General features: G+C 42.8%; 1 protein-coding gene across 2 annotated transcripts; it reads right to left on the bottom strand.

Annotated features, from left to right (window-relative positions):
* Positions 1-48,376: 48,376 nt before the first annotated feature.
* CLIC5 (chloride intracellular channel 5) lies at positions 48,377-143,747 on the bottom strand. Of its 2 annotated transcripts, none has more exons than XM_009945281.2 (6): positions 143,256-143,747; positions 82,647-82,756; positions 82,184-82,309; positions 80,516-80,622; positions 60,087-60,268; positions 48,377-57,829 (listed from the first exon to the last, which is right to left on the bottom strand). In XM_009945281.2, exons 1-6 carry the CDS (start codon positions 143,745-143,747, stop codon positions 57,662-57,664), a joined length of 1,185 nt encoding a protein of 394 aa, XP_009943583.1. In that variant the 3' UTR covers positions 48,377-57,661. The 2 variants fall into 2 exon arrangements, with proteins under 2 accessions (XP_009943583.1, XP_009943584.1); XM_009945282.2 differs by lacking the exon at positions 143,256-143,747 and adding an exon at positions 120,732-121,064.
* Positions 143,748-144,179: the final 432 nt, after the last annotated feature.

Genomic DNA, 144,179 nt, shown 5'->3' with positions numbered 1-144,179 from the left:
GAAAGGTTTGTTGTTTGCAAAGATGTCATGGTTATACCCACAGTAATAATGTATCCCTAGACATAGGAATCTCAGCCTGCTCGTGTGAATCCTCGTGACTTGCTACATTGGGAAAATATCAGAGTTAAAGATGGGTCAGAAGATGTCGAGTTAGTTATCAGCAATGCAGTCTCCTGAACTAACCTCTGGAAATTTTTGTACCAAACTCAGAGGTGAAACAAAAGTTCAGCTTGAGCCATCTCAGCACAACCTCAACTGTGCTGTTCAAGCTGTACAGACAGTGGGAAAAGTATTTCATAGCATTTTATGTGATTAAAGGTATTTTCATTTAACAGACTTTAAACAGATTCCATTTTCCAATGACAATTTTTGTGAAGCACCTGATTTAAACACTTACCAGTATGACATTTAGGTTATAAAACCAACTTGGGAGTGAATGAGATCTTTAAAAGCTATTATTTTGCTAATGGTTAAGACAAGAATTTCCCTAATCATTTTAATTAAAAGTACATTGTAAAAAGTGAAATAAAGTTAATAATATTGGCAATTGTGCACCCACAAAAATGTAGCAGACAATTTGCCCTTCTTTAAAGTAAGCAATTTAAAGAAATTTGTTCACTTGTTCTATTCTTTTGCTTGAAGCTATTAAACATTCAGTTACACTGATTTGAGATTGTGATCATGTCTTGCATGATGAAAGACGAAAATGTGTTACATTAGATTTACTCTGACTGTGGAGCCTGGATCACAGCTGCTTCCTACTCTCTCTAGAATGAATCCATAATAATTCCAATAAAATTCCCTTTAAGAACCTCAGACCTGATTCCAGTCTCATTTACAGGGCTTTTTACAAAGGCACATCTACATATCTACCTGCTGTCCTCACAACCCATCTCAGATTCATGGCTCACCGCCTCTCCTGCTCTACCAGCTGGCTGCCCATTATACTTGGTTTCATCAAGCATGGCTCGTACTCTCTCTAGCATCTCTGTTGCTGATCTTTGCTTTGGTGGTGCGTTCTTCCCCTACTTACTTGCTCCTTCCCTTCCCTTTTTTATCTCCTCCCCCTTGCCAGGTCTCCCCTGCCTCTCGTATATGGGGGTCACCCCCAGCTGCTTCTTGCTTACCCCTGTTGGGTGCAGACACTCTTGTGGCAAGACCAAGGCTTGGCTGATTTCCCTCTTACCAGGTACATCTTCCTGTAACTTTGCTGATCTTCTAGCTAAATATTTTTTAGCTATTTCCAGACAACTTGAAGCCCTAATATTACCAAATCCTTCAGTGTAGTTTTCCCTCACCTCGCATTTGACTCACAGTCATCCCATACATCTCCTTTTCTTCTTGAGCTTTCTCCATGACAGACCCCATCAGTGCTTTCAAAGGTGTGACATAACCTTTTTCATTTCTTTGACGTCTTTTCTCTTGCTCTCTTTCTATCTCACAGCACTCTCCTTCCTTTGTCTTGATACAAGCAAGGACATTTGTGTTCCTCCTTTAACATCGGTGTCCCTGTTCCACATGACGTTTTCACAGATTCTGTCCCTCATTCTCCTGAATTTTTCACTTTCTTCTCATTCTTACTGCATTTTCCTTGTTCATACCCCTCCTTAAAACACTGGTCTCCCACTGCACCTTCAAAGATACTGGTCAGGATTTGAAGGGCCAGCATACTTGGATTACTGATTGTCACACGGAGTAGCAGTTGTCTCCTTCCCTTGCCATTGCTGTCCGCAGCCATCTGTTGTTTCTTGCCTACCACTGCAGTACAAGATCTCATTACCAACACTTGGAGAGTCACCAGGAGGGCCCATGTGTAAGCTCTTAGTCCTCAGCAAACACAATGGAAGACAGCTTACGTGGCAACTTTATTAACACAGGGACTGTATTTATACAGCTCCTCATTGGGACCTGACCCTAGAGTTCAGGTCTTCCAGGGGCAAAGATACTACGACTAATAATAATACTAATCCCATGAATATCGGCAAGGGAATGTTTCTGATTAAAATACAGCTGCCGATGTTTGAACACAGGCTTTCAAAATCTGCTTGCATTGTAGTTTAAAAGAAATGGTTATGCTGTGGAAAGCCCTTTGACCCATCTGTACTTGCTCCCAAAGTCATGTGAAATTCATCCCCTGCAGAAAGGCAGTGCAATGACCCAATTAGACCCCCCAAGACCCACAAATGGTGAGTTATGCCCAAAGAGTGCCTATATGTTATGAAAGTATCTTGCTGAAAAAAAGTACCCTAACTCCGTAACAGTCTCTTTGAACACAATATAAATGCTACTGTGGACCACGGGGGTTAATCCATTACAACAAGGCAATTAGATTTAGTGACTGTTTGGAAGATAAAAGCAGCGAGTCATAATCAATCCTGAGAACCCAGACATGATAAATTTCTATAATTTCCTCTTACTTCATAGATCTGAACATGACAAAGTGAGTTAGGGTGGACTGGTTACAGTCCATGTCAGAAATGCAAGAGGAATTTTATTTTTATTAAACAAGTTACTTGCGAAAAAGGAGTCTTTCTCTCTCTTTCTGGCAATCCCCTTCCAGATGGTGGTATGTTTAGCCCTCAAACATTTTGTAGATGCCTCTTGCTAAGCTTTGAATGTCAGCTTCTCGAGGGAGATGGGAACAAAGGGAATTTTTCCTGATTCTGTTACAGCTGGGCAACTTCAAATTGAAGGCCTCATTCCCCATCTTCTGGCTAATTCCCACACAGGATAGTTATGCTCTGCTTACAGCTTGTTTCACCCACAGCAGCTAGTGGGAAAATATATTTTCAGTCTTGTGCAGAGGTGGCATATATTGTTATGCACAGCCAGATGTTTCCCAAGCCAAATTTCAGTAGTGGACCAAATGATTTCCGCAGCAGAGAGTGGCCAGACCCCAGTCATCAGATTGTCCACAAAGTCAAAACCACAGGCCAGTAGGGAAGACTTGCTAAAAGCCACTGCAGTGGTTTGAGTTGTGCACACATCGGTCCTCTCTGCAGCACGAGTCATCTAACCTGGCAGGAGGAGGATCCTGGCTCTCTGACAATGTCCTCCAGCAACCTGTGTGTTGGCGTAAATTAGATACGCAAGGTTGGATGCCTGCTTGGCGTAACTCCACAGATCTCACTGCGTTGTGATATGCCTACAAAGCAAAAGATCTTGCTCTCATAGGATACGAGCATCAAAGCGATGCACTTGAAATGCTGATCTCTGTGCAGAGTCACTGCTCAAACTTCCCTGGAGACCCAAGTTAGAGAAACAGCAATGCAAGTGCAAGGTGCTGACACCCCATGCAGCACTGCTCCTCTTGGCATATAGTAGCTGGAGTCTGTTACAGCTGGTGGGTTGAGATTCGATCATGGGTAGTGAGACTTTTCTCACCTTTGGCTCTCCAAAGATTAGTGACCTAACCTAGGCAAGTCATTGAGATTCCCTCTGCACTCAGGAGGAAAAGATCAGGGAGGGATTAGGATAAGGAGTAGGGAGAGACTACCAAGGGCTAAACCATCCATGAACAGGGGAGTGTCAATGCCCTCTGAAGGTGCTAACCACACAGAGAGAGTAAACCATTTGTTTAGATAAAAAGTTTAGCTTTTAAAGAGCTAAAGTTAAGTGATATTCATACAACTCTAAATCCATATGAAGCTAGAGGCAAAAAGTAAGTTCAGATACCTGAAGTTGTTTGATACACCCATCAGCTGATTAGCCTCTTGCTCCCCATTTTCCGTTTTTCCAAGAGTAAGCCTCAAATTAAGGAGCTTGGGCAGCACCCAGACATTGTCCTGGGCCTTCATAGAGATGTAAATTCAGAAACACCATATAGGAATTCTCAGGAAGAAAAACTGTCGCTGGTGGGACAACCCTACCTTTCCCTAGAAGAATATCAGTGAGTTGTCTTCTTCAGTGAGCCCACAGCTCAGAAGGTGACACGACTCTAAGAGTAAACAAGCTGCACCCCGCTCTGCTCCACTCCCCACCCACCCATCCATCGCACCCAGCGATGTGCATCTGTTAGTGGCATTTGGGTCAGGAGAACTGGGCTCGAGCCACCTCCCTGGCTGCACCGCTATTCAGTGCCTGAAGTGACACACAATCTCCCGTTTGACAACTGGCCTGCATATCTGTGGTGATGTGACCAGCTAACTGCAGTTCAAGCATTCCTCTTCTGTGTATAGTTTATTAGGGCTTTCAGCATTTTTTCTTATTAATATAAGAATATGTGAGGAGGAAGAACATGGTAGCAATTAAGTGCAGCCATGAATTTTATGAACAGTTTGCTGGAAACCACATTAATGACTTCATCAAGGCTAAGTGCACACATCAGCCCAATGATATTTACTTTTTAAAATAAATTTAGTGCTCAGGAAAGGTGCCCAGCTGACAGCCCTGAGGACTGAAGCCCTCTGCTAGCCACAGAACAGATATAGTGAAAGCAGTGTGGGATGTACCTCACAGCATTGCCATGCACATGTGGGCTTCAAGACTGTTTCGGAAGGGTCACCTCTAGACTGGCAGATTAATTCAATATTACATCCTTTGCTGCTTATCTCTATTTGGAAAAGGTTCCCGTTTACGCCAGCAGTAATACTGTCTTTAATGCTGCAGTAACTAGAGCCTGGATTCTCTTCCAAACTGCAGCTGAAAAAATCAAATTACAGCTTTCCAAGAGTCAGCAGTATTTTGGTGTATCTCTTTGCTTAGTAGGAACTAGAGGTTCTGAGCCACGTATGAAGTTAGTAATTGTTGCCTATGTGCTAATTTTTTCTGACACATACCTCCATGCATTTTTCCAAGCTGCCCCTGGAGTTTAGAAGAAGTTTCCTGTAAATATGTGTAAACCTACCATATTTCACAGAACCATAGAACAGTTTGGGTTGGCAGGGACCTTTCCAGATCATCGAGTTCCAACCCCCATGCCATGGGCAGGGACACCTTCCAATAGACCAGGTTGCTCAAAGCCCCGTCCAACCTGGCCTTGAACACTGCCAAGGAGGGAGCAGCCACAGCTTCTCTGGGCAACCTGGGCCAGGGCCTCACTACCCTCATGGTGAAGAATTTCTTTCTGAAATCTAATCTAAATCTCCCCCCTTTCTGTTTGAAGCCATTACCCCTAGTCCTATCACTCCATGCCCTTGTAAAAATTCCCTCTCCAGCTTTCCTGTAGGCCCCTTCAGGTACCAGAAGACATCTCCATTGCCATACTGTCTAAAGATGAGCAACTTGAAAAAAAATCTTTTCCCAGTCTCTGTCATACTGACCAGAAAAGGCTCAGTGGTTTTTACTCTGAAGCTGTCTCTTGGCTTATTCTTATGCAGCTGGTGGCTCATGGTCAGCTTTATCCCACTGGATGATTTGTTCCAGACCCAGACACCTCCCACAGTCTTGCTGCATCTAAGAGGTGGACAGTCTCAGACTACTCTGATGAATGGTTGTCTTCTGAATGCAGAAAATTTCGATTTTTTAGACTGTTGGTCTTTTAATGGAAGAAGCCACTTATAATGGAGTTTGTGCAGAGAGTATAGTGAGGTCCAGGTCTCCCACAACAACGACAACAAATATTTCAGACAACCCCAACCCTCAAATTCATATCCAATTCAGGATTCAAACACCCATAAATGTTGTTCCTGGTTATGAAATTCAGCTCAGATTCTCATTACGAATGATTTCTACAGTCAGTGTCATAACTGGACCCAGGCCATTCCTTGCTAGGAACTGAATCACTGCACAGAGAAAACTGGAAAATTCTCAAGTGAGAAGAAAAATACTGCAAAAAAATGTTAATAGACAACCCTTTCAGCAAAAGGCTGTTACCTGAGTACTCCATTCATAGAACTTATGGCTGTTTCATCCTATTTTTTCACACTTTTATTCCAACGCTAGTGAAATTTATCACATGCTGGTTTTGTGTAGGTACTATTTCATGAGAAAATGTTTGAGATAAAAGGCAAAAATAAGTTTCCCTGCTTCCTGCTCCTCATAGTGTAAGAACTAAAACAATAAAGAAAATGGAAAGGAAGCTCTTTCAAACACATGAGAGGAAAGAACTTTTTAACACACTGGATAGTGAGCCTGTGAAATTCACTACTTTTAGATAAGTTTACCAAACATACCTGAGGACCTAAACCAACTAATTTGAAAGCAACATTATGTATGAGCAGAGCAGGCTTTCATTTCTGGAACAAAGGCCATCATTTAGTTTCTTCATAAACATCTATGGGTTTTTATGAAGTTAAACAAAATGAGGAAATCATTAATCCGATAAATCCAAATAATTGTGTTCTATTCAACAGAACTGCAAAATCACAAATCTGCTGAGTCTGGAAGGCCCCTCTGGAGATCACCTAATCCAAGCCCCTGCTCAGAGCAGGGCCACTACAGTGAGTTGCCCAGGACTGTGTCCAGTTGGGTTTTGAGCATGTCCACAACCTCCCTGCATAACCTGTTCCAGTGCCCGATCTCTCACTCAGAGAAAAAACTTTTTCTTATATTTAGTGGAATTTGCTGCATTTCAGTTTGTGCCCACTGCCTTTTCTTCTTTTCCTGGGCTTGACCAACATGAGTCTGGCTCTGTCTTCTTTCCCTCTGCCCCCTACAACCAAACATTTATACACAGCAGTAAGATACCCCTGAGCCTTCTCTTCCTCTGGCTGAACAGCCCCAGGTCTCTCATCCTCTCCTGTGGCAGACGCTGCAGCATGTCCATGCCCAGCACTGGGACAGAGCATTCCTCACCAGGTCAAAGGGGAAGGGTCACCTCCCTCTGCCTGCTGGCAATGTTTTTCCTAATGCAGCTCAGGTTGCGGTTGAATACAAAGACACATTTCTGACTCCAACTTGGTGTCCACCAGGACCCTGGATCTGCACAGCTGCTTCCCGCCCAGGTGACCCCCAGCCTGTACTGGTACATGAGGTTGTTCCTCTCCCAGGCCAGGACCTGGCATTTCCCTTTGCTGCATTTATCTGAGGTCACTGTTGTCCCACTTCTCCATCTTGTTGAGGTCCTGCTGAACAGCAGCACATCCTTCTCGTCTACCAGCCACTTGTCCTGGTTTTGTAGCATCTGCAGACTTGCTGATGGTCCATTCTGTTCCATCAATCAGGTCACTAACCAAGATGATAAGCACTGCTGGCCCCAGTATAAACCCCTGGTGTAAACTGCTAGTGTCTGGCCTCCAGATGTATTTATGCCACTGATCACAACCCTTTCAGTGTGACATATTACATATACAGTAGTATTTTCTCACCTAGATTCTATATCACATCATCCTGCAAGCAGTTTGATATATATACATATGTATATATATATATATATGTATGTGTGTGTGTGTGTGTGTGAAAGTATGTGGCTGGCTTTAAAGCTTCATATAGTCCTCATCATTTTAGAGTTACTCTTGTGTGCAAGCCTGTGCAGCATCAGAACTTTTAAAATAAGCTATTTGGATCCAAACAAGAAATATGCATCTGACCTCAGAATGTCGGGCATCTCGCAGACATAGCTGAGAATTATGTATGTCAGGAAACTTATAGGGAGAAAGATTAGAAATGGAAACTATGAATATTTAAGTGTCTCCTTGGGGCTTTTTTTAATGTAAGTTTCACTGAGGCCAATCTCTTCAGTCCATGTTTTTTTAAAACATTTCCATACCTCTCAAAGTATCTAAGGTATGTTAATAGCCAGCTTTTATGCAACGCAAGCAAAACTACCGCATTTCAAGTTATCAGAGTTCCTGCTTTGCAAAAATATCACCTTAGCAAGGTTTTGCACTTATTTTTGTTGTGAAGCAAGGTCTCTTCCTGCATCTTCTTTGAATTAAAAAAGGGAGGGAAAAGGTGGGTGATGAAACATGCTGTGAAACATATTTAATATATAAGGAACCGTGCATGTGATGTGTATTTTCATAACATTCCCAGCAGCAGCTGAACTTCCACTTCAGAAGAGCTGGCCTTTCACATTTCTTTTTTTTTCTACAGAAGGGAATATCTCCAGCACCTCTGTGTTTAGTTTCCATATCATGCTTTTGCTGGAAATGTCCTCTTTCCATACAGTACCTCTGAGTCATGGCTCAATGGGAACGCTGACTATAATCTCCTCTTGACATTAAGATGTTTCTGAGCGACTAGAGGATATTTCAAGCAGTGGAATTCGTGTTCAGCCACATGTTTGGGCTGACAACCAGTTAAACCTTGCTAGAGCAATATTTTTCTATGCTGTTAGTTTTTATACCAAACAAGGTCTGTAGTAACTGGATGCCCCAGTTGAGCAAAACTGTTTACAAGAAATAAATCACTCCTGGCATTAAGAAAACACAAGACCCATGACTCGCAAGCACAGCATCATTCAGATCTTTATTTCTCATAAACCTAACCCCCAAACATGTGTATTCTCATACACTGTGACTTGCACTTTGAGTTGTGGTCAGCATATTTCCATAACCCTTTATTATCATGCTTACCTAATCTTGTAGCCATATTTAGCTGCAAATACATAGGACACCATCTCACTGCTCAAAAAGGGGAAAAAAAAATGCAGCTGAAGACCTGACAAAATGTTTTATTTGCTTAACACCAAACCTTAACTCTAATGCAAAACTCCCAGTGATGCATGAGGACTAGATTTGGCCCTGAGAATGGTGTGCGGCTTGTGCAAGCCGCTGGTGCGCCTGAGTTTCAGGTCCTCTTTCTACCAACCCGCAGCGGATATGAGTTATTGCAACTTCTAGCTCGGCTTTCCGGTCTGGAGGTTCCTGAGTTGCACCATGACGTGTCAGGTAAGCAGGACTCATCTGACACTTTCGAGGTTGTCAGACCTCAGTGCTGCAGACGAGCTTCCTCAGAACGGGGGAGCAGTGCAATCCCCCGGTGGCTTGGAGCTTGGGTTTTCAGACAAATTTCAGACCAGAAGGTGGTTGTTCCATTTCGTTTGTGGAGCAGCACTCTCCGTTTTGCAAGCCCCAGAGGGCAGCTGCTGAAAGCAGAAAGCAGTAAGCGAACAGCTTGGAAGCAAAAAAAGGAATTGGAGCCCAGCACCTTGCTTGCTTCCCTCTCCATCACAGAAAGATGCAAGCAGAGCGCTGGACCAGAACTGGATGTCAGCCTCAGAGCCACAAGCTGACATCCCTCCTAGCATCCATTTTTTGCATCAAACTGTCCAGGCTACAGTGACCTGGTACAATTGCAAGGCCATCTAGATGCTTCTACCTTGCAATGCAAGATCAGACCCTGCTGGAGAGCCTCCAGAGACCGATACTCTTTGGAACAGATTTTTTTCCAAGCTACAAGTTTCTCATCTTATCTCAGATAAAACTGATGTTCAGTCCTCTGCGTGATGCATGTAGTTGCCAGTTCCTCTTTTATAACGTAAGGAAAACAGTACTTGCATTTTATTGTCCGTAATCTCATCTCTCCAGACAGTTATCTTTTAGCACCAGAGCCTGCTTCTTCCTCTCTCTCTGTACGATGTGTAGCATAAGAAGACCTTGATTTTTGACTCAGATCTCTCATTTCCTCACCATAAGAAAGAAAAAAAAAACAGGTCATTTTGAGACTTTAATTAATTTCTCATGCTTCAGAGCTTCACAATTTTTTTTCTCATATAGGTAGTACAAAATGGTATTAAAAGCAGATAGTTACTGCCCAAGCATACAGTGTTTTAGTTAAATTGTGTGTGTTACATAGTTTGTTGCTTTATGTACATTGCCTCTGTTTTGAAGCTTTTTCTCAAATGTCCTTTTGGTTCTCAACCCATTTTACTAACCCTGTGGATATCAATTGCAATCAATAAAAAGCTTTTTTCTTAGCTTTTAACATAAATAATTATGAAAATTCTCACTTCTACAAAATAACAAAAACATGTGTCTACCAACATCAAGAGTGTGTGTGCAGAAATTTTGGTTACTGTAGGAAGAAGATTGTCTAGGTTATAACTGTGACACCTCTGGTTCTAAAAGCATTGCTTACATCCACGAGAGACAATTTGTGTATTGTTTTAATTTACTTATTTAATTTTAAACTATTTGCTAATTTTCCCGTTCTGGAAATTGCTATTTAAAGATGCAAGTTACCAGATAGGTCAAAGGATCCTGCTCAGAACAACTACCTTTATAAAAATAAATTAAATGGGGTCAGGCCCTTTCCTCTAGTCCAGAGGGCAAATGGCACAGCGTAGCTCATGTCCATGTCTTCTCCCTCTTTCCCAAAAATCACAATGTGTCATTGTCTGCACTGCTTACAGGGAACACCATGCAGTAGCCAGCCAGTACAGACCAGGTGAGTGCTTACTGGCATCCCTTAAAAGTGCTGGAGAGCACTTTTGATTATATGATCTTATGACTGATGTGGCAGAGTTTAAGTCAGCCCCACGATATTAATGACCTTGTTTTCTCATCTTAATGGTATTTTTTTGTGGACAGAATTTTAAGGAAGAATTGCTCCATTATACTTCCACTGAGCTTATCTCTTTTTAAAAAAATGAGCAATGTGATCTACTATTTGCACTAACACACACCTGGCACAGCCTGAGTTTGAGTGCAGAAGTTTAGCAGAAGTTAGTTTTCCAGCTTTTAGGGATCTATGCTTGTTTTTGTTACTGAATAAAATATAATCCTAGAGAAAGTGGTCTGTACAGAGCATGTCCTTTTGGACACACTTTGGCTGTGGATGTATGCCTGTCCATCTCTTAGCACAGAGCCAGAAAATTCAACTTTTGAGCCAATTAATGGAAGCAAAGGTGAATATTGCTGTCTGGAGCTCACTCCCACAAGCGCAGGAGCTGGGCTCCCCGTGTGGGCCTGGGTTTCAGCTCGGTGGACAGTTTTACAGACTTGGGGGCAAATGCAACAGGTAGATCTCCTGAGACTCATGGCAGGAAACTCTATGGCTATCAAGTGCTTTAAGACGTCTTTGAAGTCTCAGCTGTGAATAATCATAATATTTCTACAAAATTGGCATAAATTTTATGGTGATTATACTCTGTTCACCTTGACTGTGGAGTCAGAGGTATAAAGCTGTGGCACCGAGTGGCAAGTGTGCTCATGAAATTGGATAGCCCACACTGTAATTTGTAAAACTGGAGCACGTGTTTGACCACTGGATAAAATTGGAACGGCTTAACTTTGTGTCATCAGTCCCAATAATATTAATAACACTTTTTTCCTAGATGGTCATTTTTGCCAATAATCTTCAAAGTATTTTAAAAAACTGACAAGTATAATTAACTCTAGTTTATAGGATAATAATTTGAGGCACAGAGAAGTTACATCTCTGGTATTAGGACTCACAGTCCAAGTTTTGCCTGCCCTTCACACCAGACTGCTTTCTTGGTGATGTCGAATCCATATTTTTGACCAGAAGATTCTGAATTCATATGTTTTTCTACCCCAATGTCCTTTCAATATTGTATGTATGATATCTGTCTGTAAAGGACTCACGATGGTTGTAAAAAATGCAATTTATTGTTATTGGACTATTGTTTTATTTCCAAAGCCCTGTGAGAAAAACATTTTCAGGTGAAAAGAAAGCAAGGTAGCTTTTTGAAGGCAGCAGTATCACTTGTGAGATTAATTTGCCTTTTCTAAACTGTCCAACTGTCCGGGGAACTGCTGTTCTTTACAGGCGGTAGAACAGGAAAACACAACACATTGGCCTAAACCCCTTACAGAGATAAATTAACAAAAGCAATTAGCAGGTGTGAAACACTCAACCAGCTCTACTCTTCCTCTCAAGTGTTGCCTTCACCCTCTCACAGACCCAGATGTACTGGGTTTCAGGGTTCAAAAACTTCCTCCTCCCCTGCCCAACAACGAAGAGAGACATCCAAAATATTTCCAAAGCAAATTATAATGGAGGCTACCACAAGAATGCCCTGCCATTTCACAGTGGCTTGTACCAAGCCTGTCTCTCTGTTTTCCCAGTGGAGTGGAGCAGAAGAGTCCCAGCTACGCTTCAACCTCAGCCCCGTCAGCCCTTTCCAGCCTCAGGAATCTCAGGGTAATTTATGGCCAGCTGCTCCCTGCCTCTGTGGCCTTCTAGGTAATTAGCAGTGTACCAGAGGGCATTTGCTAACGGGTGAGAGCTGTGCACTTTAGATCACCCTCCATTACCGATGCATGGCTCTCTTGGAGTGCTTGGTGCCGAGTTTGTGGCTGGACATGTCATCTCCATGGCACTGCTCCATCTTCAAAATGCCCCACTGGACTACACCAGTGTTTGTTCTCACTTTCTGACAGCTTGGCTTTCTCTAGGGTTTTACAAGACCTTTCTTTTGGCTTTGTTAGAAGCGGTTTCCAGTTAAAATGTCCCATTTTTAACAATATCCTTCATCCCACAGCTGCTGGGGGATTAGTGGAAATCAAACAGGAAGGGCAAGAGCCAAAAGAGGTCTCGAATGTTTAACTTGTCCTCACTATCCCTCTAAGCTCCTATGAAATCCAAATCCCTGCCTTACCTCCTGCATGACCTTGGAGGTGCCTCCAAGGCACCGTCAGCTGTATTCCTTGAGTTTTCCCCTTGTTCCTGACACTACCAAATAGCGAAGAGCCTAACCCGTGCTGCATCTCTAAATCCTCCCAATCCTCTTTTAAGTGTACACCTGTATCTACTCAGGAATACACTTACCAGTTGGGAGGAGAGGAGATTAAGGAAACTCTAGCCCTCCTTTAACACTGCTTGGTGTGGCACATACCTCTGTGACAGCACTGGGAGGAAGCTGGCGGGAGCGTGGACCCTCACCTGCAGAAGAACTGCTTGAGCCCTCAGTTCTATATCGTTATTAGTAGGACATTTGCCTACAGCATATACATGACTTGCATATCCTGGTCTACAGTTAAGGAAGCCTGCACTTCCTCCCACTGTGACATTCTTTCTATAGCTCTTCATAACTTTGTAAATTTAACTGTTTGGGCTGAAATTTTAAAAATGTTGTTCACCTGTTTCCAAAGCAGAGCCCAAGAAAAAAATCCATTGTTTTACAGTATAAAACATAACAAAACCCAAATAGGTGTTTCATTAAAAAATTCTACTATCCCTCTTCTCCAGAACAGAGATTTGGAATTCAGCAAGGGGCTTACTCTAATGTCAGAGACATGCGTTTTCCTGCGAAAGCCTTCTCCAGTGAAGTTACCCGGTGAAATTATCCTACAAAATGAGTCTTTGGGAACTCTGAGGTCGCGCACACTCCACAGAGACTTTTTTTCAAGTTTAACAGCTTTGGAGTTTCCTCCAGCCCTGAGCCAAATACGAGTTTCCAGATAATTTGCTGCTCTTGGCTGTGGAAGGGGTGCTGGTGATGCTGGGGGAGGTGGGAGATGGGTGATGCCTCTCCTGTGCTCCCATTGCTCCTCCTGCTGGAGTGGAGCAGCAGGAGGGAGGCTGCTGGGGAGGGAGACTGGCAACCCGGCTGGGAGAGGGGTACAAGCAGGGCAAGGGAAAAGCCAGCCCCTCGAATGAGGGGTTTGACCTGGTCATTGCTGCTGGGGTTGCCTGTGAAGGCTTCTCCCACAGTTACCGCAGCTGGCAATTTATCTAGTTTTCAAATGAAAAACGAACTTTCTGTGCAAGCTTTGCACGCTGTCCGCTGGAAGAAAAAAAGTAATTCTAATTACCAGGGGAGATATAAGTACAAGTGTTTGCAGCATCAAGAGTGGGAATCACAGCAAGAAAGGAAATGGGGCCTCTTGCATCACTCTCTTCTCCCCCAGTAGTCCTCTACTCCATTTTCCCATTATCCTCACATGAGGTACGGTACTGCAATGCCGCAGATCCTGGGTCTCTATGCTTCTTGTTCACCCTCAAGACCGGACGGACTTCCAAGGAGAGACTCAGTTTGTCCTGAGTGCTGGATTAGGTTGTGCGAAGCAGACAGTATGTGCTTATGTCATTCAAGAGGTTATCATGGACCTTCTGCACATGGAAAGAAAACCAAGGTTGCAGAGGTTACTTAAAATGTGGCTTTTCCTAATTTCTTGCTTGACTTTGTGACCTCCAGTTCTTGAAGCATAGAGAGGTGTGTGCATGCATATGCATGTAATACACATTTTTTCCCAGCTAATTAGTGTCTGGGTTAACACAGACATCGGACTGTCTAGTGTGAAAATATGCAATATACTAGGTAAAAATGCAGTTAGAAACTGCCATTTTGCTATGGATTGAGAAGCTGAGAGACACCACAAGTAGGAAAACAAGAAGAATTTCATACAGCCAGTTGCTCAATAACCTAATGCAGCTTTTTCATAGCCTTGGTGGTGGATTCCTGTCTCCAGGCTCTCTTGTGGTCAAGGAAGTGTGAGGAGCCACAAATGACAGCGCTTTCTTGGCAGCAGCCTGTTGGCTTTGCAAGTCTTGTAGAACTCTGGTACTTCAGGACCTTCAGTTTTCATTCACTGCAGAAGTAAAAAAGCATATGTCTGAATTTTTAAATTTTTTTCCATCTCCCGCACTTCATGCAAGCCCTCTGGTTTGTATGTGTGCGAGTCTGAGAATGAAAGAGGAAACTGATGGGTTTATCTATTTCACATCACTTTTCAGTAATGTTATTAGATGGAAAATGAAAACCCATGAAACAATAAAAAAGCATTTTTAGAAATGGAGATGGCAGACGGAACTGAAAATAGCTGTCTGTAAGACAGCATCAAATTTTGATACAGACTTTTTTGAAATTTCTCAGTGAATGTGGAAGGGAACACAATTATTACATGTAGCTGCGACAGAGGATGGTAGGTGCTGGATATTCCCTTTGAATTTCACTACAGCAGTTTTCTAGGCAAGTATTTCTCACCACAAAAAGTAGCCAATGTCGAACATCCTTTCTAATTGTAAATACAAAACCTTTTATTTCGGACATTATGTGAGAAAGACAGAATCACAGAATCATAGAATCACAGAATGGTAGGGGTTGGAAGGGACCTCTGTGGGTCATCTAGTCCAACCCTCCTGCCGAAGCAGGGTCACCTACAGCAGGCTCCACAGGACTGCGTCCAGGCGGGTCTTGAATATCTCCAGAGAAGGAGACTCCACAACCTCCCTGGGCAGCCTGTTCCAGTGCTCCATCACCCTCAGAGGGAAGAAGTTCTTCCTCATGTTCAGATGGAACTTCCTGTGCCTCAGTTTGTGCCCATTGCCCCTTGTCCTGTCACTGGGCACTACTGAAAAGAGCTTGGCCCCATCCTCCTGACACCCACCCTTCAGATATTTATAAGCATTTCTAAGGTCCCCTCGCAGCCTTCTCTTCTTCAGGCTGAACAAGCCCAGCTCCCTCAGCCTCTCCTCGTAGGGGAGATGTTCCAGTCCCCTCATCATCCTCGTAGCCCTCCGCTTGACTCTCTCCAGTAGCTCCTCATCTTTCTTGAACTGGGGAGCCCAGAACTGGACACAGTACTCCAGATGAGGCCTCACCAGGGCAGTGTAGAGGGGAAGGAGAACATCCCTCGACCTACTGGCCACACTCTTCTTGATGCACCCCAGGATCCCATTGGCTTTCTTGGCAGCCAGGGCACACTGCTGGCTCATGGTTAACCTGTCGTCCACCAGGACACCCAGGTCCCTCTCCGCAGAGCTGCTCTCCAGCAGGTCCACCCCAAGCCTGTACTGGTGCATGAGGTTGTTCCTCCCCAGGTGCAGGACCCTGCATTTGGCTTTGTTGAACCTCATCAGGTTCCTCTCTGCCCAGCTTTCCAGCCTATCCAGGTCTCGCTGAATGGCAGCACAGCCTTCCGGTGTGTCTACCACACCTCCCAGTTTTGTGTCATCAGCAAACTTGCTGAGGGTACATTCTAACTCTTCATCCAGGTCGTTGATGAAGAAGTTAAACAAGACTGGGCCCAGTACTGACCCCTGAGGGACACCACTAGTTACCAGCCTCCAACTACACTCAGCACCACTGATGACAACCCTCTGAGTTCTGCCATCCAGCCAGTTCTCTATCCACTTCACCGACCACTCATCCAGCCCATACTTCCTGAGCTTCCCTAGGAGGATATCATGGAAGACTGTGTCGAAAGCCTTGCTGAAGTCGAGGTAGACAACATCCACGGCTCTCCCTTCGTCTACCCAGCCAGTCATGTCATCGTAGAAAGCTATTAGATTGGTCAGGCATGATTTCCCCTTGGTGAATCCATGCTGACTACTCCTGATAACCTTCTTTTCTTCCACTTGCTTCATGATGGCCTCCAGGATAAGCTGCTCCATCACCTTTCCCAGGATGGAGGTGAGGCTGACCGGCCTGTAGTTCCCTGGGTCCTCCTTCTTGCCCTTTTTGAAGATTGGAGTGACATTGGCCTTTCTCCAGTCCTCGGGCACCTCTCCTGTCCTCCAGGACCTCTCAAAGATGATGGAGAGTAGCTCAACAATGACATCCGCCAGCTCCCTCAGCACTCGTGGGTGCATTCCATCGGGGCCCATGGATTTGTGGACGTCCAGATCGCTTAAGCGATCCCTCACACAGTCCTCCTCAACCAAGGGAAAGTCGTCCTCTTTGTAGGCTTCTTCTCTTACCTTCGGGGCCTGGGATTCCTGAGGGCCAGTCTTAGCACTGAAGACTGAAGCAAAGAAAGCATTCAGTAGCTCTGCCTTCTCCGCATCCTCCATCAGCAGGACATCCGCCTCATTCAGCAGCGGCCCCACATTGTCCCTAGCCTTCCTTTTGCTGCTGATGTAGTTGAAGAAGCCCTTCTTGTTGTTTTTGACATCCCTTGCCAGCTTCAATTCCAGGTGGGCTTTGACCTTCCTCGTCACATCCCTGCACGCTCTGACCACATTCCTGTACTCTTCCCAAGTGGCCTGCCCCTCTTTCCACATTCCATGGACCTTTCTCTTCCACCTGATCTCCGCTAGAAGCTCCTTGTTTAACCATGCAGGTCTCCTGCCTCCTTTGCTTGATTTCTTTCTCAGGGGGATGCAGACTTGCCTGTTGAGATCCTTGATGAAAGAAGGTGTTCAGAAATTACACAAAAATCAAAGAGAAAATCCTATTCCTTTAGCCATATCTTCCTAGACAGTAATACATAGCTGAAGGTAAAACTTCCTTTGGGAGGCAGAGGGTCGCAAAACTCTGCTTTGGACAGTTCAGAATTTTTATGGGCATAGACACACAAGGTACACACAAAAGAGCAAGGGAAGATAAACAGGAAGTAATGAACTTAAAATTCAACAAGAATAACTTAGGTTGGACAGAAGGACAAAATTTTTAAAGCTAAGACAACATATCACTTCGGAATTTGAGTTTGTCATCGTGAGGTGTTTTTCAGAACTGGCAAATGTGTCAGGGACAACATGGATGATGTTCAGCCTTGTCTTCAATGTCTTCTTGAAGTCTTTTCCGGACTTCCAGACTTATATTCCGTTCGTTCTGAGACATCACATGCACACATGTGAAACTGCCTCAGAAAGACACCAGTAAGGTTACAGAGAAGGCTTCAAAATGTTCATAAAAACTAGACTCTCTGCGTAATTTTCCTATCGTTAGGCCCCTGCGCACATGCATGATGAGACAGCCAGCAATATTATTATCGCCTGTCTGCTATTTTCATTAGTGGCAGTAGCACTGGGGCTGGTTTGTACCCAGATGTCTCACTCCTGAGTATTTTTTCTGTCCATTGCCAGTATGCATCGGACAGACTTACAAGGAGAGTCTCCTTCTCTGGAGATATTCAAGACCCGCCTGGACAAGGTCCTGTGCAGCTTGCTGTAGGTGACCCTGCTTCGGCAGGAGGGTTTGACTAGATGACCCACAGAGGTCCCTTCCAACCCCTACTATTCTGTGATTCTGTGATTCTGTGATTCTGAGAGACTCAGTCTGTCCTGAGTGTCCGTATTTCGGCCTCAGACAACCTCCTGTGGCAAGCAGGCCTACTTAGACACCCCATCATCACCCATCCCAGCAGTGCATCTGACACAGAGGAGAACTATTAGGAGGACCTCAGAGTTGGGGAGGCTGCTGCAGGATACAGCCTGAGATTTTCTGTACAGATCTACAAATTCACACCCAGAATCTGGTGTAACAGTGGTGAGAATAGCAGTCTTTGATAATGAGTGTCTGAAATTCAGATCCACACAGGGAGAGGACGAACTACAATAGCATGGTGTACAGACATGAGGGCTAAATACCAGGTCTCTTTCTGTTCGAGACCTAGGTAGTTATCAAAGGTAAACTGACCTCCGCAATGCATTACCAGTGACTGGTCTGGATCCACTACCAAAACAGATTAATCTGTCCATCAGCCTCAGGCTTGTTCTGCTAGCTGTTATGGTGGGATGGATTTAATACCGATTTTGGAGTACATAAAAATGTAATCTTGTTTCACCTCCTTGCTACTAACGGTGAGACTAAAGGTGTCTGAATGACACAAGGAGACTGAAGAGATGCTGTAGACCTTTTGCTGAGATGATCTTTAATTTGGGTCTCCCCCTGCAGAGCTGGGACAAAGACCATCAGTTCTACCACGAATGCACTTGCCATGTGACAGGTCAAGAAGAGCACATATGTCCATGACTTGTATGTGTAAGCACACAGCTTTGCTTGAATGTCTGTAACAAAAACGCCATCTGAAACAGAAGTTTTAATTCACTTTTCTAACAGCAAGAATAAGAGGAATAAATGAGATTACAGAAACTAGAAGTACTGCCCAGTTTGCTGGGCAAAATCTTTGAAAGATTTAATTATGTGTCTGTACTGTTTCAGTCAAAACAGTAAAGATGCAATAGCAATTCTGGTACGTCTCTCTATAAATTTTCTAAATTTTTATGGGTGTGAAGATTGTATCTAAGGTTTCACAACAAGCTGGAATCTGCGATGCCTCAAAGGAACCACTTTGTCAAAGTGATGATTGCTTAGATGACTGGTTATAATCTGAATCAACACTTCCTCAGATACAGAGATGAAGAAGACACTATAATAATTGTCAAAATTTTATGATCTTAAAATTAGTGGTTTAACTCCCCTTTTTCGACTATTAGCTCCTTTTTCGCAACTCCATTTTTACACTCAGCTCTGCTTCGTTTGATGCAAAATTAATAGGCAACTCTCTGATTTCTTTTTCTGCTCTTCATTGTTACGTGTACATTAACAGAGACAGGAGCCTTCAGGAAAAAACTGTATGTGATGAGATAACTGAAGACTGTACCATAATTTACGATGCCAAAAGGCAATGTTTTGAAGTTGATTGACATCCTTAATTCTGGCATTTATCAGCTTTTAAGTGCTTGATACTACAACTATAAAATGTTCTTTCAGGTTGATTGGATTATTTATTTATTTGTTTTTAAATATGATATCCTAGGTGTCAAAAAACCCCAGTCTCCCTTCCCCCTCCATGGTTCATCAGGTGCCATCATGCTGACATTCACCTGGGTTGGGGGAAGGACTGGAATCGGTTGGTGCAGAGTATGGACCGACCATTGTTAAAGCAAAAAGAGAAGGCAGCACTGGGAGTACACTGACATATTCTACCAGAGCTAGGTGGAGGTGAGAAAACTTCACCAGTAATTTTCACAGACATTTACTGACTTCAAAGGAATAATGAGCAATAGAGATGCTGGGAGTTGTCCAGACTCAATGGGCACAAAACCAGGGCTCATTCCTTCTTTCCCTTCCTTTCTGAATTCTCCCAATCCCTTCTCTACTTCTGACACTTTACCTAGTCTCATTCTTCTCCCCTAGACGGACTTGAATACAGCTACTCAACACACAGCAGAAAAATAGCTGGTGTCAGTTGACGCTTGTGGGCATTTAATGATTACCTGGATGGACAGACTGAAGAACAACAAGATAGACAGACAAATAGATAAAAGCTCCTAAATAGGTGGACCAGCAAAAGCAGAGGTATGCTTTTCTTTGACCTGCTAAATATGAGATTCCCACTGTGTTCAAAAACTGCATAAAAAGTATTTAGGGACATGTTATACTATATTTACAAAATCTGGAGTCAGCACTTGTTCACACACATCAAAACAGATGTTAATGACATTTTTTTCTATAAAGGTTTTCTTTTTGGTCACTCCTGTGGTGGAGAAGATAATTTTCAAGAAGCATAGTAAGTAAATTCAGTAAGGCCCAAGGAAGTGGGTATTGTCATCTGTTACTTACCATGTTGAGCTTTGAAGTTAGGAGAAGCCACAGTGCTCACCACATCGCCATGGTCAATTTCTGAGTGGTAATGTCTTCCTCCAGATGTCATTATGTCAACCACTGCAATAATGTGCTCTCTCTCTAGCTTTGAAGGTTTTTTTCCGATCAGTGTCTAGGATTTTATCGGAAGAGTCATGGACCTTAGGGGAACAACTGCCAAAAACTCATTGTGAAAGTTCGCAGAATCAGATTACTGTGGTGGAGAGAGGGTGAGAGTCCAAGACAACTTTAGACAAATCTGTCTTTCTCAGTCTATTTGTTACAGGTTGTCTGATTGCACAAAACCTTATTCCCCTGTCAATAATAAAGTATTTCTGCTTAACAGAAAGACAATTATATGGCTGTATTCTGGCTCAACACAATGGACCTTGTAGCAAAACCATTTTGTTGTTTTAAGATAGTAATTTTTGATGCATATTAAGGTACAACGTAAAAAAATCTTTGTAAGAGTGATGTTCTATGAATCATAAATGTTCATCAGCTGTTTATTATTCAGATATCATGTACTGAAAAGACACGGCTTGTACTCTAATGCTTTTTATCCTTGATTTCTTTAACCTCTTTATCCTTTCAGTAACTCCCTTACTGTAGAAAGACAGACTCTTTCAGGTCTGTTTTGGTTGTGGAATGAAAATTAGCTCACATAGATCCTCATTGTCTCAACAAAAATATGACCCAAACCTAGCCAAAACCCCCATGTACCATCCATTTCTATACCACCCTTGTAGTGCTACTTACCCACGGTCAAACAGGAAGGCTATGAGATGACCAGAAACTGAGTTTATGTATCCAATGCCCAACTCCAGTGCCTTGGCCACGACTCCATCCTTCTCTTAAATCAATCACATTCGGTTTTGGTTATCCAAAATCTGCTTGATGAGGTTTTGCATAAGCAGCAAAGCGCCAGCATTGGGCTAAAAGCAACAGTTAGCTGGACTGTTCCAATCCTAATGGCTTCTGTGGGTTTGAACTGCTGTTAATGAGGGTGGGATTTTCCCTTCTATTACTTGACCTATAAAAGGATTTCAGTGTTCAATGTTTGAGGGATATGGGTGAGAGGAGGATGGTCAAGGCATGGATTTGTGCAAGTCAGCTACGTGGTCTTTTTGTTAATTTTTTTTCAGGATGCAAAATCTCATGGTCAGTCACTCCTCAGATATATTGATCTTGCATTAACTTTTTTCAGGATAAAAAAGTGCTGCATATTGTTAACAGTAATCCATGTATAGTCTTATGTTTTGGTCAAGGCTCATACAAAGCCTGTATGAAGAGGTTCTCCTTGAACGCGGGTGACAGCAGTCTGTAGGTCTGGAGAGAGTTTGGATTCCAGCCTAACTGCCTTCAGGAAACATGCTCTGGCAATCTATGAGAAATTAAAAATTTTTAATTCAACAAATCTTGGTAATTTGCACCTAAGATCTACCTGAAACTTATTTTTCTGAGTTGATACCTATTTTTAACAACTGTAGAAGCTCAGGAGAGTTCTAGAAGTAAGATCAAAACTGATGGGCAAGGTCTCAAGGCATAAAAGTGAGATGATGGAGACAGCTAATCAGATAGCTAAGACTGATATGATTTCAATTCATGACAAAATAAAAAGCAAGCAGAAAAGTGATTCAATGAGTAAAGAATTTAGAAATAAGGTGTAATTGAGGTCACTCAGTAAGTTCAAATTAACCTGATTCTCTTTTGAAACAACACATTTGATCTATAATATCTTCCGAGATATACGAGGTATATAGGCTTTTGTAGGGTCAATTGACTGTGTCGCCATTCTCTTTCAACCATGAGCACTGTACAGTTTCAATAGCACATATGTTAAATGGATTAAGAAATTATTAGCTAACAGACCTCAGAAATAGGAATGTCAACAGGAAATTAGTTCTGAACGTGGTGCATCCACTGGTCTCCTACAGGGACTGATATAATGTGTCATGTCACTCAGTGCTTTGATCTTTGTTCTGAAAACAGGTATAAAAATTGCTGCTCATAAAATTTTCAGATTACACAAAGTTTTCCAGGTGGCTAAATAATAACTGAAAACAGTGCCTCAATACCAAGTGATTTGGATCATTCAGTAACATCACCCCAGTCGAAAAAAAGATGGTTTAGCAGAAACAGACATAAGTATAGCTCTAGAAATGAGTAGTGCAAACTGTGCACAAGATCTTCAGACCAACAGATGCTTTTCTGGAAAATATGGATAGTCACATATGAAAGTTCTGCTTTGGCCAAGCAAGACATCACACAGGAAAGGGGTAATGAACTAAACTATAACTGTCTGTTATGTACAGTGGATGAGATCACATTATTTCAATGTTTTCATTTGTAGACCACAAGGACGATAGGTATACACCTAAAATATAGACCTCTGCATAGAAATAGTCACTCTGGACTTTTTAGTCACAGAATCACAGAATCATAGAATCATGGAAAGGCTTGGGTTGGAAGGGACCTTCAAAGGTCATCCAGACCAATCCCTCTGCCATGGGCAGGGACACCTTCCAATAGACCAGGTTGCTCAAAGCAACTTCAAATGATGGGGCATCCACAACTTCTCCAGGCAACCTGTTCCAGTGTTTCACCACCCTTATCACAAAAAATGTCTTCCTTATGTCCATTATAAATCTACCCTCTTTCAGTTTAAATCTGTTGACCCTTGTCCTGTCATTACAGGCACTGGTAAAAAATCTTTCTTACAAGCCGTCTTTATATATTGAAAGGCCATAATAAGGTGTCCCTGGAGCCTTCTCTACTCTTGGCTGAACAAGCCCAGATCTCTCAACAGTTAGTAGGGAGAGATGCATTTTAAAGTCATGATATGTCTCTTCCAAATACAGACAACAAAAATAAGTCAGATGAAGCAATCCTCAAGAGATCCTATTTCTTTCCTTTTCTTATAGAAGGTGCCCGAGGTGACTATCTTAGAGGTGTATATCCTCACTGTAGATTTCTAAAGTTATGCAAGATGAATGCCACCTCAAGTGACAACAAAGGAAGCAGATTCCTGTGAAGTCAGGAGACATTAACACACCTCTTACTAAATTACAGCTTCAAAAAAGCATGTATCAGGAATAACTTAATTCACTGTCAATGAATCTCAAATTCAACTGACAACTTATACTGGAAGATAGCCTGAGAAGTGATGGAAAGGCCCAGTTTTCAGAAACTTGTTTGTCCCAGTTTCACAGTGCACATTTTGAATCATAGACTATGTACCCGTCAGGTGAGGTTTACTTAATCTGTAGCCACCTTCAAAGTCTCATATTTAATTTATATCATGATATTGCAAATTGAGTGAAACGGTGTTTTTGTGGTATTAATGCCATTTGTTTTCTCTTAAAATCCATTTTTCAAACTGAAATTCAACAATAACTTCAATGCATTCCGATCAGTGAAGACTTCATGGTGTCTTTATCACAAATTCAACCACATCTGTCCTGCAAGAAAGTCTACTGACATTTTCAATGATGGGGAAGGGAGAATGGCAGGCCTGTTCACCCCTACGTGTCTGGCTTGCCTCCTTATGTGACATCATTGCTCATGCCCTGCACCAGCATAATCGAGCAGGTCAGTAGTTATTCCAAGCTTCACCCATTCCAGATTCCACCCTTAACCCTCCAAAATGAGTCTTTTATAGTTAAATGATTCACTTATTAGGTAAAATAAACATAAAAATAATGTCAAATTAAAATAAAGAAAAGTAGCATGAAGTTAAATTCAGACTGACATTGAGCAAACAGTCTGGCTGGAATCATTATATCCTTTTGGAAACAGGCACGGATATCGGAGCATGGATTCAATTAGATTCAACTGGGAGGACCCTTCGTGTTCCTGTCTTCCTGAAGCTTAAATCTCATAGTTTAGATGTTGATTTAGAGTCACGGACAACTCTTCTGCACTTGCCATCTGTAGGAACTCAAGAAACCTGCAAACTGGGTTCTGAGGTCAAAACAATAGAAGTATTGAAAGGTATGTGATCTATTGTTTGCAAAGATCTTTAAGACCCTGGCCATAGAAATGCTCAACAGGCTTTGGCTTCTATGAAAGCTTGGAGAGAGCGCCAAACCCAAGCTAGGTTCACCAAGTCCAAGCACTGGTCTTCATATCTGGAGCCAACAGGCAGGCCAACATACACAGAAGCAAACCGATTGGAAAGTGATGTGCTAGGGCTGCTCTGCAACTGCTGAAGAGAGGTGTTAGACTGCTCTTTCTGGCCTGCTGTTATTAAATGGGCTCCACAAGTGATTTAATTAGATGCACTACCAGACCACTGCTTACAACCACTTGTTGGCTTTCCTGCTACTGCTCCTTACCTCAGTCCAGCAGATATGAATCAATATGCAAAGTGGTAGGAAAGAGCAAGTAAACAGTATGGAGTAAACTTTTGGCTGTGGGCAAGTTTCTGCCTGTCAGACACAAACTCCCTTGCTGAAGTTGTGGTATCATGCAGGGAAAACATAAAACCAGAAAATTAACTCAGTGATGCCAATTCAGGATTCAACTGCACATGGGATCCATCACTGGGCACAGCTATGAGTGCTGTCCAAACACAAACCCCAGAAGAGGAGGGAAAGTACATTTTCCAGTTAAGATAATCTTGGTCATGCTCAGTGAGGAGCAGGTATCTTTTAGGCTCACTTGGAAGCACAATTCTGAGCGAAGACTGTAAATTTTACACCACTATTTCAACCATAGGCAGGGTGTGTATAATGTGAGATACATCCCTACTTGGTTGCAAATATACCACCATCCTGAGAACTGGCAGTGCTCCTCAGCTGTACAACAAGGGGTGACATTTTAATCTCCTGACCCAACAGAACTCAGCACCATCTCAGCAGCTACCTCTCATGAGGCAACCACGAGCACCACAGAGCAGATTTGTGCAGTTCTTGATTTTGCACACATTGAGAGTTAAGAAGTGTGACAGGATGTTATCTCAAATACTTGGCTCTTTATTTATATTTTTGGGGGAAAATATGGACATTCAATACATTTATCTTTCAATTTCTTTGAAAAATCTCAAAACAAATGGTTTCATAGTATTTTTGCTGGTACATCCACACTGTTCTCCTGAATTCTGTGTATTTGGTGGCAAGTAGCTTTCAGCTTGCTCTCTGCTACGCCTTAAATCATCAATGCACATAAGGGTATTATGAGTACACTTAAACTCCCTTTCAGCTCCGTGAAAACCATACATATATTTTTAATTATCAAGCTGTTGACTTTGAAAATTGGTCAACAGTGATCTAAAAAAAAAATCAAAGCTGATATCACCATCTCTGCCAAGTGAGAGTGATCCAGTCAAAACTTGGCATAATCAAGCAGTGTGAATTCTTCTAAGCATTCATTACAATCTTTAAAAAAATCCTTCATCTAAAAGGCTGATACAGCATCAGTCATCACTCCAAGGAAGCATTAATAAAATAGGTAAGAGAAAAGAAAAGACAAATCAAAATCTGTTACTAAAAATCATGCAAACTGGGCAAGGAATATCTTAACTTTGTTTTTATTACACTCACTTTTCAAATATGACAGCCCATGTTGTCTACTTTTGCACATCATTTGTGTAGGTTGAGTATTCTCTGGATGGGGACATCAACTTTTCTGCAGATCACTTTACATCCTGCAAGATGGCATCTCTGTAGAATTTCTCCCTTAAGGCGCTGGGGAGGCTGAAGATATCTGCCAGCACCTGGTAGCTCTAGGCCAAAACGACAAGCACAAACGAAGAAAGGGTGGAAGTTATCCTTGGCTGGGGAGAGCCTCTCCAGCATCTGTCACTCTGAGGGAAAGGCATCCTCGGTGCCAGCCCCTCCATCCCAACGTGCCTTTCTGCAAGACCAGCCGCCTCTCCATCACACCCTTTGGTCGCACCCTGGCCCTGTGGTTAATATGGTCACTGAAGCCAACAGAAAACTGAGCCTCGACCTAAGCACAGCTATCTGCCTAGTTCTTCTCCCAGGACACAGATAGATACTTGCAGCCTCCTTGCTTTTTCCAAGACACATTGCTTCTGCCACACCAGTCTGTCCTGGCAGTCCAACCCTGGTACAATACACTGTGATCCCTTGTCCTCTCTGCACAATCTTCAAGGACCAAAACACCCTCTGTCAAGAACAGAATATAACGTAGTCTGCCTGTTGGAGTATTTCTGCTTTGGAATGGTTGCCAATTAAGTAATGGCAAATGCCCATCTATGTACTATAATAGAAGTTTTCTTGGGTTTACAGACATAAATATCTTAGAATCATAGAATCATAGAAAGTTTTGGGTCGGAAGGGACCTGCAGATGTCATGTAGTCCAACGCCCCTGCAGCGAGCAGGGACACCACTAACTAGATCAGGTTGCTCAGAGCCCTGTCCAACCTGGTCTTGAAAGTTTCCAGGGATGGGCCCTCCACTGCCTCTCTGGGAAACCCGTTCCAGTGTTTCACCACCCTCAGTGTAAAGAATTTCTTCCTTATATCTAGCCTAAACCTACCCTGTTTTAGTTTAAAACCATTACCCCTCGTCCTGTCACTGTTGTCTCTACCAAAAAGATTGTCCCCATCTTTCCTATAGGCTCCCTTTAAGTACTGAAATGCTGCAATCAGGTTTCCCTGCAGCATTCTCTTCTCCAGGCTGAACAAGCCCAACTCTCTCAGCCTGTCCTCATAGGAGAGGTGCTCCAGCCCTCGGATCATTTTTGTGGCCCTCCTTTGGACCCGCTCCAACAGTTCCATGTCCTTCTTGTGCTGAGGGCTCCAGAGCTGAACGCAGTACTCCAGGTGAGGTCTCATCAGAGCAGAGTAGAGGGGCAGAATCACCTCTCTCAACCTGCTGGCCATGCTTCTCACTGTAGAAGAGAGATGGCTGGAGTGAATGATGGGCCCCAGAGCCACTGGCTGTTAATGAGTAGAGTCAAAGTGTTATATCCAAGATTGCCCTCTGAGTCCAGCTTGATCCCCACTTATCTTCAAAACCAGAAAGTGAGTCACAGAATTGGAGGCCAGCTGCTGCTTTAGGACTTCTCTGCCCCATTCACTGTCTCTGCTGTCTGAATTAAACCTGCAGAGCTTGACCTCTTGAAATTTCATAAGAATAACTGCTTGTTCTCCTACATGATCCTTATCTTTCAACCAAGTCCACAGACTGCTTACAAATATCTGAAGGGTGGGTGTCAGGAGGATGGGGCCAAGCTCTTTTCAGTGGTGCCCAGTGACAGGACAAGGGGCAATGGGCACAAACTGAGGCACAGGAAGTTCCGTCTGAACATGAGGAAGAACTTCTTCCCTCTGAGGGTGACGGAGCACTGGAACAGGCTGCCCAGGGAGGTTGTGGAGTCTCCTTCTCTGGAGATATTCTGGACAAGGTCCTGCGCAGCTTGCTGTAGGTGACCCTGCTTCGGCGGGAGGGTTGGACTAGATGACCCACAGAGGTCCCTTCTAACCCCTACTATTCTGTGATTCTGTGATTCTGTGACTGCAAGCACAGCTGGGAATATTAACCAATGTCCCTCACCAGTCTGGACCAAGGGGAGCGGCATGATCATTCACCACTGTTTGTTCTCTGTGACAGTACAAATCTTTCTGTGATTCTCTTATTTTTACTGTTAAAAAAAAAACAAAAACAGAAGAGAGGCTGCAAAGAGCACTAAGCTTTTACTAGTACAGAAGAGCATGTAGAATTGTTTATAAACTGATAGGCTGAGAAAATTTTACTGTAATGCAGATAAATTATCATAGAGTAGTAGTAGCCAGCATAGTGCTGGCTCCCAAATCCCTCTCTCACACCTTTGTGTTGGGCAGGTGTGAAGCGTGAAGTGACAAATCCTTGGAAAAATGTGGAAAACCTGAGAAAAAGTATTTACCGATTGCAAGCCTAATGACACCATTTTCTTAGATTTCATATGAGAAACCTGGAAATATTGTATGACGCACAAGAGTCAGCATGTCAGCACAAGAATAAAATCCTACCAAAATCACAGAATCACAGAATGGTAGGGATTGGAAGGACCTCTGGAGATCACTGAGTCCAACCCCCCTGCCAAAGCAGGGTCACCTAGAGCAGGCTGCACAGGACTGCATTGTAAACAACCAGAGGCTGCTAAACAGAAAATGTTCAGCAAGAAAATAACAGATGATTGAAGGGATTGCCTTCATGGTCCCTTAATGATGGATGGTCTCAGGACATCCATCCTAGGAGGTGATGGTGAAGACTGTAGTCTGGCTCCTATCAACCCAAATGTATGTGTTTGTATAAGCAATGTATCAATGTGCCTCTGCATGATTCCTCTCCTCCATTTTTATCTCACAACAACATTGAGGCAACTTCAAAGTCAGCTTCATTTTTTTCAGCACAAATATTGCCGGTCATTATTTTCTACAATATAGCATTTAACCTATTTTAGTACTAAGAATGTGTTGTAATTAAACACAGAAGACCTATTTTCAGTGTCAAGATGTTGTGAGCTAGTTGAGCAGATGCTATGGAAGTAGATGGTAATGCTCTCTTGACTTCACAGAAATCTGAGAAAGGCTAATAAGAAATGATTCTGGACACACCATCTTGAAGAGACCTACGAATTGGGTCTCTTGATCTCAGCAATGCATTTCCATAGCTTGCCCTGATGCAAGGCAAAAGGCACAAGTCACAGTACCTCCTGATATCTGCTTTACAAGAAGAGATTGTGGCCACTCTGGCTCCCTGAGTTTTGTAAACAGTGCAGTCCCAGTACACTGGCTACTGTTTTGTATATTACATTGGGGGTGGGGGGTGGGGGTGGTATCAGTAAACAGCTGCACAGTCAAATTAGTACTGTTTACTGTCAAATTAACAAGGAAAAACTATACCTTCTGCTCTTTGTTTATAACTCCCTACATTTGGCCCTGGCACCACGAAGACTAATGAAAATGGACAGCTCCCAATGGTAGATGCTCTCCTAGATCAAACAGCAGGGAAATTTTGTTTGTCTTCTAAAATAAACAGTATCTTTTCAGGTTCATATGCTCAGAATAACAGCTATGCAGTTGCACCACCTGTTTTTTATTTCCTTGCTAATTGTATGTCTCATTCCTCAACCGGCTTGCACGTCGTTGTTTCCTTGCTGATGTTCACTCAGGGAGAGGGAACGGCAGTCCAGCACATAAGTGTGTGCACGAGGTAGAAGAGTGGGGAGATGTTTAAATGTCTGGATGTAAGTTGTGTACTTTTGTAGGCCTGTGTTGTTCTGAGCTTTAGAAGATACACCCTGGCCTTTCAGCACCCTCCCTGAGCTTTATTCTTGGAGAGATGGTATTAAAGGGATGCCAAACACGTGTTTGAAACAGTTATATGAAATTGAGCCCACACTGCAGGTGCTTTTTTTCCCCCAAGATGCCCCCAAAGACTAGAAACAGTTGTTAAAGAAATATTCTGAGCTCCTTGGTCAAAATATAAATTTTGAACAGAACTGAATCACTACTTTTCTTCAAATGTCTACTTTAATGGGGGAAAAAATTCATTTCAACTGAGCCTCATTTTTAGGTGTGGTCTAGGCTACTTGCTTTGAGAAAACATTACCTCTGCACACTGTGCTTCTTGCCTCACGCTCTCACTCTTCTGACTTTCTTCCTTCACCTCCCCATTCATTAAAATTTATCTTACCCTCACTTATTTTCTAAAATCCCATGCATTCAGACAGAAATATAAAACAGCTGTCACCACACAACAACAGCAAAAAAACTGTGCACAAGTTTTGCTTATGATAGATTTCCCCCCAGTTTTACACTATCAAGACAGATTTTTGCAAGACACTTGATGTTGGTGTATCTTTCTCCTTAAATCCAGTAAAAATTTTAGCATTTATTTACAAGAGTATAGTTAGAAGAGTTGTGTGGAGAGCTTTCCAAAGCTATATTTCTTATTGGAGAAAGCAAATACACAGAATATCATAGTTCACTGTTTTCATCCTTTGCTAAGTTCTCAGTATCTTTGTGAATGACAGCAGCATAAATGCTTGGGTGCATTAAAACCAAAAGCCAACTCCTCTCTGTCTCCAGTTAAAAGGCTTTTGTGGTGATACCATGTTGATAATAACTTTGAAATGTTATTAATAGGTAGATATGATCTCTAAAGAATGTGTTTGAGGTCATTGTAACTCATCCATCTGAAGAAAAAGTTCACTGCAGGCAACTTTCGCAAATTACGTAAAGTTTGGTAAACTGTAGAAACAGTGAGAGCTGGTCATTTCTGCAGAGTGACTTGGGAGCTTACAGAGCAGTATTACAGTTGTGAATCCTCACCTAAGTGGTTTGTTTATAAATTAGACATGAAGGGTGCCCAGAGTGCTTTCAGAACACATCTACGTGTGTGCTGGGCATCCAGAGCCCTGTTATAGTCAGTGGAGGTTTGATCCCAACAGCCAGTGGCATTTAGGCTGAGGTTCATCTTGCTGTAGAGACCTACATCTGGTCAGACGATCTGCGCCCCAGGTCCCACTAACTGCACCTATAAGATTTTAACTGTAACGAAAGTCAAGACAACTAGTTCACAGGTGGGTATCTACGTCTATAAACCCCTGAAGTGATGAATTCTGGTGACATCTAACTTACTTGCCTACGTTCTCTGTGTCATTGATGGAGAGGAGTGGGAACCCTCACAATGGTCCTTATTCCATCATAAGAGACAACTTGAAAATAATGGGTGGGATGTCATACTCCATTCAGCTTCTAAGAAACCTTAGACAAGTGATTTAAGCTACCCACACAGTTTCAGAGGACTGAAATTCAGTAAGATGAGAGAAAGGGAAAGAAAGAGGGAGTGGGGGGGTGGGGAGCAGGGCAGAGGAAGAGAGAAAGAAAGAAAAAGAAGGGAAGAAGGAAGGAACAAAAGAGAAAGAAGAGTGATTTCTCTGTTTTGTTAGAAAATATCATCATGTACTGAGAAATCGTATGGTCATCTTTACTGGCATTTTTAAAGAACAAATCCTGACTTGGTCTAAAGCAAGGTATCAAATCAGGATCCTACCAGCTGAAATTTTCCCTGTGCTTTCATCTGGATGTTTAATGATATACTTCTGATCCAAAAGCCTCTGTAATATTATTCCTTCACTACGACACTTCACAAATGACTAAACTCCAAAGATAAGCAAAGCTACTTCTGAACACTTCTGGACATTTGCAGGCTGAGGAAAATTACATCAGAATAACTCAACAGCTAAAGGTGCCCAAGTAACGTACAGCATAGCTCTGCTAAACTCTAATCACGGTGCCTACCTTATTTAACTCTAACAGCACTTCTGTTGTGCCTTGCCAACTAATGCAGGGCAACTCGAAAGCCAAAAGGAGTAAAGGTCATCACTTTCTGCAAATCTGTGCCAGACCCTTTCAAAAGACAACTAGGAATGTTGCAAACGTGATCAAAGGCAAAAGAGCCTGCCAGGCTTTATTTACCCTCTACTCCCTGACTGTTGGGGATTGATATTTTTATATTTTTATTTCTTTTTTAAAAACAATAGTTTAGACAAATGTGTCTAGACTGATGGTAGAGCAAATGTGACATTAATTATGGATTCCTACACAGTGGCTGAGTGTATGTGGGCAGTTGCCAGTTCCCAGGGAAACAAAAATTGCCAGGCTGCCAAACTGGAAACAGCTGCTCATCTTACCATGGTCACGTCTCTGAGTGTGACTGGTATCAGACATTTCAGAAGAGGTTTCTAGCACCTGGAAGTGGACAACTGTAGGGTAGCAGCACTGGAATGGTGCTGCTGCATTTCTAGCAAAAGCACTTAATGGAGAGGAGCCTACAAGGAGCTTTGTTTTCACAGCTCTGCAGGAAGTACTTCAGATCCAGTCACCTGCCAGGTCAAAGTTAATTTGGCTTAAAGAAAGTTTTCTGCAAGTGTGGTGAGGCTGTTCCTGCAGCCCAACCTAGCCCACTTAGTGGTACCCCCTAGTCTCTCACAGGGTTGATTTGCTCAGGCTTGTCCACAAGATAATGCATACCCTGAAAGCAGACGATGTTGCAGGTCTTTTACAACAGTGTTAAAACCTCTTCCTTGGTGGGAAAGTCCTCCATCCCGGGAAGACTGTCATGTTATTCTGGTTCCATTACGTTGCTGGCTCTGAATAAATGTGTTATCAGCTAATAACTAATGCCTTTCCCATCTTAGTTGCTTCCAGTTGATGGCTGTGACATTGCAGAAAAAAATTTCCATTGTTAATTCTAAAGATAAATCCTTGTATTTTGCTCTATTGAACATCATCCTACTTCTGCTTTTCTCACCCTCAGGACATCAGTTCTCTCTGCACGATACCCTAATCCTTCTCTTTGTGTCATCAGCAAATCTCAACAGCCTTTTGTGCTAAAGTGACTAATGACCATATTAAATATGATCATTCTTAAGAAATGGTTAATTACAAGTAAACTGATCTAGTAACCTCCTTCCAGTCAAATACACAATTTTTTTAATCACATGCACTTTTGCTTTCTACTGAGATGATTCCTCACATATTTTCCAGTTAATTTATATTTGATCACTGATGGGCTACCAGACACATTCTGATATCTTGTGGGGCTTTTGGAAGGCAGAATCACAGAATCACAGAATCACAGAATCACAGAATAGTAGGGGTTGGAAGGGACCTCTATGGGTCATCTAGTCCAACCCCCCTGCCAAAGCAGAGTCACCTACAGCAGACTGCACAGGACCTTGTCCAGGGGGGTCTTGAATATCTTCAGAGAAGGAGACTCCACAACTTCCCTGGGCAACCTGTTCCAGTGCTCCATCACCCTCAGAGGGAAGAAGTTCTTGCTCATGTCCAGATGGAGCTTCCTATGCTTCAGTTTGTGCCCGTTGCCCCTTGTCCTGTCACTGGGCACCACTGAAAAGAGCTTGGCCCCATCCTCCTGACACCCACCCTGAAGATATTTAGAAGCATTTCTAAGGTCCCCTCTCAGCCTTCTCTTCTTCAGGCTGAACAAGCCCAGCTCCCTCAGCCTTTCCTCGTAGGAGAGATGCTCCAGTCCCCTCATCATCCTCGTAGCCCTCCGCTGGACTCTCTCCAGTAGCTCCTCATCTTTCTTGAAGTGGGGAGCACAGAGCTGGACACAGAGCAAGACATAAATACACTATAATAGCAGGACAATGCCACTTAGTGCAGAACACACTGCTGACCATACCCTGCTCAATTTATACATGAAAGTTTGTATTGTTCCTGTGGCCCAGATACAAACTGCACAAGTTTATAGGCAGATGTCTTTAGCAAGAAAAGTACTTTTTAATCTTTAGGCCCATGGTAGAACCTAAAAAATTAAAAAAAAAAAAAACTACAGAGAAAAAAAAAGGAAAAGAAAGTAGGCAAAAAGGTTTTGTCTTTTAATAAATACTCAGCAGTATAATTTTTAGAACTTTCCAGTGACAAATTCCGTTATTTGTTTGTCCGTATTAAAAACTTCCTGGTTTTATTTTTAATTAAAAATAGCTCTGACTGGCAGAAGTGCTGAAGGCTGTAACCTTCTGGTTATCCACAAAACTAGAATAACAAGGGCAATGGGGCAACCTCACCTCACCCTGCCTCTTCACACTGTCTCTGTTCTCCCAGAGGGTCTAACTCTTCCCACTCAGTCTAGGGCTGTTTTGCTGAGTCTGACACAGAAACTGTGGAGCTGAATTTCCTGTAGGGATGCCAGGGACAAAACAAGAATCAATGTGTAGCCACAAAAAATCCCTTAAAACTTAAGACTCAGAAAAATGACTCAGACTGGCTGAGGAAGCCAATTCATACAGATAACTCCTCTCTGTAGCATTCAGGGAAGGGTGAAAGAGGTGGGTGAAAACTCCTGCCCTGTTATTAAAACAGCAATTTCCCTGAATTCTCCCTGAACGGAATTCTCCATTGCCCTGAGTGATCCGCTGGTGAAAGTGCGGCAGTCAGCTCCGCTGGTGCCAGAACCACAGGCGCTAGGCATTGCTAGAGCATCGCACATTCTTTTTGGAGGATATGCACCTCCCTAATTTTTCAGTTCCGCACTTTTTTGAGGGGTGTGAATACGGAGCCACTGAGAGAAGAGTGGGTGGGGATGGACTGTACACGTCTCTGCTGTTCCTGATCCATCACGGATCTGAGCCAAATTGTTATGATATATTCATAGGTATTTTTAACACACCATTTAATGGCTGAAATGCAATCAGCATGCTTGCACATAGTATTGCTATGTCCTCCTGTCCTGAATGAATGATTCGGGCAGGTTTTGACTCTTTTCATTGGTGCAAGTGGGTAAGGCAGGTAGAAAATGCTGGAAAAATAGGGCTTCAAGAGGCATACCAGTGGGAATGCCATCTTCTGTGTTCTGCATCACCTCCACCTTAGCCTCTACCTAACAGCTAGTGTGCGATGGTCTTTCTGCCTCCTCAGCTCTATCACATCCCCGTGTACAAACTGATGGTGCTGGTGTTTGCATGAAAACACCAGACTGTGAGAAGAAGCACAAAGTAGTGACCCCCAACAGAGAGGCAGGATGGGCAGCTGGGACCAAGCACGCCTGGACCCATCGCTGCCAATTCCACCAGTGCTGTTTGTTGAACTCCCGCCTCCCTGTGCTGCCCCTTTTTTCACGTGATTTGGCTTTCAAGGCGGAACACTTTTATCCAGATCAACTCCCTGATACCAGGAGGGTGAAAAAATTACACCTTTTAACTCAGACCTTGCCAATGAAATGTTTTCTTTCTAAAAGAAGAAAGCAGTCCTTGAAAGAACTGCTCCCAGCAAAGCAGTTCTCCCTGAAGAGAATCTTTTACCTATACAACACACAGAGTAAACTGGAAAGGCCTTGAAATTGCATATCAGGAAGGGGTTTCTACAACACAGTTCATAATCAGGGCTTATTTTACCTAAACCAGTCCAAGGAGCATTACCACACCTGCCAAAGTAAGTAACCACATGCGGGAACAACAGCAGGAGCAGAGATGAGGTAGTAGATGGGGCTGGGGCATGTGTTCCCAGCATGAACATCAATTCAAAGTTCTTGTTTCCCACAAAACAGACAGAGGAAATCAAGCTATATAACCTTCCTTTTCACGGTCTACAACCTTCCTTTGGAGGGTCGGTGGTGTAAAGGCACTACGTTCGTTAAAAGTGTTTATTTCATTAAAAAACAGGCAAACTTGCCTGCTGTGGTAGGAACTACGATCCTGGGTAGACTAAGATCTACCAAGTGACTGTGAAAGGGTCTGAATAAAATTTTGGTCTTCCTAAGCCACTGAGTCCCCCTAAGGTTTTTTTTCCACATTTGGACTGGCTGGCATCTTTGACAGTGTTCACGTTTCAAATTTTTTAAAAATTTCTAGGAGAATATTCATATTCTATTAAATCATACACAGTCTAAATTTAAGTAGATGGTATCGTCCCATAGACAGCTCATTACTGAAGTAGGTGGAGATACATTTTAGATAGTCTGTATTCTAGCACTTGTCTTATTAAGGTCTCTCCGTGCCTCAGTTCCCTTATCTTTAAAAAAGGATTAATATATCCTGAAGTACTATTGACACAAGGTAGTACTAACCAGACTTGTTTACTTAGGAAATTCTTAAACTGAAGTGATATACAACATTAGTAAATACGCACAAAAGTCTAATTTTAGATTTCAAGAATACCCTGAAAGAGTAAAGCTCTGCAAAATCATTAACTTGGGGTTGCTTGAAAGGAAATTAAAGAAAAATATTTTCTTCAGTTTCCTTTGATTTTTAACCATCTTTCTCCAGCCTTTTTTAATTTTCTAGTAATTTTCCTGGGTTTGTTCATTCCTGTTTTTCTGTGCTGAAAAATGCCTACATGTTGGGCTGACTTAATTTGTTTCATTTTTCCCTTTCTAGCACTTTTTTGTTGAATTGTTCACTTCTCATGGGAAGTGCTGATCTTTCCTTATCCTCATTGTGGATATTGGACTTCTGGAACACAAAATCCCTGAAAATAAGTAGCATGCAACCTCAGAGTAGGGCTTTTTCTGTATTGTACTAAAGATTGATTTCTTCATGCGGGCCAGTCTGAGGCTGCTGCAATGAATTATATGCTCCCAGCATCCAAAGATTTTGAATGCTCACTGCCCAATGTCAGGAGTTACTATCAATAGTAAGCTTTTGACTACTCCCTGTCCCATAAATGACTGTTTCTGATACAGAGTGGGCTCATACTTGGCATGAGCAACATATGTGCAAGACTGCACGTTCATGAAATACACGTGTTCCCTGTGAAAACACAGGCCAAGATACAATACAGAAGAGAAAGGGAAGACTGGAATACTGTCTAGGCCATGAGAGGAAAGAGAAAAGGCAATAGACAACAAAATGAACCTGCTGACTGAGGAGTCCCAGGTGAGGAAGATGTGTAAGCCTGTCTGCAGGATCTCACCAGCAGCAATAGGATATTCATGGCCAAGGCTCAAGTCCCACTGAGATCCTTGGAGATCTCTCCAGTTATATTTTGTGGTGCTGGATCCCCCCATCCCTCTCCTTCTGCTCCAGCCTTGCAGCTGTTGTCCCAGGCCTTCTTTGCTGACTCTTTGCTGAGCTAATTCAGCTCATTAAAGTGACAAAAGAAGCATCCAACAAAAAAGAGTGTGGAAGTGTGCCATTTCCTTCCATTTTGTAAAGATGATTCAGCTCACACAGGGGTCAAACATGCAGTAGAGCCAGCCCAGTGGACAGGCAGGACTTCAGGACCCTGGTGCTCAGCTGCCCAAAGAAATCCCACCCAACACCTTCCAGAAACTTGCCTCTAGTTGTTTATGATGGATATATATTTAAATATTTCACTTTATTTTGAACATTAACACACAGGCTGCATCTATACTAGTACATTAAAAATGGGAGCAACACTTCATTGGCTGTCCATGTCTACACTGCTAAACACTCTCCCAAAAGTGGACAGCTGCATCTGAACTGCTGCTGGGAACAGTCCCCATTCCCTGCTAGCTGCTGGCCTTGCTGAGATCAGGCCACAAGTGTGCTAGGGAAAATTCAGGGAATTTAACAGCAGAGATAACCGAGGGGCTGCACCTGAAAATGCTCCTTGGCACTGTTTAATCTATCAGCATAGGTCAAAACATGGCATCTCTGGTCAAAAAAAAAAAACCAAAAAACAAAACAACAGCAGCAGCAGCAGCATAGAGACATGGATCAACCGCAGCAGTCAAAACCCACTATTTGTCTCCCAAGACACTGCATTCTCTATTCACATTGCGCTTTCAGACCCTCTCTTAACAAGATGTCTTGAGTCAACAAGGTATTTACTTACTCATTCTTAATTTATCCCAGAGTTGAGCAACCGGTCTTTTATTGATTTCCTTCCTTTCTTGAGAGTTTTGTTCCTTCCCCTTGCCTCCTCTTCTCTGTCTCAGATGATGATCCTGTCATACAAATGTTTTCCAGACTCTCCCAGCATGTAGACCTCAGGTTGTCACTTCTTCAGAACAGGGCTCAGGACTCTTTGTTGATGCATATTTGTTGTTGACGCATATTCAGGGGGTGGGAGAGGGAAAGAGGAGGGGGAAACGTACAGAGTGAATTTAGTCCTTTTTTTGCACAAGAACAAATCCAGATTAAATCCAGTTGTGCTGATAAAAGAGAAATTTGTCTTCGTGCTGCCCAGCAGGGATCTTATAGGCTACAAAATATTCCCCTCCTTGGTTGTAGACCAACAAAATCTTACATTTCACAGGGTTTTCCCTTCACAGCCCTTGTCTGGCTTAGAACTGATACGCAGTGATGTCAACAGGAGCTTTTCTCCTGCTTCCAATAGGGCATATCTATGGGTCTTGCCTGGTTTGCTTCCTGCTCATCACATTTTGCTGGCAGCTACCTCTAGGTTGGAGGGACAAATGCATTCTCAGTTACATGTCTCCTAATTGCCAACCTATGGCACTGCAATGAGATGAGCCTTTCTTGGGCTGGAGCAGAATTTGTTGCTTTCAGAGGTGCAGTTCAGTGAATGTAACTGCACACAATCTTGGCCGTTGGTTATAAAAGCTGCTAATTACCCAATCCAACAAAATGTGCAATCCAATGCTTCAGTTCAGGCCACCTGTAGTCTCATTCCTGCCCACATGAGATTATTCTTGCTTGTCTTCAGCCATCCTGAAGCTAAATGTGTAGTCTGAGATGGTCCCCTGGAAGAGAATGTGGTTCCTCCCATCTTAGGAGAAGTGTCTACAGCCAGTGAGGTAAACTGCTTTGCGGAGGTGCTCATCTCATGTCTCTGGTGGTAGAGACACCTTGGTCCAAAGTTAGCTGAGGACAAGCCCACCTGGAGAGTATGGTGTGAGCCCCTGACTTTGCACTGGGCTTTGCAGAAGCAACACACAGCCCTTACTGATACAGCAGTTCCTGAAGACAAATGAAAATATACGCTCCCTCCCTCTCTGCATTGCCATCAGCTAATTGATCCTCCTGGTTCACAGTAAATAAATCAGCAGTCTTGTGATTCACAGCAGACCGGTTTCCAAGAGGATGTAACATCTTTGTGAGTGAAGCTTTTTACAGAGTAGGGTACCTGTGTCCTGGTGGGAGTCACCCAGTGCTGCTGGCTGAGTTCATTGGAAAATCTGGCCCAGCCTGTAGACACCAAATGGGAAGAAATCCAGCTCTTGGCTCTTTAGAAAACCTGGCCCCTTGCATTTCAAAGAGGTCCTTGTTTATCTTCTCCAGAGCTGCCACCTGTTGCAGACCTACAAGGACACAGAAGCAGTTCAGTCCTAGAAAAAAGGAACCAAAGAAATATAGACAATTGTAAAGAGTGCACCAGCAGGCCTGATTGCCAGAACTCATCTTCACACTTACTGCACACATGGCATGAATTTGCAGTTCTGTTTGCTATTCACAGATGTGGGGCAACCACCTGATCCCCCCAACCACTGTGTGTGTGTAACGTGTGTGCCCAGGAGGCTTTTAGTGCAGACTGCAATCACTCCTGGTTTAAACCACTCCAAGCTATCCTCCTGCAAGAAGCCACACAGCTCCTTCCAGTGCTCCTGACCCAGTGATGGCAAACACCAGGAAGAGGTTGGCCACCCGGGTACCACCACCAAGCCACAACTCAGCTGGAGAGATGGAAGCGGAAGACGGGCTTCATCTCAGGTGGGGTCGGACACGCGAGGTCAGATGTCTGGCCTGAATCGGGACCTTGGTCTCTCTGCCTAGAGAGCATGTGGGCATGTACCGCATTTGAGTGACCGAGCAGATGCTTAAAATAAGGAGAAAATTCTTTGAACATGTCATCTCCTCCACTGCCTTCGGTGCCCACAACTATGTTTGCACAAATATATCAAGGGTATCAAGAATTTTATAATGATACTCCCTCAGCCATGGTTCCAGTTAAAACCGCTGTAATAAACAAAACATACAGAGTACATCACTGGCACCAGAGGCTATAATTTTCTCTGAGCAGAAATATTACCAAAAAAAAAAAAAAAGGAAAAAAAAAGAAAAAAGGCAGGATTTCATCCAATTTAGGAAGAAATCTATGCAGATCTTTCCTTTCATTAAACTTCACAACTATTATTAAATGAAAGTCAGTAGCCAAAAATCCTTTGATGATGACATTGAATCATTTGATGATAGAGTGTTTTGGGAAAGGCTACGGTCTCAGATCACTGGTAAAAATCTTGAATCACAGGAAGAATAATCTTTCAAATGTCACAATACTTTCCCTTTTGTTAGGGAACACTTTTAACCCTCATTTTCAAGTGAGCTTTACTTTTTTTTCTTAAACACTTTGGTTTTGCAGCTATGAGGAAAATAATATACGATGCCTTCTCTTCTGAAGCTGCAGAAGATCTTGTCTGATGGCAAAGTGAAAGCAAGTACCAAGGCAAAAAATCTTGCTACTGCAGAATAAGAAACATGCGATGCTCAATTATACCGGGAAAAGAGCTGTTTATCTTCTTATTTTCCTGCTTAAGACATTTCATAAAACCACAATGAAAATGTGGGTTACGTGGTGAACAATTCCTCACTGCCTAACTCTTCATTATTCCAAATTCTATTGTCTAAATATGTTCAAGTTTCAGATATCCCTGATGAATTATTTTTCACTAGATTTTAGTATCTGGCTGCAGACACCTGAAAGAATAACTGACTTTTAAAGGTGCAGATCAGTGTTGCTCAGAGGATGGAGCTATCTGAAGGTACTTCTGTTGCTGTGTCACCCCCATCCAATGACATTGACCTTCTCCCTTATCTGGGCTTTTTTTTTCAATCACTCACTCTCTTTAAACTGGGTGGAAATGCTCCCATTCAGTAAACCAAATGAGCATGTCTTCAAGCACATGCTAAACTCTATCCCAGATCAACAGACCATATAATCCCCTTGACTTCAACCTTGGATTTAAGGATAAGTATGTGACCATGCATTTTTTCCAGTGGGAGTCAAAGAAACAAAAGGTCTGCATCTGGCCAGCTTTCAGCACCCATGAAAAGAAGCCGGGGGCTGCCTGCACCCACCCTTCTGAGACTGAAGCTGAAATATCTTCTTCATCCTCTTCATTTGTATTACATTAGTAGTAAATTGTGGGTCCCCTGTGTTATGTGCCACGGTACACACAGACGAAGATGTTCTCCCAGCCCACATCTCAGAGGACAGCAAATGAGTAAAGCAGGCAGAGGGAACACAAGGTGACAATGACTGTCAGCCAAAAATCACCCATTTCAGTGCACTGGAAGGAACAACTCCTTTTGAGCAGCCATCTGACTTAAAAATGTACTTTCATTTCCAAATATTGACTTTAGATGAGATATTTAACTTTGGTATCCTGGTTAGTAAATGAAGATTAATTGGTTTGGTAAGGATTTGAGTGTGTGTCCAAACCAGCAATTTTATATGGAAAATTTTTACTAGATTACGCTTTTTAATGAGAATTTCCTCTTGGCTGAAAAAAGTTTGTCATCTGGGATAGACATTGCTCAAAAGTGCCCCTGACTGAGCTGTCACATGCAGAAGATCTATGAGCTGTGCATTCAAGTTTTTCAAAATTGATGATAAAAATGAGTTGCCCCCCCTGGGGCCCCAAGTCACCAATGCAGCAAGAGGTTCCTGGCCAGGTCCCTGCAGGTGATGAGCCACCCTCATGGCTCTCAGGGGGCTTTTGGGAGACATCAGGATGCCTCTGGGCTCACTAAGGAAATGGATAAAGGCAGGAGTTGCTTGTTCCTTTAGCTGCTATAGCGGTGGTGGCATTGAGGAGAGAAGGGTCTGTCAGTCAGTATTTTTTATCAAACTCACCACCACCCTGCTCCTCTCCCCTTCCTTTCCATGCAGGAGGAAACCCTCCTGGTCAACCCCTCTACTTACACCAGGAATGGGAAGGCACTGATGATCCTGTGCTTCATACATTACTGTCCAGGAGCTGAGGGCTGAACTATTAACCCGGTCACTTGCATGATGAGTGAACATCTCTGGACAATCCTCTCTCTGCAGATGGAGGCTCCAGTAAGAGATCTTTATCCCATTTGGACTGCAAATTCATGGGACTCCCTTCAAGCACTTATGATATTATTGACATAGAGTGTCATGTATTTTCGCTCTTGTTTTGCTGCATTGATATAACAGGATGTCAGGCTGTGTGGAAAACCTCTTCCAAAGCTTGCTGTGCCAAACAATGCACTCACTGTTATGTGTTATGCACTCACTGTTTTTCACCATCTCTTACGCTTCCCTGTAGTTTTTCCAGAGCAATGGATTAACAAAGTTCTCTGCCATCACCTCCTGACAGAGCCTGGCAGGTTTGTGCATAGCTGTCCTCACTGCTCATTCAAACTGCTCCAGACAACCACCATCATTGACTTAAAGAGGGCTCAGACAATCCCTTGCTCATGGACAGAGCTGTGGAGGTTGTAGCTAACACCTGGGACAAGGACATCTTCCAGACTCTCAGTTGTTTGCTTAGCAAACTGCCGGCCATGGCACTAGTTACAGCACCCGGGTTCTATGTAGATAAGAGAGGTCTGCGGTACCGGGCAGAGAAGGGAGGGCTCGTGAATGAGGATCTCAGCCCTCTGCACTGCCCAGGGTGGTTGGTGCCACCATGGTCCCACCTGACCACTGCAGTCTGTGGCTGCTGGGAGGTACAGCCAATTTAAATCAGGTTGTGTGTCTGTCTCCAAAAAGCGAATGGTAAAAGCGCATTAAAATGTGATCTGTTGAACAGCAATCAACAGAAGAGAACTCCCCAGCCAGGTGCTTTTCTCAAGCATTCTCTTTCTGACAGGCAGCTGGAACTGATAAAGCCATAACTGCCCCTTCCACTTCAGAGAGCATCGTGGGGAGGGGTGCACAGAAGGCAGCCTCTGTCCTACCTGGTGGGCACAAGTCTCGTGCAGAGCGAGACAAGACTCTCATAGCTGTTTTTTACAACAGCAAATATCACATCATCTAACTCCTTTGGTCCCTCTGCGTCTTCCCAGCCCCAGTCCTGTTGGTCAAGCCTGTAGGACCCTGGTGCAGGGGACGAAGCTGAGCACCATGTTGCTCCTCCATGCATGGCACAGATGCTAGGCAGCCAGTGGTTCAGCTGCTAGAGGAGCCCAGAACCAGGCCGATCTCTATAGGAAACAACGGCATTGTTGCCACTGGAATAAACATCCTGGTGGCCCATTTGTGTTTATCTGGTATTTCCATTCTCTGCTGATTAACCCAGCCAAGCGAGGTCTTCATGTGGTAATTACAGCACAGCTCATTTGTGTGTGTTTTACAATGGTGTTGATATAATCCCACTAGAGCACCCCAAGCATGTGCAAGAAGTTCCCACCAGAAATCTAACTAACGCCCCAGCGCTGCTGACAGCTTAATAACATGACAAAGTTCAGTCTCGCTGAATGTCAGGGACAGGAATGCGGCTCAGGCTGCTCTGACCTGGTGCTTTCAAAATACCGTACAGTGGAGGCTGAGCATTTGAAAAATAACCTTTTCTTTGCCTGCCCAAATCCATCAGACGTTACCAGGTGCCATAGAGAGGCCACATGCCACTGTTAAAATGTTAAATTGAGTGGCATGGCCATCGAAAGCTCTGGGGAGGGACATTTATCTTTATTATTATTGTTATTAATAATGCAGATATTGCTGTGCGTTGCATTCCAAGGTATTTTTGCAACATTAAATCATGCAAACGCCCATCAACGGCACTGATAAATCACACAATAAACCAAAATTCAATACAGCTGTCAGCCCAGACCCCAAGCAAAATCTCAGTGAGCTCAATTAAAAAGTTCAGGCAGGGACTGAGCCTGCTTGCAAGGGGACGAGCAGCAGCACGGCACTGCCATTTCAGGCACTCAGGAAAGGCTGTATCAGCCCTCTCCTCCTGATCCTCTGTATCTCAGCGCTGCCGCAACCAGCGGGATGGGGACAGCTGCTCGTGACAAAACTTCTCTTTGCTTTCCTCTTTCTGCTTTCTCCGCCCTGTTTCTTTACTTCTTCTTACTTAAAGATCTTTCTCTCTGTTTGTATTATTTCTACTTTTCCTTTTGCTCCTCTCTTTTCCTTCCATATTTTCCCTCTGCCCCATCACTTGCCTTCTATCTCACCATCTCTTTCTCGCTCTTTCCCACTATTTCCCCTCCTGATCCCCCCCCCCATCAAAGCAAGGAAACCGTAACCCAAAGGAAGAACAAGAATTGAACCTGTGCCAACGCAGTGGGCCAAGAGGCTACATATGGAACCAGCAAATCACAGAGCCATGAAGGATGTTAGTGATTTAAAGTTATGTATATTGAAGTCTGGATCTTAAAATGAATCCATAATGGTAGAGGTAACTAATGGAGAGACTTAACTGACAGCAAGCAGAGTTTTTTCTTTGACATTGTTATACTCCCACAAACTCTTTTCCGGTCCCCACCCTTCCCCTGCTCCCCTTTCTGATTAGTTCAACATCCACGTTGACAATGAAAAGCTAAAGCTGCTGCTTTATGAATAAAGATTTAAGCCCATACACCGTAAATACGAGTGCTACCCTGGCTGGATGCAGGGCAAGGCACCCAGCTGGCTCCCTGGGGAATCATGCCCCGTGGGAAGGGGTAGTGCATTTTCCCGTCTGAGCGGGCATGGCAGCGCAACTCTCGCTGCGGTGCGATAAATAACCTCCCCTGGACTCAGGCTCCAGCTGAAACGCAGTGCAAAAGCCAGCTGGTCCCCTGCAGCGGCTCAAATACCAGCTGCACCAATTGTCTGTCGTTGTTACAGATACCCAGAACTAAAATGCTGCTGGGAGGGAAGGATGCCACCATACGTGTATACACACATACATATGAACAGATGCATGTACGTGTGTACGCAGACACACATGCAAAACATTATACAAACAAAAACTACACTAAAACATTACTATGCTTGCACTCCAAGCATACAAAAGACCAAATACTGCTCATCTGAGCCAAATTTGCTACTTTTTTTGGTGACCCTGGGACCAGAGTAGTCTGTCCCCACCACCGTTTGGAAGTTCATTTGCCCAGGCCTCGTGTCTAATAAGCTGTTTGCTGGCAGCCATCCAGCTTAGGAGGGTAAAACTAGAATGGACAAGAGCCATTTTTTGCCAGTTTGTCCCAGAGACTGGGAGTTTTCCCAGAGCATTGAATTCATCGGTACAGCAGTACCCTGAAATCTCTGTGCAGTGCAACGTACTGCAGAAGATTATGGCTTAAATAGGTGAAGCAGAGCATCTGAAGAGGAGTGAAAATTCCCCTCTGCAGTTCGCAAGCTTTGGTTCCCACACTGTGAAACATCGTCCTTTCCCCTTAGGGGTACATGGAGTGATCTAACCTATGTTTGTGAAGCAGTCACAGACAGCGCTGCTGTAGAAAGCACATGACACCACGACTGTTTTAAAGAACTTTCTAACAGGCTGAGAAATAAGGAATGAAGACGCCCCAGCACCACACCTTGCCAAGAAAACAAATTGCATCCCTCGTTCTGGGCGCCGAACGGGGCAGGACCTGCGCAGGATGTGGTACATGAGCCGATGAAAGCTGGTGCCACAACCTGTCCGCATGAGGAGGTGAATGAGGATTGCACGGATGACCTGAACGCCAGCAGGTTCTTAAAAGTCTTTCCCTTGGCACCGATAATGTACTTCAATGTTGTTTTAGCAAAAGGTTGAGGGAAGGGGGACTTCTTGCCAGAAATTCTTTCTCACACTTCTCAGTGATTGTACATCCATCCAGCTTTTCCCAAAACCTGTGGCTTTCCTATGCAAGGTAGCTGGAAGAAATCTTCCCTACTACCTCTGTCCTAGAAATCAGGAGCACAAGGGTTACTTAAGCACTTAATGAAAACACCCTTTCTTTATGTTTTTGGTAATGTAGGCTTTCCAGACTGCTGCACCTTCTTCCCTATGGTGTGAAATTCCCCTTCACATTCCGCAATGCTGATTTAAAGAGAAACTTAAACAGATTAAAGCCCCTAGAGTGTACGCACTACACACGGAGTTGCTGCACAACAAGGCGGATCAGAGACCGGCCACCAGCTGCTGGCATTGCCGTGTTCAGCCTTGGGATGACAGTGCTGGAGGAGCTGGTTGCATCCTGCTGTGGAGTGACTAGACTGAGGGTTTTTTCCTTTTCCCCCAGGCTTCACCAGAGAAAGGCTAGATACTGTTGGCGGTGGCTGAATATTGGCCAGATTGTGGGGCATGTGGGTATAGCCTGTATTTATCTTTTTAAAGTATATATTTGTTTGATATTTTGCAAGCATCTGCTTACGATTTCTGTGCTTATCTAACGGGAGGAAAGAGCCCATTCTTCCCAAAGCCAATTCAGTGTAAGAAAATGTCATAACACTGCTAACACTGCTGGGCCCCTTTGTTTCATCCTTCGCCAGAGGGACTCCATAGTTCCTCTGCTACTTCTTGGAAAGCCGAGAGCGGTGGCTGGCAATTAAAGGCATCTGCAGGGCTCATGAAAGGAAAGGCATGCACGAGATATGAAGGATGGATGACACCTGAAACGTCTAAACTCTTGCCTGGTGCAGACTGGACTGACTGCAGCGTGTCTAGCAGGATGTGTAGAGCGTTACAGCAGGTATTGAGATAAAAAAGAAAAACCAAACTAAACCCTCCTTGACAAAGCTCCCCCCAACCCCATCCCTGAAGGAAGAGGTGCCAGCAGCTCTATGGAGCCCACTAAGGGCTCTGTTTTTCACGTGGCAAGCAGGGAGAGACTGCAGTACAAATCCCCATCAGATAGAGTGATTAGCTGGGTAGAAGTGATCCTTCAGAGACCAGATGACCAAAAAAATGACCAGCAGCATAGAGGCATGGTTGTGGAAAGGGGAAAGCTCTGGCTTGTTCCCAGCAGATGTATAAGGAATGATAAAGACAGGAAAAATGATGAGTGATCCAGGTTGTTACTCACCCTATTTTTCATCATTCAGGTCTGCAATCACAATCACTCAGGCACAGAAATCTCTTATTTTACACAGTGCCTAATGATCCAATGCACTCACTGCTGTGAAATATCACCTAGGCCAGTGTCCAGACAGTCTGAGTCCAGTGTCAGATTTGTTTGTACGAGAGGAGCCAGAGCTATAGGTATATATTTTTAATGAAATAAACACTAAAAAACCAACAACTGCGTGGAACATCTTTTGCATGTGGTCAGTATGTTAAACCGCAAGGGCCGGGGCTCCCAGCACCGCCCTTTGAAGCATTCACTACTGGCCGCTCTCAGAGATGCTCATCAGGATGGCACAGCCTCGTGCGTGTGGTTCCGGCAACGCGGTGCCATGGTGGAGCTGTGCAAGGTGTGGGTTCCTACAAGAAAATGCACAGCAGTGTCACCAATAACTCATAGCAATGCTGGTCTTGGTCAATCCTCATCCAGTTGTGTGACTGAACGACAAAGCTGTACTTCCATTCAGTACTGGTGACAAATCAGGAAAAAGAGGGGATTGCATTACCTTATTTCTTCATTTTTTGATATGCCTGATGGTGAGTTTTGCCGATGCCCTGGTTTACCTCTGTGCTGTAACGATCTGAGAGCAAGGGAAATACCACATCTGCAATGAAGGTACACCTGGGTGCTTGCACACTGAGGACTTCGTCCAAAAGCAGTCAGCCGAGACCCTGGACTTCTACAGTTCTGGACAACTGAACAGCCATTTCTGCACTAATTTAAGCAGAAACATTAGGCTGACACTTACCAGCTTGGGTTTGAAGACCTTGAAACTAATTCTCATTTTTATATCACACATTACATCAAGAGAGATGTGGTACTAGGGAGATGCGGCGAAAGGTACGTGCTTTGGTGACCAGAAGAAATGTTGAAATGTAAACTGGGAGCAATCCCATTTGTTTCTCTCCAGTTGCAGCTGTTGGATGATGAACTTTTGTTATTTCAGATGGACAGTGATTCCCTGTCATGTGCTGTGAGAGGGACTCCGAGCCTCTGTCTCTAAAGCCTCTCTGGAAGTGGTTTGCTATGGGGAAGCTAAATTCAAAGTGTTGTGTTGCAATAAAATCTACGATACTTTACATTTGTGTATCATAATATCAGAAAGGCCATCCTGGAGCCAAGCCACCCAGCCCTACCCCAGCTGTGTCTAATCTCTCACAGCAGAAGCAATATAAGAAATAAGGCAAGTGGAAATCTAATTCTACCTGGACCCTCTCCCAGCCCTGGTATGTAAGGACTTCTTGACCTGGAGATTGCATCCAAATTTTCATGTTTAACAACATTAATGGATTTGTTCTTCATAAAAATATCATATCCATATTTGAACCCCATATTCATTTTGATCTGCACAGCATCCACTGGGAAAGGGCTCCAGAATTTAGTTATATGCTCTGTAAGAAGGTACTTCTTTGTGTTTGCTTTAAACTTGCTGCTTGATTATTTCATTAGGAACACGTAACTTGTGACACGAGAAATACTGAGTAATCATTTCCCATTTCACCCCATCCATTATTTTATGGACCCATACTATCACCCCACCGTGTCTCATACCCTGCCTGCTGTGCTCGGACACTGCTGTGGGGAGTGCTCTCTGGTCCACACCGACACGGTACCACCAGCTACACTAACTGTACAGCACCAATGTCTGTGCATGAGTTATATCCTGGCCGTGTTTCTTCTTCTAGCACAGATGTAGCTTACTTGTCCTTGCTGTCTTTCCCTTTATTTCTGTTAAATCCATTTTTAAATCCATTGTAGCTGTATTCAAGCTGCAAGTACACATTTTTTCTTGCAGCCAGGGGAATGTCATCTGTTTAAAAAAAAAGAATTAACAAATTAAACAAAACTTCAAGAATAACTCAATGAGAAAATAAACCACTTTTATTCAAATTATCAGGAGTTAATCGCTCTTGGAATATAGCAAACAGCTCCAATTCGGCAAGGTGGATTTCTTCATTTAATACATGCTCATTTGATATAAAGAAATGCTTGCTTATTTATCCAAAACCTTAAAATGAAACAACAAGCAGATACTTTTTTACTTTTAAAAATTAAATTTAACTGCTTCTTCAATAATAAAATATACTACATATCATACAAAAAGGACATTGATTTTATTCACAGTTGACAGAGTACAGCCGCACAGTCATAATATTAAAGGTGAAATGCAATGACATTTTAACTATATTATTCCTATTGTTATATATTACGAGGGGCAGAGCAGCACACAAAGGCTCTAATCAGGTTGCTGTTGTGTTTAGGAGCTGCACATACAGAGAAGAAATACATAGTACCTATACCAAAATGTTACAGTCTAATCTAAAATTACCCATTAAGAGAGGATGTAGCTCAACTGAAAATCACAAGTATGCAAAGGGATTTACCCTGTCTGTCTTTCTTACCTGCTGGAGACCCCTAGATGCACAGTTACATTTCACCATCAACCACTATAAAGTAGTTTTTTACAAATAAATTACATTTCTTTGAAGCTTACCAGGTCCAAATTTAAAGATCATTCCTGCTTACTCCTTTAAGAGTTACTGATTTTGCATTTACCCCACCAGATCAGGTGATGACAATGCCAACACCCATTAGGCGTTTCTGAGATTAATGACATTTTGGTGGAGAAAATCCAACCCTGGACCTAATCCTGGCCCAGTACCTAAAAACTTTAGCGACCTTTCAAATAAGTTATTTTTTTCCAATATAACTCCCTAAAGAGGTACCGTGCCTGATTGTCATGTCATTGTTTGTAACCTAAATTTTGATTTTTCATGTCACTGCAATTTTTAAGCAACTGTGGGTCAGTTCAGGTCTCTGCACAGCTTGCTTTCACACGGAAAACATGTCCACATACCTCTTAGGACTTCCAGACTCGTTCCTGCTATCCTCTCTCTGTGGAAGGACAGTAGCATGTACAGTGGACTCCCCTTCCTCTCTTTCAACCTCAGACTTGCCTCAAAGTAACCAGGATTGTGCCCCAAATGAGTCAAGATCTGAAAACAAGTGGGTTTTGAGGAACAAAAAACCATTTCTCTTCACCCCTAAATCTCATTATGCAACTTGATTTTGATCTTCGGGCTTTAGAACTAAAAACAGTCAGACAGCAAAAATACATCTACCAATCACTAGATCATAAATTTCTAGGCAATATAGAGCAGGACCCTTTAATTAAAAAAAAAAAAAAAAAAAAAAAAAGAGAGAAAAAAAGGGTTACCATTAGCTGTGAGGATTTGCACGGATGAGGACCCCTTCTCCAGAAACCAAACCAAGCAGCTGTTGGGAATAGTTTCACAGCCTCTGAAAATACACTCGTGTGCATAAGCAGTCAGTTTTGCACTAGGAAAGAAGGTTGGGTTGGGGTTTGAGGTTTTTCACCCCAATTTCTTCTGGTTAATAACACCCAGTATTTTCCAGCACTAAACAACGCAGTACACGCCTGGTTTATTTGAAACCCAAGGCTTAGACACAAAATGGCATTGGAAACGAGAAGTGAGGCAGCCTGGCAGCTCAGCACACTTAAGGGAGTATTTTTCAGCCATTTAGCAGGAGTTTATTGCTTCAGCCCAGGAGTCTTTGAGCATTCAAGCACGACAGGGTGTGCATTGTTGTGCCAGAATTGCCCGCCTTGGGTGTGTGTGGTGTGCGGCAAGGGGCCAAAGGCTGTGTTTAAACGCACCCGCACGAGAAATGCGATTTAGGCAGAACAAAGCCCACTCCTGTTGTGCCTCCCCATGATTATAAAATAGATCTGTGTCGTTATAAATAGAAAATGACTGGTGACAAAGATGCTGCTTTGACTCACGTCTGAGGCCAAGCTCTTACGCTGTGGTTCCTGATGTCAGACCAATTTAGCGGCTGCGCTGCAGGCAAATGTGTCTGGTTCAGGCTTAGCCAGTCCACATCTCATGATGGCTTAATCTCATTTTGTAACAGCAGGGGATTCACCGTGGTCCTTTGCAAGCAACGCTATCCGCTCACCCAAGGATGGTCCTGGATGCATTCCGAAATGCGCCATGCCCATTGCAAGACTCAGATTGCTAAACAACAGCAAATTGCCCTGTCCTCCACAGAGACTGCTGAACTATCTGGATCTGTGAAGTCGAGATCCTGCTTCTGCTCTTGTTTATTCCAGTGGGAACAAAATCAAAGACTCCGTAATAATAGCGCTGTTCCAAGGGTATAAGATTTCCCACTTATGCCACCTTCCATCCCAACACGCTTTACAGCATTATTGAAATTCAATAATGCAGTCAAATTAAGTGAACATGTATGTAGTTTCTGTATTTTACAATAAGTAATTAAAAAAAAACCCAGCAGAGATTAGAACTGAATGTTAAGTCCCTATTGCAATATCTGGAGTATTCTGTTCATTTAGTCCTAAGCATGCTCCCTAAAACAAACTGTACTCTTCTTGCTTAAATTATTTAATCAGAATCACACTTCTATATATATTTTATAACATAGATTATTCCCAAGGCAGGGGATAACCTTTCATTTCCTGAAAGCTCTTAAAAACTTCCCTAATGAAAAAGTAGCGAAATTTGCTGTTTGCAAATTTTATTTACTTATTGCTTACTTCCAAACTAAAGTAGTTAATTTAATGAAGGGGGGGGAAAAAGGTGAAAAAGAAAAAGATTAATGTGGTGCCCGCAGCCATTTCCCAAATTCCGCAGAGTTTATAGACCTAGGGAGACAGGGAAAGAGCAACTTCTCAGCAGCGCAGCAGAACAGACTGAAATGACCCTGTGAAACCCAAGTGATTCTGGGAATTAAAGGATGTTCACTCCTGCTGCAGTTCTACACTGCAAACTGCTTTTAGGGGTCCCAGTAGTACCCATTAGCAATAGCCAAGCTTTTCTGTTTTAATTTAATTTAATTTCCACCAACAAATTCCACCCTGTGGTGAGAATTGACAGTATCATGTTGAGAACCATTAAAGCATATTTGGATTGTTTGTACTCCATGTATATACATATAAAAAAAAAATTCCCCACCCTTCTTAGTTTTCTTTAGACAAGCCACTTCATAATAAGAGTGAGGCAGACACAATGGAGGCGTCATTATACTGTGGGATACCACCATAGGGAGCGTGGTTGGAGATACAGTGGAACATGCCTTGGCATTACACTGCCTGCGTGGCCTGGTCCCAGCTCCGCTCTGAACCTCCCCAGGACAAACCAGAATGGAGCCTGACAGCACTGCTGGTGTCCCTCCAGCCACCACCGGCATGGAGCCGAGTCCCCTGTCCTGCTCCTGGAGGAAGACTCTACAGATCACCGCTGCTTCCTTCTCTCCTTGAGTGTTTTCTGTTCCCTAAGGACATCTTCACGCTTGAAACTTCTCCATGCTTCTGTAGCCTCAGGCTCTACTGGGAATTCCTATTGGGAATTCCCCCACTGGGAATTCTGCCACTGGATTTCAAAGGAAAGAGAATAATAATGCTCTTCGTTAATATAGGCTTTTCTGTCATGACTTTTCGGCCCCTATCCAGGCAAGCAGGCAAGCACATGTTTAACATTAAACACATGAGTAGTCTCTATTCACATGCTGCAAGCTAGAAATGCTCATTAGCGCTGGATCCTGGCCCCAGCTGAGCTGCTAACACACTGCAGCTAAGAGCTGGGCTGGAGAAAAGGTGGCACGGAAACCTTTCATCGTTTCACGCCGCTTCGGCGTCCCCCACCCCAGCGCTGCTACTCCAGCAAACGGCTGGCTGTTTGGCAGCAGAGGCACGACCTGCTGAGCTGCGACAGTGTCATCATTCAGAGCTGGTTAGCTGATGAGCACAGCTCAAAGTACACCGCATTCAAGCGCATCCTCTGGAGTATTTTCAGCGTTAGCGTCTCGCCAATAAATGGTGAAAGGGGAATGATTTGGGGCAGCAGGGGAATAGCGCGATTGCTGCGGTCTCTGAGACGCTGCTGAGCCCTGCAACCCTGCCTGGTGAGTGCCTGCAGAGTTACACGGGGCTCTTCAGACCTTCACGTCACGTGTTGAAACACGGACTAATCAAGCTTTAAAAACTTTAAAACCTTTAAAAAAGATTTTTTTTCACTCTGAGGGTGATGGAGCCCTGGAACAGGCTGCCCAGGGAAGTTGTGGAGTCTCCTTCTCTTATTCAAGACCCACCTGGACAAGGTCCTGTGCAGCCTACTGTAGGTGACCCTGCTTCAGCAGGAGGGTTGGACTGGGTGACCCACAGAGGTCCCTTCCAACCCCTACTATTCTGTGATTCTGTGATTCTGAACCTGTGTTGGATGAGGTTTCTGTGCTTTCATAGGACTGGTGTGTTACTTGGGAGGTGGGGCAAGGAAATAAAACAGCTTAAAGCTTTGTGCTTTCCCTGCGTGAGCTACAAGGGGAAGGGAGGGAACAGGACCCCTTCTTTCACTGCCTGGCACTTAGTGGGCTGTCATAGTTCAGTGCCAGTACAAACCAGCAGATCCCTCCTGACCAAGGAAAGGGGAAATTTTGTGACTCAGAACATCCCTATGTATCCTGGGGAACTCGCTGTTCAAAGCCACCTTGAACATGGTGGCTTGCTCAGGTCTGTGCTGGAAATCACAGCCCAGACTAAACAGTCTATCACTCTTGGTTAAAGTATTCCAGATGAAAAGATGCCTTTTCAAAAAATACTTTTAATACTGTTTTCTTCAAAAAAATTCTTACCTCCTTCAACTTCTCAACAAGTATAAGCTTCACAGATTTCCTGCCTTCTCTGGAGTTACTAGGTCATTGCAGACATTGAAATTAATGAAGAGATGAAAGATTCAGCAGAAAGGCAAAATCTTACTGGAAAAAAAATTCTTAATATCAAAAGCAATTCATTAATAATGGGTATATCTAGCAGAATAATAAACAAATGCAAATTTCCTGATGCTTAAAAGAATACACATGAAGGACAGAAGACTTCAGCATTATTTTTTTCTTTAAAACACCAGTTCATTTTAAGAAATGAATGTTTCCATGTGCTTCTGGGGCTTTACTTAAGTGGTATTTCCACTGCCTAAAACTTTGCAACACCTTAAACTCAGATAATCAGCCCAACTCAGTCAACACAGAAAGGGAGCTCTCTCTGCTTCTCACCTTCGCTGCTGGGACAGTGGTGGGAGTAGTGCTGCAAGCAGTGGCCTTTGGACTTCATCCCACAAGATGGATAAAACACACTTCCCTGCGTGCCCATCCATGAGCACCACTCAGCTACTCAGCATCGAGGAAATGGCTGAATGGTTATGGCTAACCTGGAGTCAACTTTGAGCAGGGATGAGAGAGGAGCAAATGTGGTTGGGTGTTAAGATAAAATACATATTCAAAGTAAGTTTCTATGGTTGCTATGTGCAGTTCAGCTGAACTTGTAGGAAACAAAGACGTCAGTTTGTCCATGATCTAGACTGTCATTCCTCTGTGGCAGTGGCTTTTCAGCTGATGCAAGCGTAGGAGTAACCTGTAACTCTGTATTCCACACTAGACCTGATACAGCAATATCATTATGTGATTCTTTCTACTGGAAAACACGTTTGTCAGAAGCCCTTGTTTAAATAGGCTTGAAACAGATACTTCTTTAGTCCTACCTGTACAGCAAGATGACCTCTTGGCAATTCAAATAGTCTGACAGAAAATAAGAGTAACTAATACATGGGATCCTCTAACACTCCCGTACCACTGCTAACAGAAGAAAAATCAATATTAGCTCCAATATGAATGGAGTGTTGGATTGACTGAAAAGGGAGCTTTGAAATAAATATCTAAGAAATGTTTGGATGAAATGGACATCTTTACAGACATTTGGTCTGCATTTCTGAAATGTAGATGATTAAATCCACATTGTTGGCTTCTTCCCCCTCTGCACTATGTCTTTCTTTACATCTTGCAAAAAATTTATGAACAAAGTTATTGTAAATCTGCAATGTCTGTCTTGTCAGTTAGATTCTTTTCAGAAATGTTGCCTTGCCAATGTAGATATACAATCTTGTATGATTAATATTTATTACTTATAATACTAAATACAATGGAAGGTCACCAAAAATACCCTGCGTAAAGGAGTCTGGAGCCCTTTAAAATCTCACTGGTGATGGATCCTGAGACTTGAGAACGGAGCTCAAAATCTTAGCAAAACACTTTTTTATGTAGGATTTCCAGTATTTCCTGCTTCTGACTACAGCTAAAGCCAAAAAAAGCACAAAGGTGAGCGAAAGTTACAGATCTGAAAACATGAGCTTCGATTCCAAACCCAAACAAGGGTCAGGGAATGCCTGAACCTGTCCTTAATCTTAGATCAGCCTATAATAGAGCTATGATGAAAATGCAAAGTTAGGACGCAGAGTCAGACTTGAATTCAGGCAGAACGGGCATGGTAGCTGAAGACTGTTTAATTTTTCCTAGTAGTCTTTCTCATATCCTTCAACACAGTTTATCAAGATTTTCTGGGGGTGTTAGAAAAATTGAGGCATTTAGGGATTTTTTTATTATTAATTAAAAGGAAGGTAGCTTGGGGATTTTCAGCTTTTAGAACGAAATCCTAAAAAGATTTTAATAAGAACATGCAAATTATCTTAGAAAAAGTTCATTTCACTAACAGCTCATTTTCTTTTTTGTATAAGCCCAACCATTTTTAAACATAATTGGCCCTCTTCTAGCAAAAATAAGGTAAGCCATATTAGAAGATTTCAGGACGACAGGATTCAGCAAATTGGTGAAGATCCACAGATACAGAAGAAATTGTGACAGACCCTGAACTGGTTCACTTACCCTGCCTGAGATCTGCTGCACGTTTGGACCATCTTCTTTAAGGAGCTAAATATAATCAGCACAGAGCAAGAATCTACATCTGCCTCTGCATTTTCATTCAAAGATTCACTGCAACTCTGACTAAACAAAGCTGCTAATTGAAGTACAAACCTGGAAAAAGACAACTGACAAAGATGTAGATTTTGTTGATCGGCTTGCTTCTAGCCAAATCATACTGAAAGTAGAAAAATCCCTGTGACCATTAATCAGATAGCAAACTTTTCACTAGAAATGAATTTGCAGACCATTGCTAATAACACTTTTCTAAGCAGACAGAGCCATTTTGACCAGCGCGCTGAGTGAAAACAGAACCAGAAAGACAGACAGAAAGGACTGAGTCAATTAAAATAAATAAATAAATAATTGCCTTAGTTTACAAAAAAGAAAAAATCACAAATAATTCCAGTCTCATGAAGAAATGTTTTTAACAAGCCACATGTGCTTGCGCAGACACTTCTAATCTCATTAGATATTTCTGGCTGCTATTAGCGTTCTCTGAGCCAGCTGATTTCTCAGCAATACTTTAAAGAGTGTGAGCCTTTGCCCTCCAGTTTAGCTGTAGTTAAAACAGCCCGTTCTAGGGGAAGACTTGGGAGCTCATGGATTTTCTTCCAAGGTTTTGGAAAGTTCAGAACAAATTGACCTTCGCATGCAAAGCAATAGTCAGCCACCAACTATCTTCACAGTCAACGAGCAACGTTCTACTCCCAGCAGGGTTAGTGTGAAAAGTGGAATAACCCCTCCAGAGCAACAGGATGGCTTCAGATTGTCATCAGCATCACAAGGCAGAGGCTGCCTTTCGATGCAGTCTCCGTTCCTCCAGCTCTCTGGCTGCAAACAAGCCCGCTGCGAGGTTCCCCTCACTCACAGCTCATCAGCTTGGGGTTCCCCTCCAACCAGTGCAGCTCTAGCAGCTCTGATCAGAAGGGGAGCCACACTGAGTTACAGCCCAGCTTTATTTTATCTTTGAAAACAATGATAAATCTCCCCAAACCGAAAATTGAGAGCCATGTGCACTGTTGTACATATCAGGGCACTTGAGTTTCAGGCAAAAGAGCTGTCATTCTGTATTTGCCAAAGTAACATGCAAATAATCACAAGTTTAAAGCAGATTGTGTCAGGCAGACGCTACAGGTAGAACAAAATGATCAGTTTTAGAAAACAATCCTAATTCAGAATCGTGTAACTTGGATCAGTAAACCCTGGAGGATCAGGACTAAGGTGCTACACAGGGATTTCTGCTAGCACACTTGCTGAAATTCTGGCTGGAAATGTGCCTCTCTGTTTTAGCCAGTCGTCTTTGAGGCTCTCAGAGCAAACTTCTCCTGGGGTGAGATGATGAGTGCTTGAAAGTGACCCATCTGGAGCCCAACGCGAAGAAAGCGCTTCCCCTGCCTGGAATTCGTGGGCAGCGACAGCTTTCTCCTGCCTATCCAAGTTTCCCAAGACAGCAATTATAAAGGAACTGGCAACCACACAGTCAAGACGACAATATCCTACATGGCTTGGTTAGCTGTGCCAACTCCTTTTACTTGCTGGAGTCAATACCCTGCCCCCATTATTGCTGTGTCTGTGTGTCTCTGCCAACTAGCAGATCCACTGGGCATTTTGGCACTGGCCCCACTCTTCCAAGGGCTGCCCACTAAATTGTTCATTCACCCTCTTTCGCTTAAACATTTGGATCCAATGGCATCATGCAAATTTTATGCAAAGTAGCATCTGCAATTCTGACATATTCACTCAGGCTTTTCCCTCTTGCAGCAAGTTAAAAATAAACACCCTATAAACTCTTGGGCCTGCTAAGACACTATGCATTCAGAGAGTTTTTTAAGTATAACTGCTATATAATGTTAGTATAATGCTAAGAGCATTTCTCCTTTAGGGTCAAACTCCTTTTTTTCCCCTGTCATATTTTGCTCCTGCCTAAAGGATCTCAACAGCATTGGGGTACAAAGCATCTTTGTCATAACCTACAGAAGAACAAATTCTACGCATTCCTAACTCTCTTACTTGAAATTTCAGCTAATTTCCTAGTCTTCAAACTCCAAAGAATACAGGTGGTGATATACCTTCAACAGGAAACAAGAAACTAGTAAAGTGGACTGAATTCCAATACTGATTACGAATAACACTAGTTGAGCCAGATCTTAGGTTCAGATTTCAAAGGGTCACCACCTCCCACACCACGGCTGCCTTCTGTTTTCTCCAGGGAGAAGCAGATTTGTCGCTGACTGATACACTTGAACAGGTGAAGTCATAGGGATGCCAACCAGATAGCACAATGAGAAAGTGTGTCTTAAGGCAACAAGGAGAAGAGTCTGCAAAAGGGGATACTGAGCTGCCGCTGAGGTCAGTTAGGACTTGCTGAGCCGCTTGGCCACGTCTGCGTAGGCTTGCTCAATTTCTTTGTCTGCCGCACAGGTGTTTGTGAATTCATCCCTGGCATACGCGTTCTTCAGGTACCGCCACAGCCCCGTCATCTCTGTCGGGAACTCAAAGTTGCGGTATTTCTTTGCGACAATCTAAACCAAAGACAAAAGAGGGAAAAAAGCGTCTTGCTAGTGATGTATCTCCAGATTCCTTTTTAGAGAGCTTCTTACTCTTTCTTGTCATATCATTAACAGCAAAGGAGAGAAGTATTTAGAATCTCAGAGTCATATAACAGAAAAGCCTGAAAAGTGACTGTTGGTTTTCGCCTACCTTGCAAGGATGCTACTTGCCCTAAGTACACCCTAAATCAATGGCCTGGTTTCTGTCACAAAATTATGACTTTTATGGTAACTGGACATCATAAATTTTACCATATTGGCATTTTTTGGTGTGTTTTACCAGTCTTCTGTTCATCACTTAAAGTTGAGATGCCACCTAAGAAATAGCTGATTAGCTGAATCATAAAAAGCAAGATAGATTTACGGGAAAGGCAATAGTAACAATCACATATAACATATTTTCATATTAACTATTATATTTAACTTTATATTTTATATATACTGTATTTCTATTTGTAATATATGTAATATATTTCGCCTGGCCCATGGTGTCAGAGCATGTAACCACCTGCAGTTGTTGGAAGGCTTTATCTGTGTTCATGCAAAGGAAGAATTCAGGGTGGTATGGATAGCATGATTGAGAAACCAAGATTATTTAGCAGACATTAGAAACAGGAGTATTAGGATAAACTGGGGAAGAAAATGGTTATTTCAAGACTTGTTAGACTAGGAAACTGTCTATCAAGGCAAATTTTCGATTTCTAAAAACACTCAGGCCCTTATTCAGGAAAATAGTTAAGTGCATACTTAATTTCAAGCACCTGTATAGTCCTATTGAAGTCAGTGGGACTAATCTGTGATTAAGGTAGTTGGTTGGTTAAGTAGCTTGCTGGATTGGGATATTTCAGTTCTGCTGTAAGAATATACTACATAGAATAATCCTGTGGTGACAGAATGAACTAGCTGATAGGAAGGGATGGATTAGCTGATTTAATGAGTGCTTCCAATCTCTAATTTTTCTGACAGTACAAAATTGTTCCTGGGCATAAATTACACACATATGTGCCACAGAGTTCCCCTTCCTTTTTAAAGCACATGGTAGAGCTGTTTTCCATCTCAGATTTCTTAGGACAGTCATGTTCTCAGAAATGGCTGTGATTTGATTTTATTACCAGGATCCACTTGGTATTTGCAAGTCCAAATCCTCTCCTAAACTGCCTATAATTAAGCATTCTTGCCTTTAATGACGCTTCACACACACAGGGAAGATAAAATCCCCTGGGCAAGTTCAGATTTTCACAATTTCCAGCACACATCTTCCATCAAATGAAAAATTCTTAATAATTTATCCTTTTCTTCCATCTGTAAAATGTTTTTCAGGCAATATCCTATGGCTATGCTTGTTGGAGAAGGATTTTAATTCTCTTTTGACATATTTTGTTTCATTCCAAGGAGACAGGAACCAGTAAGAGGCCACACATTCATTTTGCATCATCTGACTCTAATGTCACCAATGAAGATGAGCCAAAGAAAGTGCTAAACTTGTGAGGATATTATCACGTTTCTTACCTGGAGACTTACGCTCTTTTTTTTTTTTTTTTCTTTTGCATGTGTGCAGTCAGCTCCCAGGCTCAGTTTATGTTTTGGCTCATGGAGCCAAATTAGATGCATGACTTGGCTTTAATTCCTAGTTTTCTTGCTTGCCAAGGTCTGCCAGGTACTTGCTTTATTCTAAAGAAACATGTAATCTGATAAATTAAATAAATGCAACATTTGGAAGTCAAGATGATGTACGCCGTTTGCACTATACCAGGGACTATTGTACATCTGAAATCCTGGACCTCTGTGGTGACATTGATTTGTTAACTTCTCTGTGTGAAATAGCAGACAGAACAAATATTCACCAAAAAAGATGGACTGCTATTCTTAAGTTACAAATGGGTGGGAACTGACTAAAGTTTTGACATCTCTCTTAAGAATAATGGGAACTAATTAATATGAAATATGCTATTACTTGCCACGAGGTAAAAATACAGAGGTGGGGTACCCAGATCTTAATATTGCCTTTGCCACTAATTAGTGATGGGACAATTTTCCCATGTACTAAACACAAAGTTGCTTAAGTTACTTGATAGGAAATACCAAGGAGGGAAACTTTGTTTCAAACTCTGCTTTTCTAGCACTTAGGATGCCTCTGCTGAAACACATGTTGGCTTTAGCTCATGGCTGTTGGAGCAATGCACTTCATTGTCAGATAAGGCTACCTCAACCATCGCATAACATCTTTTACCTTGACAACATGGAGTTTGGGCAGAAGGTTGCAGTCAGCAAGAGTCAGGTCATCTCCATCCAGAAACTTGCGTTTAGACACTTTCTCCTCCTCAGTGCTGTCTGCATCAATCTCCTCTGGCAGAGGGGTTCTCAGATAGTCATCCAGCTTCTTCAGAGCCTTCACTAAGCCTCTTTCCAGGGCTTTGCCAAAAAGCAATGAATAAGTCATTAGGGCAAAGTAAGAATTATTTAGAAATACTCATTATCAATGGCTATGGCAGTATCTAGAAAAAAAAGCCAAGAACCATTTCTTTGTTGTTTGTGCTCCCATGCCTACACAATATGAAGTACGAAGTAGCCCAGCAAGGTCTGCCTAAGGATAATGCTCATCCTGCAATGGAAAAGCGGGACACAGGAAATTGTTGTGCCATGTCATCTGACTAGCACAAAAAAAAACCCAAAATAAAAAAAAGTGAAGGAGATCATGGAAGGAAAGAACAGCTCATTAGTATGATATACCGATAAAACAAGTACACCGTATGATATTCTTCTGGTCTGTTGAGGCCATCACAGAGTAAATTGGAGATCTGTATGCCACTACATTAGTTATCTAAGCAGCCAGGTAGGATTGTAATTTAGGGGAGTTTTCTAGCATTACTTTAGCTCTAAAAAGTTGTAGTTTTACTACTTTTAAACCCCTTCCACAGTAATTAAAGGCAATAGCAACAAATTCAGAGACGCTAACCAGAGCTCTACAGAGCTGGAAGATACACTTCAACTGAAAGTAATATAACAGTAATTAAATACAATGCTACACAAAAGAGATGAGATACGCAGCCACTGTTAAGATTCCCCTCAGTTCAGGATCAACTTAGGTGCAAATTCTATTTTTCATATGCCTCAAATAGGGTGTCACAACAGAGAGGAGACTTTACACCTCTCTCTTCAATCACTAAAGATCATGTCCCAAACTGCTGATGGCTCCAACAAATTCCAGACTTAAAATGCCACTTAGACATAACATACAGTGTATAATACATATGTTATTATATAATGTATGAATATATTTAATACATATAATGGAGTGCGAATTTTTTATTTAAAAATATCAACCCCAGCACAGAATTTCTGTTCTTATATGCTACAGCAGGATAATAGAAAAACTTGATTGCAAGAATGAGCTTGGAGAAAGCCGAATGACTGCACGCAGGTTTCCCTGTTATTTAAACTGCAAACAGCCTGGGGCAAGAAGGGTCTTTTGCATCTCTGTTCGAAGGGTGACAAGCATGATGGGGTCCCAGCCTCTGACAAGTGCCTCAAAGTGCTAAAGCAATATAAATAAGAAACAGCAAGAATTTACAACGTGAAAAAATAACAACATGACTTACAGGCTTAGGGCCAGAATTTCAGCTGGTGAAAATTACCTGCAGTGATTTATACCTGCTGCAGATCTGGCCTGGAGTCAGCATTTAAGGCCTAATCCTGCAAAATCTCATATCTCTGAGTAACTTACTGCCATTTAACTTCAGGGAGACTACTCAATGCATCAAGTTACTGAGGCGGTGTAGCACTACAAGGCCTATGGAGATAAATGTATTTATGGGGCACAACACAAGCTTCAAAATGCTGCAGCAACTGCCCTGCGTAAAGCAGCTTGCTGGCACAGGTAGCTCCGCTGGCTCTGCTGTCAGCTGCCCCCGTGTTTTTGGCACGGAGAGAAAGGCGGCGTGTACGGGGCCACTGAGAGAGCAGGAGCCGAACACCACAGAACATGATTTCTCTGCTGCCCTAACATCCATTAAACTTCATGCCAGCGGTGGAAGTCAGATTATGCAGCCTGATGCCTTGCGCCCACTGAAGCCTCTTGGCTGAGCACCAGGGAACCATACCAGCTCTTTTGTGGCTGACTCTTAGGCACAGTGGCAAAGGCTGGCTTAATTGATTGACTGGAGAAATGACTGTGATCCAGCTGAAAACACCCCAACAAACATAGCAGGGAGGGAATGAATTTTATTTCTGAAAGCAGAGCATCTAAAGCGACTGAAGTGCTGCCATCCATAAAACAAAAAGTGTTGCCATCCCTTATTTAATCAATTCAAATTGAAGTTTGACACTGACATTTCGATGTCAGATGCTGGCAGAGGTGTCTAATTGTCTGCAGCTGTGTTCCGCCACACAACTTCTGCTGAAGGGTAATAACTGCATAGCTTGTAATATACCCCCATGTGGCTGCACTCAAAAGATTTAGCAATCTCTTTCTGGTTTGACCCATAACACCTGTTGAACAGATAGGTCTCCTTCTCTTGGTCAGCCTCAGACTATATCCTCTTACAATTAATTCATTTAGAGACAATGGAATCGGATTACTGCAATTTAATTCAATTTTACTCATCCAGATTTAGAGAACTGGCTTAACGCTGAGCATTTTCCAGTATCCCCTTCACCCAGTAGGATCGTCGGTTCTCAGAGTCATCTGTGTGATACGTGCAGTATTAGTACTAGATCAGATGCTTTGTGCCAGCCCATGGGGTCAGTCAGGTGTGTGTACAAAGACAGGAGCATCAGGTGAAATGTGTTGATGTAACTTTTCTGGAACTTATTAGTGTTGGGGTTTTTTTTTTTGCTTGTATTGATATATCAAAGTGCGTCATGGCTGTCTCAAAAACAATGCCTGGAGTGAAGCCTGTTTGCGACAGTGGGAAAAACATCTATCTGAATTCATGCTTGGCGCTTGCAAATGGCAGCTTTAGGCCAGAAATAAGCATATGTTTAGGGTTCAACGCATCTGTGACCTAATTCATAGGCTCTGCTGGAACTCACAGGATCCCGACATCTCACAGTGAAATCACCATACGGTCTGGACCATCTCATATCCTGATAGTCAAGATCTGGATCACTACTTGTGAAACCAATGACTATTTAATTAATCAAAACTCTTCTGATCCTAGTAAATCTCTCAGAATAGCCAGGAAAATAGAGGAGTGGTGAACAAGGGATAACTGCCTTTCTTCCAACTAATAGTGACAGAATTTTTGAAAATCTAAGAGAATTAAGATCTTAAAATTGCCATTTGAAATGGAGTTCAGGTGCGCAGGATCTGATTTTTAAAGCCTGTCGATGGTTTTCAAGGCATTTTTTAAAATTCATATGCAAATATCCATGTTGCAAATCCTACTTTCTCAGTGCCCTGACATATTCAGATTTATCTACACAACTTGAAGTCTTATGTTCCTTGAAAAGGTGCTCAGGGAAATCCCTGCTCAAAGTAGGAAGATGCGTAAAATAATCTCAAAAATATTGAAGCGAGAGGCTTCTATGCACCACATCTCAGAGAGAGCCAAGTGTCTAACACCGGCATGGATAGGGTAGCCCACCTGACATGTGAATTCACCAGTGAACCCTGAGAAGAGAGAGGTATCAAAACCAGGTCTATTTTCTCTTTCTTATAAAAAATTTTGGCAGAATTGCTGTGATTTTGCCTGTGTTATAGGGAGAGCTTTTTGCTGGAAAGTGGACACTGAGATTCAAATGCCTTTTCAACGTGATGTCAGCCCAGATGTGCCAGATGAGACCCCACCAGTGGAGTATCAGGTAATTTGTGCAGCTCTCCTGTTGAACTGTTTCACTTTCCTCAAATGACTCAACATTCAGTGGATCATGACTGAAGGCTGACACCACAGGTAAGAGTCAGAAAAACTAATTATCTCTCTCATTTTCCGCCTTATGTGGTGGATATTTAAGTATTATGTGAAAGGTGAAAAAATATGGACAGAGACCAAGAAATAACCTCCTCAGAATATCCTACAGCTCTGAAGTTTTTGGGACTCTTGCTGAGGAAAGAGCTGTGTGGGTTCATCTTAGTGAGCAAACTCAGCAGAAGAAAGATTTAATTCTAAACATTACATACTATGGCTCTTTTGTGAAAATCTGGATGACTCTATATATTGTCTCCACTGAGAACACAGGGGACAGTGGGCACTCACCAGGGCAGGGGTCTTGTGAATACCAGTCACAGCACTAGACTGAATGAAGGCATTTAAAAAGGTGCAACTAAATGACAAGTGACTAATTGCCCATTTGTGAACATAGTGTTCACCATGAATTTCAGAAGTGGCTAAGCAGCTAACTCCCTTTGCAACTTATCCTCCTGGAAACATCACATTAAATAACTAAATTAATTTGCTGGTAACAGCTGAGGCTCCGCTGCAAGTCAGTAGGTGGGATTAATCTTCCCTGAAGTGAGTAAATGAAACAAGTAGGTTTGATTTAAACATCCCGAGCTTCTTCTGTAGTTGGTGGTGTAGTTTTCTGCTCTTGGTTTAGGTGACCCTTAAATCAGCTGTGTGGAGAACTTGTCCTGAAGTGTCTAATCTCAGCCTTGTGTTGTCTTTGTCATGTCAGGGTGGAGGATTCAATATTCCAACACCAAGTGGAACTATGGCTGAGAATGCGGCTCTGTGCTGCTTTCAAAATTTCTACCTCCAATTACTTCCCCATCTTGCAGACTTTCAGTATGAACTTAGAGATCCCAAATGTGACCAGCTCTGCGAGAGGAAGCCTGTCATCTGGCTACCCGTAGAACAGCTGCTATGTGTGAACTCCTGGAAACCATCTTTCTGGACGGTGAAAACACCAAGCACAAAGGCACCAGCATCGTATTGTCTTCACAGCGATGTATTTAATATAACTTCAAATTCCAAGATGTTCTGTGTATATACAAAATCCACGGTGGAACCATCTCCCTCACCCTTCATTACTCCACTCTGGGAGACTTCTGCAGCCAAAGACAGCTTATAGCAATCACAGTCTTGCCATGTCATCCCACCTATAGTAAACAACAATATGAATAAAAAAACCTTACGAGCTCTTTGTGATTTTCCTTCTCCCTTCAAAACTATGCTTTTATACAACTTTACTTAAGAATCCTAAGTTAGAAGCCAGAAAAATAGCACTTTCCAACCTCAAAGCAACCACAGAACACTTAACGAATGTATTACCATCTGTCAAATGCACAGGGTGAGGTTCAATTTAGCTGATGATACCTAATTCACAATGACGCTCTGTTTTCAGCAAAAGGTTACTTGATGTTGAACAGTGAGATTAACAAATCCTGACATGCACAGAAATACAAATAATGTAACAAAAGTTAATAACTGGCAAAATTGTGCTCTCAGTTACCCTGACATAAAAGAGGAGTAACTCCGCACTGTCACCAAGCTATTCCATATTTACTCCAGTTCAGCCAAGCACAGACTTTGGCTCTGTTACTTAACTCTTCAAGCAAAAACTTCCTTAGACTATTAGCCTGTGCAACTTTTTCCAGGGGACAAAGAGAAATCCTTGTGTCTTGAAGCACTTGTACCACAACTGAACAAAACTTTGGAAAATGTAAGGCATGGAGCAACCCTGCAAGTCAAGGGGAGGGCCAGATAACAAAAATTCATTACTAGGTACTCAGACTGAAATTTTGGCCATACCAAAGCCCATGGAAGTTCTGCTGTTGACTTCAGTGGGGTTAGGATTTCTCCAGCAGGTTTTAAAGCCAAAAGGGACTATTATAATCAGTTAATCTGACCTCCTAAATAATACCAACCATAAAACTTCCAGCGTCATCAGTCGTTTCCATCTCTATTTTCTGTGGGTCAAATAAGGCTGAAGCAAAATGGAAAGTAACTAGAAAGTAGTAAAACCGTTTGGAAAAACTAAAACTGATTCAGGCTGCCCACACCCACAGCATTTGCAGAGGTCAGACAAGGACTCTTCTTCGCCTTCCTTGAACTCCAGATATTTCCTTCCTTGTTTAATGCTGGGATAAGGAGAAATAGCAAAGCAGACAAAGCACATAAACACCAATCTCTGTGGCCTAAAGGAGCCACTGGAAGGCAAATTGTTCCATCGTAAAATAGTAGCCTAGGAAAAGCTGGATTACCATCAGAGGAGCCTCTCTCTCTCCCTCTCTCTCTCTTTTGGGAACAGGCAGACTGGGTACCTAAATTTAAAATAGCTAAACTTAGGTGAGATGACTCCTATTTTATGTGTCTGAGTGGAACCATTTGCAGGATGAGGATTTTACTTGATAGTTATTATGGTAAGAGATGCAAAGCATAGAGGGCACAGTAAGAGCAATAAGAACAATTAATTATTTGGTCAAATTCAACTTAAAAACAATTTGATTTACATAAAAGAGAGCAAAACTAGTTCATTTTCTTAAACAAACTTCAAGCATAATAACATAAGATTTCCAAACAAACATGAAAACAAAAAGAAAGACAAGTTTTGGATGGCTGGTTAAGTAAGTTGTGCCTAGACATTCAATCATTTTCTCATCACTTTTAAAATGTTGGTAATCTTCAAAATTAACATGTCATTTCCAAACTAAGAAGAGAATAAACTTTTGTTTCAAAAGGTGTAAGAGAAAATGCTTCTACTTTTCAAAACAAGTCATTATTCACCCAATTCAACCCATATTTGCCAATAATCCAGGTCACTCACACCACCATTTTTTGGCAAATAAACATTTTGTCACAAAATATTTTCTCCAAGCTGAAGTAAAATACATGTGGTCCTTTTCATAAGTGAATACCCCCTGAAAGCACAGTGACAACAAGGCTTCAAAGTCCTCGAATCCCAGCAACATAATGGTTCTTGTAGCCATCATCTGAAATCACCTGAGACTGACCTCGGCACAACTGCAAGTTTCTGAATTGTCAAGCCCAAGCAAGTTCAACAAACTATGATCCACGTACAAAAGTGAACAACGATTCCTGCTGCTACCCTGGATCACTGATTGATGCTTTTCCTTTTTACTGCTTTCTTCCACTGCCCTCCAGTAAGATTTATCCTGTAACACACGCAAATGAACTTGGTGAAATACGCAATGAGGGAAAAACGGGAACAGTACATAAATATTCACAGCCTCACACAAACAATCTGAGATTTATTTTTCCTTTAAAAAAACAAACCACCTTTCCTGATCACTTCCAGACTCACAGTTTGATATTATATGAGACCCAATACTGTTTTCTGGTAGGAGAGGGAAACGAGCTAAGAAACAGCAATTTAAGGTAAGAAAATAATATCTTTCTACTAGTCTGACAGTCTGATTAAAGACCAAGGATTCATATTTTCACTCTTTTTTCTCCGTCCTGCTCATTTTTTTCAGGCAGGCTCAACAGAGTATTGTAACTTTAATCTGTAAAGATTAATCCCTCTCACATGGAGGACCTGCGACTGCAATATGCTCGCCACTGTATTACATACTGAACCGTTTATCTTCCTCCCTGTGATTTCAATATAACCCTTGAGATTTGAGTGCTGCCTTGATTCCTTCTCTTTAGCCATTTGAGTCAGGTGTCTTGTCTAAACTGGTTATGTAGGTTCCCTCTCTGCTCAGAGGCACTAAGCGTCCTCAGAGGGCAATTCCTTCCAACTGCCTGAGACACCTGATTTAAACTGGTGTGACTCACTCCACACATGCCCTTCTAACCGCGTGAACTACAGACAAAGCCTAAAGGACTAACTCAGACTAGACACCTAACTTTCAGGGAGGTGAATTTAGGCAAGACGAATAATACCCTTTGAATACAACTTCACAGTTCACCTAAGTCATGTAGGATGATACCTTCCATTTTTTTAAAGTTACTTAATATTAGTGCTTAGTCCCCAAAGGGCGAGTACTTTGTCAGTTTGACAACAACAACACCCTTTCTAGGCATGTTTCTGTCTTGGTAAATCCCCAGCTCTGAGCAGTGTCTATTCTGAGACGCAAACGAGTGGGCAGTCACTGAGAGCACCATTGGAAATGCAGAGGAGAAGGACGGAGGTTTGGCTCCCATGCATCCAAGGCATTTACATGCCTAACTGTGGGCCAAAGGGAGTTTCTGGGGTGAGTCACCTCTCCTATTAAAGATGTTCCACTCTAGATAAATAACTCAATATTCACTGGAACAGAGACTTGAGCATGTTCCCACAACAAAGGTAAATGCCCATACAACCATGCTGAGAATGAATCACAGAATCACAGAAAGGTTTGGGTTGGAAGGGACATTAAAGATCACCCAGTTCCAACCCCCCTGCCATGAGCAGGGACACCTTCCACCAGACCAGGTTGCTCAAAGCCCCGTCCAACCTGGCCTTAAACACTGCCAGGGAGGGGACACCCACAGCTTCTCTGGGCAACCTGGGCCAGGGCCTCACCACCCTCACGGTGAAGAATTTCTTTCTTACATCTGATCTAAATCTGCCCTCTTTCAGTGTGAAGACATTACCCCTTGTCCTATCACTACACACCTTTGTAAAAAGTCACTCTACAGCTCTCTCGCAGGCCCCTTCAGTTACTGGCAGCTGCTGTAAGGTCTCGCTGGAGCCTTCTCTTCCCCAGGCTGAACAGCCCCAGCTCTCCCAGCCTTTCCTCCCAGCAGAGGGGTTCCAGCCCTCGGATCATTGCTGGGGCCTTCTCTGGCCCCACTCCAATAGCTCCAGGTCTGTCCTGTGCTCAGTGCTCCAGAGCTGGACGCAGGACTCCGGGGGGGGGGGGGTGGGGTGGGGTGGGTGTCTCACCAGAGTGGAGCAGAGGGGCAGAATCCCCTCCCTCGCCCTGCTGCCCACGCTGCTGGGGATGCAGCCCAGGATACGGTTGGTGTTCTGGGCTGCCAGCGCACATTGCTGGGTCATTATGAACTTCTCATCAACAACAACAGTCGTGTTATGTTTGTTTCTGCTCCCTTAAAGAATCAATGAATACCTAGTAGTGTACACAGAAGAGTGGGTACACCAGGAGTGGGACAAGTCACACAGACACTGGTGACACACATGCAAATATCCACGCAACTTTGGTCATAAGATGCCTTCCAGACACAGTCAAAACCAGGTAGAAACTGGTACATATGTTCCATACATGTTAACGTGTATGTTCTGTGTATGTCCAGTGAGAGAAATGGAGGTGCTAAACCCTAGGAGCACTTCAGCTAGGACTAGAGGAACATGGAGGTGAAATACAACAATTAGATACCCAAAACAACCTTAGGAACCCGGATACATCAAAAATCTATCGATTTACTTATGGATAAGTTTCACTTTATCTAACTTCAGCCATCTAAGTGTTACGTAATTAGTCCAACCTAGTTGTCCAAGTCTCCTTTACACATAGCAATGAAAGAGAGGCACCTCTAAAGGAAGTTCTACCATTTTTAGAGCCACATTTTAAGATAAATTAAATGGCCCTTTAGAAATGAATTTACGCCCCTCTCCATCGATCATAAAAGCAACCAGGATTATTGAATGACTAGTGTACAACTTCTAGAAAGACTGAAGTGAGATGATCCTTCCCTTATCATCCCTCTTCGCTTCCCTCCCCACCCGATCTACAAACCCTTGGTGACGTGGAGTGATCAATTAGAGCGTCAGCCTAAAAGTCTGGGATATTTTGACAGACCTGTCTCAAAAAGTCCATAGAAGATATGTCTCAGAGAGACTAAGACCTTGATTCCTCACATACCCTTTCCTAAACCAGGGCATGATGATCCAAGGGTTAAGAGATTACGTGGATTTAGGAGATCTGAGTCTCTTCTTCTCAAGCTTTTCTACATGACCTTATATAAATTATTTGTATTATCTGCCTTCCAACATCCTATATACAAAGTAAGAATAAAAGCACGCTTTAGCCACAAATCTTACATTGATAAAAGCAGTAATGCACCAGCCACGGACATAAGTTTCAGTTTGAGGAGGATAAACTGTAAATATAACAAAAAAAGGGGTATCATCTTATTTTTGTGATACCATCTGTCCTAATCCCAAATTAAACCCAGTGAAACAGGTGAGTCGGTAACATCTTTAAAAAGAAAAATTAAACATGTAGTTTTCAAGCACCTAGAAAGTTTGTTTTGACTTGTTTCTAGTTTTGGACTGAAAACTCAAGTTTCTTTCTTCCCTTTTCTTATTCAGTTTTACAGCGGAGGCAAGAAATTAATGTAATAATTATGCCGTTATCATGAAGAATGCAGTTGGAGCCCCTTCAAATGCTTTTTTTTAAGAAGGAAATCCAGGTGTTCATATGACACCGAAAGAAGGGTTCATTTCCAAGTCTCTTAGGAGTCCAAGCGACCCTGAGGGCAGGAAGCAAGTGAATGTAAAACTACTGGCCTACAAGTGCCCCAGGAAGAACAGTACCTAACTTGCATTTCACAAATCATCGTAACTCTGTAGCAGCACGCAAGTGACAAGCACCGTTTCTAGAGCATGTCCTCAAGGGCCTAATCCTCACCCCTGTGATGCTAGTCTTGTGCAGGTGTCCCTAAACCAACTGCAGACAAGCAGCAGCTGATTTGCATCAGAAACCTGAAAAAAAACCCACCGTCAAACTCTGCAGATTATAAATCCATTTATTTATAGTGTGAGATTATCACTTCGGTGTCTTCATTTTTGGGATGCTGTGCATTTACTCGGAGTGTAAAGTTTTGTTTTACTAGCAAAGAGCCAACAAGATTATTCTGGGACTAACGCAGAAAAACTAACTACACGTTTCTGCATTAAAATAAGAGTAAAGATAGCTTCTGACAGAGTGCAACTGGACTTTACTGACAGTGCTGTGAGGACCCCTTGTGTTCTGATATTTAAGCAGAGAAGATCGTTCCTCTACAGGCTGTTGGCACTTGCATCTTTAATATCAATTGCTTTCTATCCCAGGCATGTAGAGGAATAAAGTCTGCTTTTGTTTACGCCAGGATAATCCCAGTTGCACTCCACTGACTTCAGCTAAGTTGTTTCACTTCTGCAGTGGCAGAGTGAAGACATGGGAGGGAAATGCAGAAATGCCTAGCTAGCAGTACCTGAGGATGAAGTTTTAAAGCTTACTGAGTTCACAGATCCCTCAGTTCAATTAGCACTTACTTGGGCTCAGTCTCACATAGTTTTATCTTAATGTTTCCAGTATTTTCTGCCCTTTGTGTTCAAAAATTGTTACTCAGACACAAAAAAAACTTGAGACGATGAGATTTACAAATGACTCACATGTTAATTCTTTTCCATTGTTTCTCTGCTTTTAGAATGATAGAATCATAAAAACACAGAATGCTTTGGGTTAGGAGGGACCTTTAGAGGTCATCTAGCCCAATACCCCTGCAGTGCGCAGGGACATCTTCAACCAGACCAGGTTGCTGAGAGCCCAGTCCAACCTGGCCTTGAATGTTTCCAGGGATGGGGCCTCCATTTCCTGTCTGGGCAATCTGCTCCAGTGTTTCACCACTTTCATGGCAAAATATTTCTTCCTTATATCTAGTCTAATCACTTGTTATTTGGAATAATGAAATTTGAGAATTTTTGTTTCAAGCTCCATTAAGCAACTTAGGGATCATCGTGATTATGCTTTAATTTAACCTCTTTGCAAGGAACAGAGAAGCAAAAAAGAGTTATAATTATGTCTAGATGCACGAAAAGTTTTCCAGTACTAGTAGGGAGGTCACATTACCTCTGTTGCAACTGTACTGTTGTGACAAGTATTAAGAACATTTTTCCCCTTTCTGGTGTCCCCAGTTATAAAAGGCTTTGGAAATTTCAGCAAGAGCTCAAAGGAGAACAATAATAAAATGCTCAAGGACTAGAAAACAAGCCTCAAAATATCAGGTTTGAAGAGTCTGTTTGTTCAGTGTATTAGAGAGAAGGTAGGAAAGGCCAAGGTGCACAGATGCTCACCCATGGACAAAACATCTGGGAAGTGTGAGGGAGCTCTTCAGCCTTGTCAACAAAGGTATGAAAAGGTCTAATAGTTGGAAGCCGGACAAATTCAGTTTCCATGTTGCCAAAGAGATGACCTAGTTAAGGAACAAACAATGAGGGAGGAGAAGTGGACTTACTTCTTGGTATGTTTATAAAGAGACTAAGAAAAGGCAGGCTTCAATCCAGTTCTGAAAGAAATGGGAGAAACTGGGCTGGAGGGGGCCAATGTACCATGGGCAGGTCATGGCACTTTAAAATCCCTAATATCATCTTTTAGGTCTTGCAACAAGGACCGAGGTAAGTTGACTGTACCACCATCAATGTCACAGAGAATTTGTTACTCAGCATTAAGACAATGACTGTAACTAAATCTCATGCTTCAAGACTTAAGATGTTTGCAAAGATCTGACCCAGGCCATCAGGTCTTTCTCTGCTAGAGATGCAAATGGTCAGACCAATGCCTTGGAGTGGTGCAGAAAGTCTTGCTGAGTAGATGCCTTCCTTACATCTTCAGAGTCATCCTGATTCCAGGTCAAGGAAATATTTGGTTTTCAGATTTGACTGGCTGGATCATTAGGAATTCATCTTCCTCTGCAGTGCAGAATATGGACCAGATATTGCCATCAGCTGAGCATCTCTTATCCAGTGAATTTCCCCTTAGTGGGCTGTTGTGCATCAAAGGCACTTCATTTTCTCTTATTATCTGCTCTCTACAAAACAACTTATTCTCTAAAAGATTAAATACCAACAAACAGGCTTGCTCAATGAGCAAAACTGACTGGGGTGTGATTTGCAGGAGATCACAGTAAATAACCCAAAGTTTATTCTAGCCTCTAACTCTGTGAAATTCTGCTTTTTTTTCTGCAATCTGAAGAATCAGGATATTTGGAAAATATTTATGTCTTCAGTTCCCATTTAGTCACTTTATTCCCAGCACTGTTTTCAAGCTAAAGGCCAACTATTTAGGATCTGATCTAATAAAGAAAATTAGCAACACTGATTTTCATTTACGTTGCATTCTTCTCTTCCCTGTTATTTTATGAACAACATTTGCATGCATAAAACAAAAAATCTGCTTTGGAAAAAACAGATTACAAGCCAGTCCTTCTCCCTTTGAAGTCATCAACAGTTTTGCAAACTAACTTCCAAAAGCCAGTCACTGGGCTCTCTGTCATGTGGTAGCTTGCTCTACAATTGCTAAATATAAGCCTGTGAACAATCCTCTTGGGACAATAAGACCAGCTGGGTGTTTAAATCTGGACATTTGCTTGTATAAGACTTGGACACCTCACTGAGTAAGGCCATAACTTCACCAAAGTCCTTGCTGTGGGGAACACACTTCAGATGCATCAAGTCTATCGCAACAAGGGAAGTTACCCACCAGTGCAAAACCATAGATCAACAAAGTTAAAACTCAATTCTAAATAATAATGCAATTTAGGCCTCCCATTCCAGCAGTGAGGCGCTTAATTCCTCCCAGGACTGCTGCCGCCAGATTGCTCTGATCCACTTCCAGCTGTGCTACTACTGCTCCTGTGTGCGAGCATGGGAGCTCGGCTGGGAAACAGAACAAAGCACCCCAGTAAAGCCAGCACTTGGAGGAATATCCAAACACACAGGGGAAATAATTCCCTCTTAAAGAAGACCACCTGCCAACTTCTGTTCCCGTTGCAAGTATTTTAGTCTAGGCCTGGTCTGTGCACATGGGCCCTGATTCAGCAAAGGTTTGAGAACATGCCTTAATTTGAGCATATCCCTAACCTCCTTGACTGCAGTACGTAAACTGCTTTTTGGGATTTTGCATATTGTCCATCTTAAACGTATATAAATATATATATTCTTTCACTGTTTTCTCTCCCTCCCTATGGTACGCTATGGTTTCAAAGTTACCTCAGCACAAATGTGTCAGAAAATTATGTCTGCTAGTACATTAATTGTAAATATTTACTGTTCCCTGAATAGCTGCATCTAAGCATGCTAATCAGGCATACCAAGTCCCTGCCTTGGAGGCTTGCAGTCTGATGACATCCGAATTTACACAGAATTTTAGTTCTGTATTGTTTTCAAGTAGGTTTTTTTTCATGTTTCCATCAGGAAATATTCATACCTTAATTAGCAAGGTCTTAGAAGAAGGAAAAAAAATGAAACGATAGGAAAGTTCAACAATATTCCCTAGGAAGGTACATAATTCCAAGGTTAAGATGATGGTTTGTTATCATTTTAGAAAAATGAAAACTTTTTCCTTCCAACAGCATAAAATTTCAGTTCTTAGCTTTGGCAGGTCAAAAGATATTGGTCCTTAAAGCTGTCACTGGTACCAGACAGAATATTGATGGCTCTGGGCCTCCAGCCAGCCAGATTTTGAGAAGTTTCAAAAAGTTATTGCTCAAGCAAACTTATTCTCCAAACTGCTGTTTCTGAGCATTTTAGAATCAGTCTTTGATTACTGGGCAGAAAGCAGATAAAGCAATATAGGACAGATGATAAATGCAACTTGTGGCACTACTTAACAAGTTAGCACACAGCTATCACCACCGTTTTAGTGGTCTTTATGTGTGTGTTTTTATAAAGAGACAGAGTGGAGAATAGTTTTATTAACATATCACCAGTGAGTTATATGGGTCATCCCAAATGAATAGCAATAAAAGCTTTATATCACACTCACCAATGTGTATTTGGTACTTTACGTGCCACAAATGTTGCAGAAAAGCTATTTTACATATGTTTTAAAGACTGGGTATTTTTTATATTAGGGCTGGTTTTGTAAAGCTGCCAGGCACTTCAGCTACCGCGAGCCCAACAGTATTCAGCTCAGAGGGAGCCATAAAAACTTGTTTAAAATTTTCTGAAACAGCTTTTTTTATGCTTCAGAATGCCAGAGTTAAAGATCTGTCATCTTGATATGTTCCATCACAAAGCCAGTCCTTTTCTGTAAAACAATTTTAAACGCTGTTTCTAGTCCTTCCTGGTTGCATGACAGAGAAAACTTCATGCTGTCACAGTTTAGGACAAACTGTGGCTCAAGCTGGGCCTTGGACAGGCGTGGAGTTTTTTAGCACAAAAGGGAAATTCTGCAACTAAAGAGGAAGAAAGAAAAATGTTAATGGCAAGTTGATACACAGATATACACATGCGTGCACACATATACACCTATATATTTCTATGGCACCTTGAAAACCTGTGCAAAAAACATAAAGCATCAATGTTGGTCCCGAATTAGAGCCTGACCAAGATCTCCGTCACAGGAAACTCCCCATCAATTCAAGGGCATTCAAACAGCTTTTTAACTTGCTCCGTTAAAGTCAAGAGGAGCTGACCTACAGCATCAGAAGCTCCTATCCCAGCTACGTACACCAGCTCAGGTGCCTCCAAGGGTCTGCACCACAGAGCTGTTATTACTGCAAATATTCTACACAGGTTTTTGGAGTGAACTGATTTTCTGCTTAATTAAGGAGGTATGCGATGCCTTCTAGAAAGGATCAGAGCACGCCATCCTGCTTGTGCACGTACCTACACTATGGGTCTGACTCTGTTCTCAGCAGGAGTAACTCCACAGTGTAAAACTGATGTAGGCCAGTTTTATTCCCAGCCCTATCTGTGTGTGTGCAAATCTCCTGTATACATACATACACAGCACACGAAGAGAGACATTTCCCACCTCGTGCATTTAACCACAAAGTGTGATGTAGCTACTGAAGGAGGTGAATGGCATTTAATCACATCTAAGTTAATGATTTAAATGCGCTTTTATTTTTGGCCTCTTGATGTAAATCCAAACCAGACAAGCGGAGTCCTCTGGTCAGACGGCTGGAAATTCCTCTGCATGAAATCATGTTGGTGGTCTCCCAGCTCAGCGCCTTCTGAAGAGCCATACAGTGAAATATCCTTCCGTACCACTAATGAATGCGCCCACCCACACTGGAGCTGGTGCCCCCGAAGAACTCCATTCAAGCACAACTTTTTAAACTTATAAATGAAATCAAAGGGCTCATTCTACGAGCCAAAGAACTTACAATTTTAGGCGAGACGGTTAATGGGTTGTTACTACAGGTTGTCCCCTTGGTTTGCAGCATACTGTCTCACAAAAAAAATAATAAGCAGGATACTGAATATGTACACAGCATTTCAATTAATTAAATTTCCTCCTCCTCCAATGAATACATAAATTGTTGCTACCCTGGTTACTGTACAGAGCTTGAGTGATTTGCTCAGCATCAACTAAAGGAAGCAAAGTAAACTCACAGCATCTTGGTTTACTTTCCTGTGCGCACAGAAGATCTCCTTCTAGATATTAAACAATCACTAAGTAACCACAAACTCCCAAAATGGCCATGAAAACTTGAACAAGAGCATCCAGGAAATTATTTTCAAGACTACGGCCATTGAACTCTCCCAAGGACTCTCGTTCTTTTGTGAACGAGCACTTGTCGTTTCCAGTACAAGAGGTGAAGCCTGGTGGCAATGGCTGGAGGACTGAATAACCCAGTTGTGCTACCAACGTGAGGCACAGATCTAACCCTGCCATGAGGAGATGGCTCCTTCAGAGAGGCCTGCTATAAAATTATCAAGTGACACGGGGGGTGGAAGGAATCAAGCCCGTTGTAATTGAAATGACTTGAAATAATAAATGCACACACTTTCTTTAAACACAGCTTGCCACATCCTGAGAATCTGGAATCAATTCCTTCCCTTTCAAGAAGCTTAAAAGTGGTGGGACTTTGATATGGCATAAGCCTGTTTGCTTCTGGGCTTACAGCCCTCGCCAGCCCGTTCCAAATGTTTCAACGTTTTTATATTATAAGACAGAAAAGTTAGGAAAACAAAGATGGAAAGAAAGAATCAGAAATTCAGGGAACTATTAAATCAGGGCAGCCTAGCTGCCAAATACCACTGGTAAGTAAATGAATCATGATCAATAACATATTGCTGCACAGACGTACAGAAGAAGGTTATCACCTGCTTCGGTGCCAGGCATAAAACATAACGGCTTGTGGCTAATGAAGTACTGCATGAATCCAGAAAAAAATACTCTTTTTCTCTGTGATGTTAAAGCATTTTACTTCAAAGTAATTTTAAGTCATCCAGAAATAACACAAGTTCTTCCACCAAAACTTTGTCAAATTCGATAGGTTACTATGAAAAACTTCTCTTCTCGTGATGTTGCATTTGCGAGAGGAAACTGTCTTGATCAAAAGATACCTATTTTGTTAAGGGGAGGTTTCAGCCCTGATTGTAAAGCTGCTTGCTTTATATATTCACATATGTGCCAGCAGAGGGTATCACAATCTTAGAAACAAACAGGCATATGTATCGTTGTGTCAGTTCATTTACGTGCAAGATTTCAGACACTAAACCTGGAAATTACAAATCTTGTTTTCTTCAGTAACTTTTCAACTATCAGAAAAAATGATCATTTAGCTACATAAAGGCTACAGACTCTGTTATCAGTGCCTTCTCACCACTCTCTCAGAACAGGAAACATTGCAACGCTATAGCCAAGGGATGGCATCACTTGAAGTCTGAAATTCTTGCACGACCCTGGCTGTAAACAGAGGAACACCAGCTTGGGCCTATCTCTGGCATGCGTTAGGTTCTCATTCGTTCTGACATGCAGTATCCTCATACTGCATAAATCTCATTAATTACTGTAACCTCTTCACATCACTTTTCTTCAAAGACATAATAGCCACAGGCTGTAGCGAGAGCTCATGTTACACAGACCTCATGATCTCTGCTAAACCAGTATGCTACGAAGGATGATCATGTATAATTACACCTAACCCAGACTTTTCACAGCTAGAGATAGGCTGATGCTACAAATTCCCAGCCTGATAACCCATACATTAACGAATTCACCTCCCTGACCCCCACGTTAAGAGAACATAATTTAAACAGTCTAATGTTTGGTGCTTACCTTACTTGGTATTCAGCACTCTCCTATTCCCAATCAAAAGAAATTAAAATTATTTTTTGTATACTGCTCTGGATTCCCTGTTCTGTCTTGATTTATTAACAAGTCTGATTCTATTTGTGTATTTTGATCCTGTGCAACTGATGTCCTGGTCACTGGTGTGGCTTTCCAGATTAACCCAAGCACTTGGGTCAGCTGGAACTAAGAGACGGTGTAGAGGATGACTGACTCATGTATCATTACCTTTATCTGAGAGCTGGGGTGTAGAGAAACTGCGTAAGATAACCACAAGCAGCAGTCTCTGTTCTTTCTGGATCTTACCTGCTCACAGGGAGACAGGGAAAGGCATATTCTCCTAAGTAATTATATTTTCATTTATAAAATACTTTCTATTACGACAGAGCTATACACAGCTACTTCTACTGTTATACAGGGAGGATAAGGCATCAGAAGTTGCTGCAAAATGGCATGTATCAGATCAGGGCTAGAGCACCAGATCGCTTTCTGATTGGTGTTGCAATTTTTTAAAAATATCAATCAAAAAGAATTAAGCTCATTAGGAAACACGTATACAGTGGTGCTGTCCTTTCCTTTTTGCACATAGCCTTTTCATTGCTCAAGTGATCTAACACAACTACTTTTTAATTAACTCATTATCTGCCATCCAAATCAGCCTTCAGAATATCTGCTTTAGATTCAGATGAACTGGGCAGGAAAGTGGGTAAAATGTCCCTGGGATAAGGAAAAAGCTATGTTTGCTTAGCCCTTGAAAACTGAAAGTCAATGACTCTGCTGAAATTGAGGTCTACTTCCCGCATGGCGTACTCTGCACTGATAGTCCCAAGGACTCCGAGGTCCTCAGGTAGTTTACTCTGCTCACAGAAAGACCATGTAGGTACTGCTTATACTCTGCTCGTCTCTGCTTTATTCTCCTTGCACTCCAGCTGTAAAAAATGAAGCTGCAAGCTTTTCTCTGCTTCAAAGAGAAGCACTGAGTATCAGCCTGTTCAGAGACTGCAGTGCGTCCGGATATCACAAGAGCACGAACCAGCAAACAAACTGCAGTGAGGATGTTTGCAGGGAACAAACTTGTTGCTCTCCTGCAGCTTAACGTCTCTTTTCTCTGTAACCTTGGTGTGCTCAGTTGCCATTGGGAAGGACTTTCCTTTTATTTTCAAGAGTACCTAACCCAAGAGTTTGTTAGGCAAAGCTAGGGAAAGCTCCCATTAATCACACTCCAGCCAGTAAAAATGTGGAGACCCGGTCATGAGCACTTTGCAGGGTTAGATTCCTTATCTTGTAGTAGCGGATATCCGACCTTGAAATCCAGCTATGGTTATAGCCAGACACAGACACCTCTAGGACAGCCATTTATTACCGGCTGTAGCTGCCAGCCCTTATGAGTCCGGGGATTTGCACACTGCAGCGTCACTGAGAACCGGCACGTTGGGATTACGTGTGTGGACAGACACCCGCGGCTGTTTCAGAATGCAAGGGGCAGCATGGCTGGATTGAAGATCTACAGTTGCAGAGCAGACCATAAAAATTCCTTGTAAATGGCCACAATACTTCAGCTTCACTGTAACATCTATTTAGTCTAACTCTTTATTTATCTTCCTTTTACAACTTTCTACAGAGGTTAGCTGAGCATCTCATTAGCATTAGACAAAAAAAATGACTTTTTAGCATCGCTGAGAAGTGAAGCACTATAATTATTTCCTTCTGTTAACAACATAAAAATATTACAGAGCAGATTGTTATCTGACATAAATGATCATCTACCCATTTTCATCTCATGGGTCAGCCCCAGGCAATGAAATAGAATTGCGCAGATGAAATCGGTGGGAGAGCTGGAACCTGAAAAAAACCTCGTCTTCTCCGAATGACATGATATTAGCACATGGTGTTTTACATGCCTTAGTTCTCTGTCTGTGAAACTAGTAATATAAGGTAAAATGTGCATCAGCAAGTGACTGCAAATATTCTACTTGATCATCTCCAGGGATATGGCAGCGTAAATCCATTAGCTTTCGTGGAGCAACAGGAGCTTAGCCTAGCCGAAGTCTTGCCTCTCTGAGGGGAAAGGAATGTGGAGAGGAAAAGCAATTTCATTACAAAGACAGCGTAGGATGCGTGTAAATATGTGTGGCATCCAGCTTCTGAGGGGGTTATTTCTGTTGACACATAAACATGTGAGGGAAAGTCTGGAGCTTACAGAGTGCAATTACATTTGTTAAAGCCACTTCTTTCATTTGATTACTTTTCTTTGAATGTCTTGATGGGACTCAGATAGTATGGCAAAATTAGCTACAACAGCATAACATAATCATCAGATAAGTGGGCCAAGAGTCTGATGGCCACACCTGACAAACTATGAAGGGTCGGGGCATGGGTTGCAGACATCCAATCACTCACCGCTGAGCTTTTAGTACTAGCACGGGTTTGGGTCTACTCAACACACACTCCTCCAAGCAGTGTCTGGGCTGAGCAGAGGAGGCAGCATGGGCCACTAGTCACCTCCAGTAAGGAGTGTGGGATCCTGTCCTGGTGAGGAAGCTGGCCTGCATGGACAGAAGCCATGTGATAGCAGTTGGTAAAGGGGCTACTAAACACTCTGTGGCCTGTTTTATTTACTAGTATAGATTCTAGTTCAACTGTGGACATGTCAGTTGTGTCCACTGAACCAGCCATCTCAAGTTGATCAGCAGCAGTATCTGATGGCATACAAATAGAGTTTGCAATAAAATGATAGGAGAATGACAAAATTATTCCACTTCTAAGCACACAAACTCTCTGGCACACTTGGTGATGACACTACTCACCAGCATTATCCTGCTGTTTGGTATTTTTGATGTATGCAGAAAATTTGGAGAAGATATCGATTCCAGCAGTGTTTGATTCCCGGTGCTTAGCAGCCAGCTTGGGGTACCTGAAAAGTACATGAGGAAGAACTTCTTCACTCTGAGGGTGATGGAGCCCTGGAACAGGCTGCCCAGAGGGGTTGTGGAGTCTCCTTCTCTGGAGATATTCAAAACCCGCCTGGACGAGGTCCTGTGTAGCCTGCTGTAGGTGACCCTGCTTCGGCAGGGGGGTTGGACTAGATGACCCACAGAGGCCCCTTCCAACCCCAAACATTCTGTGATTCTGTGATTCTGTGAAAAGGGAGAAGCAGTGTGGAGCGTAACACCTTGTTGCCAGCAACATAGTGATGATTACAAATACAATTTACAAGAAGAAAGAAAAAAAGCCATGTACAAGGAACTGCAATTCATGCCCAAAACAACAGCTTGGCACGTTCCTCTTAATAATACCTGTGTCTGTCAAGGCAGGCATTTGGATAGTTACACAGGGATGTATTCATGACAAAGGTAATTGCACTGGTGCTTTATGTCACCAAGATCCAAGACACGGTGGCCTTAAAACACAAGGAAGCATAAACTTACAGAAAGGTGCAGGGGGGGTTGCAGTCAGCTCTCTCTATTATGAATGGCAGTCGTGTCTAACTCCCGACGCTGAAAATGTACTCCAGGATGTAATAGCAAGGCATGTCAGTATTACTCAGGTGAGGAACATAAGGTTTTCAGTCTTTGAATTGTTTTTTATAGACATCTGGTGCAAAGGAATTTATCAGTTTGAAGGACCAACACAAATTAACGACTCCTACTGATTGCAGTGGTCTTGGACCAGAGCATAGAAAATTTAAATATCTGATCACTTGCCTCAGGACTGGCCTATAGCTGTTGATTCACTTGGATGAAAAATACTGCATAAAGAAGCAAGCCAGTTTTCACTGATTCATGGATTTGAAGGTCCAAATCATCAGCGAACATTTCTTTTTCCCATTATCCTTGTGTTAAGTCCAAAGCAGTTGACTAACTAAGGCATATCTGGTGAATCTAAACCTTTCCTTCATAGCTTGTTCCAATGGTTAATCATTCATACTGAAAAAATCTGTGCCTTATTTCTAATCTGAATTAGTTTGGTTATAATTTCCAGTCATGAGCGCTTGTCATTTCTTGACTAGAATAATGAGCACTTTTCTGCCTCCAGAGCCTCTCGTACTCTGTAATCAGTTTCCATTCCAACCTTTCTAATATACCATACAGCTCAGAAACCTCTAGTTTTTTGCTGTAAAATGCTTTTCCTGGCACGGATATTTTGTGTGGCAATTCTCGGCAGCTATGCCAAGTTATTTTTAGCTTTCTAAAATGTGGACACCAGACCCCTACAAAAATTTTCTGGTATTGGTCTCCTTGATTCTGCATACAAGGGCGTCCTGAAATGTGTACAGAGAAAACATTCTGCAGTTATTAGTCATACAAGTAACCTTTACACATGGAAGTCATCTCACTGAAGCCAGCAAGTTTCATAAATAAATATTACTCCTGTAAGTAAAGATTGTAGGAGGGACTGCTTTTTAGGAACTCCTTTTAGGACATCTTTCATTCCTAGGAAATGGAATATTGACTGAAAAAATCCAAAGTTCTTACTTTGGAGGTGCAAGAGTCTCTTCCAAGAATTCCTCAATCTTGTTAACATCTGTCTTGACTTCTCCATTAAAAGTCAAGAAAGGTGGGTGAGTCCCAGGAGCCAGATTGTGTAGGTCAGCCGGCTTTCTGCAGAGAAAAAGTCATGAAATCACTAATCTTTATGGTCAAGTAGTTACACAGATATTTATCATTCCTACAAAATCAGTTGTTTGCCCTTCTTTTTTTTTCTGCAATTTGTGCTTAGAAGACTTTGAAACTACCCTAAGCACCCAGTTTAATATAAAAACATTCCACAAGTGAAAAAAAATAAAGAAAAAAAACAACAAACCTGAATCCCAACTATTTTGTTGTGCACCACAGACTCTCTAGGTCAGATACAAATCTGATTGAACTTGGTGGGGCCTTTCCATAGGGCAAACACTGGATCATATAACTATTTTCAATTAAAGTGAACAATTGTTACCTTTTCAGGTCAACAGTGGTGACGTTGAATACTACTCCTTTGAGCCACAGAATCATGAAGAGACGCTGGGAGAATGGGCAGTTCCCAATGCTTTCTCCATCTATACCGGCCTAAGGGACAAAAAGAGAGGAAAAGTAGATTTTAGACTTGTTAGTCACTTAGCTCTCTCAAGACAGAAAATTGGATATTGAAAGAAAAATAACCAGTTTAAAAATAACTGACAGTTCCTGTTGTTTAATATAGTTTATCAATCATCAACACCAGAATGGAGTTTACTCCAAGATTCAGCCTTCATCAGGAACTTGAGAAAGCAATCTGGTGCTTCTCCTGAGGGCAGCTCTGGGTGAAGGAGATGTGTCCCTTGCTGATGGCAAGCAACATCCAGAAGACTGTATAATCTTTCAATTACTCTCATCCCTATGGGTCTGCCTGCTTCATGGACATGCTAGAGAACTCAGGACAGGTTTTCTGCTCCATTTAAGTCTGCGAACTGCAGCTTATACCAGCTCAAGATGTGTTTCACTGTTTTACTATCCAAAATACAGAACTTCAGATCCAGATTTAAACCCAAACACTCTGGACATTCACTCGTTCTTGTTCACATCCAGTAAAGGAACAGCCTCACATGTAAACAACCAGATCCAGACAGAAATCTCCATTCGAATTCTTCCAAGGTTTAAGGCAGATTTCAGCCACCACATTCAGTGTGTTCCTATCTCTAGTACCTAACGAGTTGCCGACAAACCACTACAAAACAATAAAAAAACTGCTAGTGTTAGCATTGAGGAAACAGCCTATTTTTTCCTCTAAAAATTTATGGTCCTTAGCCATGCAAATTCTGACTTTGAGCCATGGAGGGATACAAATAACACTAGCTGAACTGAGCCAAAGCTGCGTCCAAGGACAACATCCTTCTACAATAATTATGCTTGTGGCCAAAGCTTTCAGGACGATAATGGTTTTGATAGATTTCCATTTTAATTTGTGGTACCATTGTGTTTAAAAGATCCTTATAATCGTGGTGAAGCAACAACCAGCCTTCCGTTGTTGACCCACTTTGGTTGCATAACTGTATTTTATGCACACAGTGTGTGTCCGAAAATGGCTGATGAAAGAGCTAAGCAAATACACGTCCTCCTCCTTTGGAGAAAATATTATATTACTGTGTTTGCTCTCATAAATTTTATCTTATTAATATTCAAGCTGCAAGGTAGCATTTCTCTATCTTAAAGAAGAAGTCACTTCTAATTACTGCAATTCTGTAAAACATACACAGCGCAAGTAGAAACATTCTGAGATGTGTCCAGTTGCTACAAACTCAGGCCTTGCATGTGAAATGTTTAGCTGAAAGATTTTCTGGTAAGCGTCGTGAATATTTCTGATGTCTTGAATGCAGATTTTGACGATTCTGGGTTTAAAAAACAAATTCCACATTTCCTATCCACCAAAATACGGAGCAAGTGTGGATTCAAGGCTTAGAGACAACTCGTCATAAAGCTTAGGGTTATGAAAAGAGTTTTTCTCTGGGTTCAGATTCGTTTTCAAACACTCAGACTCCAGAGGTATTTGGATATGGGGGTACAGTTTGGCTGCACTTTTACCTGAAATTATGGATCTGCACTACGCCTGGCACACAGCACATGCAAGAACCAGCAAAAAATGTGGGTGAAAGAGTGGTATGGCATGAGGATAAGCAAAAGAAATGCATTTTCCCATCTGCCCGAGACGTGAGTAGCCTAGTTCTGCAAAATTTCATTAAGTAAATAGTGAGCTCTGTTCTGCAAATTTTATGGCAAAACAATGACAATGTTACCACAAAATACCAGGCACCACTGTGTTGCATGCAATAATTACTGCAAAGTCACATTTGTTGATTTGGCTTTGGCTTGTTAAACCATTGCCAAGACTTTTAACTTCTTACCCTTCCGGAAGAGACGCAAATGCTATAGGAGAAAAAAGCAATACACCACCATATTTCTGCTTGGCTTTTTCACTGTCTCAAGCATAATCATATCCTTCATAATGGAGTTGGCTAACTGACTCTACCAACAATATATTACAAACCTAAAATTTGAAGAAAAACAGATCGATGACTTAATGCGAGGGCAAAAGTGTGCAGACAGAAGGGATGACTCTCGTCTTACCTTCTCTGGATTTACTTGAGCTTATAAATTCATTGGTCCTGATCCACTCTTCACCTGACTCCCTTCAAAGTGAGTGTAAAACTCAAAGTGAGTGTAAAATCCTGGTTTGCCAAGTCCTGCAAATACCTTGCGAGCAAAGGAGTCTTGTCTCACAATCACATGCAAAGCCTCTGCCCTCCTGCACAGAGGCAATCTCCCGCCTGTCCTCATCACCCACTTCTTGTGCTACAAGTAGCAATTTCACCTTTTTCAGGAAAGAGACCCAGGGAAACCATTTCACTGTTCTCTCCAATTATACATTCTCATACAAAGGTCAAGGGTTACCCAGATCTGCATCTTTTTACACATTCTCCATCTTGCAAGGCAAAGGTGAAAAACCCTCCCAAGACCAGAGAGGATTACTGGGGGAACAAAGCAGATGGATGGCAACGAAGACTCAGAAGCGATAGGTTGTGTGAGGTTAAGGGACACAGAAGTCGTTGGAGACACAAGAAAGATGCAGAGTTTGGAAGAAGTAAGATTCACTTAGACATCAAAAATAAAATTAATCATGGAGGTCAAACAAGGCCTCCAACAGCCCCAAATGGTCAAAATATCTTCCCAACACTTCCAAAAGAGTGGGAAGCATTAATTGTTAGAGAGGCTTTGGGAATAGAGAGAGGAAATGCCAGAAACAAAAGAAAAACTAAGGAAAAAGTACGGCATGATCTGTGTTCAAAGCTCCTGGATCTGGAAGCCAGGCTCATGATTTGGGTGGAGTCTGACTCATGGGTTTTGATCTCATGTGACTGGCATAACTGAAAACGCTGCCACAAATCACAAGCAAACTGGTGACAGAGGAGGGAATAGAAGCAAAATCTCCCCAGCAACACAATTTATCCATTAAATTCAGCTCCTTTTCTGCAGAAATTATAGGCAAGGCTCTGTCGGTTTTGTGAATCCTTTCTCATAGCTTCCAACAGCAGTCAGCAATTCAACGTTCAGCACCCAGAAAGAGCAAAACCTTAGTAGGTAATAACTTCAAAGGCTTATCAGAGTGTCTCGAGATCCCTTGAGAAGTCCATTAACTACCAGGAGGAGATGAGGAAGAACAGAGAACTTCCCAGGCTTAGTGACTCTTAGCTTCAAAGAAAAACAGCTTGCTTAAAGCACCCCGGTAGTGCCTAAACATGAGCCTATTATGTATCTGTCCAGCATTAAGGGTTCAGAAATGCAGGAATTAAATAATACCTTCACCGAGATCAAGAACTCAAACAGTGGACGGATAGAAAAGAACAAATAATTGACAGGCTGGAGAAACACCATTTATCCCTGCTGTTATTCACAAATGAGCACAAAAGCTTTCTCATGTAGCTTCCCTGAAGCACACCAGAAGTGATCAGCCACTTATAAAAAGGAGCAAGTTGATGCTAAATGCAGTCTCCCTGCCAGTAATGCCAGATATTTCTGATTTAATGATTGCAACTAGGCATAGACTTGAGGCTTTGTGGGCACTAGGATCAATGAAACAGTTTTTAAAACGTGCACTATAATTCCCAAAGCTGTGAAAGGGTTTCAGAGCCTCCTTCTGCCTGCAGATGAGCAGTCCCTCCTGTTCCCTGTGGAGAAGTACCTCACCTTGAAAGGCAAACTCCCAGAGTGAATAGAGAAGAATAAAACAGATTTCAGGGTTTGATGGGTGAGACTCTTTAGCCAATGCTCATCCCATTGAAGTTTATCTGAGGGAAGGTCTCCTGTGCAGGTATGGCTGGGATGCACATCCAAAAGATGAATCTGGCCACCTTTCAATTCAACTGAATCCACTGAGTGTCCAAATTTAGGTGGGATGAACATGGACCCCAGCAACAGAAAAGCCTGGAATCCATGGAGACCTAATTACTAGAGAACTATTTTGCTCCATCTTGGAAATATCACTTTCTGCTCCTGTTCACAGAATCACAGAATCACAGAATAGTAGGGGTTGGAAGGGACCTCTGTGGGTCATCTAGTCCAACCCCCCTGCCAAAGCAGGGTCACCTACAGTAGGCTGCACAGGATCTTGTCCAGGCGGGTCTTGAATATCTCCAGAGAAGGAGACTCCACAACCTCCCTGGGCAGCCTGTTCCAGTGCTCCGTCACCCTCAGAGGGAAGAAGTTCTTCCTCATGTTCAGACGGAACTTCCTGTGCTTCAGTTTGTGCCCATTGCCCCTTGTCCTGTCACTGGGCACCACTGAAAAGAGCTTGGCCCCATCCTCCTGACACCCACCCTTCAGATATTTGTAGGCATTTATAAGGTCCCCTCACAGCCTTCTCTTCCTCAGGCTGAACAAGCCCAGTTCCCTCAACCTCTCCTCGTAGTGGAGATGCTCCAGTCCCCTCACCATCCTTGCAGCCCTCCGCTGGACTCTCTCCAGTAGCTCTTCATCTTTCTTGAACTGGGGAGCCCAGAACTGGACACAGTACTCCAGATGAGGCCTCACCAGGGCAGTGTAGAGGGGAAGGAGAACCTCCCTCGTCCTACTGGCCACACTCTTCTTGATGCACCCCAGGATCCCATTGGCTTTCTTGGCAGCCAGGGCACACTGCTGGCTCATGGTTAACCTGTCGTCCACCAGCACACCCAGGTCCCTCTCCGCAGAGCTGCTCTCCAGCAGGTCCACCCCAAGCCTGTACTGGTGCATGAGGTTGTTCCTCCCCAGGTGCAGGACCCTGCACTTGCCCTTGTTGAACCTCATCAGGTTCCTCTCTGCCCAGCTTTCCAGCCTATCCAGGTCACGCTGAATGGCAGCACAGCCTTCTGGTGTATCTACCACACCTCCCAGTTTGGTGTCGTCAGCAAACTTGCTGAGGGTACATTCTAACTCTTCATCCAGGTCGTTGATGAAGAAGTTAAACAAGACTGGGACCAGTACTGACCCCTGGGGGACACCACTTGTCACCAGCCTCCAACTAGACTCAGCGCCGCTGATGACAACCCTCTGAGTTCTGCCATTCAGCCAGTTCTCTATCCACTTCACCGACCACTCATCCAGCCCACACTTCCTCAGCTTCCCTAGGAGGATATCATGGGAGACTGTGTTGCTTCATACAAACTTATTAGTTTAGCTACTAAAACAAGAGGCTTTTCTACTTAACCGCCAGCCATTTAGGTACTTCACACCAACTGATGCAAGGTCCTGCCCTGGAACTTGGTGTAATCACATCAGGAAAATCCCACCATCACACCAGCTGCCTTCCTCTATCTGAGTAATGGCAAGAATGAACAAGCTGTTCTTCTTGATTATCTGTAAATACTTAAATACTCCAGCTCCTTAAATACTTCAGCTCTTTTTAATGAATTAATTAAAACTTAAAGATATTTGTGTACAGGAGTGGGGGATGTACTGCCACATTACCAAGGAACATAATGAAGAGGGTTTCAGGGTGGGAGAAAAAAAAGCCTCCGTGAATTTATGAGCTTGTGCCAAATATTTTTGTAAAGTAGCAGTAGCATCAAGAGCCTCCAACCACTGCACAGCACTGCTAAATGACGTGAACAGGGAGCTCTTCTCAAGTTCAAGCTACTACTTTGCTATAAATGAAATAACTGAAATAAACTTCCCCACTTGTTCCAAAAATACTCCAGCTGGTACCGGCACAGTGACTGCAATGCACACAGACAACTGTATATTATTTTAACTAACCTTAAAGGGGGAAGAAAAATCAAGTTTCATTTCCAGTTATTCCCAAAATATATCAGGTTTAAAGAAATATACCATCTTTAATAATGACTAAACATCCGGCTTAAAAATGGCAGTGTTGGACAGAGCTGCATATTGGAAAGCACTGTGTCTTTTCCAGGAGGAGAATATATTTGGGTTTATCTATTCTCCTTCTCCTTTCATTTTTCTTTGCATTGAGGCCACTCTGCACAGTGGCCCAGTGCTCCCTTGGACTCTGGGGTAAAGTAGGGAGATATTTCTGATGACACTAAAACACATTACTTTTTCAAAGGGATTTTAACAAGTTAGCAAAAGCAGGCAGGCTAATTTACCTCAATGTTTCCCAATCCAGTAAGAATTAAGGAGGGATTTGATTTCATCATCCCTACAATCAAAATCTAGACTCACATCACACATGGTTACACCCTCTCCGTTGTAAAATCGGCAAAGCGCCTGCCTTTTGACACTTACTCTCCTTACGCTCAGAACCCAAAGGGGAAGTGAAAATCCTATTGAAAATGCAGAGCAGGCCAGGAAATATCCTATTTATTGTGCCATTAAAAAAAAAATCTGTCTTAGTAATTATACCACACACACAATAGCACAAATCTCCATTGTAGGGAAAAATCATTGGCTGCAACATGAGATCAGACATGCCAAGGTATTGCTTTAGTAAGGATCTTTTTTTTCCAGCTTCTTGTCTTTTTTCTTTCACAACTTCTGGTCCAAATGTAAAAGCCAGTAAGCTATTTGGAGTGTCACCAACGGAGAGGCAAGCGAAGAAGTGTATATTCATAGAGCAGTGCTGGTAGGTCTCAAGTAAGAAGTAAATCTTGCAGCACAAGTCCTGTGTATCACAGGACGCTCTTGTTGACTGTGGCTCCAGTTCAGGAAAGCATTTAAGCATGTGCTGAAATACATCCCAATTCAGAGGAAGTATATGCTTGACTTTAAGCGTGTTCTTAAGTCCTGACGATTTCAGTGGGACTTAAGTGCATACTTAAGTACTTTCCTGAATAGGGGCCTACAACAACAATAATAAATTTGCTGTGCAGCATTTTAAATTCATTGGACTTTCTGAGATTTCATTTTGCTAGGAGAAACTTTTAGCAGCAGCCTTCCGAGGGAGTGCAAGACAGAGCAGGAATATATTCCTAAGCACACACACGTGGAAATGGCCCACGCGCATATATGTCAAATAAAAACAGAGCATTTGCTAGAAAGACTGTCAGAGTAGTAACAAAACAAAAAGGAAGTGGTAAAATTCTCTAGCCAGCTCCCCAAAAGCCAGCCAAAATGTCGTCCAAGTTTGGCATGCACACAGACATATATTATAGACGCACATAAGCTGCACTTGGCCTGCACTGCCAGGCAGTTGGAAGGGAGCTGGCTTGCTACAGACGGCTCAAAGCAGCTGAGTAGCACATCGGTAGAGCTGAGGATCTCCAAGGAGCTGCCACTGCACCTCTCAAATCTCTGCAGTTTTGGGAGAGATGCATTTGTACGCTGGAGACATTCAGGATTTCCAGGAGATAGAATCGCAGGTTGGAGACCCCGTGGGCATCAGTAGTTAAGACATGACAAATATTTTCTTTAGGTTTAGTAAATATTTATTTTCCAGCTTTTATATTCCCATGAATGGCAACGTGGGCAGGAAGGGATCAGTTGTATAGGGCGGCTTCTTCTGAGGGACCCTTTCGGGTTGGCTTGGGATGTTCACAGGTAAAGAACAGGTGACGCAAGCTGGTCCATGCCCCTGGTCCCTGACGTCTACCACATCAGCTGAGGTCCTGGTGGCAGAATAGCTACATGCATGGTGATCAGCCTGTACAAACGAGCCTCAGTTTTCCTCAAGGACTTTGTTAGAGCCACTGGACACTGCATATGTTCTGCCTGAAATGTGTTTTCCTTTGAACTAAACTTTGCAATGCCTGAGAACCCCAGTCAGCCATGTATAGTTTGGATTTAGAAAACTACAGACTGGTCATAGGTAGATAGACTCAGCTTGTGAAAATGATTCACACTATTCCATCACCTCTTCAGCTTTCTTGAAAGAACTAAAGGCCCATGATTTGATGAATATCAACAGACTGGTCCAAGACTCTGGACAAAAAAATTATTTTGTTCTCATTCATATTTGTAGAGCCTTTACTTATCATTGCATGTGCTCAACTTGATGAGAAATTGATAGTAAACAGCCAAAGGAAGTAGGAACAAGTGTGAAGCTTCCTACACCATAATATGTGTGTATATATACTTCTATCTATATAGAAATTTCTGAACTAAGGATGGGACTAAAATATTTTTCTTTTCTTTTCTAGGAGACCATGTTGCCATCATGTTTTGCTGTGAGGAACTCCTGCATACCAAATCTGGCTTTCACATGGTGATGTGCAGGGGAAAGGCCCCTAGAAGAGTAAGAGTCATTAAGTAACACCAGCAGTATCACAAACCATATATAGCACATCTTTCATTTATAAGGATTCTTTTAACGTCAGCAAAATACCAGCTAAAGGATGAGTGGTATACACAGACTGACGTTTTCGAAGTGGCCAGCAGTTTTAGATCCCCAGAGACAATGCGAAGACAGCTGACTTCTCACAAGTATCAACTCTCCAAACTTGGAAAATCAGGCTAGGAGCCACCCAGAAGAAATAGCTGTTTTTAAAAGTCTTCATAAGAATTTTCTAGATCTGCTTTGTGAGTATCCCTGACTGTGAACTTCTTGAGCAAAGCCATAAGAGCACGGGGTCCCACGGCACAGCTCGGCCGGGATGCGCAGGGCTCCTGGCTGCCCAGCAGCCCACACACCAGTCAACATTTCCTTTCAAAATTACTGAGACTGTTCCAGTTTCCCTCCTCACAGAAAATCCACAGCTTCTGCTCAATAACATTGGGAATGGTTTAAAATATGTTTGTTAGACTTAGAGCAATTTAGAGCAAAATCTTGAAATGCTTCAAAACCCAAAATTGTCATTCCCATCACAGCTCTCGTTAGCAGATTATGGACAAAGCTCGTGTGCTTCTGGACATAGTGGACTGGAAATATATGTTTGTTTCTTGGCTGGATGGACAAATAACAATAATCCTTTACAATTCGTCCTGAGCCTTTTCCAACCTAATAAAGCAATTGCCCTCCCATCACTCACCAGTTTGTTGGCAAAGGATCCTGTCTGTGTACCCACATTTGCCAACAGATGTAATGACAGAGAACAGCTTTTAAAAGCTTTGCTTTTTTGGGATCCATCAATAATTCATTGCGAGTGAGATGGCACAGGAACAAGAAAAAAACTCAAGAAATTACAGACAGATGAGCTTAACATATAGAAAAGATATCAGAACTAATGATTAAATAGTAAGCTCGCAAGAACATGTGGAGGTGTAAAGTTGATAAGAAGAGACAGTAAGAACTTATCAGGAGCAAATGACATTAAATCAACCAAATTTTGTTCTCTGAGAGGGTATCCAGTGCAGCGGGTAGGAAGGAAGCAGCAGGTTTCTAAAGGCTGACTTCTGTAAGGCTGCTGACATAAGCTTCAGACTGTATTTTCATACACAAAGAAGGGAAATAGGACCTGTACCAAATTTCTGCAAAGTGCTTGTATGAGTGGTGGAAAAAACACTTTGGGAATAGTAACAATCAAGTTTTCTGTTAGTCTAGAAACACAACAAATAGAGGTACCATAAAGGTCTATGACAAGATAAGTCATATTTAATGTTTCCATTAGCAGAACGGAGGAAAGAAAAGACAGAACCCTACAAAATTTCCTGACAGCAACAAGCACTCAGAGGTTATTGTTATTTCCCAAAAGATGAGTAGACTCCAAAGTGATGCTCAGAGTTGGAACAAGGTGTCTGAAATCGCTTATATGGAATTTAGCAGAGCTCAAGGTATAAAATGTAAGAAGAACAAAATCTAAAGTACAAATGCAGGATGCGGAATAGCTGGTGAGGCTGCGAGGATGCAGCGAAGCAGGTTTCACATAAATCACAAACAATATGAATCACCAGCATATCACAGAATCACAGAATGGTAGGGATTGGAAGGGACCTCTGTGGGTCATCTAGTCCAACCCCCCTGCCAAAGCAGGGTCACCTACAGCAGGCTGCAGAGGACCTTGTCCAGGCGGGTCTTGAAAATCTCCAGCGAAGGAGACTCCACAACCTCCCTGGGCAGCCTGTTCCAGGGCTCCGTCACCCTCAGAGGGAAGAAGTTCTTCCTCATGTTCAGGTGGAGCTTCCTCTGCTTCAGTTTGTGCCCATTGCCCCTTGTCCTGTCACTGGGCACCACTGAAAAGAGTCTGGCCCCATCCTCCTGATGCGACTACAAGCAACAGCAACAAGACAATCCGATGTACATGTGATGTTCTACCACTACGTAACAGTCCTCCAGCATGTAGAAGACCGTTTTACAAAGAGGATGATGATCCATTGTTGTTCATGCCACAGAGGATACGATTAAGTATTTTGCCTACTTTGCAACAATAAAGCTTTAGGAGAAAAAAAATCCAGTATAATTATAGGAATAACGAAACACAAAGCAGGCTTTCTAAGGAGGTTGTGTAATCGGCATTAGTGGAAGCTCTGAAGAAATCAAAAGAAAAAAAAGGTTGGTAAAACTGGTCTTGATTTATTTTGTTCTGCTCTAGAGCGGAGAGAGTGCCTAGGATGTTTTAAAATCCTTTCCAACAGTATATATTAGTGACTCTGATGACAAAGCTGTTCCTGCTGTCAGTGCTAGATGCTCGGTGGCACAGGCTTTTGCGTTCCTCTGACCTGCACAGGATGAAGTCTGGTCCTGGTGAAGGCAATGGGAATTTCGCCTGTGACTTTGACAAGATCAGAATTTCACTCTTAGGTTTAATGGTCAGGAGGGACAATTATAATAATCTTTCCTGACCTTTTGCATAATACAAACCATAGACTTCACTCAGTCTGTAGCCAACATCTTGTGGTTGAACTAGAACATATGTTTTGAAAGGTTTTTCAAGATAGACATATACTAGACATAGAGTGGTAGTAAAATCCCCTCTAGTGGTATAAATTTGCATTGCAGGGTGAAATTCTTACTCCCAGGGAAGTCCAACACAAACACCCCATTTTTAGGGTTTTGCTAAAGATAGCTAACTTACCCCATTGCTTATATATGTAATTTTATTTTTTCTTATCTGTCAGTTGCATTGTTCTACAGGAGTTTAACTGGTGGAAGAACCTTAGTCACAGGATTTTTGGATTAGGCCACAGCAGCAGTCAGAAAATAACCACAATTTTAGTAAAAGTCAATAGAGATGCTAAAGTATCGGTTACAGCTCGGTTATCTTGGCTACACAGGTAGAGGTAAGAACTTCAAACAAGAAAGTCATAAATCCTTTTTTAAGACAAATAAACTTGCCCTGCAACTTATGCATACTGGATGGCTGTTCAGGCTTTGCACATACAGACTGCAGCTCCTACATTTTGGAATCCTATGCCCATAGGGTCATACTTTGATTTTTGCCTTTTGGTGCCACAGCTATTAATGGATTATACGCTCACACAATTGATCTCTTCCATAACTGTCAATATTCATACAATATATTCCCACCGATGACAAATATTCCACCGACTTCAGTGAGAGCAGCATCATATTTTGGATTCACTAGTTTCTTTATCATAAGTGATTAAAATCACAAGTGATTTTATGGGCTCTGGAGAAAAAGAACCTGGGAATTAATCTGTTTAGCTATTCACAAAGCAACAATTACTGTCATTTCAAATATTGATGATTCTATATCTTGAGAGTGGATTAGATAAGTAAAAAATTAATTCCCCCAGGAAAGCTGCAGAAAATAAAATGAGAGATAGATCATTGTCAGCAAGTGTTACAGGCAATGCAAATTACAGTCAAATTATTCCTGTTTCTAGCAGAGATCAGGTGCAAGTAAAGGAGTCGTTTCTCCAAAGCAAGCTGTACGAACAGTTCCAGTTCCCATTACAGTACCAGAAGCCCGTATGCAGTTTTTCTTGTAAGAATTAAATCTGTGCACATCTGGAATTTGAATGTCTGTTAAAAATCTCTGGGTTGAGGACAGCAATCTGGTCATACAGTATATTCTGAAAATGTTGATGAACTGTAGCCAAATTTCCATGCCTCTAAGCAGCATATTGGACTAACAAATAATAACAGCAGCCAGCTGCTGAAAGTTAATGCTGAACCTGAAATCAGATCCAGGGTTGAATTATTTATTGAAATTCCATGACTTTATTTGCACTATTAGAAGAAAGAGTCACTTGCAGGCACTGCAGATAAAGGCCTGAATGGGGGGGAGTCGCTGATAAGGGCATTTATCACCGCATCAGCTGACCCCAGCGCAGGCCATAATCTGCCCTCAATGACCTCATTTTGTATGTTCTTTAACGTCATAAAAATACTGTTCATCGGTGACTTTCAACGGGATGAAGGAGCAATCAATCACTCTCAGGAGCTATCCTGCAGTGGGCAGGACCTGGTCTTTCTATGTCCTTTTGCATCTCCAAAGTCGACGGCGCTGCAGAGGGTATGAGAGAAGCTTCACCCTGTGATGCGATGAATGTTTACGGCTTTCAGTGAAAGCAGATCGATTTGCATTGCAAGAAGGAGCACATCGCGAGCTCAGACTAGTCCTTGGTTTGATGTTTGCATCTCGATACGACTTCCCAATGCAACCCACAATACCTTCAATAAACTAATTATTTCTCAATACAATACTACCAGCTTTTGGACCAAGCCTTACTGCCATGAGAATACAAATGCAATACAAATTCTGCTGTCCCCAGCTACTCGCAGAGAAATCATTACAGAGTTTAGTGTTTAGGGGATATTTTTTCACCTTTAATATTTTCTCACCTGCCAAAACTGCTGTATTTATTCATTTACATAGACATGAGGTCAAATTTAGCCATTAAAGGGGTGTTACACTACAAGGCAGCCTTTTCTGATAGCCATCTACAAAGGAGGGGAATGCAACTCTCTCTGAATATTTCATTAAACAAGAAACATAGAGGAAGTTCTGAGTTTGTCGATGTAAATGCCTGCAACAAAAACAAGAGTCTGAGCTGTACACATGAACAGCAAGCAAACACTCCTTGTGACTCATCTAAAAGCAAAACAATTTGTGTTTTCAAAATCAAGTGCTCAAGGTAAAAAACAGCGATGTTTTCCTAAAGCTACTGAGAAATTTTGAATAAGCATGTGTACAAGTACAATTTACAAGTATTTCACAGTACAGACTTCTGAAACTAATGTATGGTAAATGTTGTAAATAATTGAAAAAAACAGTTTGATCAGCGGGTGGAGTTTGGATCATGTTTCTTGTCTACTCGCCTCCTCAGTGCAGGATGATCTCTCAGATCTTTCTGTCTATACTGTTTGAGTGAGTTTGAAATACTCCAGTGATGCTGCTTCACAAACTTCCCTTAGGAAACATTTTTGACAATTTTCTGAAAACACATTTTGACTTCATGCTTGGATTGAATTTCCTCTAATTTAATTTTATCCTGCTATCCAGCATTAAAAAAACTTAATTAAGTTTCATTCAATGCTATTTATTAAAACAATTCTTACTTTTCTTCGCTTTACACAAAATATTACTTAATTATGTCATTGCAGTTCCCCTAGGACCTCTTCATCTTTTACTGTCCTCTTGCCTCTGGGATCCTGGATCAATGTCTATTCCCAATATAATCGTATTTTTTATTCTCCTCACTCCTGAGTCCCTCTCTCACCCAGGCCCCTCATGCTCCAAGTGAACCAGTCTCCAAGAAGACCAGCAGTGACCCCAATCTGGTCCTGCAGCAAAACCATGTCCTTTCTTACCATGTCTGTCTCAGAAGCAATCAGTAACCTTCTCCTCCCCAAATCTCTCTTGCTCACTCTCTTTCCCCACAAAAAATCACTTTCTTGATTATCTTTCATGTTAGTCCCATCACGTTTCAAACACATACTCTATTCACTGGCTTCAACCACCAAGATGGTGACAGCAACACTGAAATCTTCCGCGATCTCCTGTCCCTTCCTCTGCCTGTCCACTCTATTTCTCTGACATTGTCACCCAGTTGCCTTATTCAAAATACACAAATCCCACTTGATGTGGTGGAAATGGAGCGTGACATGGGGATCGTGCCCTGTAAGCCCCTCACCCATTTATCATCAAGTTCATAAGAAGGGGCAGCCTTCTCCTACTCCAAAGACAGCGTCCAACCATGCTCTGTGAGTCACATCTTTATTCCGTTTTTCTTACGTTTCCTCATTTTCATGATCCTTTCCTGATCTGCAACACTGCAGACATCATCACTGTTGGGCACTCTTATAAACAAGTTCTTTCTCATAGTTTTTTTCCTCTCTCAAGCTTAACAGAATAGACACAAAATCTCACCTGCACCTTCTTCCTATTGCCACTTCTACAGGGAAACGTTCACAAAAATTTGTCACTACAGTTTAACTGAACACTCAAGTTAGGGCTGACAGAGCTGCATATTTAAAGCAGTGGAAGCCGGACATTGTACTTCCTATGTTTCGCTTGTGCTTTGGACCTACATTTCATTCTAGATGGATTAGACAGAGATTTCACGCTGTCTACAATCTTTCTAGTCTTCTACACCACTTCTATGTAATTCATATTTACAGTTTCATATTTTCTACAAATTATTGTATAATTTATATTCTATATTTAATTTATATTTTTACTATATTGTATTATGTCTTTATATTATATGTTTATTCTATTATTTATTTTATATTTACAGTTTGTCATGCAATCTGTTAACAGGCATGGTTGATCTGTTTCCCAGCATGGTTAATTGTGGAGTCCTGGCTGGACGAGAGGGGACATAGCTTGGTGCGTTGAGCAACCCAGGTTCCAATCCGGAGGTGAGCCTTGGGAGCGGCGGACACTGAACCCTGTTGGGAAGGTAGAGCGACGAGCTCGGAACACTGGAGCAGGGGGAGTGTCACGTCGCCTTTTCCTGCCACACTGTCACTTCCTTCCTGCCACACTGTCGTTTCCTGCCACAGCACTGTTTTCACATCGAGATGCAGCTCTGCACCAATCACAACAAGTTGCAGTAGCTTTGCCTATATATGGATTAGGGGTCTAACCATTCAGAGGCTGTAATTGCTTTGCTATAGAAACCTTGTTTTGCTGACTAATAAAGGTGAACGATCACACTCATATTGGGGTGACATCATTACAATGTTTCCGTAACCCACGCCAACATTTGGTAGCAGCGGATGGACGGTTTCCCTGCAGGAATCCCTGAGACTGCGGTGAGCAGCTAGAGAGGGGGCGTGGGAACAACGGCTGGGAGGGTCCTGCCTGTGCGTAGAGGCGCAGGGCAGACACGGATGGCCACCTCCCAGGAATTAATCAAGCCACACTGGGGCTGCCTGGCGCAGCTAAAATTGAACGTGGAGGCCGTGGTCGCAGGCATGGAGGTGGATGCTGTGGCAACGTTGCTCGTCGGTATTCTCTCTAAGAGAGGAATAGACGCAACGGCAAAGCAGCTCATGAATTTGATTAAACTGGGGCAGCGATGGGGTCACTTTGCGGATACCCCGCTACTGTTTTCCATCTCGGAATGGCAAGAGCTAGGAGAGACAATGTCGGAAAGGACAATAACGGGGGAGGAAAAGGAAGAAAAGGAGATAAAAGCTGTCCGCGAGCTCTGGCAAACAGTATTACAGACCTTAAAAGCCATGAAAGCTGAACGAGAGGTGGCGTGTGCTGCAGCTCAGATGCTAGCTCCGGAGCCCAGGAAAGATCACGCACCTAAGCTTGGGACATTAGCGCGGGTTTTCGGGCTACCTGCCGTTAGAGGGATGACTGGGATCACCTGTAACACAATTGCCGAGATTCAGGCGAGTGCAGAGCGTGATTCCGGTCTGGGCACAGAGGGGGGTGGCCCACCGGAAGTTGCCGCTAGAGAGATGAAGTCGAAATGCGAGCCGGACGCGGTAGTACGACCGCCCCCAGGGAGAGGGGAGGAGCCGGGCACGGAAGTGTGACTGTCTTCCAGAAGAGGGGAGGAGCGGCTAGTACCACCCTCAGATGGGGAGGGAGAAGGGGCACGGCTTACGACATCGGCCCCTCCTGGGGCGCGGCCTGCAACATCGGCCCCTCCTCTCTATCCTCCGTTGCCGCCCTCCAGTGAGGCGTCTCCACTCCCGACACCCTCTGATGGCGGCCAGAGCGAATTGCAAGGAAAAACAGCGTGCGATCTTTTGCAGTCAGTTTTGCAGCATCTTCAAGACATGAGCTTGCAGTTCCAGCATATGTCAATCGTTGCCAACCCCCCCCACCAGGAAAATGAGGCTTCCTCTCCGAAATGTTTAGCTGGGCCGCCGGCATCGATCACACCTGCCCGCTGGAGCGGTGTTATAAGAGATGCCATCCTAGATGGTCAGTGGAACGTTGCCACCACTATGGGAGTTACACAAGCCTTAACCTGTCCTGTGGTACATGTTAATGGACAAAGCAAATGGGAACCACATGACTGGAAAATTTTACAACAGGCCCGTAATACTATATCTCAATATGGGGTGAGATCTGAGGCCACTCGACAAATTGTTACCTGGATTTACTCCGCTGACCTGATGTGTCCACATGACTGTCGAAGTTTAATGCGATTGTTACTCGCCCTTACTCAGTTCTTGTTGTGGGGAGCAGTGTGGGCACAATGGGCTATGGATGAGGCAATGTGACATCAGGACCAACAAGATCCTTACCATGGAGTAACAGTGGACATACTTACCGGACAAGGAGTTTATGCTAACCTGCAGCGGCAATTGACCTTCCCCGCCCATGTGCTTCAATTGTCAGCACGTCTTGCCCTGGAAGCTTTCTTTGCACTGCCTGGTTTGTCCGCTCCACCTTTCAGAACTGTAGTGCAAGGAGCCACTGAAACTTACAGCAACTTCATCGACCGGCTGTATGATGCGCTAATGAATCATCCAGATTTAAATGAGGAAAGCAAGCAGCAAATGTTTCGTGTGCTAGCCTTTGACAATGCCAATAAGACTACAAAACAGCTTCTGGCAGGTCTGCCGAGAGGGGCGGGAGTTGAAGACATGCTGTCCAGGGTCGAGAGGGCTGGAGCACAAAAGCAACAGGCGACAGTCGCTGCTGCAGTGCAAGGCGCAGTCAGAGAAGTTGTCCAACCACTTGCAGCTGCAGTGCAACAAAACAGTCCTCTGCAGGTGCAATCCTCAGACCGTCGTATTTGCTGTCAGTGTGGGGCAAAGGGGCACGTCAGATGTTGCTGCCGTGGCGCTGTCTGGTGTGAGAAATGTCAAAAGGATACCCACGCCACACAAGTATGTTTGGGAAACAAGAGGAGGAGCGTGGACAGAGGCCGCTTGTGGAAACAACTGAATCCTCTGGGCAAAGCTACAGTTTTTCACAACAGCCTCAAGCCGCAAACAGAGGCAGCTTGGGAATTGACTTGGAAACCACAATAGACATTGTACTTAACGACACGACCGTACATGAGATCCCTAGCAATGCGGTCGGGCCAAGGATTAATTCAAACGGCAGAATGAAAGGACTTTTAGTGGGACGTTCTTCTGCCGGCATTAAGGGACTACTAATTGTTACTAGCGTTATCGATGCAAACTATGCGGACCAGATTCATATTATGGTCCATACCCTTTGTCCTCCTTTGTTTGTTCCAAAAGGCAGTAAGATAGCGCAGGTCCTAGTGATGGGCAGCTCAATCGACTGTTCTTTAGCAAAGACTTCCCGTGAAAACCGAAGTCTTGATTCCACAGGCCCTGCGGTTTGTTTTACTATGAAAATGGACCATCAGCCTAATATGCACGTTGTGCTGAGTCAGAAAAATGCATCAGTACACATCTATGCCATGCGAGACACCGGAGCTGACATCACAATCGTAAGTACGGGTGTTTGGCCGGAGGAGTGGCCACTAAGTGTTCCCACAACGGCTATCGCAGGTGTGGGGGGACACTCCGCTCCCATGATGAGCCAATACCCTGTGCAAATAACCTTTCCTGAAGGGCAGGAGGTCAGTTTAAAGGTCTATGTCATGCAGCTGCCCGAAACTCTTTCAGCCCTAATTGGGCGCGACGTTTTGAGTCAAATTGGAGTTGTACTAACTACTACCCCTTTTTAGTTATGGGCACTGGCGAGCAGTCGCCCAACCCACCGCTAACCTGGCTTTCCAACGAACCCGTGTGGGTTGACCAGTGGCCCATGGCGGAAGAGCGACTGCAAATAACAAGGCAATTGGTAGCAGAGCAACTCGCTGCAGGCCACATCAAGCCTTCAGTCAGCGCTTGGAATACCCCCAGTTTTGTCATTCCGAAAAAGAACGGCAAATGGCGCCTCTTACACGACCTACGTAAGATTAAAGAGAAAATGCAACCCATGGCAGCCGTACAACCTGGAATGCCATCACCTGCTATGCTTCCGTCGGGTTGGCACGTGATCATTGTTGACCTAAAAGACTGTTTTTTCACTATACCTTTACATCCCCAAGACACTCAACGGTTTGCCTTTTCAATACCGGTAACCAACAAAGCAGCACCTTCAGAGCGATATGAGTAGGTTGTCTTGCCACAAGGCATGAGAAACTCACCCACGCTGTGTCATCTTTATGTGGCTTGGGCCTTAGCTCCACTCAGGGAGCAATGGCCGAATACAATCATTTATCATTATATGGATGACATCCTCTGCTGTCAACAGGAAGTGTTCAATGACGATTCCTTGACACAGCTGAGTACTGTTTTAGCCAGCAAGGGCCTTGTTATTGCCCCAGAAAAGGTTCAGCGATCTGCACCATGGAAGTATTTGGGGTGGCACATCTCTGACACTAAGATCCAACCACAGAAGGTGGAGTTAGCGACAAATTTGCGCACATTGACTGATGTACAGATTTTGCTTGGAGATATCCGGTGGGTGCACAACTGTGCTGGTATTTCCAATGCTGACATTGCACCATTGACATTACTACTACGTGGCTCGCATCCCAGCACAGCAGTCACCCTATCACAGACACAGCAAACAGCTTTGCAACACATCGTACAGAAGCTTCAAACAGCCTGGACTGCTAGGCGATTGCTAACCCTACCTGTTTCCTTGCTTATTTGTAACCCTGCCGAGTCACCATATGCCCTTGTTTGTCAGTGGCAAAACAAGAAGGGGGAGACTCATTCCTGTACAGCATCGTCGAATAGTCCTGATTTTGCCACTGACAAGCCTATTAGGGGCGATTATCCATTTTACATAATCACAGAATAGTAGGGGTGGGAAGGGACCTCTGTGGGTCATCTAGTCCAACCCCCCTGCCGAAGCAGGGTCACCTACAGCAGGCTCCACAGGACTGCGTCCAGGCGGGTCTTGAATATCTCCAGAGAAGGAGACTCCACAACCTCCCTGGGCAGCCTGTTCCAGTGCTCCGTCACCCTCAGAGGGAAGAAGTTCTTCCTCATCTTCAGATGGAACTTCCTGTGCCTCAGTTTGTGCCCATTGCCCCTTGTCCTGTCACTGGGCACCACTGAAAAGAGTCTGGCCCCGTCCTCCTGACACCCACCCTTCAGATATTTGTAAGCATTTATTAGGTCCCCTCGCAGCCTTCTCTTCTTCAGGCTGAACAAGCCCAGTTCCCTCAGCCTCTCCTCGTAGGGCAGATGCTCCAGTCCCCTCACCATCCTCGTAGCCCTCTGCTGGACTCTCTCCAGTAGCTCTTCATCTTTCTTGAACTGGGGAGCCCAGAACTGGACACAGTACTCTAGATGAAGCCTCACTAGGGCAGTGTAGAGGGGAAGGAGAACCTCCCTCGTCCTGCTGGCCACACTCTTCTTGATGCACCCCAGGATCCCATTGGCTTTCTTGGCAGCCAGGGCACACTGCTGGCTCATGGTTAACCTGTCGTCCACCAGGACGCCCAGGTCCCTCTCCGCAGAGCTGCTCTCCAGCAGGTCCACCCCAAGCCTGTACTGGTGCATGATGTTGTTCCTCCCCAGGTGCAGGACCCTGCATTTGCCTTTGTTGAACCTCATCAGGTTCCTCTCTGCCCAGCTTTCCAGCCTATCCAGGTCACGCTGAATGGCAGCACAGCCTTCTGGTGTATCTACCACACCTCCCAGTTTGGTGTCGTCAGCAAACTTGCTGAGGGTACATTCTAACTCTTCATCCAGGTCGTTGATGAAGAAGTTAAACAAGACTGGGACCAGTACTGACCCCTGGGGGACACCACTTGTCACCAGCCTCCAACTAGACTCAGCGCCGCTGATGACAACCCTCTGAGTTCTGCCATTCAGCCAGTTCTCTATCCACTTCACCGACCACTCATCCAGCCCACACTTCCTCAGCTTCCCTAGGAGGACATCATGGGAGACTGTGTCGAAAGCCTTGCTGAAGTCAAGGTAGACAACATCCACGGCTCTCCCTTCGTCTACCCAGCCAGTCATGTCATCGTAGAAAGCTATCAGATTGGTCAGGCATGATTTCCCCTTGGTGAATCCATGCTGACTACTCCTGATAACCTTCTTTTCCTCCACTTGCTTGACGATGGCCTCCAGGATAAGCTGCTCCATCACCTTTCCCGGGATGGAGGTGAGGCTGACCAGCCTGCAGTTCCCTGGGTCCTCCTTCTTGCCCTTTTTGAAGATTGGAGTGACATTGGCCTTTCTCCAGTCCTCGGGCACCTCTCCTGTCCTCCAGGACCTGTCAAAGATGATGGAGAGTGGCTCAGCAATGACATCCGCCAGCTCTCTCAGCACTCGTGGGTGCATTCCATCAGGGCCCATGGATTTGTGGACGTCCAGATCACTTAAGCGATCCCTCACAGAGTCCTCCTACTAGAATGGGTGTTTTTAAGTGTGCAGCCAAAGACTAGTACACAGACATGATCAGAAGCTGTGGGAGAGCTAATCAGAAAAGGTAGGACGAGGATAGCGGAAATAGCAGGGGAAGAGCCGCAGGACATCAGTATACCGGTCAAAGCAGCAGATTTGGAATGGTGGTTGAGGCATGCTCTATCCATACAGGAAGCTCTGTTAGGTTATGGTGGGAGGATACATTCCCGACAGCCGAAAGGGAGATTGTGGCAGTTCTTGAAGCGTAATCTATGGCTTGAGAAGTCCAGAGTTCAGGAGAAGCCGCTGGCCGAAGGAATCACAGTGTATACAGATGCAGGCAGGAGGCTGCATAAGGCAGTTTGTGTTTGGCAAGAAGGGGGCCAGTGGTGTCATCATATGATACAAGGACAGGATGGAGATTCGCTGCAAACTTTAGAGCTGACTGCCGTGGTCTGGGCTTTAACTAATTCGTTAAATGAACCTTTAAATGTTGTAACTGACTCCCTTTATGTAGCCGGGATAGTGCCTCGAATACCCGATGCCTTGCTTAGGGAGGCAGTCAATCCTAGATTAGGCAAGCTGCTTATCCAGTTGCGGACCGTACTGTCTCAACGGCCCGTACCTTGTTGTGTCATTCATGTACGTAGCCACCAATGGGATCTGGGACTAGGGCACGGCAATCAGATTGCTGACAACTTAGTCAGTCCCGCATGCCCTATGCCTCCAGTAGACAAGTTTCAGCAGGCCAGACAGAGTCATGAGAATTTTCACCAAAATGCAAGAGGTCTGCGAAGGCAATATGACTGACAGAGAATGAGGCTCGTTATATTGTACAGGCTTGTCCTAAGGGTGGAAACCAAGGACCAGGTATAGGCCAAGGGGTAAATCCAAAAGGGCTGCAGGCACTTGCGCTGTGGCAGATGGACGTCACGCACTTCTCCGAATTTGGGCGGCTGAAGTATGTGCATGTCACAATAGACACCTTTTGAAAATGATATGGGCCACTGCTTTACCTGGGGAGAAAGCGCAACATGTTTGTAAACATCTGCTTTCGTGTTTCGCAGTACTGGGGGTCCCTGAAGAAATTAAGACCGATAATTGACCTGCCTATGTCAGTCAAAAGCTGAGATCATTCTTGTTGACGTGGGGAATTAAGCACACCACGGGAACTGCGCATTCTCCGACAGGGCAAGGCCTCATAGAGAGCACTCATCGTGTGCTGAAAGACTACTTAGATAAACAGCGAGGAGTTGAAACAGAAGCGCAATCAAGGTTGCATCGAGTTCTTTTTACTTTAAACTATTTGTGCCTTATGGGTGATCAGGAAGCACCGCCTGTTGTGGTGCATCACCAGAACTTAAAATTCAATAGTGCAACGACTTTACCGCGGTTTAAAGTGATCTATAGAGACCCAGCTACTGGAGAACGGGCTGGACCCGTACCAGTGATATTTAACGGTCAAAGGTATATGTGTGTTTCCACAGATCGTGGTCCAGTCTGGGTGCCTAGCCAAGCTGTGAAGTCTGCTTTGAATCAGCAAGACAAGTTAGCTGAGGAGCAACAAGCAGACTCTCACGAACAGAGCAATCAAGTAGAAATAACCTGAATAGAGGGAAGAGTATATGAGTGGTTACCAGGAGGTACTTGTCACCGATACCACCTGTGATGTTTTGTAAGATCTGTAAGCCTCGGGTTTTACGTAGTTGTTACACTTGCTAACAATAGCGGCGACATCGAATATCGTTTGCGAAGCATCGGTGTGACCAGTGCCTTTAATAGGGCGCAGCGTAGCTCGTGCTTTAATTGTTGCAAAGCTCAAGATAAAAGGAAGCGATGCTTATCTCTGTAGCCGCTTGAAGTGGGTAAGGTTAGCAAGCCGGAGGGTTAAAACTGTATGGGTAAGTAGTTCTTTTAATATAGCCAAAGTAAGTTAGTGCTTGCTGTTTGGGCTGTCCTCAAAGCGGAGGGGGAAAGACGAGAGTGCGATGCTTACATCAGTTTTGAAGGGAATGGCAGGAAAACGAGTGGTTACCCAGTTAGCCGTACTCTTTGCATGTTGTCAGATTATAGTAGGTGAAGAAACCCTTTACCGCATTGAGCCCCGACAAAATCTATGGGTTACCTGGGCAAACAAAACGGGCCAATCAGCATTTTGTTTGTCTCTTGCTTCCGCAACAGAACCTTTTCGCACCTGTCTAATAGGAGTACCTAGCTACAATGTTACTCATTTTGCTAATTATACTGCAGGCAGATGTACAAAGGAGATTCAAATGAGTAGTTGCAGTGCCAAACTCATACAAGGTCTGAATCGCACATTGCCCTGGGATCCTCAAGAGTTGAACTTGCTAGGGTCGATGAGGATTGGTAACACGACCAAAAACTGGACTCAAACTTGTTTTGTATTTGCAGGGCCTGCTATTGCTAGGCCTAACCATCGCCATTTTTTCAACCAGTCAGGGTGGACCAATGTCACTCCAAGTGCTTCTTATTATGACTATCAGGGCCACCCTAGAACAGTCACCTCCTGTGGTACCAATGATACGAACAAAAGAAGCCCCCATAGTCTGGGCGCCTACGGGATGGAAAGTGGCTGTCCCTTGTGGAATAATGCTACGCCTAAAGCCTTGCCTCCTGACGCGTTTTTAATCTGTGGCGACAGGGCATGGCAAGGAATTCCTCGTAACGTCTATGGCGGCCCATGTTACTTAGGTCAGCTGACATTGGTAGCTCCAGATCGACAGTGGTGGAAGAAGGTAACAACTCGTCCCAAACGAGGAGTTACGGGTCTTCCTCCTGACTGCGATGATCGAATCACTCTCCCAAGTACCACCGAGCGAGTATTTCTGGCATTACTGGTGCCCGGTGCCGCCGGCGGCGCAGCGTTAAATCAGCTAGGGAAATTGATGTGCTGGGCAGAGAAGCAAGCCAGTGTTACCACAAAAGTCTTGCAATCCCTGCTAGAAGATCAGAGTAGTCTACGACATGAGGTATTGCAAAATAGAGCCGCAATTGATTTTTTACTGCTGGCCCAGGGACGTGGTTGTGAGGATTTCGAAGGCATGTGCTGTATGAACTTGTCCGATCATATTAAGTCCATCCACAAGCAATTAAAATGGCTCGAACAGCACGCCAATCAAATACAACAAAACCAGGGATTTTTTGATGGATTGCTCACCTCGCTCTTTGGTAATCTGCCCGCTTGGCTTAACAGTTTAATTATAGAAATTTTGCGCATATGTATCGTGTTACTTGCTGTTGGAATTATTATATGTATTTGCTTTAGCTGTCTTAAAAAGGCTCTCTCCAAGATGATGAAGCATACCTGGCTTGCTCAAAAACAAGAAGGGGGAATTGTGGAGTCCTGGCTGGATGAGAGGGGACATAACTTGGTGAGTTGAGCAACCCAGGTTCCGATCCGGAGGTGAGCCTTGGGAGCAGCAGACACGGAACCCTGTTGGGAAGGTAGAGCGACGAGCTTGGGACACTGGAGCAGGGGGACCGTCACGTCGCTGTTTCCTGCCACACTGTCACTTCCTTCCTGCCACGCTGTCGTTTCCTGCCACAGCACTGTTTTCACATCGAGATGCAGCTCTGCACCAATCACAACGAGTTGCAGTAGCTTTGCCTATATATGGATTAGGGGTCTAACCATTCAGAAGCTGTAATTGCTTTGCTATATAAACCTTGTTTTGCTGACTAATAAAGGTGAACGATCATACTCATATTGGGGTGACATCATTACAACGTTTCCGTAACCCACGCCAACAGTTAATCAATTATAATTCATACCTTACCACTTCCCGGTACTGTACTCTTAGACAGGTAATTAGGCCTAACCATCATATCTAGAGCAGGGCTGAATCTCATCCTGCTTTGTTTAAGAAGCTTCTCTGGAAGCTTTTTGATTTATCCCGTGCTCCTGCTCGGAGAAGGCAGCAGCTTCCATTTGCGGGCTGTCGGAGAGGCGTTAGCCTGAACGACTGCAGTCTGCAGAATGCCGCTTGGACTCCACACACCAAGCACCTGCCACAAAAGCCTCTTGGAACACCCAGGTTAATGAGGTAAATCAGAAACTAGCCTTCGGCACAAGAATTTCTGAACATTTTATATACATTTGTGCACAGCTAGGCCAAATTCACTCAAGTATCTGAACAAGCTCTGAAGAATTTGCTATTTTTTAATGTTTACTTATAATTCTCCCTGAAATGGAAATTTTTTTTAATTATTGTGAAGTGCCAAGCACACAGGTAGTTCTTGAAAAATAACATATACAGAAAAATGCTACAAAATCACACTTCTGATGAAGAGCCAGACATTGGTCAGTACAAAATCTCTCTGACATCAGGGCACAATGTGATTACTACTAACTGTACTCACTCTCAAAGGTTGTGGATATGGCTTTACATACACTTTAAATAACATTTATGCAAATAAATTTAAATAAATACTTGCATAAAATTTTAAATAAATTATTAAAAAAAAACAAACCAAACAACAAAATCCTTGGTGCCCAGTGTGGAAGAGTTGCCCAGGGTCTATTTATGAAAACCCCTCTGGCCCATGGGAGCTGCAGCAAGGCTCGGCCACATGTGCGGACGAGGCTGGAAGCAGCGGCCAAGGTGAGGGAGGAGAGGCTGTTCCTTCCTCTGGAGAAGAAAATCCCCGTTTCAAAGTTTTTCTCTTTGTCATGGGAGCGGGACAGAGCTTCTGCCAAGTTCCCCTCCCAGTCACATCCTTCCCGGGCTCTCCAAGGTTGGACCTGAGTAGCTGTCTACAGTCAGCATTTTTTTTAATTATTATTTTTATTATTCTTGCAGAATCCTCTCTTTTGAGATAAACATCGAATCATCAGGCCTTCAGGCAAAGGTCCTGCTCAGTCCAGTAAGAGGATGACATTCTCCCATAGATACATATCAAAGGGTGCTGGTTTCAGCGTACCAGGATGGGCAGGCAGATACCTCCTAGTCTGGCACAAGTCTTCCCACATGAATGTTCAACTGCCTTTATTACAGACTGAACAGTGAGAAGAAAGACTTTTGGGGTGTTTAGATAAATATGTGCTTGCAGATGAACTAAACCCCAAAAGATAACATTCATGCGCTTTGAGGGGATCCTCGTGGCTCTATCTTGGAGCAGGGTGAGTGCTTAATGCAGAGGAAGAAACAGATCCTTTCTGAACCCCATGCAAGACCCAGATCTAGAACTGGATCTGGAGCTTAACTGGGGGACTCAGATTTACTGATTTTAAAAAGAAAACAAAGCAAAAAATCTGAAGCAAGAGCACCTCAATACAAGAAACGGCAACTCAGTAACTCAAGGCAAAAAACACCATTCCTTGCCAAACTGCATGTGCAAGTGAACGCTCAGAGAAGAAAAGAAAATTAAAATAATACAAGTGCTAGTGCAAGTCTGAATAAAAAGCTTAATAATGAAGGAGTTTGGAGTACTAGATCCTCTTGGCATGTCACGAACATTTAAAACAAGTGGGCACAGAAAAACAACTAAAACTGCCATTCTGAGATATCCTATAACTTGCAAGAATACTGCGCAATTCAAGTGCTCTTCATCCAGCAACAGCTTTTTAAAAAATACTATAAATAAAATAAACAAACAAAACAGGTCTCCAGCTGCCCACTGAATCAGCAGCAATGGCTCATCACAAAACACGGGGCAGTGAGAGAAAATAATTTCCTCCCATGATATGCATTCGTATCTGCCTGAAGCTGCCCACTCAGCAGCTAAAAGCAAAAGGAAAGCAGTAACACAGCGTGCCTGTTGACCCACACAAACTGAATCACAATCTAGAAAAACACCGGCTACAATAGCGATGATCCATCGGGGCCGGTTCCTCTCAGTTCCGCTTGTTTCGGACAACAGACAGGTACAGACACGCACCAGCACCCAAAACAACAATAGTTACATGCAGCAGGTGGCAGGGTGCAGGATGTCTGTTTGGACGTTGAAATGTTACGGGGAGGAGAAGCTTAGCAAGTGATACAGAGAAGCACCTGCCCCACCTGAGGATGGAGTCAGTGTTTTGTGAGGAGTTGAACCACGATGCTTGAGTAGCTTTTACAGTCTTTGGTCTATGCAAAGAGGAAACAAGGAAACCAATTTTAGCTGGACAAGCTACCGGAGTGCACAGAGATGAAAGTGAATGTTGGTGCAAACGTTCCATAGGAAATGAAGCCAAGGCACAGGGATGTGGCGTGACTTAGGCTACAGCTCCATGACAGACAGAAAGGGAATTCAGCTCTTGTATCTCCCAAATTAGCTCTTCCTTCATCTCAGCCAGAAGACCTGACACATACTGACACAGCATTCAGAGCCCTGGCCAAGCCAGCACCAGCTTCAGCCTTTAAAGGCCCTTCCAAAGCCTGGCCCTTGCACTTCCAAAGATGAGCGATTACATATTTAACCACTACCTGAACTACTCCCATCCCATTATCACACCCAGGACCCCAAGGAATATTTTGAGATATGCAAGCAGCCTCTGAACAAATTTCTATCAGACTGGCTTCAACCAAATTTGTGCTATCTTTCAGAAACACAGAAATCCAAGATTTCTTCTGTGCTTGAACCCAAGCCCTGTTCTGGTTTGCCATGATGCCCTCCATCACAGAGCCTTACTGGTTTGTAGGTTTTATGGCTTGTTTATTCCTTTCTTAGCTCTAACTATACATGTTTCATTAAACCATGTCTAGTTTTGATCTGAATCGTAAGAAAGGACCACTTTGTTAGTTCATTCCAATGGTTAATCCCCTCTACAGTTCCCTTTAAGCTTACTTCTAACGTGACTAAGCCTACTTCTAATGTGACTATATCTGACCTTAACTAACTGTTAATATTTCTTGTTATACTTGTCACCACTATATTAAAAAGCCCCCTACAGGTACATTTAATATTGCAGTCAAGTGACATTTGGTCTTTTATTTCAATGAGAAAGACTGCCTTAAGGATGGCAATCTTCAGCATTTTTCTAAGCCTTAAAATTATTCTTCTCTATTCTTTTCCAATGTCATAACACATTATCTCTGTGTGCATTTAAAAGAGCCAGCCAAAAGATAATCTAAACCTTGACCTCTTCCTACTACCATCAAAGGAAAACAAAAGCTTAGTTGTCCCTAGTATAATTTTTTTATAATTTATTATTGGACTATTGACTGTGAATTACTAAGCAGGTGTCACACATGAACACTGAATCATTGGTGCTAAGTGCTGTGCAAAAAAACCAAAAGACACCAGAGCTATGCCTAAGGGACGGAGCAAAGGACCAGGGTGGTGTTCTTCCTGCATCTCCTCGCACAAGGCGACCGCTTCTCAGCTTCTGCACCTGTAAGGTGCTGACCACGACCATAAAGTGCTTCAGAATTGCTCTGAAAAGTGCTCTGTATTTTTTATCTTAGGGACTGTGTTCTGTGAAGAGGATCATGTTCATAGACGGCTCCCAAAAACATGGAGCAGCCTGCACAGCCCCTTTCACAGACCCAAGGTCTATGGGTGCTTAATAGGTATCAGCATCCACAAAGGTTATAGATCTATTGTTACCCTGTGTTTTATTACTAAGGGTTGGTTTTTTTAACAAAAAAAAAAAAAAGCAATTGCTGGACATTTAAAACCTATGCTAAACTATCTTTTCTGAATTGCAGACCGTTGTTGAGCTTAGTTGTCAAATGTTTTATGAGATGGAATATACATCCTCCACGGATTAGCTCATCACACTTTGAACTCCATGGCTAGCCTGCAGCAGCACACACGCTTTGGACGTGATTAGCCCTTTTCCAAACGGTAGAGCATTATACCTCTGTGTCTTTATTAGCAGCAGAAGTTAGAAAATTTTATATTTGCTTTGGCATCTTCATGGTTAACAGAAAGGGAAACTTAAACCATACCTAAATCAAGCAAACTTCCTTCTGTGTATAGACTCCATTCCCAGTATCATGAACAGGTACTAATGCCTGAAATATTGCTGAATGGCAAACCGAGTCTTGATATTTTTTCCTTTGTCCAGAAGCAGCCAACAAATGCAAGAGAAGCAATAAAAATAGACAAGAAATGGCTTTTTACAGTCTGACTTACATAAGGAGGAAAAAAAATTACTTTTCCCATATACAATGTTTGCAATTTTTAAAAGTGTGAAAATCAAGTTTTATAGCATTTGAAGTAAATGAAAATCAGCTTTGGCCTTGAATATTGGGCTTTGAACATTCTTAGTACATTTTGCGTCAAACTTTTAGGTTTCATGCCCCTGTACTCGGCACTGGTGAGGCCGCACCTCGAGTACTGTGTTCACTTTTGGGCCCCTCACTACAAGAAGGACATTGAGGTGCTGGAGCATGTCCAGAGAAGAGCAAGGAAGCTGGTGAAGGGTCTGGAGAACAAGTCTTATGAGGAGCAGCTGAGGGAGCTGGGGCTGTTTAGCCCGGAGAAGAGGAGGCTGACGGGGGACCTTATTGCTCTCTACAACTACCTGAAAGGAGGTTGTAGTGACGCAGGTGTTAGTCTCTCCTCCAAAGTAACTAGCGATAGGATGGGAGGCAATGGCCTCAAGTTGCATCAGGGGAGGTTTAGATTAGATATTATGAAAAATTTCTTTACTGAAAGAGTGGTCAGGCATTGGAACAGGCTGCCCAGGGACGTGGTTGAGTCACCATTCCTGGAGGTGTTCAAAAACAGTGTAGATGTGGCACTTCGGGACATGGTTTAGCAGGCATGGTGGTGTTGGGTTGATGGTTGGACTTGATGATCTTGGTCCAACCTTAATGATTCTATGATTCTAAACACATACAGGTAAATGCCATGGGCTTCTGTCATCTGCTCTGCACACAAACTTAGGGACTACCAAGGATGAGGATTTAGAAGAGCAAACTGTCACTATCTGGGCAACTTCATCCTTAATATAATGTCAGTTATGTCAAAGCAGCTATAGCAGGGATAGGTTTGACTCCTACTGTCCTACAGGTGCATACAACACTTCTGAAATATGTTTCAATCAGTGCTTTATCTGAGTTTAATGCAGGGTTGCCAGAAATACACATAAAGGAGCTATTTCAACCTCTTTTGGCAATCAGGTGCACAGAGAAAAAAAATGTGAAAAGGACCTGAGCTCCAGATATACAATGCTCATATCCAGACACTTAATAAAGCACCAAAGAGCCTGTACCTGAAAGCAGAAAAATGTCCAGTTTTCTCTGGTTTGATCTTTTTAATGTCCAGGAAATTAAGATTTTCAATGTATTTTGACAGGAGACAGTTCTATATCGAAGACCTGATCCCATCATATATTTCTCTTCTATTTTAAGCAGCGTTCAGGATGGCATGCTGGGGATAAGGGTGAAGAATGTTCCCTGCTCCCCACCATGTGTCCACATCTGGTGGAGAAGTACTAGTCTCAGCATTTCATCAAGGCGAGGAGAGCCTGAATATCTTGCCTAAGGTCACCGAAGGAGGCAGAAGAGCAAAAAAGTAAATAAAACCTCCCAAGAACTTGGGTGGTAACCCAGGAAATATTACTGAGCTTAACGTGTTGCAGAATTGGCATGGCAGGACCTTTTCCTAATTTGATTAGAGCTGGACAAAAAGAAATAAAAATCAGAGTTTCCACCTGGTGGGAGCTGTGGCTGTTGCTCTGTATTAAGATACAGTGCTGGAACACCCAATGGAAAGTCAAAAATGCATTGATTTGGATTTTGACAACACTTGGGGCCATTTTCACATGGCAGAACTTTGCTAATGTGCTTTACAGAACTGTGTCTCAGGTACTTCATGTCCCAGTCTCTTTTCTGAGCACGTCCTCTCTCACGACGCTGTAGCCGTGCAATTTCTGTGGTGCACCAGAGTCACTGAATCAAAGAGGAATCTGTGTTCTATCATGCAAGGTCCACTTCAGCCAGTGAACACCACCATCAAAAAAGGATACATATAGAAGGGTAAAATCATAAACACTCTGAAAGGTAAGTTATGAAACTGTTATCGAGAGGGACAGAATAATACTCATTTACAAAGAATCATTTAATTTAACAGAGTCAGAGCAAACATCCTACGGACCTGTTCTACATTTATGTGTAAGCTTGCAAACCAGTTGCGTAGCAAACTGCAATCACATGCTATAAATGTAATCAGTTACAGAAAGTTCTACCCTTAGGTATTATTAGATAAAATTACCAGCTTTGGATCTTCAAAACACAGCTGAATGCATTTTGAATTATTTTTCTTCTACTCTAATGATTTCCAACTCTGAAGTCTAATATAAAAAATCATGCCAGGAATACATGATGCTGATTAAACTCATCAGACTTACAAAAATCAAAGATTTTTTTTAACTTCTAGCTCCAGATGTACATATATATCACTGTTATCACATCCAGAGGAGTTTTACGGCATGTGAGCAATACAGAAGAAGTGCAAACAAACAGGGAGAGCAAGGGGCAAGGAAGGAAAGGGAATAAGGATTGTCAGCATTAAAGTTCACTGTGTCAAACAAACCACTTAAAGGTATTTTCAAACTACCTACTATAGCACTTTATGTACCTGCTCCAATTTCCTCATTCAGGTAAGATTTATAGATTTGAATACAGTATGAAACCAGCCCAAAACCAAACCTTTCCTTATGCCAAATGATTCTCCCTTTGACTTCGAATGAGTCTTTGCAGTTAAAAAACAAGTACCATTGAAATCTTCCTTTGTTCTGGTATAAAACTAACACAGAAACTCAAAGCCCTTTAATATTGGACTATTGAAGAGGAGCAATCTGAAAAATCTTCTACCAGAGCTCTTAGCTGCAAAACAGAAGCACTAGCGTTTATGTTCCCTCTTTGAAGCATTGCTGGGATTATATTGCTGAAATTGCCAGATTTTGAAGAATTATGTGTCATACAAGAACTAAGGAATATTGTCACTATAAGGACTAATATGTTATCCTAACAACCCTTACACAGCCTTCCATAAAATGTATTTGACACAGCCAGGTGAACCGATAGTAACATTTAACTGTGGAGCAGAGGCAGACGTACTTCCTACCGGCTCTCTTGGAAAGGATCCCTGTATATTTTTGGGATGCTATGACAAACGATCTCTGTGACATTTGGTGCTCTGGAGTAGCTGCAGCAGAGCCATATATTGCTGATAAAAGTTTCCTGGGGACACTTACTGGAGCTTCACTGTCATTGCTGAACCATGACACAACAACCTGTGAGCCTGACGTGATCTGGGCTGCCAGAGCTGGAAAAAGAGCTATCTGCAGCTAAACATAGAGCACCCAAAGCACACCGCTGGCTATTTCTAAGTACAAGCAACAATAATCTTGAATATCACCAATTCTTCATGGTAGAATTAAAATACTGTATTTGCCTGATTTGACTATGCAGCTCAGAAAAGCTAGAAAAAAGGCAGGACTTACTAGCTGGAGTTCAATCAAGATCTCAAACATACTTGAGTTGGCCTAACTCTGCTGTCAGTGAACTCCGCAGTACAAACCTGACTGGATTTTATGGGATATGACCCATCATGAATGTTTTCAGAAGTCTTACTCATTCGGATTATTGATCCAGTTTATAAAGGCATTTAAAGAAATAAAGTCTATTCATATTCAACAAAGCATTTGAATGTTTCATTTTAATCAGATGTGTTGGTCACAACTAACAAACGTCTTCATGCCATCAAATTCAATAAAAAGCAAGTAGTCACAGCCATTTATACGATGAAAAAAACCAAACCATGGCAAATAAGGGTGTCATTCACCTTTAGCTGTAAACTAATGATTAGATCATGAGCTTAGGCAGAAGGAGACATAGTTGAAAATCCCTTCTTAACTTGAGATCCAGTTTCCCAAGCAATCCTAAAAGCATTCCAGACTGGGTTCAAGGTGGCAGGGATAGTGATTGTATCCCTGCCAAGTCCTTTTATAAATTTGGCCTGCTTAAACTATTCTCTGTCTGCGTCTAATATTCCCACCAATGAAGCACTTGTCTTGACGCACAACAAAATCTGCAAACACTCAGAAAGAAAACAGATGCACAGACGTACAGACTGTGGGTTGTATAACTCAGGCTAAAGCTTCTTTAAAGTACTGTTATTCTTCATCACAAAGAAGAAACAAGCAACTTGTAATTTTAAAACATTTGCTAGGCAGCTGTCTGTTAATTTATTGAATTATTTTCTTTTAGTAATATAAGATTAAAGCAAAACTAGATCTTGCCAAGATGGATGCTTTTCCCTTGACTATTCTTTTTATTATTTTATTGAAAATGCTCAATAAAAAGACCAGAGAAGTAACTATCAATTCAAGCAGCATTTCCATGATTTAACTGGGTCTGTAGTAGAGTTACTATTAACTTGAGATTCAGATCTAGGAGGCCTGACTCTCTTCTTGTGCCTATTTTATATCTATATGAACTCTATGGGGTTCAACCCAGTCACTCCTGATTCGAAAAGATCTAAGCAAGATAGGAACTGAGCCAGTGTTACACTGAAGTACCTGAGTCCCCCTGCATGGAGCCCATGAAACACATCTATAGATGTTTAAACAAACCTAGTAAAACTAATTCCAGTTTTGCTGAACATAGGAATGATTTTGTATGGAAGCCAAAAGCTGAGTTCACAATACCCAGTAAAATACCCACACTTCTAAAGAAACAGAAATGAACTTCGTGCCTTCCGGATCTGACTGTGATTTGTACTCATCATCAAAACACTGCTCGAGGGCACACTACGAATCAAATAAATTACAAAGCCTTTATTGTTATAATAGGTTAAAAGGTTCCTGTCAAATTCTCTCTCCCAGTTTGTAAAGCCATTACTGGTTTTGATAACCCTGAAATTCTGAAACAGAAATCACTTTTCTTATCAGAGTGACTCTCTTGCCTTAAAACCACAAAAGCCCTAATAGCGAGGAATGACTGTTTGTACCAGAAGTAACATTTTTATTCATGTCTTTCTTTAAGGCTACACTGCAGCAGTTCACCAAAATCCAAACCAGGGTTAGTTTGAAATCACCCTCCTGCAGAGGTAACTTTAAAAAAAAAAAAATCCAGAAAATACACAAAAAGAAATCTCAGGGTGCATAAAAATCTTGCATCTCCCTGGGATGATTTCTGGGATAATTCTGTCCGAAGGAGAGGAGACAGGCAGCTGTGCCCTCCCGAGAGCAGCAGCTCCTGGGCTTCCGACGGAACACACGAAATCAGCGGGGGATGGCTGCGCTGGCCTGGACAGCCAGGCTCTCTGACCGACCGATTCATTCGGGGACGGTAACTCTGGTGCCAAACCTTGCCGTGGCTTTTACACACACTGCTAACAGACACCTAAAACTCTAGGAAATGAAAACTCTGGACACAACAAAGGGCCCACAGGTTCCTGGCGTGTCTGTTCACTGCACCGGGAGACCACGAGCGTACCAGGACTAACTGCTTTGTGATAATCCTCGAAGAAGAAATGACTACAAGGGGCCCTTCAAATGCTTTGACGTCGTTAGTCCTTGCACCGTACCTTGCCTGGTACAGTATCCGTGAGACGCTGCAAATGCACCATCACTGTGCTGGCCATGCAGAACGCTCAGCTCCTAACGGGAGGAGTGGGCTGAGTGTGTTGGGTGCAGCTTATGCCTTCAGCTGGCAGGGGGGAATACGGCCAGTGAGTGAGCCAGCCGGTGTGGAAGCTCACGACCTTTGAGAGGTCTCTCTTCCTTCTTATGTCTGCAAGCACCTTCATGTCTTCCCTAGACAGGTGGTCGGTGTGACTGTTGTTGAACATGATGGGTGGTCGGTGTCACTGTGGTTGAACACTCTGTGAAGTAAAGCTTTACACCTCTTACGCAAAAGCTCTTGTGCACCTGAGCTGACGAACTTACCCAGAATGTTAATCACTCCAAACCACAATGACTCCTTGAGGAAATAACGCTCTGCCAGCTCACTGCTCATTTTCCTACTACCTTGATGATACTACCATTTTTTGTCAGAAGCATGGATTATTATATATCTTGTTATAGAGAATTTCTAAAGCAGGAATATTTTTTAAACCAAATGTACTTTGGACCATTTGTGTGGTTTGTTTGCTTTCTAGACTGCACTCCTTTTGAGCAATGCAAATAGAGTTGTACTCTCAAGTCTTGTATTTACCATGCTTTGTTTTTCACTTCTGCAATGTATCTCCCTCCAAATTAACTCTCAAGATATTAGGCACCACTAATTCTGAAATGCAAGGAATGTACATCCGAACACCTGTTTCCACTGCAAACAGAAAGAAGCCATAAAAGTTCTGGGATCCTCCCACATGGATTTTAATGGTCTGTACATAAAAAGAGCACCATTTCAGTTTAGTCACTATGTTCAAGTACACAGGTACAAGAATGCCAGAAAAAGCTAAATATACCTTCCATCACGGTGTCATTTATACAGAAGCACTTTACTTCTCCAGCACACAAAGAATTAAAATTAACCTGAGTTATGAGAAGCTGGCTTAAGCACAGAGCGAGCGCTACCTCCCAGCGCTCGCTCCCCCAAAGCTGCTGCCGCCAGTGCCTCACGTTATTGCATATCAGGCCGTTTTCTCTGGCAGCCTCTTCCCATTCCCTGTCCAACAAGTTTAGAGAGGGGATTGCTGCTCGAGAGTTTCAGCGTTCGCAGCAGGCCTGCTTACACAAACTGCAGATCTGGTTAAGGCGGCACCAGCTCCCCGGCAGACCTCGCCGCTCCTCAGCTCTGCCCAGTCTCACCACCAGTCGTGTCCTGCCCCAGGTTTGGGGGGGTTTTTACTCTGAATCAAGCATCTTGCAAGAACAAACACTCATTCACAAAAAGTATCTCACAGATCCAGGTTACAGCACCGTCAGAAAAAGAGTTAAACCAAAAGGTGTGATCCACAGGTGTGATCACCGCGTAGCCTGTCTCCTGCGTCCCGGCGGTGCCCAGCCTATCTGCCTGGCTCAGGAGATAGCTCACCTGCATTGGGTTACAGCGCGGCTCTTTTGTTTACCATCATCCCTCTACTTGTCTTTCCTAGGCTCCTGCTCTCCTGATTGTTAAACAGAAAAGGGAAGTAGAGCAATTGTGTAACACCTTCCCTTTTTTAACCTGAGACAGAGACAGCTTTTATTAGAGACTCTATGGCTGGTGAAAAACAGCCCTTTCTGGTTTATCTGTGCTTGTGGAAGATAGTTTTCTGCAGGCCACATCTACTGCCCTACATTTTTCTGACTGATCTCTGCGTTTTCTGGCTGTGCTTTCATTCAAGGATGCAGGGCAGAATCCCTTGAGTGAACTATCAGCTCCATGAAAACCAAATGACGAAACGCTCATTGACCCCAGCATCTCCTGCTATTAGAACTTGCCTGAAGTGTGGTCCACTATATTCAGATTTGCTACTTGTCCCAGCATCTCATACTCATCCAGAAGTTACCACCTTTCTGTTCTTCGTTCCAGTCTTAAAACAGACAAAGTGCCTTCTCCTTTGCAGACCCTCTCCCGCATCAGCCTTCCTGTTTATGTCCCCTTACTGATATGCTATTCTTTAAAACTTCATCCTCCGCTGATGTTTTCATCTGTTCGTATTTCTCTTTTATGCTCCTGGTTTTCAACTTTTAGCTCCTCTCTTTTTTTATGTTTGTCTCTTCTTTATTTTTCAGCTTCTGAACTGTATAATTTAATAATCTGGTTACAAGCTTTACTATACAACTTTTTAGGCTTTTAATTATATTTATGGCACCTTTCCAAAACATCAAGAACTGCAATTTTTCAACCTAAATGGAAAGTCTCCAGGAAGATACCAATTAATTCTTTTGCTCTGGCTCTGCAAATTATGACTTTCTGTGAGAGTCTCCACACAATTCTGTAACCTGCATTATGCAGGAAGTTGCATTACTAAAAATGTTCTTTCTGGAGTTATAAATCTTCAGGTGATGGCATGGCTCAGTTGAATGCAGTGCCAATTTTTTCCAGTAACTTATGGATCCATAACTTCACACAATGAATCTGGGCAATGACCTTCACTTTAACAGCTGATGCAGCCAAAGAACCATCTATCACAAACATCCATATCAGCCTCAATAAAATAGTCTGGGCACTACAACAAATCACTAGTTGAAGGTTTGCACTCCAGAATACATCTGTGATGACAGAGCATCAAAAAATCCCACTAACTTATTTTATAGCCCACAAACATCTCTGTTAAACTCACTTTGGTAGAAATAACTTGTAGAGGAAAGGTATCAGGCTGCATGGACACACGCAGGTCCTTTTTAATACATTAAGCTCTGCTGGGCACTTATGAACCAGGAATTCTTGTAAAATCAATTTGCTAGGGAAAAAGTCCTCAGTGCTGGCTCAGTCAGAAAGGCTGCACCTGAACTGACTGGTTCTGGAAGATGCACGAAGAGGCCATGTATATACATCACGGACATGGCTGGCATGTCAACTTACAGCCCAGAACACCCATCAGGGAGTGCAAAGCAATTACATATCCTCAACTTGACAGAAGGGAGGGGCTGGAATTTGCTTTCTCAGTCATTCAGTACTCTGGTTGCACAGGGTCTGAAATAACTCCCACATATTAATAATGATCCTATTGATTTACAGGGATGGTTTATGCTCAGAGAGACCAAACACCTGCATTTTATAAAGCCATAGTGGATTTCAGCCTCTACATACGTAGAGGCTTTGAAACGTGCTCTGAACATCAAAAAATCTGAGCTCTTCACTGGGACAGAGGTTGCACGAAGTTTGCTATCAATAAGGTTGTATGTGTCATGGTTGTATGTGCCACTGGTTTTAATGGTAAGATTTTCATAGCCCAAGATGAACAGACATACCCAACTCAAAACATTCTGAAAGGTGTACTTATTTTTCTATATTTTCATTAAATCAAGTTTCTGTTCTCAGTTACCTTTGTATAAAATCAGAATGAGCTTCAGGTTGAAGAAACTGAGAGTAAAAACTGATTCAGTTTTCATTTTTTTTAGAGAAAAAAAAGTATTGCAGGAAATAATCAGAAGACTGACAGCTTATCTCAATCCTTTTTGTTTTACAATCTGTTAGCATTTCAGACCTGACAGCCTCTGCCAAGGTACCAAATCATGGTACCCCTCGGCTCTACATGCTCTCCTCCCAGAAATGGAGGAGGAAGCCAGGATTCTTACCGAAAAACCTGGCAATCTAAAGTTAGGGCACAGCACATTGCACGCAGAAGGCTAAGAATAACAGGACAAACTCACGAGGAGAGAAATAACAATAAAATACAGGAACTCTGGCTCTCCCTGCACAACATTACCTAATTCTAATGTCACGAAGGAGAAAGCAGTGTGAACGTGTGTGCAAGAGATAACAGGCTGTCAAAGCACCGCTTCTGTTCAGCGCCAGAAAATTAAAGTTTGATTATTCAGTAGAAGCCGAGCTGATCCGAGAGTCACACCAGTGTCCAGTTCACAGTGCAACTTACCTTCACAAAGAGCTCAATTTCAGGGTCCTTTCCTTCCCCATTAGCAGGAACAGAGTCTGTCATTTTTCACCCTCAAGGCTACCGGCCGATCTTGGGTTATTAAGTGGTAAAAGGAGGTTTCAACTGCACAGCGGGTAGCTTTCCCTTCCGAACAGTTCTCACAAAGCTTTTAAAACATCATTTATACTGATAAAGCTTGAAATCAGCAGAGAAAACAAGTTCGCAGGTTAATAAATAAATGATAATAAGAAGAAAAGGCAGGCAGCAGAGAAGCAGTCCCTGTCACGGTTGTGTAGCTCCTCAGAGCAACAAGTGCTGCTGTGCTCTGGTACAGTATCCTCATCTGTCAGGGCTGCAGTTCTCACTGCCTGCCCAAAATAGCCCGGAGCATAAAAAAAGAGGGTGGGGTTAGCTCACAGGGGAGGAGACAAGCTCCTGGTACCTACGGCAGGATCAGGCTCTGAGCAAATAGTTCTGCTCTTCCCCATTTCCAGTGTTTCTGTTGTTCTCTCCTGTATTCTACGGCCGGGAGCACCAGTCCCTGTCACTGGTGAAGAGGGAAGGTCCGCAGCAGGCTGGTTTCATTGCTGTAAGCAACAGGGATGGTTTTTCCTTCTTTTCTGAAGGGTGTTTGTCCTGCTTCTAGCTGTTCAAAATGCTAATACTGTTATTGCTAAGAATGGTAAGGAAAAAAAGAGCCTAATTTCTCCACCCTGTGCATTGGTCGTTGCATCGCTGGAAGGAGCGTGCAGAAAAGCAGAGCTCTGCCTCTTCGAAAACCGCTGTGTGTGGCACAAAGCAGTACAGAAGCCAAATCTGGATATTCTTGAGTGAGAAAAGCACCCGGGATGCCACCACTCCTGGTAGAGTTCAGGAGCAGAAAAACATGAATGGGGTTACGCAGGAGAACGGATAGCTACAGAGCCCTGGGAAAATTAAATATTCAGGTCCAATAACTACTCCTGGATGTGTCCCTCAGAGTGCTGGCTGTAGAGGGGGGACAGGAGAGTGATGATACGCTGGGGTGGAGCCTGTTATTGACACACTGTCATCATCTATACTCCCCTCTTTTGCCCTGCATCCCTTGTGTGACTCAGAGGTCACCCCACAAGTGATCCCAAGCGAGTGAAGGCACAGGCACTTGGTGCCTTCCTGCCCTCGGAAAGTCCCTTCCTTCGCCTCTGCCCTCCCTGCCTTCCGCTCCTGCTCTGGGCTGGCCGCAGCTCCGGCTCGCAGGCTGTTGGTAGCTCGCGCTGCCAGGCACGAGCAGATTTACTTTCTCCTTCTGACACAGTGAGGCCTTTTGGGTATGGTTTTGTCATGATCAAACACTCGCCTTTCCTGAAAGTGCTCTTAGCTGTGCGCTTTCATGATGATCTGTGTTCCCTCCCGTGACCTCTAGGCATTTGACACAGGTCCAGAGCAGCGGCAGCCAACATCGCCGCAGCTCTTTGGGCAAACTCTGCAGGGATTGCCCACAACCGCTGCTTCGTGTGCCCTTCACAAAGCACTGAAATGGTTAACAAGTAAATCTCATTACGCTGTTGCAACTGTAATTACAACATAATCAACATTGTAATTAGTGTAAAAGTGTGTTTATGTTTTTTAGATCTAATTAGCACTCATTCAAATAACTAGAAGGTTAACTATAAGAGAATTAAGTGTTATTACTCCTTTGATTTCAAATCTTTACATGTAATTCTTGGACTAGGTACATTAATTACCAAACATTTATAGTATAATTATTCTTAGGCCTACAGGCAAACTTCCAAGGACATGGCCTAAGTGTACTTACATGTAGAAAAAGAATCATCGCCTTGTAATTACATATTACAGTTATAAAAGTCTGCCAAAAACATAAGTGTAGTCACCATAGCTCTAAAATGCATCCCTAAATAATATTTTATCAACTACATGATTATAAGCTTTTGTTTTTGCTGAAAAACTGTTTTGCTTGAGCATCTCATGCGATGATGTAATTTCCCTTGAACGAGGGCTCCTGGAAACAACGGGCAGTGGGTCACCTCGACTGAGGCTACCTGTAGCTCCAGCCTCATTGAAAACCCTCTTTTCATATAGGCAAGTGCTTTGAACGATTTGTGTCACAGGAGCACATATATCAGCTCTGGAAGAGAAAACACTGCTAGCTATGAGAACAGCAAGGAGGCAATACCTCTAATGCAAAACCAAACTGTTGAAATAAAATCAGCATTGAAGATGTCGGTACTCGTAAGATGTGATTCATGTGACCTATTTAGATGTCTATTTTAGAAAGAAAAAACGTGCCCTAGAAGTGCCTACCGTTTTCCACTAGTAATGAAGGGAGCCCAGGGTAACAAGCTCAGAGAAAGGCATTCTAATGGTCAGACAAATCCTGCCGCAATTATTAAGTAATAGAAATCTGTGGCTTTAGTGCCCGATTTCTATGTATGTGTCAGCTCTCACTACAGAAGTTGTGCACGCCTTGTGTTCTGAAAGTTAAACTCCAGATGTTGCAATTTTGGTAGAGACTCTACATGTCAAAACATTTAAATCCTTGCTTCCCAATTACTGTCTGGGTTTAGTGGTGTATTATAATTAGTTCACAAGAGGAAGATTATTGTGCTGAGGCTCAGCAAAGCAGAATGGAAACTGTGCAACACGGAGAAAGGGAGCTAAGGTGCCCTGAAGTTGTTTCCATCTTGACCCAGATACAAATTACTGCAGGAATGGACCAGACCCCGTCTGGCTCAAGTTGCTTCTGGGCAGCAGTGCCCCTGGAAGGACCCTTCCCCACCTGCTTTTGCCCATGAGGCATCACCCTGCACTCATCCCCTGCCCCAGGACTTGATGTGGCGTACTCAGAGGCTACAGACGCTGTAGTGTGAATACCACGCACCTGGTATTCCAGCCTTGCTTGCAGGTATCCAGAGAGAATAACCCTGCCCACCTTAAAAAAACTCCGATTTTCAAAAATGTCCCTGTGAAACCCCTAGAAGAGACCAAGTGTCGTGGTTTAACCAGGACACCAAACAAAACAGAGTCCTTGTTCTTCTAAATGTCGTGTTCTTTAAAATAGATTCTGAAAGCTGGATTTAGGATAAAAACTTCAGAAGCAATGAGTAGGAGGAAACATATATATATATGCACACTATTTCAGGAACCTATTCATGCATTTACTGCTTTGCTGTCATATAAAACTGACTTATCACTTACATCTGGGTGGAACCTTTTTGAGTATAATGGTTATTATTGCCTACGCAGCTCTGTTTTGTGTTATGAAATCACTCATTCTTCAGCCAAATTAAGGGCAAGATACTGATAAATAATTAGTACACTCTCATTTTACTGCAAAGAATGAATCGCTTAGTTTGGCCTATCATTTTCTCACAAGTCAGAAGTAGCAGAGGCTTTGAGTTACGTACAAGGACATTAGACACTGAACTACGAACTCTTCATAAGCCAAGTCATTATAGTTTGAGGTTTATGAGATATATAAATGAATATGAGCACGTCATCCCATTAATAAAAGAAGAGGACAGCTTCAGAAAAGGAACAGCCACATCTCCACATAAGACCTCTATTGTAGGTGAACTCTGACGCACTATCAGCTTTCACAGGCCTGATCCAAGCTTCATTTCCAGCAAAGATTTGTCCCGAGGGGGTGAATCAGAGGCCAAGCATCCAGAATCCAATTCTATCGCGGAGTCCTCCAGCAGCCCGCTAAGTTCCCGAGAAGGATCGGGGCACAGATCACCTCTGTACCCCAGGGCTCACTCTGAGAGCAGGGCATTACAAGTTTTATACGGCACAGGTAACATCTCTCATGTTGTGAATAAACTTCCATTATGGATGAAAAGAAGAAATAAAATCCTGGTGCAGCTGCAGTAAATGGTTTGGGGCTATGATTTTACCTGGGAATTACTGAACTGCTTAGTCACAAAAAAAACCCATAACTAAGCAGCAACCAGGTACTAAACCAGCATGCTTGAACTGGTTATGAAAATATATCTTCTGAGGACAGGTCTGAATGACTGGTAGTTTGCAACTGCATTTATTGCAGGCTAGTAGCTTCGACATACTACTTACTTAACAAGTCACCAAATGCAAGGAATCAAGACAATAATTTTAATTTCCTTTTGAATTACAATGCATCACTATAAAGTTCTTGTCTGATCTTCAGAAAAATCAAGAGATTTGCCTCAGATATGTGGGGTCAGATGTACAAGACATGCAAGCTCTTCTCACTAGCCTCACGCCAAGGCTGGGTGAGCGGATATTTTCCCTCAACTCCAGAGATGTACACTGCCTCAAAACCTGCCGGTTTGATGGGGGAACTGTGATTTTATTCCTTCTTATGAATTGTCCCATGCTCGAGGGCATGGAACAAAAGACATCAAGTGATAAAACAGGCGTACAGCCTGAATGTCCCAAGAAAGGGGACAGGATGGAAAAACCTAGGCCAGAAAACTGCACTGTCCTCAAGTAGCAAATTTCAGATAGCTGGCTCTACATCCATCCCGCAGACATTATGAACCTGTCACAGCCATGAGCTACAGCAGCTCTTCTTCACCTTATTATGAAAATCCATTATTTTGGCTCTAAAGGTCTCTGGATGAAACTCAGCTGTTGAACAGAACGGTAGATCACTCAAACCAGCTCAGAGAGAGTTTTGCAAAGTAAGTTTTAGTCCAAAAGCAGGAAATTATTTTTATATATAATCATGTTTTCACATGAATGCAGCATCAAACTTTGCTGTAACATTAATAAGCATTAACAACTTCAAGAGACAAACCCACTGCTGTTCAGAGTGAAGAGGGATTTCATTCTGGATAATTATCTCAGCGCTCGTGTCGAGACAGTCACAGCTAACCATCCACAGGAAAGTGGCACTTACAGGGTACAAAATCATCTCCTAATGCTGCATTCAGTAGAGAAGCTTCTAGAGGGAAGCGGTTTATTCCTTTATTTCTTTATTTTACTATCATTCCAAAACTGTCATCTCAATTAAGAACAAAAGATACTTCTAAACAGGACTGAGACTGCTCTGGAAAGTGGTATTGTAGGGGATACAATGGAGAGCATTAGATTGTCCTGAACTGTGGGCTACACAGATAATGTAGCTGATGAAAGGAGGAATGTAGATATCCTCAGCCCTTTCTCTTCAAAATAAAACCTCTGTACTGTCAGGTGTTATGAAGAAAAACACCACCAGGTACGTGTGATGTGCCCACTGTTTGTTGACTCACTGCTGTCACAGAACTAAAATTACATGATTTTACTTACCAGTTTGCAAGACAGAAATGCATATCCCTGTCATAATTTACAAGTGTTCTTACTGCAAGTCCCTATTTAGATTATTTCTGTTCATTTCTTGGTATGCTTCTTGTCATAAATTCAGTCTAAATTAATCATGATTTGAAGCATGTGCATACAAACTAGGGTGAAATCCCCCGAGCAAAAGACCAGCAGACAACACACTACTCCAATCCCAACGTATGAATCATTATTTACAGAATGTGTTCAAAACGGCATGACCAGCTCATGCCAATCTCAGGCTAGGTTTCAATTCCCCCCAGCAAATAAGGCCCAAAGAATGCACAATTGCTGCTGATTTCATTGGATACATTTGTGTTTCACTCTGTTGTTTAGCAAACAATTTGGCTGAAAGCAGAAATTACTTTCTGTATTCTGACGCACGCTATTTCTGAAAGATGAAGCCTTCCACAACTCAGTTTGAAATTACTCATGACTCAGACTAGCTCCTATGCGTCCAAAAGTTGGCATCAGCGACATTTAGCTGTGCCTGATGAAGCCACAAAGTACCTGCACAGCAGGTTACGTGCACGGATCTGCACAGTGGATTACTAGGTCCTCTGTGGTGTACATACTGTTTGGCTTAGGGGCTTTTGGCTCCCTGATAAACCCACGCTGGTTCAGTGGGAAATAGCAGGGATTAACATCTTTGTATCTCTCCCTGTGGCAGCAAAGTTTAACCTCTGCATACATCATGGTCCACCTCATCACTGGCAGGGCTGTACGCCTGGGTTAATGCAGCTGGCTGACCTTGAGCCTCACCGTGAACTGTAGAACTCTTCCATTCTCCTTAGAAAATTGCCCTCATTCATTTTTCATTTCACCTTTTGGTATTTCTGTGATAAAGTTTCCACAAAGTTTGCCAGTGAACAAGCTCACTTTCCTTAGCGCATCACCTGAAGCTGTTGTTAAATGACTGGTTGGGTTTGTTGAGGTTTTTTTCCTTCTTTCTTCAATGTAAGAGCTGAATATCTTTAAGCACCCGGTGTTGACTTGGTGATATCTCATTTTAGTTTTTCTTTGCCTGAGGACCCTTTTCACTGCAGAGTTAATGCAGACAACCAGGATGAACCCGAGCAATGTGGTTACTTCAGCACAGATGTGAACCCCTCTGCTGTGACTACACTTTCAAGTTAGTAGATTTTCGCTGACCACCATGCACAAGTTGTTCAGACTTCAGAGAACATGTCCCACGTCCCTCAGTGAAAGACGATGGTGGCAATTCTTAAAGAAGAGCTCAGCTTAAGACTGAAAGTAAATGTTAGTGTGAAATTCAGCTCTGAGCACAGTCTGAATAGCAATGGGGTGTTGTTTAAGTCTGTTAGAACTGGGAATACGGGGTAGTCTAACTAGAAAGACATTAAGACCTTTTTCCTCTTAAATGGAAAATTTTCCAAAAATGATGACCCACAGAGGTCCCTTCCAACCCCTACTATTCTGTGATTCTGTGATCTTTTCCTGAAATCACAGCATTTTCTCAGAGCATTTAGCAGATATGACTTTTACAAGGAAGGCGTGGGCCTTCAGTGACCGGCTGCAATACCTGGAAGCAACCTCATAAAGTATTGAAGTGTCAAAGCCCAGCACGGTCATCGCAGTCTCACTGCTCTGACCTTGGAGACAATTATGATACAATTCTGTAGAAAACATAGTAGGTTTTCTTGGGAGACCTACACCAGTTAGAGAAGTGCTAATGAGATATGGAGACCTTTACTCATTATTAGCAACTTCTACCCATTCCTAGCCAAGCAGCAAGTGAGAGTTGATGCCAGACTAATTCATAAATATATATATATAAAATTATCTCACAATATTGAGAGAAAGCCTAAATTCCCCTGTGGAGCACGGCACCAATAAAAGACTCTCTGGTTATCTCTTGGCTACACGTTAACACAGAAATTTGACTTTCAGAGAGGAACGGCAAAGAGATCCAATGGGTGAAGTTAGGTGTGCTGTAAGGATTGACTTCTCTCAGCTACACATCGCAACTAGGTGAAAGCCACTGTGTGACAGTTTCTGCCACCTCTGCTCATGCTCGGTCTCCTGACCAGAAAAAGATGACTTTAGTCTACAGAACTACCTAACCACATTCTCTGCAATTGTCTCATTTGCCATGAGAGATGTCCCAACTGAAAAATAAAATAAAAGGTAATTGAATTTTCTTATGAAAGATAAAATGGCTAGGCAGCTATAAGTGACATTTTCAGAAAATTAAGTGTATCAAATCAAAACTGAAGGCAAGTTAGCCAGGTCATCTGTCAATCTTGCAGGATATTACAAACTTTGCAATATATCATTATAAACCAGCAAAAAAAAAATACTGCAACTAAACTGAAAGGAAATCCAGCCATAGAATTCCATAGTGAAACACTTCACAGAATCAAAGGGGAGGACCTGGAGCAACTGGAATTAATACACGAGATATAGTTTACAATTGACAGGGCTGATACTGCCACCTATTTTTAAGGCTTCCTGATGCTTTCCCAGATTACAGCCCATTTTCAATTCAATGTAACTTTTGGCAGACTTTAAAAGGGAAGCTCTTCAACAGAGATGTTTGCCTCTTTTATTCATCCAAAGTGCTTCAGACACCCAAACGTTTATCTTTCAATGCAATCAACCACTGAAGTCACTGTTCCTCCAAAGTCTACAGTTAAAAATGGAAGACAGGCAGAACTTGAAAGGGAACAGAAATGCAAGGAAGTGACCTGATTTCCCCACAATCAACAGCAAGGCTAAGAATAGACTCTTGAACTCCTCGATGCCAGCTGAGTCAAACCATTGTCAAATAAGAACACATTTGTTTTTCCACGTGTTCAGTATTCCATCATCATGGAGTATCCTCCCTATACTGGTGATTATATAAGTCTATATACAAGTACAACGTTCTCGTACATAAAATACAGATATTCTGCAGGCATGCTTCCAAAGACATTCCACCAGCCCACCTGTCATGCTCTGCTCGGAAAACCTGCTGGAAAATCTGGCCTTCAGTTTGTGCCTTTGTTTTTTTGAAGTAGAACTTGGTTACTTCCCCCATGAGTCAGAGTCCAGCGTGTGTCTTTATTTGACGGGTTAATTGTTAAGTGGAATTAAGCAGCAGAATGTTCTTTGATCACATACTTGCAGGGACTCAGAGAACACCGTCTCCTCCCTCGCTGGCAGCCGAGGAGGGAATGCCAGGGCAGCTGTGCTGCTCGCTGGGCTTTTATACCGGTGCTATTTTTAGCTGTTATCAGCCACGGCGCGCGGGGCCAATCAGCGCCCGACGCCTGCAAGAAACTCTGCTCCGGTCCAAACTTCATTCTCTGCAATTTCACAGGGAGGAGCCAAATGACTGGGAGTCTGCTGCTCGAAACTTCTGCTGTTCGTTATCTGGGCTCTTTAACACATGGCAAGGCATTAGCACACTAAAGTACATGAATAGTTAGGACCACGATGAAGTTACTGATTCAACAGATAAATACCCTGCCTGCATTTGGTGAAAATAAGTAAATTTAAGGTGACTCAAAATCTAATAAAGTACACAATCCTGCAGTATGATATATATATATATATATAAAACAATCTGTGTGGTTTCTACAAGGGTGTTCTTTATTATGTCACCTTGTAACTATGCCCTGTGTAACTAGAAACTACTTACTGTTGATTATTTAGACATCCATGCGCTCACCAAGGACAGGGAAGAAAGACTGGTGCCTCTTCAAAATAGGCCACCTGGTGAGTAACAAATTTTTGATATTCAGCCTTCTCCAGTATATTTGTTTAACATCTTTTCACAGAAATATGACCTTGCAGTAAGTTCAGGCTTTAAGAAATTGATGGTGCGGTTGGACTGCTCATACCCAGACCTCCAGGGCCATGTTAGATGCCCTGGGATATCCTGCCCAGCCTCCAGCAGTTGCTCTTCACAGGATCAGACCTCTTATGTCTTACAGCAGCTGAATCACTTCCCCACCTGAGAAACCTGCTCCATCTCAGATGGTACCTGGTCAGATCTATCAGGTGATCAGAGTTCTCCATTAGTGGATCTACAACTTAATGACTGACCTCCAAGAAATTTAGACTGGACAAATTCCTTAAGACAGTCTATATTGGGTCCCAGGTTGTTTAATTCAAATAGCTTATCTCTGAGGTTTGTGAACTGCCATTTCTAGCCAAAGTAAGAATTACTCATTCTCCATATTCAGCTTCTATTGCATCGTGGAGACAAAAGAGAAAAGCAAGCAATGGAGACCAATGCTCAAGAAATTTTCTGTCTGACAGACAATCATTAAAACAGACTTTATACATTTTACACAGAAGAATCCCCAAATTCAAAGAATCTTCAAACTGCATGTGCAGAGTAGGCTTCAAAGTATCTTCTGTAATATCCTGTCTGCACTGCATCAGTGCAATATTCTTATTAATTTCAGAACAGCTTACATTTTCAGCCTGACCATGCTACTGTTTAGAAATATCCCTGAAATCTCACCGAGGCCCACTGAGCAGACAGTATATCAACCATGATCCACATTGAATCACTTGATTAAAAATAACTTGCCCTATAGCCCTGTCTCATATTTGTCGGAACTAATAAGTTTAATCTTCTTTAGTCCCCAAAATGACAAACAAGACTGAAACATCAGATACTGAAATTAAAATATAGCAATTAGTTTCTTACAATTTCATACCTTACATCTAAATTTATCCACAATTTCTCTATATGATAACATTTTGAATTAGTTAAGCTCTCTAGCTTCATGAAGCAAAGGATGGTATTTCAATGTTGTCCATTGAACTTCCTCTTACTTAAACACTACTATTCTTCTCCAAATGTTCATCAGCTTTTAGTAAAAACTCCTGCTTTCTATTCTTCCTTTCCCCAAGGCACTAAAGTATTTAAATAGAAACATAATTTTATTAATTTAAAATGACTGAGAAACATGTGAATTAAAGTTCTTCTACACTAAAACATTAGGCATGTGTTTCATACATATTATGGATAAGCATCAGAGCATTCAGCATGCTACAGCACTGAGCTCCTGGATAACCTTTTTTTCTTTTTTAAAACAACTGGGATACAAGTGCAGTCCTCATTCCTAATGGGCCTTCTTGATGGCCTATGAAAAAGCCCATGAAAGAACAAAAAGCCACAAGAAATGTTACCTTCCATGCTCGAATCACAGTGTGATATTAAAAAAAAAATAAACAACAACAACAAAAAAAAACCACCCAACAACAAACCCCAAGCCAAAACCTAAAAAAAGACTTTTAGGTCAACAAGTCTACTCCATGAAATTCAGGATTCATGAATTATTTTCTCTTGTACTTATCTAGAAAGTTCCTAGCTAATAGATGTTAAAATTAGGAAGAATTTCTAATAACACTAAGGAAAAAAAAAACCCTTTACAAGTTTAAATTGAGCAACCTGGACTAGCGGGAGGTGTCCCTGCCCACGGCAGGGGGTTTGGAACTACTGTAATGTCTCTTCCAGCCCAAACCATTCCATGATTCTATGAAATTATTTCTCCTGGTATTCCTGTTTAATGAGTACTTACCAGTATTATTCAGACACCCCACTGACCAGTCACACGCCATTTCTGCTAATAGAGACCCTCTTGCAATGAAGGGCCAACAAAGTATCAGTGCTACAGATAAAGATGCCCATGTTTATAAAGCAAGTATAAATGTGGTGCAAGTATAAAACACTTGTGCTGGCCAGATTTTTAGTCAAATACCTTTTAAAATAAATTAAAAAACGGTACAGATACATGTGAGCAGAGGTCAGAAGAGAGATTAAATACCTATATATTCGGATGCAAAGCCTCCACTCCTTCCATTTGCTTCTCAACCAGTCCTCCTGCTACAGGTATACAGCACTGAGCTTCAGATGCGAGGATTTCCCAAGGAGCAATAACACAGACAAGCGAACAACTCCATGTAAATGTCAGCTAAGGATCCAGAGAGAAGCCCTTCGAAGCTGTTGAGTTTAAGATTCAGGACCGGTACCTGTGAGCACTCTTAATGCCAGTGGGAATTATGCCCTGCTGGTGCTCTGCAGGCAGACTAGGGAACCTTACAATGATGTTAGGAAAAACATTATCATTGCTGAAAGGAAAACAGGTGTCAGGATAACTGAAAACCTGTGAAAGGCACCAAGAAACTAATGAAGCTTTTTCTGGCTGTCTCTAACATGTTTACATCAAGACATTTCACCTCAACCAAAATGATGTGTTTACTTCAACAATCGTAGGTATCTTAAACCAGGAGGTTATTAAAAGAGTCTTTTTTGCTGCTTGTTTAGTCTAGCTATAAAAGTAGAAGCAACCTGAGACAGGATGCAGCTGTGAAAAAAAAAAAAAAAGCACCTTTGTGGAAAGAAGATCTGTGTGGAAGGGAATTACCATGATGACTGGAAGAAATGGAGACAAAAAGGATTGGCTGGTTTAGCCCAAAAACATCTGAGGACGTCTAAGCCTAAACTGACTTTAAAAAGCGTTAAATGAAAGAATGAATGCTAATGGGCCATGCTGGCGCAAGAACAAGGATGGATTAGCTGCACATGGATAAATGCCATTTGGAAATTAGAGTAAGGTGTCAAACCATCAAAGCAATAATGTTCCAAAACAGATTTCCAAAATGAATAATAATGGCCACTTAGTTTTTACATCAACCTTGATCAGTTTATGAATTATGCATTATATGATGAGGCTGGCTGTGACAGAAAAGGACTTTATTTCATGTCCCAAAAGGTCACATCCAGCCCCACAAATTTTTTTCTCAGATTACCAGGAAAAAAAAAAAAATCATCTTGATGAGCGTACAAAGATTTCTACCTTTCTGTGCCTCATTTTTCATAAATGTATAAGCAGGAAAATATTGTTTTTCTCTCAGAAGATGTGTTCTCAATTTTACTTCATTAACACTTGTAGACTGCCTTGACGTGACCGCGTGGAGGCTTCAACAGAAAATCAATTAACTTGTGAATCAGAATCCTGGTTTCAAACAGTGCTTGCCTGTACTGAAACCAGACCTGGGCACTAACCAATTCACTTCTCGTCTATTCCTAACTATCGTTATAACTTCATGAAGGTCACTGACATCTTCCACTGTCAGAGATGTACTAACAGTAAAAGGTCGTCCATAATTGTATCACTAATTGATATGAAAAGGATCTTCTAGGGGTCTAAATATAAAAATCACACCTGCAGGTTACAAATCAATGACTGATTTCAGAGCAAAATGCTGCCTTTTTTTTTTCCCCCACACAGAAGGTAGTTTCATACAGGTTCATAACATTTGCCATTAAGCAGTTGTAAGTATTTAAAAAATTGCCACTGACACAGAAAAATATTCAGGTGTTCCTTTTCAGTCACAATCACAGCATATGAGAGAACACTAAAAATATTTCTAATGGACCAGTAAATATAGTTGCAAAATGGTGGAAAATTTCCCTCCAATACACGGTTTTATGACCCAAAGAAAGCAAGAAGATTTTCTTTTCACAACTAAAATCTTAAGCTGTGTCTGAACTGGCACCTAGGAATTCAAACGTAGTAAATGCAGTTCACTTTTCTACTATGGTGTCTAAAATAAAAAGTAACTACAAAATAAACATAGTTGAAAGAAATACATATGGGGGTTGCTGTTAAGGATAAAGGTTGACTGAAGTTAAAGAAAGTGCTGGTTCTCAGTGTTGCAAAGATGCCAAGATGTACCAGATGATTTTACCTGATTAAGTTAGACTGGCCAGCCAACAGCTGAACTGTCCAACATTGCAAGGGTTGTTCACTGTTGCACTTCAACAGTTGCTGAGTGTGGACACTGAAAGAAAAATTAAATAGCCAGGGGGAGGGGGTGGAGGGGGGGAAATCAGTTTGTTTCCAGATATCTATTACCAGAATTAGCTTCCACTCTAATCTAGTAATCCAGGCTTTGTATTTAAGGTGTCACTGGCGGCGTTCAGCTTATTTAACTTCAGGTGACCATGCCTCTGTATGCAGTGAAAGTTTATGGCTTGATTCAGTTGCCTAAACCTAGATATCCAGCAGCATTTGAGAGGCCCTAGGATAGCTGAGGAAATCTGTAAACATACACACGGGTGTGTGTAAACATATACGGGGTCTCTCTATGGGAGACCTGCGGCCTTCTGCAGAGGCAGCTGGAGGCCAGGGAGGAAGCCTTAAGGCATCTAAACTGGATGCCTGCGGCTGAAAAATCGAATCAGGGCCCTACTCGATTCAACAAATGGAGTCTACAGAACAACTAACCTCACCCCACAGCTGATGCCTACGCCTGGCCACAAGAAGTGACATCCCATTGCCCTATTTCAGACAGTTTTTTGTTGCAAAAGGAGCCTAGGCATCCTGAAGAGGTGTAGTTAATAGCTTACAGACACACCTTCAGTTGGGTGAGCCAAATCCAACCCTTGATATCTAAAGAAAACAAAAAGCAGAGCAGAAAAGCAGCTTTCCTCTTGCAGATTCCAAAATAATTTACATATACCACTACCAGTTGCTCTGCAGGGATTATATATTATTTTATGTTTGTAAAACATTAGTCTCAGTAGAGCTGCTCTTTAGGTACTTCTGCAATAAATAATTAAAAATCATACAAATCCCTCTACATTGGACAAAAGCCATTTCACAGCTGACAGTGCTGCTACATAGATATGTTCTCAGGGACAGCAAAAACAGTAATCAATCCACAAATCCAAATATTCTTCTCTCCTAAAATGTAACAAAAGGAATCGAGATGTTTCAAAAGAAAACAACAAACCAGGCTTGGATAATAGTCTTATTTTCAGAACAGTAAAGAGGGGGCCACAAAAAGAAAATTATAAGAAAAAGAAGAGAGTAAATAAATCCCATCTTAATTTTCCCTCAGTATGACCTATATATTTACATTACATTTGCTATTGCTGCAATCACTGTGCAGTAACAATTTCCTAGACAATACGGGTCTGTATGTTGAAGCTGTTGCTACGCTACTGTGCTATACCCAGCCACGATCGCTGCTGGAGCCAAGCGCTGAAGGTGGCACGGGAATGTCAGCTGAAAATTGATTCATGGACCCTTCCGGAGGCAGAAAAGGTGCAGGAGCAAGGCACAGACTCAGCAGAATCAAAAGCAAGACCTTTTATCCTTTGTACCCAAAAGATTAAGCAAACTGCTATGGCCTGCTGCTAAAGCACATGTTCTGTTCATGACTGATAGTCGGGGAACTGGATGTTATCTGTAACAGGACTGCCATTCGCTAATCTTTTCACACAAGCACGCAGAGTAATTCAGATAAGCATAAATCAAGCTATGAAGAGACCCACAACACAGATTTCCTCCTCAGAAATAGGGGTGACTAGCTACCAGGTTTATGTGTTAAGACTTAAGAGATTACCTTTCTCCTACCCATGACAGGGTGTAGGAGGTAGCCATAAAGCCGTGTTGTGTCTGTATAGTGTGGTGCAGAGATATTACAGGTGCATCCCTATTTTCTGAGTTAATAGAGCAAAAGCACTGGTGATAGTATGCTCCATGTCGGATTCATATCAGAGCAATTCTCTGACTCCAAAATCATACTGTTTTCAGTGATGGGCGAGCTGAGTCTGATCACATCACTAAGAGAAATCTATGGCTCTTGAAGTCAAAGAGCAGGCGCAAACTGTGCAATGAGTACTGCATTAGAGCTGCTTGCAAACAGGCGAGTAATAAATGGTCGAGACCATTACAGAACCATTTGTTGGGAAAATACCAGGGCTAGAAGATAAACTTTGTAATCCTAAACAAACTGTTAAAGGATACACAAATATGCTAAAATACAGCAGATAAAATGTCCCAACAAGAGCTGGACAGATGATGAATTATAGAGGCATTTGCTGCAGTAATTTCTATTGGTACTGCTAAGTACGCTACCTGTACCTGAAAACCGGAGCTTAAGAAATACACAAATTACCTTGAAAGAGACTGGAAAAGGTCAAAAAAAGCCCTAAACCAAAGAAAACCCCCACAACACACCAAACTACTCAAAGTTTAGAAGTGATGACTCAAGCTTGAAGGCAGGCTGAAGGAATTGAATTTGTTTAGTCTAGGAAAGCAAAGACTGAAGAAATTTGATATCCGTCTTCTAATATATAACGGACCTATCAAAAAGAAAAATAGCATAACTCAGAGCAACAGAATTTTAAAGGCAAATATTTGTCTCAGGAAAATAATTAAGCATTGACAAGGACTAATTAGCACGAGTGCTGAATCGCCATCACTGAATGTTTTCAAAGAAGCATCTGCTAGGGATTAGTCTAGACAAGACTAAGAGCAGGAGGACATATCATTTGATATTCCAGACTTGTATTTCTATATTTAATTGTACTTGTAAACTATCTTAAGTAAGATTATTTGCAGCAAAAAACATCCATTAATTTCACTAAAATTATCCAAAAAGGTATCACGTTTGGATATTGGCTCCCCATTAGTCACTTTTTGCAGTGCACATGTTAACTTCAGCATGTTGCATCTTGGTCTGTAAATCTGCCTGACTGGGGGACTCTGAAAACAGTCCAAACTCTTGGATCTTTTCCTTGCTCAAGTTGCTCTGTTAATGCTATTTAAAAGATGGATTATGAATCATTTAACCTTTTTCTAAGCTTATTCATAAGTCCAAAATAATATTTGCTTACTTCCATCAGATTTATTATATTTTAAAAGCTAAAATCACATAAAAAGCCAAATTACTATAATTTTAGGTACATATAGAGAGTTACACCTGCCACCTGGCTTCAGCCAGAACTCATTTTACTGCCTGCAAACTCCAGTGGAGAACATATGGTTTAACACCAGCCTTACGTGCTGTATTGGAGTCACTTAGAAGACTACCCGGCTTGCATTGCTAAAAGGTATTTGGACACCCAGTTATGCCTGCAAATATCTACCACCCCAAAATTGCAAGTACAGTTGTTATACTCTGCAGACAATGAATGTAGTAAGAGATAAGTGGCTGAAAATTTCAAAAACTGATGTTCTCGTTAATGTTGATATCCATCCCTTTATTTGAAACCCTCTGCAGGATTTCCAAATGAAAGCTACAAATGTTCTTCTATGCTGGGTACTCTTTTACTTTTCATCTGCTTCTACAACACGCTCAGTTCTGCTCAGCAAAGCACCAGCATCACCACTCACTCAAGACTGGGCATCCACACAGTTACGTTATGATTTGGTTCTGCTCTCTTCAAATAATGCATGCTAAAAATTAGCTATGTCCTGTAACTTCATGTTTTAAACCATTAACACACATTTAACAAAAATTTCGCAACAGGTATCAATGAGCTCCATAAAACAACAGAAAAGGCAACTCAATGGGAAGCAGCATGATTTTTGCAGTGACACAAGTGATTAGTCTCACTGTCCCTGTTAAGAACATGGTCCACCATCCATAAGAGTTCAGCTCAACTTTGTGAGTCAGTAGGGAGCTAGCACAGGTTTGTGCCATCAAGTTAGAGCCCTCAGACCTTCCAGACTTGGAAATAAGGGAGTGGGAAGCACCTTGCGGGAAAAACAGAATTGTCCTTTCTTTCCCAGCTACTGACTTCAAGAAATTTTACTAAAGGATGCAATAATCCCAATGGAAACAGCTAAAATTTTTAAATTCTGATGTACAGAGAAGTTAAAAGCAGTTATCTTTCTTAAAGCAGGATTCTTAAATATAAGCACAGGTATTCAGTGAAAGGATAGGAGGCAATGGGCACAAATGGAGGTACATGAAGTTGCATTTAAACAGAGGAAAGCACATTTTTACCGGGAGGGTAGGATACTGGAATGGCTGCAGAGAGTTGTGGATTCTTCGTCTTTGGAAATATTCAAAACCTGACCAGGCATAGCCCTGAGCACCCTGCTCTAGGTGGTCCTGCTCTGAGGAAGGGGTTGACTAGATGATCGCCAGAGGTGCCTTCCAGCATTCCTAACTCTTTTACCGCCATGCAGTGATCCAACATGTAAATTCACGATGCTAAACCACTGTATTAAATTTATGCTGTTTGCATAACATAAGGTGTTTATTGTTCAGGGCAAAGAATTATGTTCCTTCTTTCAGGAACTGTGCTCCTATTGCACAAATGTCTACAGAGAGGGTATAATCTGTAGCCAGTCTCAGGCTGTCAATAAACCAGAAGGGCAATAATTTTCTTCTCAAAAGAAAATAGAGGGACTATTCTTTAAATAACAACTCCAGCTTCAGGAAAACAAGAAGTTAAAATTTTCAAAGAAACTCAACCTTCTGAACAAACACGCTGCTAAACAGGGAAATGCAGCACACAAGTGAAAAGGTTGGACCTCCGAGCAACAGCTACAAGTGGGTCAAGCTGTCTTACGCACTCAGTACCGTAGCCTATATGTCAGTCATATTTCTGTTCAAATTTCAAAGGCTTTTGTTTGAAGAAATTACAGTGGTACTGAAGGGGCATTAAGGTGGCTGCGACAAGCCTGGACTTGTTGGATTCGCACAGACATCTCCATGTTGGTACATGCTATAATTCTGCTATTAAAGGTACAGGGAATTCTTTGACAAAAGCCAAAATATTTTACCGTATAACACATCCTGAAATAGTCCACTGATGATGACATAGTTACTGAATACTGATGATCAGTGAAAGATGAGTTAATGTGATTTAAACAATTTCTTGGTGTCTAATAACACAGAATGGACTACAGAAAAGACTATCCAGTCTGACTGCTCCAAATACAACAGCACTTACAATATCCTGATGAAGTTAAATTTGTATCCTAGGCAGTGCACAGCAACTAAGCCAGCTGGACTGCACGTTAGACACCATTTAATCTTCCCACTCCCTACTGGTTTTCAGCCAGCAGCGACTGCTGCCTGACACTCACGTTTCCAGCCACTCAGAGATTTATTAGTGCCACTAACAAAGGAAGGGATTAATAGTGGCAGAATTGTCATTATCGCTATTGTGTCACAGCAAAAGGTCCTGCTGTCACTGTTATTGTCTGCAGAAAAGAGCAGATCCAGAAGATGCACAAGTCCATGGGGCCTCACAAGATGCATTCGTGGGTCCTGAGCAAACTGGCAGACGAAGCTGCCAAACCACTCTCCATCATATTTGAGAGGTTGTGGCAGTCTGGGGAGGTCCCCACAGACTGGAGAAGGGGAAACATCACCCCCTATTTTTAAAAAGGGAAAAAAGGAAGACCCGGGGAACTACAGGCCAGCCAGTCTCACCTCTATGCCTAGCAAGATTATGGAGCAGATCCTCCTTGAAACAATGCTAAGGCACATGGATAACAAGGAGGTGAATGGGGACAGCCAACATGGCTTCACCAAGGGCAAATCATGCCTGACCAACTTGGTATCCTTCTGTGATGGGGTTACGGCGTTGGTGGACAAAGGGCAGGCAACTGACATCGACTACCTGCACTTGTGCAAGGCATTTGACACTGTCCCACGTGATGTCCTTGTCTTTAAATGGGAAGGACATGGATTTGACAGATGGACCACTCGTTGGGTAAGGAACTGGCTCGATGGACGCACTCAAAGCGTTGTAGTCAATGGCTTGATGTCCTGGTGGAGATCAGTGACTAGTGGTGTGCCTCAAGGGTCGGTACTGGGGCTGGTGCTGTTTAATATCTTTGTCGGCGACATGGACAGTGGGACCGAGTGCACCCTCAGCAAGTTTGCCGACAGCACCAAGCTGTGTGGTGTGGTTGACACGCTGGAGGGAAGGGACGCCATTCAGAGGGACCTTGACAGGCTGGAGAGGTGGGCCTGTGTGAACCGCATGAAGTTCAACAAGGCCAAGTGCAAGGTCCTGCATGTGGGTCAGGGCAATCCCAAGCACAAGTACAGCTGGGCAGAGTGGCTCAAGAGCAGCCCTGAGGAGAAGGACTTGGGGGTACTGGTGGATGAGAAGCTCAACAGGAGGCGGCAATGTGCACTTGCAGTCCAGAAAGCCAACCATATCCTGGGCTGCATCAACAGAAGCATGGCCAGCAGGTCGAGGGAGGGGATTCTGCCCCGCACTCGCGAGACCCCACCTGGAGTACTGTGTCCAGCTCTGGAGCCCCCAACATAAGAAGGACATGGATATGTTGGAGCGGGTCCAGAGGAGGGCCATGAAGATGATCCGAGGGCTGGAGCACCTCTGCTACGAGGACAGGCTGAGGAAGCTGGAGCTGTTCAGCCTGGAGAAGAGAAGGCTCCGGGGTGACCTTAGAGCAGCTGCCAGTGCCTGAAGGGGCTACAGGAAGGATGGAGAGGGACTTTTCACAAGGGTGTGTAGTGATAGGACAAGGGGGAATGGCTCTAAACTAAAAGAGGGCAGATTTAGATTAGATATTAGGAAGAAATTCTTCCCCATGAGGGTGGTGAAACACTGGCATAGGTTGCCCAGAGAAGCTGTGGCTGCCCCCTCCCTGGCAGTGTTTCAAGGCCAGGCTGGATGGAGCTCTGAGCAACCTGGTCTAGTGGAAGATGTCCCTACTCATGGCAGGGGGGCTGGAACGAAATGATCTTTAAGGTCCCTTCCAACCCAAACCATTCTATGGTTTTATGAACCCAATTTCAGAGCAACACTGGCCTCAGGTAGACTAGAGACCATACAAGAATAGAACTGTCTGTGCATAATCACCTTTGACACACCTGAGAGGTTTGGTTCCCATTGGCAAGAAGTGATAGCCCTCAGGTATTTACAATTCTTGTTATGTATTACTCTATGACCTTCCATTTTATAGGCTGACTTTTGCTATGTAGATAATTAAAGATAGTGAAGCTGGCTTTGCACTCTATGGAGTCAGTGATTTATTACCTCGCTACCAGAAAGGAAGAAAAGCAAAAATCCAAAAATGAAATATCAATTTCTCCAGGAATAACGCCGTCATAGGAGTTCGGTTCAGCCACCCGCACAGAAGTACCCAGTGCCCTGCCCACTCGGCCTCCAGCTCCTGCTGGAGGAGGATCACAGCACAGATCACCCAAAAGCCTCAAGTCTCATCTTCCAGCTAGGTAGGGACATCTTGGAGCTCAAGGACATCTCAAAGGCACTAGGCACTCCTGTTTTGGCATGTGAGTACAGTCCAAAGTCTGTGTTTCTCTCTAGACTAGCTGATAAGCCCCTTTATGGGATACTCAGCTGCTCTGCACAACAAAAGCAAGGAAAAGGACTTCCTCAATCCTTCTCCACCACAATTCTTTTCAAAACACCCCTCTTCTCACTTTTCAGAAATCCAGATTAACCCCATCATCTCTGCTTGAACGGGAACATCTGCATGCATTTTTTTTCCATACACAGAAAGAGAGGACACCATTATTTTTCGAACAAGAGGAACGTGAAAGAATAAGGAATAGAGAGAGATTATTTTAAAGCCAAAATACAACACTCCCATTGCTAACACCATGAAGTTGCTAACTAGCAAAATATACTCAGTTGCTGCAACTGTTAAAACATATGTGCAGGACTACATGCAGAGATATGAACTAGAAACACCACCACAGATCTTACTTTGTCCACGTAATTAACACTTTTAGCAACGACCATGATCCAGTCACAGAAATAGAACAGCTGCTGCTACAAAGAATCGTACCGTGCAAGTACTATGAAGATAACAAAATGCCAAAATGTGCTCACACACGGGTCCCACAGCCCACTTCTACAGAAATTGGTAGCAAAAACCCCTTGTGGCGGTATGCATGGACCCAGAATGATGCACAACCCAGCAGTTAGTAGATGCTCCCTCTCCTGAAGGATACACAGCTTTTTATCAGAGCTGCAGTAATTTTGAAATTCAAGAGAAATGGCTGCAATTTTATGGTTTGTCTTATGCAGAATAAGACTAAGTAACCTGATACCAATTTCTGGTTTTTTAGTGGTTTTTTTTTAATGTAGCAATAATTTAAATAATCTATTTTTATACAGAAATTAGAAAAGCAATCACAAACTATTGTCCCACAGAGAAGGCACAACTGAATGGGGAACAACATCAACTGTTCATGATCAACAGGAAGACATGACATAAAGGAAAAATATTTAAATCATAACTTCTTAATGCATTCAAAAGAATCTCCAGATTCTGTTGACACTTAATGGAAGCAATCTTGTTTATCCTACATGTAAATGTAAGGTAACTTTTTAACTATCTCAGTTTTCTATAAAACCAAGATTTAGAACAGAAACCAAATGAAGTATTAGGAGAGTCCACAAAGCCATTTGATCTCCCCTAGCTCACATAAGATAATCAACACCTCACACCACTGCAAAGGTCATATTGTGTTCTTGCTTAAATAATCTAAATTAACCAAATACAGACATTGCTGAAAACACTTCTCTCTATGAGTGGTAACAAAATCTCTCATGCGGCTTTCAAAGAACCTGTGGAACTGAGGAACAGATTCTGACAGTCTTATTTACATTGAAAAGTGACAAACATCACAAGACTTCTGTTGAAATAATGAAGTATTACACACACGGTGTAACGTCCTATTCAGGGGAATCAAGTACTTGAAAATTTCTCTCTTATGTAGTTAAAAAGGGGGAACCATCAAGTCTGTGTTACAGCCTAATAAATATTGAGAATGGTTGGATACACGAGCTTTTATGAAGGAAACTTTAATGTTTATTTAAGAATGCATGTTTATGGTTCAGAAATTTAAGTCATACTTCACAAGGTTGGAGAAAGTGTGAAAATTCCTTCAGTAATTTAAACCTACCTTGAAATTAATGAAAAATACACATTAAAGTTATCTCAGAAATACATTAATCTAAATATTGAAAGAAATAAAAGAAAGACCCCCTTCAGGGATGAGTATTCATGGAAAGTTTATTGCCATTATTTAAACTATGTATTAAGCTCTCTTTACAGCATTAATAACTATCACTGTTGAGCTATTAGCTACTAGATAGATAGTAAAACACAGGGATAGCTGAACTAGATTAACTAAACCAGTTCAAATAGTAATAGTCTAGCTATAACAGCAGGGAGATTTCACAGAATAAATGGATTGCAGCAACGATCAGAATACTTTCACCATACTCATACTTCCACATGAAGTGAAGAAATCCCAGGCATCTCCACACAACGCAAATCTTCTCTTTCTGTGCAAGAGGTAAGCGAACAGCTTGGCCCCCTGCAGCACACAGGCACCAGAGTTGGGAACAAAGCGGTGGGTAGCTCTGTTTTACTGATCTGGAGGATACATACATTGATTTGGGGTTTAGAACTAGCGTATTCTCAGGAGCACCCAAGCTCTTACCTTTACAAACATGAAAATCTCATGATCTTCCTGAAAGTTGTCAGTTTCTCCGAAGTTATTGTTAAGGGGGAACTTGAGAGAAGTTGAAGAGTTGGAAGAAGTGCTCTGGCTCCGACGTAACTGGAAATCTGGAGGAAAATGCATGTTGCTCTCAAACATCATTCCCTCTGTGTGTTTATCTTCCACGGTTGGGCTCACCACATCCATCTCCTGGTATGGGTGGTCTTCTTCAGCACCATGGTGAGATGAAGAAGAACCATCCTCCTCATCAGCCCCGTGCTGAGAGGCCACAGAATTATTACTGCTATCTTCTGAGCTCTCTTGGCTACTATCCATGCTCTCTGGGATACTAGTGATGGAAGAAGGAGACACTGGATCTTCATGGATATGCTCATAAAGATTATCTACTTTGTGCTCTTCAGATTCTGGAATCTCATAGATACTGGTGTTGTTCACTTTTTGATAAACATTGCTAAAGACCTGATCTTCCATGACTGCTGGCTGGTGAGTTTTGTCTGCCTTCTGGTACCTCAAAAGACTACAATTAAAGTGAGATGTTGACAGACAAACGCTCTTTAGGAGGACGCAGAGTCTGTGGTATGCTTTCTGAACGCTCTGCTACACATGGCAGATCTCCAACAATCATTTACTGAGAGCTTTAAATCAACAACTACACTTCCACTAAAGTAAAAGATAAGGCTGTCTCGCTTTTAACCCCTTTGTTGATCTTCCTGCTGGTAATTCCATCTTAGGAGCTGTAATCACTTTCTGTTCTTCCACATATAGCCTGGCCAAGTATAGTGAAAAACAGCTGAAGCACCTATCAGTACTCGAGAGCTATGATAAAAAAAAAATATGTATTCTTTCACAGGAAGTAAAAAACAGTTACTGGAAATCTTTTGTACATTCTGTGTAAAGAGGTGG

The sequence above is a fragment of the Opisthocomus hoazin genome, chromosome 2 (assembly GCF_030867145.1).
Source record: "Opisthocomus hoazin isolate bOpiHoa1 chromosome 2, bOpiHoa1.hap1, whole genome shotgun sequence".
Lineage (NCBI taxonomy): Eukaryota > Metazoa > Chordata > Aves > Opisthocomiformes > Opisthocomidae > Opisthocomus > Opisthocomus hoazin.
Note: the sequence above shows the minus strand (reverse complement) of the source record. Positions and strands in the feature narration are given on the sequence as shown.

Coding starts and splice junctions, on each gene's coding strand:
- CLIC5 (XM_009945281.2), bottom strand. CDS start 143,747: ATGGAAGATCAGGTCTTTAGCAATGTTTATCAAAAAGTGAACAACACC. Junction 82,757..143,255: donor AGATTTTCATGTTTGTAAAG/GTAAGAGCTTGG, acceptor TTTGTCCCTTAG/GCCGGTATAGATGGAGAAAG. Junction 80,623..82,183: donor GAGACTCTTGCACCTCCAAA/GTAAGAACTTTG, acceptor TGTACTTTTCAG/GTACCCCAAGCTGGCTGCTA.